This window comes from Cheilinus undulatus, linkage group 14 (assembly GCF_018320785.1).
Source record: "Cheilinus undulatus linkage group 14, ASM1832078v1, whole genome shotgun sequence".
NCBI lineage: Eukaryota > Metazoa > Chordata > Actinopteri > Labriformes > Labridae > Cheilinus > Cheilinus undulatus.
This window is the reverse complement of record NC_054878.1, coordinates 48,354,998-48,456,977: the sequence shown is the minus strand read 5'-3', so window position 1 is coordinate 48,456,977 and position 101,980 is coordinate 48,354,998. Positions and strand designations below refer to the sequence as shown.

Genomic DNA, 101,980 nt, shown 5'->3' with positions numbered 1-101,980 from the left:
TTAACAGTCAGGGCGGTAACTATTGAGCTCTGTGGTGATGACAGATGGTGCCACGTACGTTACAGAGCTCGAGATCAGCCAGTAGAAAAACAGTCTGATGAAGTGGATGGTTATAATCTGTAAAAGGCAGTTATTTAAATACTTTGTGCTGAAATATCAAAATATAGACCCTAACTGGTCAACAGTACTGTGTACAAAAGTTTTCATCAGAATACAGCAGTCTGATGGTTTAGTTACTCTTTAAAGCCTCTGTTCTGAACTGGTGGGCCACAAAGCCACTTTCACTTGGATGCAGGTGTGTGCTTGGGAAAAAATAGGTAGCTTTCTCTTTGGATGGATGATGGATGGTTGCATGGATAGATGGGTGATTGATAGTTGGATGGTGGATACATTGTGCATGAATGGATGGATGGATGATGGATTGATGGATGATGGATAGTTGGGTGGATACATCGTGCATGGATGGTTGGATTGATGGTTGGATGGCTAGATGGATGATGGATGGATGGATGATGGATTGATGGATGATGGATAGTTGGGTGGATACATCGTGCATGGATGGACGGACGCATCCATCTGGAGGGAGTTACTGTAAGCCAGCTGTCCCTGTCATATTGACTGAAGCTATGCTGAACCATACTAGTAGCTAGCTCCAATAGCTACAGTAATGTTAGGATGTTTTTCTTCCTGTAAACGATGATAAATATGAATAATTTTAAGCTTAATACAAACCTGATTATTGCGTCCCTGGTCTTGAGACATCGCGGAAAAGACGCCAGCTCCACTCAGGTCTTCTTCTACTTGTATTTTCGGCGGTCCTGCTCAGTGGAGGATTATCTGTGCTCGATTGCTCTTCCTCACAGAAGTGGATGACGTAAACGGTGTTGCAAGCTGAACTGAAATTGAATTGAATGAACTGATTTTTTTAATTTTTGAATTTAAGGAATATATAGATTTGAATGCTCAAGTGAATAAAATTCAATTTCAAAGCAAACAAATTCAATTTCAAAGCAAAAAAAAATCATTTTCAAAGCAAATAAATTCAGTTTCAAAACATTATATTTAAATTCAAATCATGCTATTCAAATTCAATATCATTATTCAAATTCAGTTTCTGGTGGCACAAATCTCAGCCCATATCCATCCACTAGTCAAAATATCCATTTTAGACCTCTGAACAGTATCCTGATTGACTCAAGGAACCATTTTCTGATCCTCTGTGTGACCATTTTTCCTCACAGTGTTCCTCTCCTTCAGTATCAGGCAGCTTCAGTCTAACCTGACCTTTATTTAGAGGGGAAGCGGAGGAAAGTCAGAGGTCAAGTGAGCTATGAAAAGACTCTCAGCGTGCTACAATGACAGTGATAACCTTCGTTTGAGGCTCTCCTAACACTCGCTGTTACGCTTCATTCAGTGACTGAAAATTTAACAGATCTGGGAAAGAGTTTCTTCTTTGCAGGAAAGGTTTTTTTTAAATCTAAACTTCTTCACCCACTCTGCTCCCCTCCCCCGCCCCCAAGTCCTGATGGTAACACAGGTCAGTGGGAAGGAAGGAAGTGGAGTATTAAACACCTGCAGGTTGGTAGTACGGCGGTCCCTGAAGACAAATCTGCAGGTTTCCTTCATCTCAACAATAGAGCATTATATGGTCAAACAACAGACATTGATTCAGTGTGTGGGAGTGCATTAAAGGCTGCTGCTACGTGCTGTAAATTACGCCACACATCCTTCAAAGACAGGACCGGTTTACACTGACCGGCAGGACGCTTTCTGACTTTTCTCACTATTTATTATACTTTAATTTTCCATTCACACTCCAAACTGGTGAGGATGTTTCAGACCACCACATTTTAATCCCTGACAAGTTCTTCACATAGTCCTGACCATGCAACCCTAAATACAAGTCCTTTAATACCGACACTTAAAACTCCATGGGTTCAGTTCTGCAGGTTCTTGCTCACCTGGTCCCACATTTATGGGAGATAATCCAGAAAACCAACATCATGATGACATGCATGTGCCTTAGTGAGTTAGTGTTAGTGTTGTGGACGTCCTGTGTGAACAAAGGCCCGAGTGGTGTGAGGTCTGAGGCGTCGTAGTGACGGACAGGCGGCGAGCAGCTTCTAACTGAGAATAATACTCCACTTCCTCCCATTCTCTCTCTCCTCTCAGAGTTTTGGTTCTGGTCTTTTCTGAGGAGGATTTCCGACTCACGGCGCAGCGATCTGACCGACGTTCCCTGAGATATTACCCTCCTCACACACTCGTGTTCCTCGCTCAGCACTGATGTTTCCTGTTATAGGATGGCCCTGCTTGTCCTCCGTGACCCCCGACACCAATAAACCTCTGATAGCATCGACACACCAACTTTAGGACACACACACCGACGTTTCCTCCTTTTCTAAAGGCTTTAGGGGAATTATCTTCTTTGTTTTTCTGTATTTCTTCATTTTGTTGTACTGAACAAAAAAAGAGGAGTTATTTATGAGGTAGTATGCACAGAAACATGCTCACATTTTTAGAGCACAAGTTGTTGATTTCAGAATCAGATTTTTCTTCAGACTTTTTATTAACCCTTATGCCCTCCTCTGGGATTTTTGGCCATTTTTCTCAACTTTTTTTTCTCTTAATTTGTGATCATTTTGTCAGTTTTACAGCTTGTGTCATGAATTTTTACAGGAACTTTTCTTTCGAGTTAAATTTTTGAATCCAACAAGTTTTACTCTTAAATGTCATTCATACTCTCTCAATGAATTTTCTACCCTCTGGACACCTTTGAGGCAAAAATGTACACGTACAAAAAACTGCCATTAAATCAGCATACATCAATATTTTTTTCTACTTTTTTTTATAAATCTCTTTAACAACTTCAGACTTGCTCAAAACTACCAAACATCCAATAACTGTCAGAATTGTAACCCTTTCAAACTCACACTAAACTCTCCATAACATAAAGGGCAAAAATACAAGAATGTGGTGCATGGTCCTACAATGAGTAAATGGTTGAATCTGGTGGAATACGGTAAAAATGTCAAATTTCACTAGACTTCTTCACATTGAAATGCTGACATTAAAGAATGCATGATTTTATACTGCAATGACAGTGAGATTAAAAAACCTGGTTTTAATGGAAGTCAATGGGGGCATTTTAGCCTCCAAGGTGTCCAGAGGGTATTTCTGAGATTACGTAGAAATATTAATGCAATCACATCAATTTTGTTAATAATCTTTGACCCATCCAAGACTCTTATCACCCCCATAGCTCCGTCTTTCTACTTCTTATCATATGGAAAATAATTCACTTTTTACGTTTTTTTGCAGTAAAAAATGAAATATTTCAAATAATTAAACTGGCATTTAAAGGGTTAAAATTCTGAGAATTATTGATTTTTTTGTGGTTTTGAGCAGGTCTTAAGTCGTTAAAAAGATTTATGAAAAAGAGGTAGAAATAAATATTGATGTATGCTGATTTAATGGCAATTTTTCAGTACGTGTACATTTTTGCCTCGCAGGTGTCCAGAGGGTAGTAAATCTGAGGAGGGCAGAAGGGTTAAATCTGCATTAGTGTTCTGAGCTGCGTCTTCGTGCTTCGATTTGACCTGTTTGTGATCGGTTTCCTGAGCTCAACCCTGCTCCTCTCATTCCGGTTACTTCTGTTAAACTGACTGAAACTCTGATTTTTCCTCGTGGGTGCGAACCAAACGGTCTCTGCACACTCAAGACGTTTTTCTGCTCTTGGATTTGGACAACATTCCTCGACTGCAGTGGTTCTCAACCTTGGGGTCGGGACCTCTTGGGGAGAGGCGACGAGAAATTGGCTGGCCGGACGCCAGTGTCGCTGCCATGTTGCCAGAGGCAAGTCCGGTACGTCATTCAGTACAGTAGACATATTATGTCTGTGCTCAGTGATACTTGATCATAAATCGTTTCATTCAAATTAATGTAATGTTATCGCTGTGTTTGTTAGTCTGAAAACTCACTCGCCTACTTGTATTTCCTCATAGGATTGACCTGCCTCTATTAATATGGTGGCGACTCACCAAGAAAACAACGAAGAAGACGTTCAGTTCAGGTGACTTCTGGTATTAGAAGACGAGACATGGAGGTGCTCGTCCGACATCCAGTATGAAGTTGAGGTCCCTGGCAGCATCCAGGTCCCTCTCCCTAAAAGGTGGAGCTACACACACAACAACAGGGGGTTATACTGACGTCTCATCAGCGCCTGACACAACTGCTCAGGCTGCAAAACACGGAAGTCTCTGTGAGGAGCGGCGAAAACAGGAGAACAACTGACTAATATCTGCTTAAATTTAATCTGGCCACAAATCAAGTTTCCTGATGTTTATCTGGACCTGATTTTAAGAACACAAAGCAGAGCCTGAAAGCTCACATCAGCCTGGTCTATCCTCAATGGATGTGAAACTAAATAAATGCTGAAGTTTGGTGAATACCACCAGTTGGAAACAAAGCTTAAAGGGGCTCTATGCAAGATTTAGAAAAATATCAGCTTAGCGACACCGCCGGCCATGAGGTGAACTACAACAACATCGTGTTGCTCGTCCACGATAGCGCGCTCCTTGATCATTAACAAGCCTCCGGTTTATCAGCTGATACACACGCAGACCACGGTGATTTACCGTTATCATGTATACAGAGGAGGTAAGTGACGTAACACTTTGAAGTGCCACGAACTAAAAATGAAAATGTATATTTGAACCTCTAGCACGGACACGGCACAAATTAAATATTGGTGAATATGAGGCGATTAAAAAAGGACGATATTTTTGCGAGCATTTCTATGGATGAACAACTTTGCTACTTAGTGCAGCATTGACCAATTTTATTGTCTTTTTACGTGTGTAAAGTGTAAAGTTTGTTGAATGGGACGCTTTTTAGAGCAGAAGTAACAGGGCTAACATTGCTTAGCCTTGGCATGAGTTTTATCCACCAACAAGCTCCAGCGTTCATAAACTACGGCAGTGAGTTCAGGTTACAGGAGTTGCGTCCATCTTTTTCCTCTGATTGGCTCATAATGAATGTGACAGACAGAATGTTCGTCAGCATCGTCCAAACACTCTGTATGGGAGGTTTCTCAGATCAGAATCTGTCTAAATCTGTAGGAAGTTAAGTCAAAGAAAGTATCACAAAGAAGAGCTCTGGTAAAGTTCTTGGTTTACATGATAAAATCAAATTTTAGGGTTGTTTCCATGCACTTGTCCGTCACACAGAAACGGCGTCAGAGGCAGACGGCTGCAGAAAACTTCAACCTTCAGATTTCATATGAGCCCACGTGGGCGGTTCCTGCCTCTGTGTGTCCCAGGCTCTGTGGGAAAGCTCCCTCAGAGGAGGAGGAGGAGGAGGAGGAAGAGAGCTGAGCAGTCATTAGTCCAGTCTACAGGCGACACACGGACCTACTACCCTGGAGGCTTTAACCAGAGACACGCCGTTGAAACTACAACTGCTGGATCTCTCTAAAAACTGCTGAACAGGGAGACATTTACCACCGCTTTATTTTTACTAAACTCAGAAAACTTTTCATTAAGGCTGTTTAGATGCTTTTGTATGGGGAGATATCGAACTTTTCTCCAGAAAGGAAAAGTTTTGTTTCTTTTTCAGTTTTCTTGGAGGGAAATTCAGCTGAAGCTTCATTAACTCCTGGATTAAAGACAAGACTTTATGATTGTTGAAGCTGTTAAATTTCAATCCAAGACCTCTGAAATATTTCTGAAATCTCCTGGTATTGATCCGTCCATCAGCGCTGATTCATAGATCTGATTTAAGGGTCACTGTCAAAGCAGAATTTGCAAATATAAAGGGGTCAAACGAAGGGAGTTTCAGAGAGGAAATAGCTCTCCAGAAAAATTTTTAAACCTCCCCGGCCTCGGGGGACCATGAAGCGGCCGTGTGAGGAGAGCAGCTCTGCAGAGAGCGACGTGGAGGAGACCATCGATGTGGGCAGAGAGAGCGTCTATCCTGGGTGAGTCTGGAGAAAGACGGGCTTTTTATACGTCATATTTAGATATGAAAGCTCCAGAGCAGTCTTAGAGATCTTTTTAGAGCTGCACAGCTCCAAAAGAAAATGCAATTCCACAGGTGGTTTTGTTATTATCCCAAGTTTTTTGGCACAGTTGCTCCAGTAATAAATGAACTGATCATAAGAAATAATATCCAGTATTATACAGACAATTCTAGTGATTGTTAGCTCATATTTTTATGGGTTTTCATGTGCATTTCCTTGGTTAATATTATAATGTACCATGCAAGTAATTACCACCTTATTCCTGAGAAATTACTAGATAATTACACTCGTTACAATAACATTAGCAGGTAAATACAGTTCCCAAAATCTGATTGATCATTTAACCCATTAAAGCCTGAAAACACAAATTATAGTCAGAAAATTCTAATTTTTTGGAACTGAAATGTTTATTTCACTTTCTACTGAAATTCAAACAGAGGTGTCAAAAGATATCACATTAATTACTCAGGTAGAAGTATAGATATTAGGGTTTAAAAAGACTTTTGTAGAAGTTGAAGTATCAACTCAAGCTTTATATTCAAGTAAAACTATAAAAGTACTGGTTTCAAAACTACTTAAAGTATAAAAGTAAAAGTAATGTAAGGGGGGAAAGATGCCATTAAGGACAAAAGCTTAGGCCACACCACAGGGGCCTATAGTGCACTACCCCACCTCCCCAAAAAAACATTTTTCTAAAGGCCATAATGACTATAATGTTATATTAAAATGTTAATGTTGAAGGATTTGGGACGCACCTGTTTCAGCTGCTTCAGTGCCCACTGAAAATGAATGCATTTCAGTATAATGCAAATACATTCGAGAACCATGTATGTTCACCACCAGCCTCCTCGCTGGTGCTTGGTTGGGACATTTCGCTCGAGTTTCCACGGACATCTTCGTACTAGGCTACATACGTCTGCTATAGAGTGGTGCAGGAATGAGTCCAAAAACGCAGAAGTAAGTTAGCATTTTAGCACTTCCGGTTCCCTTGTCTGAAAGTCTATGGAAATTTTGAATGCATTTTCAGTTAAACGCCTGAAATAAGGTCCGTGGTGAACACAAGTTCAGGAGATTTTAACATTTTATCCTACAACATAAAATACATCTGAAACGTGCCCCACCTTTGGATTGTGCATCTTTTAAGGTCTTAATAAAGGCGGTTGCTAAAAGACAGCTAACAAGGACTACATACGTCATCACCTGAAGCGCGGCAACTGAGCCGTTCAGTTTTATCCGCGTGCGGTGACGTAAATTCAGTCGACCGTGTTGTAGTTCAATATAGCGTGACGTTAACTTTTTACTTTCAGCAGTTAGATTAATGAACCAGATACGATTCTTATATTATCAATTTATGAAGATTATCTTTATGAACAAAACGTGTCGGTAACTTTATTGGACACAGAGCTTATTTTCAGCAATAATCCAAAAACCCACTGAAAAATCCCATAGGCTCGACGACGACGAGGGAACCCATGCAACGCTAACTTCCGGGTTGGCCTACAAAATTACGTTGCGACTGCACCACTCTATTTCCTTGCTGGAGTGTGACGTGATTTGTGTCGTGCACAGGTGCGACGGATCGCGTACAAACCAAAAGGGTGTCGAAATGGTATTATGTTTATGCTTCTCATCCAACCGCAATCAAAATCACTCTATCCAGATGACACGATTTATCTGGATAGGTTTTTGGGTTCTTAATTTCTGTTTTTTTGAAGGATGACAAGCCGGAATGAAAACAAGCTGAGATGAAATATGAGTAACGAGGCAATTTTTAAATGTAAGGAGTAGAAAGTACAGATAACTGCTTGAAAATGTAAGGAGTAGAAGTAAAAAGTAAGCTGAAAAATAATTACTCCAGTAAAGTATAGATACACCAAATTTCTACTTAAGTAAGGTAATACAGTATTTGTACTTAGTTACTTGACACCTCTGAATTCAAAAAATCCAAATTTCCATAAAATTTAACATACAGAGCTTAACAAATGTATCAGACCAGCTGTCATCTCTGTCTCAGAGACCATCCAGCATTATGAAGTGCTTTAATGCGGACTCTTTCATTTTCAGTCAGCTCTCCACGTTTTACCATTTTGAACAGGAATGAGGAATTTCAAACTGAATTCACCCAAATTTGAGCCGGCTCACTGGGCTTCTCTGAGAAGTCAGAAATGAATCAAGCATAACATTCAAGCACTAAAACTCATTTTTCTCTTCAGGAATGACAGTAAATAAATAAAATCTGACATATTAATCAGAAATATTCATGTGCTTTACTATTTTTTCAGTTGTTTTGTAAATCAGTAAATTTGAAAATTCATGGATAACAATAATAATTCTATTTTAGCATTAAAAATATCATTTGGGTTAAAGAGCTTCTACATATTGGTGTATTAACCATTGCAGAAACATAAATGATGTTGGTAATTACCAATGCTGTTAATTTAGGGCAGCTGTGGCAGAAACCTGACTGTGGTTAGGGTTAGGGTGGGCTAATAAATTTGTTAAGCTCTGTATGTATTTTTGTGTCTCTTTTGATACGTTAGGTGTTTCTGGTAACTGATCATCCACTCGAGGGCATTTTTATCATTTATCAGATTGTTTTCAGAAGATTTTTTAGTAATTTATTGATCATATTGATTAGATAGAGGTATCAAAAAAGGATGTATCAAAAATGATACAACAGGCGTTAAGGCGTTAACCCTTTAAAGCCTGATACCTCAAATAATAACCAGAAAATTCTATTTTTTTGGAAATGTGAAAATGAGATGTTTATTTAACTGAAATCCAGAAAAAGAAATAAGGCCATACAATTTCACATTTACTTTTTTGTACCACATTTGATACATTAGGAACTGTTTGAAACTGATAATCCTCTGGAGGGCATTTTGATCATTTATATGATTGTATACAAAAGTTTTTTTAGGAAACTTCATCATTTTGATTAGATAGAAATATCAAAAAAGTGTGCATCAAATATGATACAATTGGCTTTAAAGGTTTAAATGATAAAATCTCAGCACTAAGAGGAAGTGACTAAATATCCGCAGGGTTCATTTTAGGTATGAAATAAAGCATGAATATGCTTTAAAAGTTGCTGATTATTACTAAACCGTATTCAGCTGATAGGTGGAACATGAAATGTACATTTGTAGAGTTTCTGTCAGGTTTAAAGAGCACGGTTGGATATTTACTCACGTTTTTCTCTGTTTCAGGGATCTGAGATTAGTAAAGATAAGAGAATATTTATGTAAGATGATTTAGGTAACATATGGGTTTAAACATACGGATAAAAATCACTTTTAAATGCTTCAGCACAGCTTAAAAAAGCTTCAGAGCACCTAAAATGACTGAATAAAAGTTCAGTCCTTTAAAAACAGTTTAAAGTTGGAGAATGAACAAATAAACAGCCTAAAACTCCACTAACTCATTCATTTATTCAGCAGTTATTTAAAAGTAGATTTTTAATCTCAGAATTCTGACCTTGACTTCTGTTTCTCACTTCAACCTCAGGATTCTCATTTTAAACAGAGAATTCTGTTTTTGCCCTTTTTTAGTTTTCTGACCCGAGACTTTTAGAAACAGGTGGGTCTTATGTTTTATTCCAGTGTTATTTTATCCTCTTCTGAACTACTTTAGAGGCAAATAAAGGACCAAAACTTACAGTTTGGCATCAAATCAGGAAAAATATAGATCAGTGGTTCCCAACCTGGGGTCCGGGACCCCCCAGGGGGCGTGACAAGAATCTTAAGGGGGGCGGGAGGCATTGTCTGATCTGTAAATATGAACTACAACCATGATAAAGCAGTTATTTAGTAGTTTATGCAAAGGTCCTTTAATAAGAAAAGCATGCATCACTTTACTTGGGTACATGTAGGGGGTCTCCACGGAAATAAAGGTTGGGAAACACTGATATAGATGTCAAAAATATAATTAAGTAAAATAAAACTGTTTGGGTCAGTTTGCTTCAGACGGATTTGATGTCTGGATGAACAGAAGCAGTGATTAACAACAAAAATGGACAAAAACATTCAAACCTGTTAGAAAACAGGATTTTACATCCACATTTAGTGACATTTTTATAAAAAAAAAAAAGTGGTCAAAACTCGTCAAACCTTCACATTTTAAGTGGAGATGCTCTTGCAGTCTTCTCTGCCGTTTTTTTCCAGATAATATCAGTCATGAATTTCAGCGGAAAATAAACTTTTTCAGGCTTTTCTAAAATGATACGTGCCCCTGGTCTGTCCACAATCCCCCCCAAGAATCAGAGAAATCTATCACCTCCCTCTCTTTCTCTCACCTTTCAGAAAATGTGTGCTGAAATAAGCCGTTCAAAGATTTTCCCCTCATGATGTCATAAAGGGAGTTAGCCCCGCCCCCAGGTTCGGTTGGCCCTCCCTGCTTGGAAGCAAGTTCTGCCCTCCTCTCCTGATCTTTCTCTCAGCTGAGAGGAGGATTAGTAGAGCCACATCCATTAAGTCACATCCTCTTCCTGAGAGGGGCGGAGTCAGGGGCGGAGTCAGACAACTCAGTAACACAGAAACAGCTTGTTCTGAGCAGAGCTGCAACAGAGGGTTTTTAGACATGTAGAAATCCAAAACTGGAGTTTTTTTACAGCAGCAAACTTTACAGGCATGTTTTGGTGACCTCTGACACTGATATAAACTTGTCTTAAAGGGGTAAAATATGTGACCTTTAAGTGTAAATTAAAGCTTCTTTATTGTAGGCACATGAAGGCATCCTTTATAAGATGTGGATCACCGACGACGACGACTCAAGTGATGGCGAGGAAAAAGCGCAGAGGGGTAGGGACGGCATCTGTGTTAATACAGGAAACACTCAGTGGGGGATTTTAGATGTTTGATGGCTTCTTGTTCTTTGTTTGCGGTCAGATCATTGAGAAGAGACGCAGAGACAGAATCAACAACAGCCTGTCAGAGTTACGGAGGCTCGTCCCCACCGCCTTCGAGAAGCAGGTGAGACGCTGTTGGTTTCCTTAGACCACCCTTGTTTGAAAGCATTAAATACTGCACATTTATTTAATTTGATATTTATGAGTCCACTGAAGGAAAGCCTGCTATAGCTAATGCAGGAGAGCACACCAGGAAGTGTCAGCTGTCCAGTGTTGTGTACCTTTATAGCTAATAAACATGAGAAGGAATATCAACTCAACTGTGCCCTGAGCAGAGAGGTAAGGCTGGGCAATAATCTCAACTTAGATCAACATTTCCATGACAGGATTACAGAATGTGCAATATTTCCTTGATCTGTATCAAAATACCAGTTTAATGCATTATTCTGCAGCAGAGATGTTATGCTCTACACACCATGCAAATATCCAAGTGTCACTTTTTCTACAATAGTTAGTATAAAGTCCTACTTTTATAAAAAGGATCATACCCTTCAGTACAAAAATTCATACTGAATTTGCAATATGAGTGAACATGCTTGCAGTTGGTTATTTTTTCAGCCCTACTATACTGAGATGTTTCACTTTCATTATGAACATCGGAGAGGCCTGAATTGTAAGTGATCCCCCTCTGTATCAGCTTCCTGGGTAATTACAGGACCAGCTGCTGAGAAGCATCCCCACAGCATGATGCTGCCACCTCCATGCACCATAGTGGGGATGGTAATGTCAGTGTTTGGCATCTTGTCTGATGGTCCATTTTGGTCTCATCAGGCCAAAGAACAACTGCCTGGGTCATGACCTGAGTGAAGATTGTTTTTGTTTTGACCCAGCAAAAAGTCCGTCCTGCAGCCATGGATGATTTAAAATCACTTTTTAAGATGCCAGCAATGTCACTCTTTGTATCTGCACATCTACTACAGCTCAGAGGATAAAATGGGCTTACGCTGTGCAGATACAGCGGTTCATGAGGTGACAGGAGACGTTTATTACCATTGCATCTCCTCTCACTGACTCCAACTTGAGTTCATCTGTAAGGTGAGTCACAACAGACCGTTTATTGACTGGATTCTGATGATTTCCACCTTTTCTTGAGGAAAAATGTGAACAAACTGCAACGCTGTGGAAAGAAGTTTCGCTTTTAAGATGAAGTCATAAAGCTGATACAACACGCTGTCCCGTATCCCGGCGCGGTTGCATTCACATCTCTGAACTGAGCCAGAGTCCACTTGAATCGTGCCTGAGACCACCTCCAAGTGGGTCCGGTGCCCCGGCACGGCTCGACTGCACTCACACTACCAAAACAAACCGGACTTTGAGCTCAAGTGCACTCGGATCCGGGACCGGGCCCCTGATGTAAAAGCACCGAGTTTTCTTCAACAGTGTCTTTCTCTTTGCCACTCTCCCATAAAGCTCTGACTGGTGAAGAACCCGGCCAACAGTTGTTGTCTGCAGAGTCTCTCCATCTCAGCTGCTGAAGCTTGGAGCTCCTTCAGAGTAGTCATAGGTGTCTTGGTGTCCTCTCTCACTAGTCTCTTTGCACGCCCACTCAGTTTGTGAAGACGGTCTGATCTAGGCAGATTTACACATGACTTTTCCTTCATTTCCTCATGATGGATTTAACTGAACTCTGGGGGATGTTCAGAGACTCGGAAATATTTTCGGATCCATCCGCTGACTCAGACTTTTCAATCACTCTTTCTCTGAGTGTTTTTTTGTCTTCATGGTGCAATAGTAGCCAGGAATACTGATGAACCAGTGACTGGACCGATGGTTTCTGTGAGAACTCTGTGGAATATTCTGCAGCAAACAGCAGGCTTTTAAAAAACTTTTAAAAACAGGTGAGGATTTGGGGATGGTCTTGTGTGTAGCCAGCCTAAGAGGATCCACTGTAGCTCCGTTTAACTGAGAGAGAGAGAGAGAGTGGCGTATTGAGGAGAAGGTCAGGCTTGAACTTATGTGCACACTGGAAGAGATGTGGTTGAGTTGTGGTCCTGCTTCTACGAAACATCACTTGAGTGTTTGTTATCTTAATGATGATTTCATCTACATTATTCCTGAACTTTGACTTTCTCTTTCAGGGTTCTGCCAAACTGGAGAAGGCTGAGATTCTGCAGATGACTGTGGATCATCTGAAGGTGCTGCAGGCGACTGGAGGGAAAGGTAAAACATCCTCCCTAAAAACATCTCAGCTGTAGAGGAACACAGAGTCTGTTCACACGGGAGATGAGTGTTAAAGATTTCTAGCTCTTTGAACCAAAAGGAGGCATCAGTGCTCATCCCTAAATCCCACATACTCAGTCTGCAAATGGATGCATTTCAGTCCTAGATAGATATAGATGATAGATGGATAGTCATGGCTCTTTGCATTCATCTTTTCTGTTGATGCAAAACATTACAGACGTGCATTTGTGTAAGATCTCCTGGCCACATACCTCTGAGAGGTCCGTAATTTAAAAACCCCTAGAAGTCCATTTAAGACTCATGCTAGAAAGCATGAACTAACATGATAACAAGTGACCAAACAGGCCTAAATTACACGAATAAATAAGCACATCTGGAAGGAAGGGTTGGACTAATTTCAAAATAAAAGCATGCTGTGGTTGTTGCTGTTGATGTGAGTGACAGAGGGAGGTGGTGAGTCCATGGGAAAGCTCTGCAGAGATAAAAGCACCACTTGACCCCGAGCAGCGCTGTTTGCTTTCATAGAGCCGACGGGGGAGACGGCGGGAGAGGAAGGAGGGGAGAGATGTGTCAGTGCTGGCTGCGTTCACAGGCTGCAGCGTTTGTTTGGGTTTCTTTACAGTGTGTAAAGTCAGACAGATCAGACTCAGCTGGGACGGTTCAACACTCACTCTGGGGATGTTTCTGAGCTTTGTGTGCAGAAACGTGACGATCCTGGAGGTTTCTCTGGTCTGATTTGTATGTTAGTAATGTTTCACTCTGATGATCTTTTCTTTGCATTAATCCTGCCTCATGTGTGGATTGTCAGGAATGAGGGAGGGAGGGAGCTTGTTTCAACCATGGGTGAGGGTTGGGCCACAGAGAGACTCAACAGACTCCCTCTTCTCCACCACAGTCCAGGACTACACCTCTGATACCTCTTATAGGGTTCAATCCATCCGTCCTCTGGTCCTTTTTACCCTCACTCATGAACAAGACCCTGAGATACTTGAAGCCCTTCACTTAGGGCAGAGACTCTGTCTCCACCTGAAGGCAGTAACCCACCGTTCTCTGGCAGGAAACCATGGCCTCAGGCTTAGAGTTGCTGACCTTTATGCACATGTGCTTTTAACATGATGTAAAGGTCTGCAATAGTCCGGGGCTTCATGCTCCGAGGGCTCAGTTTGAAACCTGAAAACCTCCTGGAGCTGACCAAACCCAGCATCCAAGTATTTATGAGACTCAGATTGTTTTCCTCCATATGTTTATTTCATAGACGCATCACTCCGATGCCAATGCTTTGTTTTTTAACAAAGTTCATCATTTTTATCACAAAATTAAGATTTCACAATTTTGCTTCGGTTTTTCGTGGTTATTGATCCTAATAAATTCTGAAGATTTGATTTTTATTGATCCTGGCAAATTCCAATTTTTTATTTTTAGTGATCCTGAAAAAATCTGAATATTTTTGTTTGTTATTGATCCTAATAAATTCTGTTTTTCTTTCTTTTTTTTTTTTTTTCTTTTTGATCTCGATAAATAATGAGTTTGGGATTTTTATTGATCCTGATAAATCCTGACGTTTTTGGGTTTAATTGATCCTGATCAATTCTGAAGTTTTGTTTTTTATAGATCTGGATAAATTCTGGCATTTTTGTTTGTTATTAATCCTGATAAATCCTGACGTTTTTGGGTTTTATTGATCCATGACAAATTCTGCATATTTGTTTTTTATCGATCCTGATAAATTCTGTTTGTTTGAAAAATAAAGGCACTTGTCTCAGATGCCTCTCTCTCTCTGCAGGTTATTTGGACGCCCATGCCTTTGCTCTGGACTTCCTGTCTCTGGGTTTTAGAGAGTGTCTGACGGAGGTTTCTCGCTACCTTAGCGCCGTGGAGGGCCTGGACTCTGCGGACCCTCTCCGTTCCCGCCTCCTCTCCCACCTCTCATCCTGCGCCTCACAGCGCGAAGCCGCCGCCCTCTCTATGACATCATCACATCCTCACCTGCAGCAGCCTCACCTTTTACCTCACCCCTTCCACCCCCACCACTGGACGGCTGCAGTCGCAGCGTTCAGACCTGCCACTGCGGCACCGTACGGACTGAGTACGCTCCCTGTCTCTCCTGATTCAGGTGGGGGCGGTGCCCCCCAGAGGCTGGTGGAGTTATCACAACGCTGTGTGGCCTCCTACGCGGACTCCACCTCCGCCTCCCCTCCCTCCTCCTCCTCGTCTCTGATGCTCCCCTGTGGCCCCGCCCCTCTCTCTGCCACGCTCCTCTCCTTCCCCATCACCCTCCACTCAGGTTTCCCCCTCCTCCCTCCCTGCTCCTTCACCTCCACCACCTCCACCAGTCCTCCCATCTCTTCCTCCTCCTCCTCCTCCTCCTCATCCTCACAGACTCCTGTTAGCAGCAGTAAACCGTACCGGCCCTGGGGGACGGAGGTCGGAGCGTTCTGATGGATTTTACTGCAGACTAACTGCTGACTGTTTGACAGACTGACACTTTAAAAACCTTAAAAAACATTAAACCCACTGGTTTGAACCTTTATGACCCATTAACAAGTCCCATTAACCTTTAAGGTGTTTCTGACTCTATTAAAACTGCTTTACTCTCCAAATGAGCTTTTTTTAATTCAGAAAAATAAAGTCTAACTGAGGTCTACTTCAGTACCCTGTCTACTCCTGTCTATCCTAAGGCTGAAACCAAACATGGACTACTCAAGGCTTTTTATTGATCTCATTTAGGACACGTTTATGTTTTATTATTGATTATTTTGTAATATGAAATCCTTCTTCGTCCAAATCCTTGTAATTGTGAACCAGAGTGCATATCAGCAACCACACACACTTAACCCCGGTGCACTCCTCCAGAAAATGTTAATATTTCACCCCTAGTGTCCAGCTCTGAAAAGTGCTATAAAATATTACTTATGCATGTCTTTTTTATTTCACTGCATTAAATCTTTTAACCAGCTCCAGTCCTGATTATAACTATCAAATTTATATGAATTTCCTAAATAATTTTAACCCTTTAATGCTATTTTGACCCACATGTTTAAAAATGATAAAACACAAAATATGAAATATTTTCTATATACTGAGTGCAAACTGTTTATTTTTATATTCGGGGGTTATTACACCCTTGGATATGTCAATAATTGACAACAACAACATATATTTTTTAATGCATTATTATTTTTGAGCAGTGGGAGTTTATTAAAAAATATGCCATCTTTAACCCTTTGTGCAAAAAGTGTTCAGTTCCCAAAAATTGCTATAAAATTGTTACTTATAATTCTTTTTTCACTTTCACTGGATAAAATTGTTTGACCAACTTCAGTTCTGCTCATTACTATTAAATTTACATGCATTTCCTCAATAATTTCAACCCTTTATTGCCATTTTAGGAAAATTGACCCACATGTTTTAAATGATAAAAACACAAAATATGAAATGTTTTCTATATCTTAAATGCAAACATTTTATTATTCAGGGGGAGTTATTACACCCTCTGATATGTCACTAATTTCCATGCATTATTACTTTTTAAGCAGGAGTTTATTAAAAAATATGCCACCTTTCATCCTTTGTGCAAAAAGTGTTCAGTTCAACAGACACAGTCATACCACACTTTTACATCGATACCAACACACCCAGACCGTTTTTGTGGTAATCATGTATTCTGTTCTTAAGCAATACACCACGTTCCACATTATTATGCAAATGGCATTTTTCTCATATTTTCCTAAATATTAATGCAAATAACAGTCAGAGTATTTTTCAAGTCATCAGCCATTAGAGCATAATTCAAATGTTTTTGAACAAACTTCATAATGACAACAATTTAAAAAAATAAAAACCCCAAAATGCACTGTTCCACATTATTATGCAAAACAGAACTTTAAAACATTTTATAGGTTGTAAAGAACTGAAAATGGTCATTTGTTGAATCTGCAGCATTAGGAGGTCATATTTACTGAAATCAAAGCTATTTCAATCAAAAACATCTGAACAGGCCAAAGGGGCCTATCAGCTCTCTCCTCATGAATCCAGCCCAGAACGTGACTCCGCCCCCTCCTTGCTGATGTCACAGCCTCATTGGGACATGGCGGCCATCCACCAGCCATCCACTACTCCTCCATCTGGACCATCCAGGGTTGCACGGCACTCATCAGTCAACCAGACTGTTTGAAAATGAGTCTTCATGTATTTCTGGGCCCACTGCAACCGTTTCTGCTTGTGAGCATTGGTTAGGGGGGGCTGAATAGTAGGTTTATACACGACTGCAAGCCTCTGGAGGATCCTACACCTTGAGGTTGGTGGGACTCCAGAGGCACCAGCAGCTTCAAATACCTGTTTGCTGCTTTGTAATGACATTTTAGCATCTGCTCTGTTAATCTGATGAATTTGTCTGTCAGAAACCTTCCTCATTATAACTTTATCTGCATGAACCCGTCTGTGCTCTGAATCAGACACTAATTCATTCACAGTATGATGATCATGATTAATTTTTCATTAATTATATCTCATGTTTTCATTCCTTGTCCAAAGCATTACACTATTTGACACTTTTCAACAGCAGAGATCCTTTTTCTTTCCCATACTGCTGAAACCTGTGGCCTGCTTAATAATGTGGAACAGTGCATTTTGAGGTTTTTAATTTTTTTAAAATAATGGTTATCATTATGGAGTTTGTTAAAAAAACATTTGAATTATGCTCTGACTGTTGATGACTTGAAAAATATTCTGAGTGTCATTTGCATAATAATGTGGAAAGCGGTGTAGTCAGAAGAAAAACTGACTAACAGAAAAGGCCTCAATGAAACAGCATAGAAATGAGCCCTCAGCCAGATAGTGGGAAATGACGTCATATGATTGACAATTTAAAAACAAAAAACAGTTTTTCAAGACAATAGCTTAGATTGAAAAGGTAGTCATATGTAAAACATTGTTTTATGTTAAAAATACAGTAGGATCAAAAATGTTTTAATGGGACTCAATGGTGCAAAAAAACTGTCCATAGGGTGAAAGGTGGAACATTTTCACATTTCCCTCTTCACAGTGTTATAACCCTGTTCTTAATGAAACCCCTTGTACCAAGGAGAGCACGAGGGTTAAACACATGTGAATCCACTCCCCTCTCCTTCATCTCGCCGTACATTTACGCTCTGAAATCGCTGCTGCAGCCGTTAAATCGAGCAGAGAAGAAGACGGCGTCACTTCCAGCCCAATGGAGGATTAACGGCTGACAGGCCTGGGAACGGCTCCGCAGGCCGTAAATCCGCCCCGGTCAGCCGACACGGTTCTCACGCCGGGATGCTGCTTTGAAGTGACCAGCGGTAAATTAGGTGACATGAAGCGGTCAGAACCTCACTCATACACAGAGAGAGAGAGAGAGACAGGACAGATTAGGACGAGAAGACACCAGGAACCAGAGCTCCACTGTGCAGAGGACAACCTGTGACATTCTCTGAGGACTGGATGAAACTATTAACCAGCTCTTAATCCTGTTTTATCTTCTTGTTCCTGTAAAACTGTAGAGTCCAGATGGACAGTGTAAAAACAGATCAAAGTTGGTGTAGAAGGACAAGAAATACCGGCTTTTTATACGGAGTCATTGTTGTTTCCAAACTCCAGAGCACATTTCAATGTTTTGAGAGCATGACTTGTTGATTGTGGGGTCAGATTTTTCTTTACTGCCTCCTTGTGCTTAAATTGTCTCTATTTGTGGTCGAACTGTCCTCATCTCATTCAGGTTCATTCTGGGTGAGAGACTGTCACTTGGATTTTTCTCCACTGGCGTACAAAACTTTCTCTGCGTACCTACAAGTATTTCTGCTTTTGGATTTTGGATTTTGTCGCTTGTTCTGATGTTTTCATCGCTTCCTAGCTCTTTTACTCTTACCCAGAACTAAGACTTCCTGTCTCTGTGTGTGCAGAGCACCACCTCCTGGACAAACTGAGTGTAGCACATAAGCTCAACAGATCTGGTTAATTCAGTGACTGTTCCTTTTATAAAATACACTTGAATTTACACAAACAATAACATGTCTTTAACATTTTTAAAGACTTTTTTAGAGCTTGTTAGTTCAAATGAAATGCAATTTCAAGACCTGTACATTTACTCCAGATGAAATGGGACACACATCTTCCAGAAAGTTCCTCTTCTGTCTGGTCAGTCCCCTGAATATTTTCCCAGGAGTCTTGGCTATCATGAGGATGTTTTTAGTCAAATATGAGATGAGCCTTTGTGCTCCTTCTGCTCAGCAGTGGTTTTGACCTTGGATCTCTCCCATGATGCCATTGTTGCCCAGTCTCTTTCTGATCGTTGAATCATGACCTCTGACCTTAACTGAGTCAGTGAGGCCCACAGGTCTTTAGATGTGGTTCAGGGTTCTTCTGGGACCTCCTGGATAAGTCGTCCATGCGCTCTTGGAGCCAACTTGGTTGGCCAGTCACTCATGGGAAGGTTCCCCACTGTTCCCAGTTTTCTCCATTTGTGGGTAACGGCTCTCACTGAGTCCCACAGCCTCAGAAATGTCTCTGTAACCCTTTCAGACTGATAGATGTCAGGGACTTTGTTTCTCATGTGTTCTTGAATTTCTTTAGATGGTTCCATGGTGTGTTGGAGATCCTTAAGTCTACTTCACTTTGTCAGACCGGTTCTAGTGAAGGGTTTCTGGTTCCAGCAGGTCTGGTCTGGATGGATTTTTTTCTCCTTAATAAATAAAATCATCATTTAAAAATTAAATATTTAATTTAAGCATTTAAGTTCTTAATTCAATCCTTTCCTCGTGTCATTAATTTTTAGTCTTATTGTTTTATCTAATTAATCAGATCACATTGATTATTTGTGTAATTATTTAACATGCAAATTCATATTATGTGTAAATATTTAATGCATTTTTATCTTTTACACTGCTTTGGCAGTAACTGATCTATTTATGCCAATAAAGCAAATTAAAATAGAAATAAATTAGGTTAACTTTGTCTAATATTAACATAAGTTTGATGATCTGAAACATTTAAGTTTGACAAATATGCAAAAATTAAGAAATAATATGACCAATGCAGGTGTGAAAGCCTGTTCCCTGCAGCTCTGCTTTATTTTGTGATGATGATGATGATGATGATGATGATGATGATGAGTCACCCTTTATTGCACATCTACTACTGTAGTACCAGGCTGGTTTTTATATACCAGTCTAAATGATAAACCTTCATTTTGCAGTTCACCAGAAATCAGCATGCTACAGGGAAATAAAGACTTCTGATGGGATTTATTTGTCGACTTTCTTTATTTGAAGTTTCTCTTTAACACAGCAGAATAACATAAAAATAACATGTTAGAAAAAGAGTTTAAAACATTTCTATGGGTATGAAAGGTCTGTAAAAAAACTTAAACAGTCTTTCCATCAGTTAAGGCTCCATCAACGACACCATGTTGTTTGGACTTAAAATCTCGATCCAGTATCCGTCAGGATCCTGGATGAAGGCCAGGTCCTTCATTTTACCTGAGAGAAGGGGAAAAAATAATAATGTTAGTTTTATTTTCAGTGAATTTAATTTACATTATTTTTTTATGTATTTAAAGACGGTAGGCGGGATGTCTGGTAACTTCAGGAGCTAACACGTCTAAAAGCTGCTGTGGGTTTGACGCCACAAAAAGCACCATGAGTTTGTTTGGTCAGAGCTCCCCCTTCTGGTGAAAAAGTATACCAAGCAGCAGAAGTCACTGATGAAGATATGTTCATAATAAAGTGATCAGGAACAGTGAAGGAGAACTTTACAACATCTGCACTTTAAAATCCTTCTTTGTGACGAGTCTGCAGATGAATTAGCGCTCACTAATAAAAGTGATGAAGACTGTAAATCTCTGTGAGGTGTAAATAAAAGCTACATCAGAGTGGTTTTGGAGCAAAGGAGGCACACTCAGCCAACAAGTTAGTCTAGTCCAGGGGTCATCAAGAACAGTCACACAAGGGCCAGATCTAGTCCCCACAGAAACTCTGGGGGCCAGACTTTCAAATACACAAAAATGAAATCAGTATTTTGGGTTTGATTGAAATATTATTGTGGTAATATTTGCTTTTCTTTCAAAATGTTGGACATTTTTAGGAATTACCAGAGAGAACTATGCCTGTTATCTATGCAGCAGGCCTCAAGAGCCTGACAACAGGACTGGCCCTGAAAATCCCAGAGAATGGGCCCTCCACTATTGTGATTTAGTACTAGTGTTAACTCATTTTTGACACTTTTAACCCCTTTTTGCCTCTTGAACCAAATTTTTGTTAGATTTAAACCCCTTTAAAAAACAACTTTCTTTCATGTTTTATCCCTTTTGTGCCAATTTTATCCTCTTTTGCCACTTTTCTTCTATTTTTCCAACTTTCAAATCCCTTTTTTTAATTCTTGCAACTTTAACACCAATTTTTACCACTTTTAAGACATTTTTGCTAATTTTTGCCCCTCTAACCCAATTGGTACCATTCTTTTACCCATTTGAACCACTCTTCCTGCATGTTTTACCCCCTATGTCCCACTCTTATCTGTTTTGCCATTCATTACTTTTTTTGCAATATTTTTTGTCATTTGTAAAAAGTTTTTTATATTCTTTGGCCCTTTTTTCTCTTTTACCAATTCTTGCCACATTTTAACCTCTTTTCACCAATTTTTCTGCCAGTTTTTGTCCCTTTTTGCCACTTTAAAACCCATTTCATCACTTACCACCTATTTCTGCTACTCTCTAACCTTTTTCTACCACTCTATCTGGTCAAACTTGCAGCACTTCTGCCAACCTTAACTCTTTTTTAAATATCTACTAATTATGACAGTAAATTTCTGCAAAAACAGACCAAATGTGAAGTCATTCTCAAAATATTCAATATTCATTGTTTTTTGAATCTGATGATCTTCTGGGGGCCGGACAGGAAGCTTTGGGGGGCCTGATATGGCCCCCGGGCCGCCAGTTGATGATCAGTGGTCTAGTCCATCTGTTATTGATCGTCTTTCTATCAGTCTTTCCTCTCTCCTACTTTTCCAGTCTTGGGTCACGTGGGGCCTGGAGGGTCAGGGGACTAAAGTATGATCTGTTTTTCTGTCAAAACCAATAAATGAAGAAACAAAAAATGGCACCATTTTTCCCTTTTTTTGTTTTCAACCAAAAACGAAAAAATGTTTGTTTTGTTTTTTTCTTTCTGAGCAAAAACAAAAAAAACAAACAAAATAAATAAATAAATAAAATCAAATAACGGTCCAGTATTGGTTTTTGGAATTTCCCTTTTTCATTTTGCCATTTTAGGTCTGGAAATAGAAATTAAAAATATATATATATTAAAAATAATAATATTTCATGGCCACAAGATTTTTTTTAATAGATTTTTTTAATTTCTATTTTACGACGGAGAATTAGGGCCACACAAAGAGAAAAAAAAGAATAATTTTTTAATATATATATTACGAGAAAAAAACTCATAATATTACGAGAAAAAAGTTGTAATATCATGAGAATAAAGTTGTAATATTACAAGAATAAAGTCGTAATATTACGAGATAAAATATTACAAGAAAGACAGTCTGCCGCTGATGCTGATGTGCCAAATGATGAAGTATTTCCTTATCTGTGAAACCGATACTAAAGTATGGCTTCACAAGATGCTCAACACTGCTCATTTTAACGGAGGCGGCGCCCTGGCAGACTTTCTTTCTTGTTATATTTTATTCTCGTAGTATTAGGAGTTTTCTTTCTCATAATATTACAACTTTATTCTCGTAATGTCAAAAAAAAAAATTAATTCTTTTTTTTTTTTCTCTTCGTGTGGCCCTAATACTCCGTTGTACTATTTCCAGAAATGATCATAATGAGCCTAATGGTGTATTTAATAAACACTGTAACATCGTTCAATAATAAAAGCGATATTTATCATAACTGTTTTTTGTTTTTTCATTTATTGGTTTTGACAGAAAAACAGACTATACTTTAGTCCCCTGACTCTGGAGCCGATCCAAGCTTTCATTGGCCGTTAGGTGGACTGGTCACCAGTCAATTACAAGCTCAAGCTCAGACTCACTCCTACGGGCAATTTAGAGTCTCTAGTTAAACAAACGAGCATGTCTTCAGACCCCTGCTGCTGGACCGATGACCACAGGGCCTGGATCCAGACAGTAGTCTCACTAGAGCAGCAATGTGGATCCATCCGCTGGTGAAAATAGTCCCTGAGAACTGACCCGGTTCATGATAAATGACTTCTGTTTTTATTTGACAGAGCCAGCCTTCACTGGAGTACTTCAGCCAAACACAGGAAAGGATGTAAAGAAAGTTTGACACTGATTTTATACCCAAATCCTCTCACCAGAGTCGGGTTTCTTCACAAACGTGACTTTTTGTTCCTCGAAAAGTTTACAGGCAGCGTAGACATCAGGGACAGCAATCCCAATGTGACCTAAAACAGCAAATGTAGTCATAAAAACACAATTTGGAGAGAAATAGTGCAGGAGTGAATGTAGAGAAAGTTTTTGGTCAAACGTCTCACCAAATCCTCGCGGCTCGTTGTTCCCGTTGTGATACGACAGTCTTTCATCCGCCTCCGAGCCCCAGTTACTGACACACAGAGATCATCTTCAGTAAAAACAACCGTTTACTGATGTCTGCAGGGATTTCTGAGTCTGCATACTCACTGTGTGAGCTCTAAAGTGGCTCTGCGAGAAAACGTCCACGCAGTCCTCTCCTTGATGTCAGCTGGGATGTCTGATTTCTCCTCGTAGCCCAGGAAGTAAAGAGTGAACCGCATCGAGGGGAAGTCAATTTTCTGCAGCAGACTGGACAGCACAGAGGAAAGCCAAAGTTTGCCTTTGAGTGAGTAAATCAAAGTGAACTTGGAGAAAATCCTCTTCATGACACTTTCCAGGAAATAAAGCTGTTAAAGGTCAAAATTATTAGGCTGGAAATCAGGCACGGCATGATCAGCATCAGTGGAAGTACTCACGTCATCCCGAGGATTCGAGTGTAGAAGTCGAGGGATTTTGCTGGATCTTTGACCCTCAGCATCGTCTGCTGCATCATGTAGTCCTGCAGAGAGAAAAGATGAGAGCCGCATCCATGAAGCCACGCCCATTTCATGAGAGGGGCGGAGTCAGACATTTAAAGCCACAGACACAGAAACAGCTCATTCTGAGCGGGGCTGAAACAGAGGGACTTTTTTTTACAAAAAACCAATACTGGAGTGTTTTCTCAGCAACAAACTTCACGGGCATGTTTTGGGGACCTCTGAGACCGATCTAAACTTGTCTTAAAGGGGTCATATATGTGACCTTTAAAAACACTCAGTGGTTCTTACAGTAAACTCTCTTTCTTCTAACAGTAATGTACTCATTCTGCTCAAATGTTAGGCAGATTGATGAGTCAGCATTTATTTAAAGAAAGGATTAAATCCTGTTTGAACGCAAACAAAGCAGACGCCAGAATGAGAACTACAGGGACTAACGAAAGCTCAGACATCTCCAACAGCTGGTCTGGGTGTAGGAATGTCTGTAAAAGCTCTCCATGTTCACTAAAGTGATGACAGCACTCTCATCTAGGCCCTCACAGAGAATTAACCTGCTGATAAACTCCTAGCTGTGCCGTTTTAAAGACTTTCTTTACTCCAGCCTTTGGCCTACAGGCTGCTGCAGGTCTGAAACACCTTCTGTCAACAGGTTTGACAGCATTACAGGCTCACCGCCCAGTCTGCAGCCTGAGCTCACAAACCAGAGAAAAACCAGGAAAGTCTTCACAGAACTAAAGCTGAGCTTTAAATCCAAAGAGTCACCTTGGTGGAGGCATCTCCATCCTTACAGGCGGCAGACACGGCCTCCTCTGATAGTCCTCCTCTGTTCTCCATGTCTGTGATCGCTCTGAATGAACTCAAGACTCCTCTGATACACCCACGCAGACTCTGTGCTGCATTCAGGTGCTGCTCCGATCATCCTGTGTCTGGAAATGTTCAGCTTTGGAGTGGTGAAGATGGTGTTTATGACAGGAGCTGTCTTGATTTTTAAACTCTAATAATCAAATCAGCACCTGGTTTGTTAAGAGGAAACCCTGCTTGGCCTTGATGTTGAGATTTTCTAAACCCCACCAGGCTTTCATGTGATTTTCACCGAGTCTTCATCTCTCAGATCAGTGGAGGGCTGCAGTGATGGTTGTCCTTCTCGAACTTTCTCCCATCTCCACACAGGATCAGAGTGGCCATCAGGTTCTTGGTCTCCTCTGGTCCTTCTGCTCTGATCTGGGAGCTCCTTCTTCTTTACAGTAATCCAAAATTAAAAATACAAACTGGAGCCAAATGAAGAACCTTTTGGGAACCATAAAGAGAGATGGGTTTCCTGTCACATTAAGCGGACGGCCATCGGCCGTGGGAACGGAAAGATCCGGGTTTACCGTGACAAACTGGACTGGAAAACTTGGTGGAAACTGTCCGGACAGTCAGTGTATTTTCTGGCAGATCCATTTCCTGGTTGAAACTAGATTCAAAATGTGGGAGAAACTCTTGTTATTCCATTTTTGACCAAAAATGGAAAAAACGAGTCATTTTTCCATTTTCATTTTGGTCACAAAAACTGAAAAATGAATAACAACATTTAGAAAAACGGGGTCCAATTTTTGTTTGTTTCAATTCCGTTATTTTGTTTTCTTCATTTAACAGAATTCTGGAGGAAAAGGAAGTCATGTGACCACTGGGAAAGGTGAGCATTTCAAAGTAAAAGCCTCCATGTCAAAACAAGAGCCAAATAATGGAATAATGGCTCCTCTTGCCTTTTTTGGTCAAAAACTTGCCGTTTTTTTTAGTCTGGTTTCAACCAGGAAATGGATCTGCTAGAAAATACACTGACCTTTTCAGGCCTTTTGCAGGAATGTGTCACGACTTTCTGGACTCAAAAGAAGCTCAGTGCTGTGAATTTTTGCACAATTGTAAAGTGAACCAAAACTGTGATATCACGTTTCTATGCAGAAATCACTCCTTGCCCCCCATCTGGACTTCCCCGCCGTAACAACTGCCTACATCTGGCTGATGGTAAATCTACCTACACTGTAAAGCTAAGATCTCTAATCTCAGACGGTTTCTGGTTAAAAAGGTTTGAAGTTGAAGAAAACAAAGTCTAAGGCAGCCAGGACAGTCAGGTGTCCTTAACATCATGTTTGAAGTTTGGGCATGGCATTGAAGTCTGACACTTTCTTTTTCCTGACTGAACCTGAAGGCAGCAGCAGGAGAGCCGTCCCTGTGCTGCCGCTGCCTTCAGGTTCTATGGGAGAAAGGAGCACCCAAAGCCCTTGCGATGAGGTTATCTCTTATTTCTGTTCTTTTTTTTGCAGAACATTTAAATGAAGCTGGTTATAATGAAGTTTACGAGGCTAAATCAGCCGATCCAGCATTCCTTCTCAGAATGAGAAACCTGCGGCTCCTGTGTAGGCTTTTATCGATCTGAGTGTTAGATGCTCAGATTCACAGGGTGTCCGTGAAGCCTGCAGGGCGACTGGGGATCTTTTTAGGTAGAAGAATGCCTCAGAGCTGAGCTGCAGGTCTGAACACGAAGCTCAGAGATGATCTGACAGTAACACACCCTCAGACTTTAAACCTGATCCTTGTCCTCAGTAGATCCAAGTCTCACCTGAAAACACGGAGACCGAGCACACAGGAAGTGTGGTGGGTGCAAACACTTGACCCTTTAAGGTGTAATGTGGGGTTTTTATTTGAGGACAGGACAAACCAGGAAACCAGAGGAGAGAGAGAGAGAGGGGAATGACACGTGGGAAAGGAGCCACAGGTTGGAGGTGAACAGGCCCTACGCCTGCTCACACGCCCAGCCTCTGTACGGGCCGTCTACGCCCCCTTCAGTTACTGAAAAGTGAATCTATGCTCTCTGCTGCTGCAGCCGAGGCTGGAGGCATGTGTTTTTGGATCTTCTATCTGGGCCGCTCTTGTGAAAGCAATATCTCAGGAAGGCTTTGACACAGGAAGTCCACCTCTGCTCCTGAATGCCTGATTTACCTTTAAAAACTCAGACAGCTCAGAAGACATCTGAATCTTGTCATTGAACATTTACTGTTCTTCCTTAACAACCCATAACAAGCTCACTTTTCCATCGTTCATTTTATGTCATGATCTTCAGTCTGCTTTCATTTAAGACATCTTCACTGTTGCCTCAAAGCAAGAAGGTCCCTGGTTCACTTCCTGGTCAGGGGAAGTTTGCATGTTCTCCCTGTACACGCGTGGGTTCTCTCCGGGTACTCCAGCTTCCTCCCACCACCAGAAACCTGCTCGTTAGATTAACTGGTGACTCTAAACTGGCCGCAGGTGTGAGTTTGCCTGGTTGTCCTGTGATTGACTGGCGACCAGTCCAGGGTGTACCCTGTCTCTTGCCCAGTGACAGCTGGGATAGGCTCCAGCCCCCCACGACCCCCATGACTAAAATTAAGAATGTAAATCTTTTAGAGCAGGGATGTCAGACTCAGTCACAGCAGGGGCCGAATTCTGAATTTGGGTCTAAACTGAGGGCCTAACTGGGTAAAAGTTTCCATAAACTGTCAAACTCAACTTCACCGGTAACGAATAATAGGGGAAAAAACGTAACATTGATGAAACGTGATTTTAAGATTTAAAAAAAGTCACAAGTTAAAATCATGAGCTCTAACAGTTAAAGTACTAAACAAAAAAATTTAGAGTTTAAATAAGTCAAAGCATCAGATACAATTCAAAATTATGAGTTTAAAATGTCAAAATATGATAAAAATTTAAAATCATGAGTTTAAAAGGTCAAAAGATAGGATAAAAATGTAAAATTTTGAATTGAAAAGATCAATATTTGGGATTAAAAGTTATATTTAAGAGTTGAAAATATCAAGAAATGAAAAAAAATTCTAAATCAAGAGTTTAGAAGGTGAAAATTTGAGATAAATTCAAAATCAAGAGTTTTCAATGTCAAAATATGAGATAGCATTAAAAATACTGAGTTATAAAGGTCCAAAGATGAGCTAAAAATATAAGATTTTAAATAGAAAAAGTTAATGTTTGCTATTAAAATTCATAGTTAAAAGTTGAAAATGTCAAAATGTAAGATAAAATCTAATTTCATGAGTTTAAAATGTCAAAATATGACTAAAAAATAAAAATTGAATTTAAATGGTCAAAATGAGATAAAAAGTCAAAACCATGATTTTAAGTCATAATTGAGATGCAAATTAGAACATACGAAATGAAAACACAAATTTCTTTTCCCACATTCCTGACTTTTTATGAAATTATTTTAACTCTTTACTAGTTCTAATTCTTATGACTTTTCAGGGAAATGTTTATTCATCAAGGTTAAGTTTACATTGTTATACTGGAGTAAATCTGCAGACCTCATACTGGTGGGTCAGACATAAAAATATCATCTGATCTGGTGGGCCGGGTATAACTGTGCCACGGGCCGGATTTGGCCCCCAGGCCTTGAGTTTGACACCTCTGCTCTAAAGCTGTCTAAATGAATGCATACACTCCCACTCACAGATACACCTAGAGCAGTGATACTCAATGTGTGGCTCTTTGTCTTCATTTGAAATATTATTCTTCCAGAAAACCTTAGAAAGTTAAACTTTGACCTCAGAAATGATTTATTGCAAGTCACACTAATCAGTTTGTTTCCCACAGTTGGCTTTGTCAAATTGTAAATTTGTTAGTATATTTCCATTGCCCTTATTTGCATTTTCAAACCATTTTTACTGCTCTAAGTCCACTTCTTTTGCCACCTTTTATCCTGCTTTTTACTATTTGCAAGTTTCCCTATTTTTGCCTCGTTTCATCCATTTAAGCTGCCTTTTGCCATTAAATTTAACTTTTTCCCCCAAATTGTTGCTACTCTTTGCCGTTTTTTGCCCATTTAAGTTCACATCAACTCATTTTTATCACATTTTTGCCACTTTTTGCCACCTCCAACACTTTTTTTGTCACTTTTCACCCAGTGTTAGGCATTTATGCCCCTTTTTTGCTTCTTGACCATTTTGCCCCCTTTAACTTGTTTTTATTGCCACTTTAACCCATTTTTGCCACTTTTCACCACTTAGATTGTAGCTCTAGCAGGTATTTTTTCAGTAATTTGGCTCCTTGGTTGAGCAGGGTTGAGTGACACTGACCTGGAGACACACACTCATGGTAGATGGGATTGAGCTCAGCGCTTAAAGAGACAGTTGAAGCTTGTCCAGACATCTGATCAGGATGCCTCCTGGTCACGTCTATCTTAGAGAAGACTTGGATTAGACAGAACTCACAGGAAAATGCAACACAACAGTCTGGAGGTAACACTGGTAGATTAATGAGAATCAAAATTAATTTAATCAACTGTGGCATTAGGATGAATCATAAGACTGAAAAAAGTGAGAAGGATCTCTAAATCAGCTGCAACATAAACGTGTATGTAGATTTTTGCTGTATTTCTACTTGGATTTGTGTCAAAAAGAATAAAAGGCAGCAGAGCTGGAGGCAAGGATGCTTGCTTCAAATGCATCCTGGGACATTTCGGCACCTCTTCACATGTAGAGGAATGTTATCGTCTCAATGATGATCCATTTCATACTACACAGCATAAGGTCAGTCATACCAGCTGCATTAGTCTGCTTTTATCAGAATTTTAATTTCCTTTTGATGAAATAATAGCTTAAAAAAACAATCTTAAATCAGTGGTAAATGATGATGCTGTTATGTCAACAGTAATTTTATTCTTCACTGATTAAAAGTCTTCTATGCTTCCAGTAGTCCAATAATTCACAAGCTAGCAACATCAAATTAAAAAGGAAACCAGGTGATAATTACATTTTTTACATCAGACATTATGAACATGCTCAGATCCTCGACCATATCTTTAAAACACTGAACTCAGAGCGGATCAGGCTCATTCTCTGGTGATCGCGGCCGTGTTATCTGCGTGCAGCCTTGCAGCTCTCCAGTAGCAGCACGACTAAGCGGCTCTTAAGTGTGGGCAGTTTGCTGCTGTAGTTCTGCTGCAGGACAGACGCCAGCTTACAGCGGAGACTCCGCAGACTCGGCAGGGAGCCGCAGTCGGGGATATTCAGGAGGGTGTGGAAGAATTCCTGCCAGAGGTCGCTGTGAGGATTTCTGAGGAGGAAGAAGCCAAAGAGAGTCAGAAGATGTTTTGTCCCCTTTATCTGTTTATTAAGACTCAGGAGCTCATTATTAAACACCAACAATGAGTTTATTCTTTTATTTCAAAGGAAATCTAAATATAAAAACAAGTTAAAGCCCAGTCAAAAACAATTATTTCTAACTGAATGAGAAGAAATGGACATTTTTAGGATTTACCTTCTAAAGACGCCATTTGTTTTCCACACACCGCCATCATTCATCACCTGCATGTACGTCCCAAACAGCATGCAGTAAACCGTCCCTGCTATCCCAAAGTAATCAGTCTAAAAATGTGAAAAAAGGGAAAGTGTCAAAAACCATCAGTCTCATTTTGTGCAGTAAGTTCTGATTTAATCATGAAAATTCACAGCAGGAGCAACAGCAAATCTGTGCAATAAATGCTATTAACTTTACAGCTGCATTAATTTTAAATGTTTTAAATCTATAAATCCATAAAGTCAAATTAGGATCTTGAAGTGCAGCCTGGGGAGGAGGGTCCCGGTTCAGGGACCTCAGAAATTTACAGATGATGTGGTTGTGTTAGCTTCTTTAGTCGGGTTAAGCGTTTGCAGCTCCTCCAAGTCTGAGGTCATGGTTCCCTGCCGGCAAACGTGTGGGGAGTCTGCCTCAGGTGAAGGAGTTCAAGTATCTCGGGGTCTTGTTAATGAGTGAGGGTAGAATGGAGCATGAGATCGACAGACGGATCGGTGCAGCATCAGCAGGACTATGGGCGTTATGCTGGATCGTTGTGGTGAAGAAGAAGCCGAGCCAAAAGGTAAAGCTTCTGATTCACCGGATGATCCGCCTCCTGACCCTCACCTATGCTCATGAACTCTGGGCAATGATGCTTCCTGGGCATCTCTCTTTGGAGGTCTTTCAGGCACATCAGGCTGGGGGAGACCTCAGGGAAGGCCTGGGAGGGATTATTTGTCCTGTCCGGTCTGGGAACTCCTCAGGATCCTCCAGAGGGTGTTGGAAAGTGTCTCTAAGGAAAGGGGTGTCTGGGTCGACTTGCTCAGCCTGCTACCACCACAACCTGGCCCTAGATTGGCTCACCAACACTAAGACGGTTCATCCTCACCTGATAGTTCCAGGGTTTCCCGCTCAGCATCTCCGTACACTGGAAACCTGACGTCAAACACTTCCCGGTGAAAGCAGTGCCTTGTGGGAAAAGCTCCATATCGATGCTCTGCCCGAGGTCGATTAAAGCGAGGCCATGGTTGACGTTCTCCGAGTCAAAACATTTATTGTCCAAGAACCTGGAACACAACAGAACAACCTTAACTAACTTTCTCTCCTCTCTTTCTGCTCTAATTTAAAGATCACTCATGGAATGTTTGTGTCACAGCTAAACGACACGGTTGTGGAGTTTCACCTCTCTCCCAGCAGGAAGTTGTCAGGTTTGATGTCGGCGTGGATGACGTGTATGGCGTGCAGCGTCTCCACTATGTGCAGGATGCAGACAGTGAAATAGATGACGAGCGGCTGAGGCATCACCTTATCGCTCAGAGTTTTATACAGGTTCACTGCATTCTGGAAGAAGTAAAAAAACCGTAGAAATATATTCACACCTGTCAAACATCACCGCCTTACTGAGTCACTGCATTCTGCCTGTAAAAAAGCATCATCAGAAGGAGAAAACACGAGCTTACCAGCAGGGTGCCATAGTTGTGGAGCTCCCCGAGCATCACGCTCCCATTGTTGAAGAGGTGAGCTGAGCGGAGGCTGCTGTAAAAATGACGGACGTCGGGCTGCAGCCGAGCATCCAGCTGAGTATTGATGTAAAACTCCCAGGGATAGGCTGGCTTCTGGACCTAAAATGAGTTTGGAAATATCAGATATTGTTTTGAATCGAGGACTCTAAGATTCTAAACAGCAAACAATGACTTTGTTTCATGGTGAATGAGGGAGAAAAGTGCCCATCCTGGTTTATGTATCATGAGTAGCTTTAACCAGGAAACACATGGACAGCTTAGGTCACTGATCATCAACTGGCGGCCTGAGGGCCACATCACGCCTCCCAAAGCTTTGTATCCGGCCCCCAGAAGATCATGAAAGTCAGAATTGGAGGAAAAGAGGATGATGTGGTTTTAAGAGTATCTTTTGGCATTTCATGTCCGTAGCACTTAAATCCACCCCAAATAAACCAATATTGAAAAAGATTTAGAATGAATTAACATTTGGTCTGTTTTTACAAAAATTCACTTGTCAGACATTATTGGTAAATATTTTGCTTAAAAGACTGGAAGAAATGTTTCAAAAAATGGCCAAATAAAGTGGTGCAAAGGGGTTAGAAGGTGGCAATAATGGGTAAAAGAGGAAAAAAGGGGCTGAAAGTATCAAAAAAGTGTTAAATATGGCAAAAATTGTGCAAAAAAATGAAAATGGGTTTAAAAGTGGCAAAATATTTGAAGTGGCAAAAATGGATAAAAGAGTGCCAGAAAGAAGAAAAAATAAGGAAATGTGGTAAAAGGGGTTTATAGAACGGCAAAAATTGGGTTAGAGAGGCAAAAAGTATCAAAAATTAGTTAAAAGTGGCAAAAAATATAGCAAAAAGGGTTAAAAAGTGGCACACAGGGGGAATAAATGTCAGGAAAGTGGCCAAAAGGAATTAAAGAGTGGCAAAATGGGTGAAAAGTTCCAAAAATTGATTTAAAAGTGACAAGAATTATCAAAATGGGCTAAGAGTGGCAAAAAATGGCTAGGAATGGAATGGCTGAATGATGTAGTGAAAAGGGGTTAAAGTGTCAAAAATGAGTTCATATAGTTACTAAATCACAATTTGGGAAGGCCCATTCTCTGATTTGAAAGAAAATACAAATATTACTACAATAATATGTTAATTATGCCAAAATATGTATTTAATTTTTTGTTTTTTTAAAAAGCCTGGTCCCCAGAGTCTCTGTTAAGACTAAATCTGGCCCTTGTGCAGATTTACTTGATGACCACTGGCTTAAGTCAAAGAGAGAGCTCCATCACCTCCATCTTACCTTCAACACCACCTTCTCTGACGTCATGGGGTTGGTCGCCTGGTAGACTGTCGCAAAAGCTCCTTGTCCAAGGATGCAGTCGACCTGCAAGGACGCTTTTCCTGTCAGAGGGAGAAGATTTTACACAGGTGGATAACTTGAGGTGCCTAAGACTTCTATTACTGCTGCCATGGTTTTCAAACAAAAAAAATCATTCCTAACTTTTACAAGACTCAAATCACTGAAGACTAAAATCCTATTCTAGTGGCACCTCCCCTTAGCTCATATCATCGTCGCCTACACTTCATAAAAGCATCAGTCCTCTCATCTTATTCTCAGCCAGGTTTAAAATGAATAAACTTTTCTAAATATATAACTGGTAAAATGCGCCTTCCTCCTCACCCATGCTGATGGTCATCTTTGGGGAGATTTTGGGGATGTTGCACTGCCAGGTGATGCAGCAGGGGTGAGACGTGAGAGGAGGGGTGAGGTTGGAGAGCAGGTGGGAGATCAGCTCTTCATCCCAGGGGTCTGACACCAGCTGGACTAACTCCGTCCTCTCAGTCGCTGCACTCATGGACACATCAGCTCTAGTCTCTCTGCACGGACTCATCATGACTTCATCCTCAGCGCTGAACCGCTGCACTGCTGGGCTCATGGGCACATCAGCACACGGTGGCAGCTGCTCTGGACTCATGGGGACATCCACGCTCTTGTGGAGGCGGCGGGGACTCAGGAAGGCGTCCAGATCTGCCTCTGCTGTAACCTCAGGGCTCCTGATGGACGGCCAGTCCGGTTTGAAGGCATTCTCCGGGCTCATGGGGACATCGTAGACCTGTTCTAGGACTTTTGCTGGACTGGAGGGTTTGTCCAAGTCCTCCATGATCGTGAAATTCTCCATTCTGGGTCTGACTGAAGTCTGAGGTGGATGTGGGATCACAGAAGACTGATTAAGAGGCCGATCAGGACTCCTGTAAACCTCCCAGGTGGGCCCCGTGGCCCTGGAGGCAGAGGACTCGGTAGGACAGATAGTCTGGTCTCTGAAGGAGAGCACAGCAGGAGGCGGGGGCTGCTCCATGGTGATGGAGGACGTGGTCAGGACGTGGTCAGTGACAATGGTTCCTTGTCTCTCAGAGGCAGGAGCGAGTTTACTGATGGCGGTCTCAGAGAGTGTCTCGTTGGATGGACTCTGCTCTATGATGGGGCTGAAGGAGGACAGAGGACACAAAGTAATCAACTCTGTAACAAAGAGCCTCTTCTTCTGTAGGGATAAAGCTGTAGGATGTTTACCTGAGTTTTTTAGGCTGATGTCTGATAAAAGCTCCATCTTCAGCGTCTCCTACGTCGTTGTTTTCTGGAGAAGGAAGGATGAAAGTTTCAAACGGTCTGTTAGAATAACTACGAAAGCTTTTGTCCTTTCATCATTGACTAATAATGCAGGCGGTGACTGGAGAGTTGGTGTGCCTTCCACTAGCATACCTTGGTCTGGGAAGAAGTTTCCACTGAGAGGCGTTTTGTGAGTGAACGGCGTGGAGACAAACTGAGCCAACATGGCGAAGTCTGTGGTGCTGTTAGGACAAGCAGCCAGAGAGTTCAGGGAGTTGTAGCGAGCTCCCCACATGGTGCTCTCATCAGGCATCAGATCAGGAGGAGTGTCCTGGACGGGAACATGGACTATTAGCAACAACGTCCAGCAGACCAAGTTTACGAATGATTCATTTAGAGCAGTGATACTCAACGTGTGGCCCTCTGTCTTCATTTGAAATATTATTCCCCCAGAAAACCTTAGAAAGGGAAACTTTGACCTCAGAAATTATCCATTGCAAGTCACAATTATCAGTTTGTTTCCCGCACTTATACAGTTGACTTTAATTATCAGCTTTTAAATTTGTCTGTATATTCCCATTGCCCTTAATTGCAATTTTTTTGCCACTTTCAAACCATTTTTACTGCTTTAAGACCACCTTTGTCACTTCTTTTTGACACTATTTTATCCTGCTTTTTACTATTTGCAATTTTTTCCCCATTTTGCCACTTTTCACCCATTTAAGCTGCCTTTTGCCATTTAATTTCACTTTTATTCCCAATTTGTTGCCCATTCTCCCACCTTTTTTTGCCTTTTGCCCATTAAAGTCACTTTCAACTCATTTTTTTTCATATTTTTACCATTTATTGACCATTTTTGCCACCTGCAACACATTTTTTGTCAGTTCACACCCGAATTTTACCACCTTCTGCCCCTTTTTGGCCACATTTTCTTCCTCATTTTTGTCAGTTTTCAACCAGTATTAGGCATTTTATGGCCATTTTGCCACTTTTCTGCTGCTTTTGGACCATTTTGCCCCCTTTAACTTATTTTTATTGCCAGTTCAACCCATTTTTGCCACTTTTCACCACTTAGATTGTGGCTCTTGCAAAGGTATTTTTTCAGTAATTCGGCTCTTTGATTGAGCAGGGTTGAGTAACGCTGACTTGGATGGATCTTAGTTTTTAGAGACAGATACTGGAGAGCTACCATTGCCACCCTACAACGTGATCTTTAACCCCTAAATTTGACCCATATGCCTGTGCTGAGTACCCAAAGGCAGTGGTTTACACCAACCAGTAGCTGTTGGTGAGATGTTTACAGGAGCGCTGGGAGTGTAAAAAAGGTTAAATCAAGACAAGGGATCAGACAAAGTTTCTCTATCGCTGATACAGATGTGTGCTCCTTTCCTTCGCTCCTCTCAGAGGTAATATGAGGAGTAACAATCCAAAACTGATATCATAGAATCTGGGGATGTGAAGCAATGCTCTGTATGCTTTTAAACAGATAACGATTGGACACACGCCCATATACATCACCTTTGTTTTGGTGAAGAGCCCCCTCGTGGCAGAATTTATATACCTAGAGTTGGGGTGTCAAACTCAAGGCCCCGGGGCCAAATCCGGCCCACAAGATCTTATCATATTCTTATTATAATTGATCTTAAAATATGAGGTCTGCAGATTTCCTCCAGTAAAAAAATGTAAACTTAACCATGACGATATCAAATATCCTTATGCCATTAAAAATGTGAAAAAAATAAAGAGTAAAAATAACAAGATAAAAAGAAATGTGGGAGAACAAATTCATTTGTGTTTTCATTTCATATTTTCAATTTTGCATTACACAATTTTGACTTCAATCTATTATTTGGACTTTTATTTCATATTTTAACTATTTTCAGTTGAATGTTCTGACTTTTTGTATCATATTTTGACTTTTTCAAATTATAATTTTGACTTTAAATCTCATATGTTGACTTTTCAGGTCCACTATTTTCAATTTAAATTCAATTCAATTTAAAGCCATATTTTTGCCTTACAACATGATTCTGACTTTCTTTTTTATATATTGGCCGATCAAAAGCATTATTTTAACATTTAATTTTTGAACAAATAAGTTTGACTTTTTATCTTAGATTTTGAGCCTTTTAACTTATCATTTGGACTTTTTAAATCTGAAAACCATTTATCATCATTGCTAATTTCTGTCCCCACAATTTTGTACTGGCGAAAAATGATGTTGACAGTTTGGTTAAATGTGGACCCTGTTAGACCCTCAGGTTAGACCTTAATTCAGAATCTGGCCCCTTCTATGGTTGAGTTTGACACCCCTGACATAGAATTTAACACCAGGGACTTACACCTTATCCAACGTTGTTTTTACATGAAGAGAAAACTGCTGATCTGTGGTTTACAGGTGAAGTCAGGATTTTAAAGGCAAGCATGCATAAAGTTTGGCATTGGGTTTGCAGTGACAGTGGTGTCTGTGCTCCTTTTACTCACGTTAGGTTTGGTGGACACTGGGATCTCAGCCAGAGCAATGACTGGTTTAGACTTCAGAACTACTGGAGGAGCAGCAACACTGGACACAGGGATGCAAGAACACAAATGCATTTATGTAAATCTGCATTATCAAAAGCACAGAATGCAATAGGTCATACTGTCAATATGACTAGGATTTTTGTTCTGGCGTCGATATTGTTACATTTCTACTAGGAGTCTACAGCGGTGGTGTCATCACAACCCTAATGTCTGTTACACAAAATGACACTGACAGCCTTAGCTTCATTTAAGGTAGTCAAAGTTAGTGTTGTCAGCTCTCTGACGAGCTTAAGTTTTTATTTACCTGCCGTTTTCTTTGTCTTCAGAATCCTGGAAGATGGTGAATGGGGCTGGAGTCACAGGTTTGGGGACAGAGGAGAAGCCTCCTTTCAGAACACAAACAAAATAAAACAATGCATGAATGAATTAATGAATAGCAAGCTGCAGGAAAAGGTTGAGAACAATTTGTACAATTTAGAAATCCTACATGCATAACAATTTTAAGATCTAGCTTTGCTTTCTTTTTACAGTAAAAGATGTGACATAGCCGTTTAATTTTATACAGACATTTTTAAAGTTAGGCATGATTAAATCCAATACACCTTTACTATTTGCAGTATTATTTCTGTACCATTTCTACTGTAGCTCTGATCAGCCTCTCTCTCTGTGGTGTGCAGCACTGATGCGTTACTGAAAGGGTCCTCGAGGAGCGTTGGAGCCTGGAACATATCCATGATCACATCTGGAAAACCGGATTAAACATCAATTTGATATAAAACCACCTAATATGCCACTAACTGCAGGATGCATTGATTTAACATGACAATCATAAACAAGGTGTTGTCTCGACCCTTCAAACATCAAAACAGAGCACGGGGACAGTGCTGGAATTTAGCAGCTCTACAGGTACGGGTGATGTATGTGGCACCAGCTCTTTTTATCAGAGCTCAACAGTAACTGCCCACTTTCTCTGTGACTGTTATCTTCAGTAGTAGCAGCAGCAGCTGAAATTTGCCGGTTAATGCAGGCTCCTCTAATCATGTTGCTGTGATACTAGGACATTGGTTCCCAGTCTGGGGCCTGGGCACCCCTAGGGGGGGCACCAAAGATCTGTCTGCTGTGAGGTTGTCAGAATTAGAGGTACATATATATTTTCACTGAGTCATGATAAGCAACATAATGTATTTAGGCCAACCTTAAAGTTTTTTTTTTTATATCAAGAAGATATTTTAATTTTCAAGCACAAAGGTTAAAATTCTTAGGGGGGGGGTTATAAAGTGGTTTACTTACAAGAAAAAAAAAAAATTAGAATTTCAGAGTTTAAGCGTTGGATATTAAAAAAAAAAAAAAAAAAAAAAAACATGCCGTTTTGGAGCTTATAAAGTCTTGAATTTTGACAATAAAAAAATCAAAATGTCAAATTTAAAAAATCTGAAATGTACAATAGTGTGATGCCAAAAATTTACAAGAAGTTAGAGCCCGACCGATGTGGGATTTTTGGGGCTGATGCCGATACTGATATTGTGGGCTAAAAAAAGCCGATAACCGATATATCGACCAATATATGAAATAAGAACTTTAATATACACAGGATATATACTGTACATGAACACTTTTTCTTATATTTATATTATCTTTGTTTATTTCACAAAGATGAAACTTAGACACCTTTAAAATGCTGTATAATAGTCTTTTATTAGATAATGCTGGACATGTGAATTAACAGTTGCATTTATCATTGTTTATTCTCTACTCTTGCGTCTCTACTCCTCTAAGCAGTAGAGACGCAACTGGTCAACTGCAACTCCCACAATACTTTGCATGTCAACAAATATGGCTGTCCACTGAAGAAAGTCAAAGTACATGATCGAAAATAGATAAAAAATGGATAAAAAGACGCTTATCGGATGTAACACTGTGGATTTAATCTCCAAAGACCCCGAAAAGTCACCCAAGTTCCGGGCTCGCTACAACGGCATCCTTTAGAGCTACGGAGACATCGATGGTAGCAAACGAACGGCAAGATGGTCAGCTTTCAGAGGAAAAAAAGAGTATGTTTCTATGACTTACGGTTCAAAAATTATCAACATTTTTATAAACTGTGTCACATACTGTTGTATAGGACAATGCTGTCCTCAGAGACTCCAGAAGGTCAACCAAGTTCCGGGTTCACTAGAAAATGTTCTGTAAGGGCTACGAATGCTTGGAAGACATGATTAGAAAGGCACAACGGAGAGCTTTCACGGATCAGTGCCGCATGAGCTCTTCGGGTTAATATTGGCCGATGTTGATTAATCTGTGACACGCTATAATCGGCCTGATTAATCGGCTCGCCGATCAATCGGGCTCTACAAGAAACCAAACTGAAAATAGTGGTTGGATTTTTGACTTTATAATATCAAAAACACAAAGTTTTGCTTCACTTACATTTACAACTTTTAAAGTAAAATATGTCCACTTTTTTCTTGTAAATTACCGACTTTTCAAACTTGAGAATTTAGAGATTTTTCTTAAAATAATGCACTCATAATAATGGAGAACATTGGTCGGCCTATTATGTTCTGATTTTGTCAATGAAAACAGTTTGAATTGATTTGAAGTTCTCCATGTGGGTCCAAGGGGGCTTAGCTTTTCTCAGACCAGAGTAGGGGATGGCCCTAAGGAAAAAGGGTTTGGAACCACTGCTCTGGGACACTGGTTGCCAACCTGTTGAACCTGGGACCCTCGGGGGGGGCACCAAAGATTTCAGGAGGGGTGTGAGGCTCTGTCTACTCTGAGGCTGTCTAAGTTAGACTGGCATATATACTAAAATCATGCTAAAACACTCAAACCACATCTTAAATGTTCATAAACAAATCCCAGAGGTAACAAAACAGCCAGGGATTGTAACTCACATCACATTTTCTCTGAACCAGTGTCATAGTTTAAATGGTATTGGATTAATTGGTGACACTGTTAAAATTCTACTATGCCACTCACTTCCTGATTTTAAGAACCCATCGCTGCCTTCAGAGGCAAAAATGCTACTAACATAGAGTTTTCTGGGCCACAGAGAATGTTTGCAGAGACGAATATTAGAAAAGAAAATTGAAGTGACTTTGCAGATGCCTGAAAACAAAATAAATGGCAGTGGCTCATTAAATGTTCTTTCTAACCCCTCAAACACTTTCTCAGTAATGTAAATCTCTCCAAAAACCGAGCATCTACATTTTAATTCAGTTTTAAAAAATAAAAAGGAATATGCTTCTGAGTCTCATGTTAGGGTTTTTGGTGGGCCAGAGAGGATTTTCAGGTTTAAAAATTGGTCTGCAGCGTTCTAAGTATGGGAAAGGATGATTTATAATGTATTTTTGGTCAGAAATATACAGCACACATACAGTAACCCTTAATTCCAGGGTACATGCAGCTCAGCTGAAGTAAAGAAATCCCATTACAGTTAATGAGAGTGTTTGAGGTGCTTACCCAGTGCTTCCCGTGTGTTGACGGTGGGCGACGGCAGCACCCGTGACGGTGTGGCCTGAACATAGCCCAGTGAGGTGTTAGGAGTGATGTGAGAGAGGTTGGCTGTGCCTCCCTGTGACACTGAGACAGACAGACGTGGTGTGAAAAATTCAGTAGAGGCTCTGATCAGAGGAAATATTCTCAGAAAACAGCGTCACTTACCGTTCAGGTTCTCCTCTGGCTCTGCTGGATGCCTGAAGAGGAAACATGATTGACTTCAATGAAGAAAAGGAAAACCTCTTGATATCTTTGTTTGAGAGCTATGTGGTTACTCACCGCTGTGTGATGTTGTACTCCTGGGGTCGTCGGCTCTCTGAGCTCCTCTGCTCTCCTTCATCCCTGCAGGAATCATCAGCGTTTACAAAGGAGATGCTGGCTGGTCCGTGGACAGCCTGGCTCAACATCTCTTCACTGGTAGGCTGAAAGACAGACACCTGGTCTGTGGGCAGGGATGCTGCTGCAGATTCAGGCACATGTTGGCTCCTGTCAGACAGAACTGAGGGATGAAGAGATGACGCTGGGCTCGAGGCGTTTCCACCAGCAGTCTCCGTCTCATTCTGCTGAGGAGGTTCGGGGAATTGATTTATGAACGTCGGTTCCACAGGTAATCGTAAGCCAAGGGAACGCCTGCTGCTTAGACTGAGTGAGGGTCGAGGGTGCCCAAAGGGATTCTGGGTAGGATTTGGGTTCAGATTTGAGGCTGCCTCTGCTGCAGGTGGCTGTGACAAGGGAAGCAAATGAATAGGACACTCTCTTTTAACGTTTTAAGGGGAAACTGACCCAAAAAGTTTACTTCCTACATGTTAAATTTTTCACAGTAAAGTCTAATGGAATGTTTAAGATGTGCAAAAATTTAAGTTATCAAAAACCAGAGGGGTCTGGAGTGTGGAGGATTGAGGACTTAAAAGATGTAAAAGAAAATACGAACAAAAACAAAACTATGCTGAGTTTAAGTTGCATTTGGCCAAATAAAAAAGGAGGTGCATGGTCTGACTGAATTGCTGCATCCCCAGAGTAAACCTACTTAGTTCTAAACCCTGATTCTGCCCAAAGAAAAGCTGGAGATGACACAAGAAGGGCAGAATATACTTCGTCATTACCAGCAACTCTGACACAGATGCTGTGTTTGGGTGTAACCTTAAAACATTAATTCTTCAGTCCCTTTAAAGGGAAAACCTGAATGAGCAGTCTCACCCTTTGTGATGGAGGCTGGCTGGATAAACTTTCAACTGATTCCAGAACCTGGAAGAATTGCTCAAACACGCATTTAAATGTTTGGAATTTCTCCTTGTCCTTCTTCAGCAGCAGCCCCGCGGCTTCAGAAGAAACAAAAACAGACGTCAACCCTTCGTTTAACATTTTTAAAACACATCACAGAAGTCTTTGTAACCATGACAGTCAACTTACTCAATTCAGGATCCTTCTCTGACTGCTCCTGCTTCTCTCGTAGCTTACGGAAGTATTTTTCCGCTCTCACCTCCTCGAAGCACAACTCAGATCCTTCACACACTAGTTCCTCTGTCCTGTACTCTGAAACGGTCTGAACACCGGAGTTCTGAGATGAAGGAATGGTACCGGAAGTCTCAGAGCGAGATACTCTGTAAAGAAGAGCAAAGACAGGGAGATTTATGCTCTTTACTGATCTCCTTAGTAGTCTGTAGTAGGATGCTTCCAGCAGTAGAAAACCTAACATATTCAAAATAGACAGAAAATAAAGATCGGATAAAGACATGTCCTGGACAAAGTGTCATCTAAAATTTAAAACTTCTCACTGGTACAATCAGACTTCGACTTTTTAGTGCCTTAGACTTCAAGAAATCAATCTAAGACCTTTTTAAGGATCAGCAGAAACCCTTTTTTGGTACCTCGTTGCCTTTTTTAAATCATTGTGGGAAAAAAACCTCCTAAACCTAAGCCAAACAGAGTTCTGAGCGCTCTCCAGACACAGAAAATCTCCTTCTGTAAGGAGCAAGTCCTTTAAAAACGTCAGAACCTGAATCTCCAGACATGACCAAAAACCTCTGGAGTTCAAGTATTGTGATGTAATGCTAACTCAGCAGAGGGGGCTTCACAAGACCCCAAACTGCAGGAAAAACCACTAAAACAAAGAAAAATAACTTACATGATGGTGGTTTTATGAGTTTGTGGTTTAAGTGGACAATCCACTGGAGTCTGGAACAGATGACAACAATAAAGGGAATTTAATACCAAGAAATATGGTCAGTTAAACTTCTAAATTCAAATTTACACACCTTGTTTGGAACCACAGGCCCTCTGTGGGATGACATCTGATTAGTCAAATGTGAGTCTTGCAAAGGGTTTCGACCTCCTGCTTCAAAATAAAAATGTCAGCATCTTAAATTGCTTACCTTACAGACACACCTTTAAGCTTTTTAAAACAACAAATAAATCATCTCTTACCTGATGCTGGAGTCTGGCTTTTTGTTCTTGTTTGAAACTGCCTGTAAAGCACACAACATTTTAACACAGTGTTCTATGGAGTATGATACACAACTGAAAAACAAGGAAAACTTCTGAGAAAGAAGCTAGAAGGACAGTCTGATAGATAATATTTACAACTTCATTCATCAGGGCTCACAGTGGACCTCCTCGAATTTGTACCATCCTAGGAAATCACCTATACCTGATGGTACAGTTGTACATTTCACCCATATTCAATGCTGATATAACAGCAGATATCTTATGATCTGTCGATACTGAGATCCTGCTGATAATATCAGGATTCCCTATTAAATACAGACGTGTCTGTTTGGGTGTGGTCAGCCTGATAGACCTGAGCTTTGGAGCTTGAAAGAACGGCATATAAGGACACTTCACAGAGGTCAGGTGACGCTTCTGAGGAGGACTGCAGATGACAGTCAAAACATGTCATGGTATCTAAACATCTCCTACAATTAATCGTCTGAAAAAAGAAACACACGATAAACATTCAGAATAAGACGACAAAATTAATTTGCAATAAAATGTAGGACTATTTAAGACCTGAGCTGATGAGACAAAGCTAATGAATCTGGTTTAATGCACTGTTTATGGAATGTCAATTGTTATAGGATAAAGAGATTTGTCAGCCATAAACACTCAAATATGGAGATTTATGACATATTTAGAAGGGACATACTTTAAAGACAAGTTTATATTGCTCTCAGAGGTCACCAAAACATGCCTGTGAAGTTTGTTGTTGAAGAAACTCTCCAGTATTGGATTTCTGCATGTCTAAAAACCCCTCTATTTCAGCCCTGCTCAGAACGAGCTCTTTCTGTGGCTTTAAATGTTACAGAGTTGTCTGACTCCACCCCTGACCACGCCCCTCTCAGGAAAAGGCTGTGGCTCTCCTTATCCTTCCTCTCAACTGGCAGCTGAGAGGAGAGCGGAACTTTTATCCAAGCAGGGAGGGCAAACCAAACCTGGGGGCGGGGCTAACTCCCTACATGACATCATGAGGAGAAAATCTGACAACGGCTTGTTTCAGCACACATTTTCTAAAAGGCGTAGAAAGAGAGGGAGGGAATTGATTTTTCTGGTACTTTAGGGGAGTGTGGACAGGCCAGGGGCACATATTTTTGTATGAAAAGACTGAAAAAGTGATTTTTGCATAATATGTCCCCTTTAATGCCTTTTTTCTCTCAATATACAGCATAGTGGCATTTAAAGCAGATGCAACAAGCTCAAAAAAGAAGATTAAAATCGAGTAAATGTAGTTATGCAACAAAGATTGGATGTAGAAATGTCAAAATGCATTCCAAAATTTAAGACTTACTGGAAAAAAAGACTTTAAAGACTATGGCCTTAACTTTTAAAAATCCAGACTTTTTAACCTTTTCTAACTTGACGCACTGGTCAAGGCATCAACTGGATTGATTGATTGACTGTCAGCTAGCAAATTTCAGGATGTTCGGCCCATACCCGCAGCCCTGGACTACATTGGATACTTCTCTGTTGTCACCTGTATTCACTGAGAACCATGTCAGCTGGCTGGGCTTGGTTCTCCATTGCTCTCTGGTAAACAGCATCAGCTTGCTCATTCATGCCCCTCTGTTCAAACTGCTGAGCCCAGGCCACGTAGAGGGCGGCCGTCCTGGTGCCGATGCCTTTACCGTAGATGTGACTGTACACAGCAAAGGGGTCCGAATAATAACTCGCCTGGAAGACAGAGAAGAAATGCCTGAGTAAGATGAGAAGAATAACTGTAACTCTCTCTCTCCATCTCTGTCAAACTCAGACTTACACATTTGATGCAGTAGTTCACGTATCTAACATCATTTTTGTAGCACTCAGTGTTGATAAATCTCTGTACAAGCCTGTCAAACACCAGTGACATTCCATCTCTGCTGTCTGCAGGTAAACTCTGCCCCAGGTAGTCCACAAACCTTAGAAAAACACAAGAATTTAGTTTATTTTGATGTTGTTTTAAATGCACATCATGATGTTGTGTAGCAGGTTGTTAAACATGTGACATTAGCTCCACGAGGATTTGACTTAGAATGCTTAACAAATTTATTAGACCACCACCCAAACTAAGGTTTCTGCCACAGCTGCCCTAAATCAACAGCATTGGTAATTACCAAAATCATTTTTTATGTTTCTGCAATGGTTAATACACCAATATGTAGAAGCTCTTTAACCCAAATGATACTTTTAATGCTAAAATATCATTATTATTGTTATCCATGAATTTTCAAAGTTACTGATTTACAAAAAAACTGAAAAAAAAAAGAGTAAAGCACATTATTATTTTTTTATTAATTTGTCAAATTATAGTTATTTACTGTCATTCCTGAAGAGAAAAATGAGTTTTAGTGGTTGAATGTTATGCTTGATTAATTTCTGACTTCTCAGAGAAGCCCAGTGAGCCGGCTCAAATTTGGGTATAAAAAGGTGAAATAAGTTTGAAATTCCTCATTCCTGTTCAAAATGGTAAAATGTGGAGAGCTGACTGAAAATGAAAGAGTCTGCATTAAAGCACTTCATGATGCTGGATGGTCTTAGAGACAAATAGGGAAAGACAAAGTGTTCTCAGTGTGGTCAAGTATGCTTTGAGTCAATTGCCAAGACTGGTACTTACAAAATGCACCAAGGAAGAGGCGGGAAACCAAAGTTAACTGAAGCAGATGTCAGACACCTCAAGATTTGAAGTAATAGAGACAAAAGGAAGACCACTAGTGATCTTCAGGCAGAGATGAATGCTTCTTGATCAGAGTCTGAGAAAGTCTCCAGAATGACCATAACCAGACAACTGACAGAACAAGGCTTAAAGGGAAGAATAGCTGCTAAGAAGCCATTATTGAGGCCTGCAAACATCCAGAAATGCCTCAGATTTGCCAGGGAGCACAAACACTGGACTGTTGATGACTGGAAGAAGGTACTTTGGACGGACCAGTCCAAGTTCGAACTCTTGGGTCAGCATTGTCGTGTTTATGTCCACAGAAAAGCTGGATAATGTTTTGATGCCGGATGCATTGCATCCACAGTGAAACACGGTGGAGATTCCATTATGGTATGGGGTTGCATTTGTGGATACAGCGTGGGCAAATGAGTGAAAATGGTATCATGAACAAGAACGTCTACCACAACATCTTAGTGCATCATGGAATCTCTTCTGGACTGAATCTGATTGGTCGTGGGTTCATGTACCAACAAGACAATGACCCCAAGCAGACTTCAAAGCTGTGCAGAGACTATTGGACCAAGAAAAAAGAATCTGGAGTACTGGAACTGATGGACTGGCCAAGTCAAAGTCCAGATTTGAAACCTATTGAAGAAATTTGGGATTTAGTAGATTCAAAGATTGATGGCACAAAAGTTTCATCTAAAGCAAGTCTGTGGGAACAGCTAGGAACTATTTGTAGAAAAGTACCTAAAAATAAATGGCAGCAAGAATGCAGCTGTTATCAAGGCCAAAGGAGGCCATACAAAATATGAAGTTTTTTGGTTATTATGTGTGTAAAAGGACTAGGCTTAGTTTTTCAGTTTGTTATTTGCCAAATAAATAACAATAACATTTTAAGTTTTTAACAAGTTTTTGAAAGATTTCTAAAATATTGATGTTTTCTCGTTTTTATGACAGGTGGTCTAATACATTTGTTAAGCACTGTATATATAAAATAAAGAGACATACATTTGCGTTAGTCAGGTCAAAAATAATCAAATAATAAACAGGTGTGATTTTATATGGTCTATATCACCCAGTCCTAAATTACTGTTTAAATGGAAAAACAGTGATGCATGGCTTCACATTAAACATAACTGTAAACATAACTAAAACCTGAGACACAATAACAAAAGCCATAACGCTGCTGTCAGGAGACACACTGGATGAGTATTTCTACATTTATGTGCAACCATTTCCCATTAAAACCATGTTTATTAGTTATTAATCTCATCTTTATATGTTTTGGTCGTGTTGTGGTTCGTTATAGTTAGCTTTTTTCTTTTACATTCTTTAAAAATAAAACGAGCTAAAGCTAAAATCTGCCCGGTTTAAATACTCACTTGTCCCAATAATCCAGAGGGTCGTCTCCTGTGAATGAGCTCAAACTGTTTTCAAAATCCCTGGAAGGTAAATAAAGGAGTAAAATTAAAGCAACAAATACGTAAACAGCTGCATCGTTGATACGTTTGAAATAATTCAGCCACTGAGCCGCTAACAGCTAGCCTGAAGCTAACGCCGTTCCGTTAAACTCGGTACAGCTCACTCACTGTAAGTAAGTAGCCACGTCCATCTCGCGATAAGTTTTCCAATATCTCCTTTAATTTCGCCGGTTAGTCCAACCAAAGGTTTCTTGTGATTATCTGTTTGACATAAACCCCTTTTCTTTAAATAAGCTGCATCGTTTGGGCCGTTGTTTTCCTGCTAGTTAAACTTCTGTTCTACTGAATTTGAAAATTCGCGCTCAGCCTCGGCCTCTTCTTCCTTTGGGTTTATTGGCGGTTGGCAAACAACGAAGCGGCGCATTTCCGCCACCTACCGGACTGGAGTGTGGTTCTGGCTATTGTAACAACATTACATCCTTTGACAACACATTTAGCAAACACATTTTAAAAAATCAGAAAACTGTTAGAAAATAATTACCAGGGGATTTTGAATAAAAATTCCCTTGAAAATAGATCTTTGATCTCAATGGGTCTAACCTGTTTAAATAAAGTTTGTATAAAATAAAATAATAAAATAAAATAATTTAACCCTGTACAACGACCTTATTGTGTACATGAGGCATTAAAGAAAATGCATTGTCTCTATTGTTAATTGAAGTGTTTTGTTGGTTTATTGATGTTTTTAGAGAACATTTGTCAAAGCCACTGTGTTCAGCAAAGAAATATGTCAAGAACTAATATTACAAACTCTGGAGCAGCATTGTGAGGTAATGTTGTAGTGTAATGATATCTGTGTTTCTATGTGGATATTTAAAAATTTCATGGCACACCCATGTTAGAAACAATGTCACATAAGTCTTGGATTTTGCTTTAGTTTTTATTTGTGATTTGTTTTCAATTTAGGTGTTAGTTCTGATGAAATTTTACTGCTACTTTGTTTATTTGTTCAATGATTATTTTTGCAAAATGCTTGGCTATAGTTTAGAGGTTATGAATTTTATCATTCAGTAATATTGGATACTTGTTAGGAAGAGGCTAAAAGGGCCAGTAAAAAAGTAGATATCATATGATTATGTAAAAATAAATGTTAACAGGCTCTACCCTTCTCATTCATTTATTCTAATTTTAGGTTTGAATACAACGAAAGACCTAAAACCACCATTGTGTGTCAAAGTCTTCGGTGAAATCAGACCATCTAAAGCACAAGTGTCAAACTCAAGGCCCGGGGGCCAAATCCGGCCTGTGAAACGATTATATCTGGCCCACGAGATCATATCATATTTTTAATTGCAACTGGCCCACCACAATGAGGTCAAGATTACGACTCAAACTCATGATTTGGCTTTTCATTTCATGCTTTGACCCTTTCAACTCAGAATTTGGACTATATATGTCACATATTTATCTTTTAGATTCCCAATTTTAAACTTTAAGTCATATTTTGACCTTTTCAACTCCTTACTTTGGCTGTTTAATACCATATTTTGACCAAAACACATGATTTCAATTCTTTTCTCATATTTGTTATTTTAATTTAACCATTTTTACTTTTTATATCACATTTTGACATTTCACACTCCCAATTTTGAATTTAAATAATATTTTTAACTTTTTCAGTCATCTTTTTAAATTCTAGGTCATATTTTGACATTTTCAACTCCTAATTTTTGCTTTTAACATCCATATTTTGATCTGTCAGACTCACAATTCAAAATATTAAGTCATATTTTGACTTTTAAACTTATGATTTCAAATTTGATCTCATATTTTTACCTTTCAAACTTATGATTTCAGCTTTCTCCTCATATATTTGCTCTTTAAAAACATTGTTTTCTATTTTTAATATTGTGTTCTGATCTTTTGAACTAATAAAATGTTTTTTTTAATCTCAGATTTGAGCCTTTAAACTTATCATTTTTACTTTTGAATTTCCAAATGATTTATCATCAGTGCTGGGTTTTTTCATATTTTATTACTAGTGAAAATGAGGCTGACAGTTATGGTTAATGATGACCCTAGTAGGCCCTCAGGTTAGACCTAAATCCAGAATCCGGCCCCTGCTGTGACTGAGTTTGACACCCCCGATCTAAAGCTTAACTTTCTGGTGTACATGTAAACCAGAATGTTTTCCTCTAAGACTAAAAGTAAGGATATTTTGTTTTTATTTCATTTTAGTCAGTCCTGTATTTTATATACTTATTTTGTAGTGTTGGATTTTTATACTTAGACAAAATGTATAATTTAGTTTTAGCTCTTCACTCTCAGTTAACTAAAATATTATCTAACCTTGGGAAGAAAAGACAAACCTTTTAAAAGGAATAAATTTACAGTCAAAAGGGCGTTTTATGTTAACGTAATAGATTATTTTTTTAATTGAGTAATTCAACACTGTTTCGGTATGCATAGCCCGGCTTGAGTTGTAATTCATCAATATTTTTTCCGGTCTAAGTTTTCAAAATAAAAGTCCTTATTTATTGAAAAATGAAATATAAGGAAATCCTCGGTTAAATTCAGTAATAAAGTCTTTCTTTGCAGACTAGCGAGAGATGAACAAACTAAAAACGGTTTTCTGTTGTTATGTCGTTGCCACCGTGTGATAATTGAGGTATATATCGATGCCAGTCACTGCTATGAAAGACTGAATAATATGGAATTAATTTGATCAGACCGGATGTTAAAAATACAAAGAAGCCCTTGAGAAGCAGTTTAAGAAACCCCTTGCATCCAGTCGAGAAGGAGAGCTCGCGACGTTACGTCGTCGCCATTTTGTTTCACCGGGAGGAAAGAAACCATCCTGAAAGCACCGGCGTGAATATTTTCATTTATTTTAAGCCCCTTTGACACGACGGATCAGCATCGTGCACCTAATTTGTGAATCGCATGGTATGTATTCACCGATTTTTTCTATTGCATTTCGTCCTTAACGTGGTGTTTCTATTGTGGCTCAGTGAACCGACGGTGGATGCTGAACCGGCTACCGCTTAGCAGCTCTTTTTACACGGCTAGCCGGCATTTTGAAAACGGTTGTTCTTCAATTCAGTGTTTCCAAACGACAAACATATACATTGTCGAATGCACATGGGACTTCGATGAGAGATAAATGGAACATATGCATATTTATTGGTAGTTTGTTGTGTTTTCTTCATTTAGCTTGCACCTCCACGCGGACTGAGGCCTGTGCTCTGCTCGAGCCTGCACCACTAATGACTGTGAGCTAACAGAGGCGTGGTAGACGTTTGGAAACTAGCGGGATTTAACTGAGATTAACGTTTAATTGATTTGGGAAGCTTTTGTGGGGCAGCACAGTGAGTTGAATTCGCTTTGTTAGAAGGGAATTACACAGTTAAGCTCGACTCACTGATGCAGAGACTTCGGACCTAACTGCGCTAACTGCAGCCACTTGGATTATGTTTGAGTTTGTCAACAATGATCCTCCTGAACGATGGCGCCAAATTGCACAATCCTGTCCCCAGCTTCACTGGGCTCTCTGAGAGATGATAATAGTGCATTTGTTGGTAATTCTGTTGTAATCTCATGTGCACAGATGTCTGGAGACATGGCCACAGATCATGTAAACGGGAACGGCACGGAGGAACCAATGGACACTACTGCAGCGGTGACCCGCTCGGAACATTTCCCAGCTTTACTGGAGGCTGGATTACACCAGAAAGTTGCTGAGAAACTAGACGAACTTTATGTAGCAGGTAAGTGAATCTCGGAATGTTTTTTCCAATTGCCTTTGATACCATTACCTACCATGGGAAGAGCAACACCATACAGGTAAGGTACATTCTAGCAGGACTGGGCAGTTATTGGATCAAGAATAGTGGCTGGCTGCTGTGTTGTGCTTAGTTTGAGAAGCAAGAGGACTGAAGCAGATGATTAAAAGGCAGCCATTGGTTCACAAACAGCTCAAACACCCCTAGGAAAACCCTTTGCTTTGAGGAATCAGACCTAGAACAATGCAAACTAGCTTGTACAGTGTTTTAACTAGTGGAGTTATGCACCAGTGATTGAATCAGACAGCTACCATGCTTAATTTCTGCTATAATCTAGATAAGCTCTCAGCTGGATTAGACATTACCACCTGCAATCAAATCTCTGATGATTGTTGAACTTTTGTCTTAGATCAGGTGTGTCCAAACTACTGCAAATGCAGCCTGCAGACTATTTTTCAATGGTCCGCAGCACATTCTAAGAATAAAATTAAATATTGCCCACATTACAACATGACACTAGACTGTATTGTACTTCTTAGTTTCAGCACAAGGTGGTGCTACCATGCTGATTATGCAAACAAACATTTTGACAAGAACAATCTATTGAGTTTTTGTGACTAAATTGAGACAAGACTGCAAATGGTTAACATGTTGGCAACCAGAATAATAACAAAATTCTGATTTACAATGCCCTTATTGGTTGCCAGTGGTGGCCAGGGCCCACAAGGCCTCCCCAAAATCCTTAAATTTTTTTTTCAGCTGTTGACTAGCCATTTCAGCATACTCAGTCACTATGCATATCTAAACTTACATTTGATTGGTTTTACTAACTGCAGTACCCCAAACAACAGGTGTATGGAAGTGGCCCCACCATCCTTTTACACTTCTGTGTGGGGCCATTGGTGGAAATAGTTTGGACAAGACAAAGAAGGGCACTGATCATCAACTGGTGGCCCGAGGGCCACATTAGGCCCCCAAAGCTCCCTGTCCGGCCCCCAGAAGATTAGAGGAAAAGAAGACGTTCTGGTTTTAGGAGTGTCTTTTGGCTTGAAATGTCTGCAGCTGTTAAATCCATCCCAAAATCAGTTACTATTGAAATAGTTCTAGAATGATTTGATTTTGATCTGTTTTAACAGAAATTCATTCGTCAGCCATTATTAAAATCTTTCAAAAAAGGGTTAAGGCTGGCAGAAATGTTGCAAAATTAGCCAGAGTAGATGATAAAAAGGAGTTGGAGGGTGGCAAAATGGGTTGTGGAATGGCACAAAGGGGCAAAAATGTGCAGGAAAAGTGGTTTGAAAGGGGTTTGAGGATACAAAAAATGTTTTAAAGAGGCAAAAGGTATCAAAAATTGGTTTAAAGTGGCAAAAATAATCTAAAGTTGTGAAAAGGGGTAAAAGCGTGGCACACAGGAACAGTAATTGGCAGGAAAGTGTGGAAAAAATGGGCAAAAAGTGGCAATAATTGTTTTAGAAGTGGCAAAAATGATCAAAAATATGTTACGAGGGGCAGCAGATGTTGCAGAAATGGCCAAATGGGGTTAAAAGTGTCAAAAATGTGTTGATATTGGTGCTTAATCACCTTTGGGGAGGGCCCATTATTTGGGATTTTCAGAGGCTCAGGCAGTTCTGTGGGCTGGCCTGTCTTGTTGTGACCTTCTGCATTATATATAATATGGATAGATCTCACTGGTAATGACAAAAAATGTCCTGTGTTTTGAAAAGAAATACAAATACCAATACGATAGAATGTTCATCAGACCAAAATATTTATATCATTTTTGTTTATTTGAAAGTCCGGCCCCCAGAGTCTCTGTCAAGACTGAGTCTGGCCCTTGTGCAAATGTAGTTGATGACCCCTGCTTTAGGGGACATTCATCAATACATTTTTATTCGCTCAGACTTTGGGAAATTAACACAGAACCATAGTATTATTGACTGTGTTAAGTTTACATTTTTATACTGGAGTGAATCTGCAGACCTTATAGTTAAGTGTCTGTTATAATAAGAAGAGGATATGGTCTTGCGAGCCGGGTGTAACTGTACCATGGGCTGGATTTGTTTCCCGGGCCATGAGTTTGGCACCCCTGATCTAGAGAAAAGAACCACAGTGTACTAATTATCACAGCACAGAAGAGTTTTTTTCATACGCTTGTGACTGACTTTTGTGTGGGTCGCAGGTTGGGGTATGTTAGAATTTTACAGGTGGGTCACAGGACCTCAAGACAATTCTTGGGTACATTTTTGTTCATTATACAGACATACCAATTCCAACATAATTATGCCTACAGTTTTATCTTCATTCTGAGGTTGATGGTCTTTCCCTATTTGCAAGCTGTAAACAAAATATTTTAGCAGTACCTTGCAAATCAAAATTGTTCTTCCCACATCTTTCCAATTGTAGTCACTTCTGTTTGTATTACAGTAATATCTTTCAAATTGTCCTCTTAATTAAAACTGCACATTGGTTAGAAATAAAGAGAGCTTTCTGAATGGCAATGGAGGAGAAAACAATGACACTATGGGGCGTCACTACCCAGAATGCATTGGGCAGAAACGACAGCCAGCGTCTGATTTTGAAGTTTGAACAATACAGAAATCCAGTGCTTGTCTTTATACACAATTCCATAAAAGGCACCCATGTAAATCTGATTATGCCAACATATGCATAACCTTAAAAGGTCTGTGTTTATGGCCTTTCCTACACAGTCACAAGTTTAGTAATTTACTTTGTAGGATTTAAAATGGGTCCTGGTTGATTGAGACAAGACAGGGAGAAAGTGGGCACAATAGTGGGCAAATGACACGTTAATATTGCACCGCCAGGAATGCATTAATACTGTATACAGATTAAAACGCACACATATAATCCCCTCCTCTTATCCATCAGAGAAGTATATATTTGTTTTTAGTTGTTGAAGAGCTCTATAGTATTCAGATTCTACAGTGAATGATCTAGTGTGAATGAGGAGAATAGGCGTAGGCTTGCTGTGAAGAGATCAAGGAAGGTAGATTGAAGCCAGCTGGTGCTGTAGCACACACAGGAACAATGGAGCAGCTGTCGGCCTGCAGCAGGTGAATTGTTCTCTTTGAGCAGGAGGAACATCAAGAATGATAACTGAGCTGTTGATATTATGAGTAGAAGCTGTGCCATTTGATTCCTGCTGCTCGCTTTGGAGAGTTGTTTCATCAAAACTTTATAGGCTGTGAGAAACACAAGTAGATGATCAGGAAGGTGTACTTAATCAAGCCTTTATGTATTCATCTGACAGTTTCTTTGATTCCCTCTGGTATGTATAAATTATACTGTGATTATTAAGCCTCCTTTATGTCTGCATGAGTCATACCTCTGCTTGCTCTCACTGCTCACCTGCTCAAATGATTTAGTCTGTCTCGTCTTTGTTGTGTTCATTAGGCCTTGTAGCACACAGTGACCTAGACGAAAGGGCTATTGATGCTTTAAAGGAATTCAGCGAGGATGGAGCTCTGCAGGTGCTGCTCCAGTTCAAAGAGAGTGACCTGTCTCACGTGCAAGTAAGTTAAGTCGTGTAAAACAAACACTTTTGTATAGTGTTGCTTAAAAATGTATTCTCATTTCTGTGGGTTCTCCTTGGTAGTAATTAATGTTTCCATCTCAATCCTCTGCTTCAGAACAAAAGTGCCTTTCTGTGTGGGGTAATGAAGACCTACAGGCAGAGAGAGAAACAAGGGACTAAAGTTTCAGATCCCACTAAAGGACCAGATGAGGCCAAAATAAAAGAACTCCTGGACAGAACCAATTACACACTGGATGTTACAACAGGCCAGCGGAAGTATGGCGGGCCGCCACCAGAGTCCGTGTACACAGGTGCCCAGCCTACAGTTGGAACTGAGGTACAATTTAGCCACTTAACTGTTCAACTGTTATTCTTCTAAAATTTTGTGTTCTGTGTTCAATTAATTTTCCTAGTTGCTTAGAAAAGATGCCCTGCCTTTAAATGTGTGTATTTAAAGCTGTTGGAATTTCTTGTAGATTTTTGTTGGGAAGATTCCCCGTGACCTGTTTGAAGATGAGCTGGTTCCTCTCTTTGAGAAGGCTGGACCTATCTGGGACCTCCGGTTAATGATGGACCCGCTGAGCGGGCTGAACAGAGGTTATGCCTTCGTCACATTCTGCACTAAGGAGGCAGCTCAGGAGGCGGTGAAACTGGTGAGTTTGTCCTGAATGGACTGTGCATTAGAACAGATGTCGCTTGAGGGAAACTGAAGGTGTGAAAGTCAAGTTAGGATGGCTATTTTTGACCCAATTGAGACCTCGCATTGACATCTGTACTAGATATTCAGATTCCAAGTGGTAACCCTTAATGTCAGGTGTTAACTCCCCTCAAGGTGTACGGACAGTTTGATATTCAAAAGCTCAGACTGCTTTCAGTGGTGGAGAGTATTCCATTTACTCCTGTTACTGCAGTTGGGTATCTTTTAATGTACTTGTACTTTTTTGATTAGTTTTTGAAATTGTTGATTTTACTGAAGTATATTTGGGAGAAGTATTGTGCTTTATACCCTCATTTTTTTTCTCATTAACATCTAAAGCAGGAGTGTCAAACTCAATCACAGCAGGGGCCGAAATCTGAATTTAGGTTTAACCTGAGGGCCTAACAGGGTCAAGGTTTATCCAAAAATTGTCAACCCTGTTTTCACAGGTAATGAATTATAGGAGAAATTAAACAGTGATGATAAACGATTTCAGGATTTCTAAAAAATAAAAATGATTATATATCACAGCAACACTCTTAATTTGTGTCCATGTCAAATAAATGCTTATGAAATAAATGGGTTTAAAGGTTAAAAATCTGAGACAAAAAGTTAACTTTAAAAACAAAAAATTAAAAGTCAAAATAAGGTTTTAAAGGCCAAACATATGAGATATATGAGAAAACATATGAGAAAACCATGAGTTTAAAGGTCAAGATATGAGATAAAATACCAAATCAGGAGTTTAAAAGGTCAAAATGGAAGCTAAGATTCAAAATTGTGACTCTGGAAGATCGAAATATGAGATACAATTCTCAGTCAGTAGTGTAAAAAGTGAAAATACTGGATTAGATGTCAAAGTTAAGAGTTTGAAAGGTCAAGGTATGATTTAAAATGTAAAATTGTGAATCTAAAAGGTCACAATATGAGAGAAAAGGTCAAAATTTTGAATTTAAAATGTCATATGAAATAAAAAAATCAAAGTCCTAGGTTTCATTCACATTTGAAAATAAAATATTAAATAAAAACACATTGATATCTTTCCCTCATTCCTGACTTTTTAGGAGTCAGTTCTAATTAAGATACGATCTTAAGGCCGGATAAAACTGCATTGTGGGCTGCATTTGGCCCTCGGACTTTGAGTTTAACACCTGTGATCTAAAGAAATGAAAATGATGAAATACTAGCTCATAAACGGTCCTTTTGGATTGCTGGCTCCATTAAAAGTTCAACCCCGTAAAAATAATCCAGCATGAAGATGCGTCTTTCAAATAAACTTCAATTTTGCAGTAAAAATGTCCTTCCTGTTGGACAGAATTAACGCCATCCCTGTCATCATCCAGTGTTTACCTGTTTTTATCCTTTTTTCTCACAGTGTAATAATCATGAGATTCGCCCTGGAAAGCACATCGGGGTGTGTATATCTGTGGCCAACAACAGGCTATTTGTTGGCTCCATTCCCAAGAGTAAAACCAAGGAGCAGATTGTAGAAGAGTTTGCTAAAGTAACAGGTGAGAGCAATACCTCTAGTGTTTGAATTCATGCCGGTTTTGGCTGTAGTGTTTGAATGATTTTGATCTCTCATATTTACAGAGGGCCTCAGCGACGTCATTCTCTACCATCAACCTGATGACAAAAAGAAAAACAGAGGCTTCTGTTTCCTTGAGTATGAAGACCACAAAACAGCTGCTCAGGCTCGCCGCCGGCTCATGAGCGGTAAAGTGAAGGTGTGGGGTAACGTGGTGACTGTGGAGTGGGCTGATCCCATTGAAGATCCTGACCCAGAGGTCATGGCAAAGGTGAGGATCAACAAACATTTATAGAAAAATAGCATTAAGGTACCTTGAAGCCGACCTGAGTTTGAACCTCTTCATTGTTTTTTGCAGGTCAAGGTTTTATTTGTCAGGAACCTGGCCAACGGTGTTACAGAGGAGCTCCTGGAGACGTCGTTCAGTCAGTTTGGAAAACTGGAGCGAGTTAAGAAGCTCAAAGACTACGCTTTCATTCACTTTGAGGAGAGGGACGGTGCAGTGAAGGTATTTGCATTGCTTTAGGACTTTTGTGGTACACATGTTGGAGTTATGTTTGTAACTCCTTTATCCTTAAATAAACACGCCAATCTCTCCTTCTCAAAGGCGTTGGAAGAAATGAACGGGAAGGAGCTGGAGGGAGAGCCAATTGAGATCGTTTTTGCCAAGCCGCCGGATCAGAAGAGGAAGGAACGCAAAGCACAACGGCATGCAGCCAAGACACACATGTGAGTAACTTCTCAGCAAGTCTGAGTAACAATAGAGTCGAGGTCAGTGTTTAAAAAAATGTCAGATTGTCCTCCAGAGCTAATCAGTAAAATCAGAAGGATTGACAGTTTCATGGCTATGCTCTTGCATCCTGTGTATTTTTCTTTACATCAAAGTAAAAAAAAAAAAAAAAACACTTTTAAAGTGGCTTTAAACTCCGGATGACTCGTCTGGAGGCGAGGCTAACCTAAAACTTGGCCTGTCAAAGTATTGTGTAAATATAGCTTAATATCACTGTAAAACATTTTAACACATTATTCAACTCCTGGGTTTTTCTAAACACAAATGCAAGTTTTTTAAATTACATCTGACTCAGTGAGTACAAAAAAGCCAAAGTGCCTCAAAATGCATAAATAATCAATTAAGAATCGAATAGTAGCCCTATGAATCCTAATTGGAGGTGCCTTAAAATTCCCACCTCTACTAGGAACAGAGTAGGAGCAGTGACAGAAATACAGGAAGTGAGATAAATAGAGATGATGTTACAGAAATTCAAGTCTGTAAGGTTTGATTCAAAGACATCACTTGTTTGGAGACCTGCCATCTTTTGCAGGAGTGAGCATTTACATGATATAGTCAGGAAATATTTGAGAAAGTTATTTTTTATTTAAGTTTATTTGATAGGGACAATGCAAATTACACAGTAAGACTTCAGCCTGTGATAAACAAGCTAAAAGTAACCGATGTTTCACATATAGAGATTATAAACCCCTACTATTGTATAAAATGTTCTCTCCTACTTCTGCGCCCACAGATTGTGCTCATCCTTCAGTGATCTTTATTCTCATAGTTTTTTTGCCTCCCTTCTCTTGCTTCATCAGGTATGATGACTATTACTACTACCCTCCTCCCCCCCACATGCCTCCTCCTGTCAGAGGCCGGGGCAGAGGCGGTAACAGGGGCGCTTACTCTTACCCCCCTGACTACTACGGTTATGAGGATTACTACGACTACTACGGCTATGACTATCACAACTACCGCGGCGGCTACGACGACCCCTACTATGGGTACGACGACTTCCAGGCCCCGGCCCGAGGGCGGGGCGGCAGCAGGGGTCCCAGGGGCGGAGCTTCTCCAGCCAGGGGACGCGGCGGCGCAGGGGCACCCAGAGGCAGAGCCAACTTCTCCCAGCGTGGCGGGCCGGGACCAGGCCGCGGCGGGCGAGGCGTGAGAGGAATCGTGCAGCCGAGAGGGCGAGGAGGGGTACGTGGTGCTCGGGGTGGCCGCGGTGGAAATGTAGGAGGAAAGCGCAAAGCTGATGGGTACAACCAGCCAGATTGCAAGCGTCGCCAGACCAATAATCAGAACTGGGGCTCTCAACCCATTGCTCAGCAACCGCTCCAAGGTGGTGATCATTCTGGTAACTATTCCGGTTACAAATCCGACAACCAGGAATTTTATCAGGATTCTTTTGGGCAACAGTGGAAGTAAACCAGTAGGGCTTTGATAACAAAATCCGTGTTTTATTGTTTTGTTTTTGTCTTTTTATTTAGAGACTTGATCTGATTGGCCCTCTATCCCATACGGTTGCCTGCGTTTTTTCCTCAAAATTGGGTGACATCTGGCAAGATATCTTTTTGTACATATTTTAATAATCCGCTTGGACTCGAACAGTAGTCACACTCCCACCTGTTTCTGGCGAACTGCTTTTCTTTTTATCCCTTTTGTTTTTTGTTTTTTAAAAGATGGTCGTTTAAAAGATTTTCCATAACAAAGTTTGAAAGAAATTTTTAGATGCAATTATGTGCTCGAGCTGTCTATTTGGCTATAGCTTTATGTATGTTTTTAGAAATTCTGGTTTCCATGTTTTAAGTAGCTAACGGCAACAAAGCATATGTCTCCTAAACATGTATTTAAAAACAAATGAAAATACAATTTGTATTGTCACAAAGTAATGCGTGTCTTGTTATTGAAAAAAGAAAAAAAAGGACCGTCGTAGTCCTATTTTTTGGCTTTACATTTTGGCTTGTATTCTTTGCTGTTTGTCTGCTTTAATAAACATACACGCACACGTGTACAAAAACTTCAAATTGTGTTGCAAATTCATGTTTCGGCAAATTCTCTTTTCAAATTGCCTTCAAATTTAAGGCTCCTTGTGGAAGAAAATGGACTAAAGGTTTGCCAATGTTGGCCACATGCTACAGTGTCACCGTGCATGCCATCAAATTCCAAATCACCTACTTCTTCTACAGTCGGCATCTCAAGTGCTCTGTATGTGTAGTGACATACTCCATCCTTATGAGTTCCTCTCATGTCAAAAAAAAACATAAATGTCTCACAAATTGGTGTCCGAAATTCACTGTCAGTGCAGCATAAGCCCCATCCCCCTACAAGTCTGCCATACAAGTCACTTCAGTAACAAGTTTGGGGGAATTAAAGCACAATTTGAGAATTCATTCCAAAGTGGAGCTTTTCCTTGTCCCAGAAGGATCTTCCTAGCTGTTGAAGGCCTGGATACTAATCTCGCATGCTTATCTGGAGGTTTGATGTGCTAATGTGACAGATAAATGCCATGCACGACTTGCTTGTAATGTTTCTGTTCAGTTTGCTCTAATCAATACACCGGCTGCTCTTAACCTCCTTTTTCTTTCTCTCTGCTTGTCCATGCTTCACCAGCTGCACCTCAGACAATTTTAACAACTCAGACTTAAGGCATTGACATGTGCATGCTAATCAGAGGGCTTCAGGCCTGTGAGAATGCTTCGTCTAATGAATGCAGATTCATGTTTGACACAGCCGCTCCTCCTCGGTTTTATACTCAGTGTTTGCCACAGAAAAGTAGATGTGTGTAGATGTAACATGATCCTGTTTTCCATTCTCTAATTGCTTCCTTTTGTTACCTGACTAGCAGGAAAAAGGGGTCGAGGCTGGTCCTGAAGAGTCGCTATGAAGACTGACCAGTGTTTGGCATCACACACTGCAGGCTGCCGTGGATGGGATGGTAAGGTCACCAGACTCAGTGGTCCAATGGTATTCCAGCCTTTAAAGACTGAAAGCGCCATGTTTGAAGATGATCAGAAGAGCAAACCTCATACTTGCTTTTTCCAAAGTTTTAAGTTTATAGAGCCCAAACCCAATGCTACGGTGGCCTTGAAGGTCAAACAAAACTTTGGTGTAACACAAAACAAATGAAACAAAAATTTTATCATGAGAACACTATGAAGCTTGAAACAAACATTTCCTTAAACCAGAAACATTTTGTAAAAGGCAATAACATTTCAAGGAACCCTTAATGTCTCCAGGGCAGCGGGAAGCCTTTTGATGGGACACATTTTTAAAAATAACATAAACTGCAAAAGCAGACCTTGTCCTTTGGAAGAAAAAAAGGCATTTGTGAAAAACGATTTGTCAAATGAAGAATCATTTGAGGAAAAAAAAAATCATCAAGCACATTTTGGGAAAGCCAAAATGTGCTTGATGAAATCTTTGACTTGTGAGTTTAGTGTCAAGAGACAGATTTCTCACATGAAAACTATGACTTTAAACTCAGAACTCTGAGGAAAATGTCAAAATTCCAATTTCAGTCTCCGAATTTTATACCTGGAATACTGACTGTTCTCAGATTTCTTTTTTCTTCATTTGAAAAAAGTTGGATCTCAAAAATGAAGCTAAAATAATTTGGTGGTGCCAGTCACTACCAAATCATGAAACCCAATCGCAATTCACAAAACTCAAAGCTTTCATCACAGGAAAACAGTAAATGAATCCCAAAAAGTTCACTCGGATATAAAAACATTTGAATAAACATAAAAAATTATAAAATGCAAAAACATTTGTTGAAAAAAATACCACTTGGTAAAACAAAAATGGTATGAAATGCAGAATAAAATGAACATGAAATACGAACCCTTTTTGTAAATGTTTAATACGTTTTTTTAATCTGATTTTTTTGGTTGTTTAACTGTTGTAAAATCAAACGTTGTAGACATTGAGAATTTCAAACATTTCCTGAAACTATAGAACAGTTTAAATAAAACGAAATGAATAAACTTTAAAAGTATCATCATTTTGTGAAACTGCAGTGTAAAACAAATGTTTCATAAAATTCAAAAATTTTTCATGAAATACATTTGTGAATCAAGAAAGCATATAATTTTGTGATATGAAATGAAAGTTTTTATATCAAAACATAAACATTAAGTGAAATTGAAAAAGTCAAAAATAAACTGAAAAGTATTTAGTTTTATGAAAAGGAAATATATTTTAAAACTTTTAAACACTGAATACATGAAAACAGAAATGTTTGGAATTTAAAACATTTCATGAAAAACAAATAAAAACAATAATTTTTTTTTTTTTGTGAAATGCACCAAATGTAAAATAAACATTTCATAAAATAAAAAAAAAAATGACATGATTTGTGGAATGGAAAGCATTTAAATGTTATAGAAAATAGATTTTAAAATATTTCAGACATTTTGTGAAAAATAGAAAATAATGACTCACTACATCTTTTAAATTTTAAAACCTTTTTTGTTGTAGCCAAATGTTTCGACTGATTTTTTTTGTGCATGTGTGGAAAAAAAATATGAAAATTTAAAGAACAGTTCAAGAAATTAAGGCGGCAATTTTAATTTGTGACGCGTCATTTCTTGAAATGCAAAAAAAAAAACTTTTTTTTTTAAAAAGTAAATCCCGAAGATCAACCTCTGGATGCGGCGTGCAGTTGCACCGAACAAGAATGCATCCATGCCATTCCACCCATCGTTTTGCCCGCTCCTCTGTAGAACTACTGCAGAGACTTGAGCAGCTGCTTTGGCACTTTCAAGGGGCACCAGAATCTCATCAATAATGTCATGGTTTATTGTAGCAGCTGCCCTTCTGCCATTTTAATAGATATGCCGAACGACGCTTTGTCCGCCTGTCAGGATTGCCCCGGGTCTGGGGTTGAACTCTGAGGTGAAGCTGCGCATGAACTCAACCAGGTTCCCTGCCTGGAACAGAGATGCCTCTTGGAGTTCAAGGAACCGGGCGCAAGGTCCAAAGTCCCAAAGAGCAGAAGGAGCAAAACAGGCCTCTTTGTACCTGTTCAGTTTGCTAATGAACAGAGCGAAGGTGAGCTCTGGCAAACGGTTCACGAGGAGTAGGTCCTGAATTTGGACAAACATTGCCATGCCAGCGTCTTGAAGGTAGGTCGAGAGGTGCTCGACTACCTTCATCCATGGTTACGCATGCTCTAGCTTGACATTAAGTGACAATCCTACTATTGCCCACCGGATCATCATAGAGGCTAGGATGATAGAGTCTGGGTGATTGTGGTATAGAGGGTCTACAAAGAACAGGTCCTTTTCCTTGACATGAAAAGTCGTTCTTGCAAAGTCTCCCTCTTTGGTGGAGCACTTGTTGGCGGCAGACAAGAGGGCCAATCTGCCAAGGGGCATGCCACGATCCAGATTCTTCTTGGAATTTGGTTTGCGACGCGCAGGCTAGTAAATTCCTTGGGAATTTATCATTGAGTGCTCGAAAAAAAAAACTAATCAGAAAACTCATTAATTAAAAAATTAAATAATAATAATCCAGAAACACAAATCTTGACACAAACTTTAGTGAACAAAGTAAAGCGTTTTATAAATATAAATGAATAAACAGTGAGACAAACATTTTTGAAACACAAAATTAAAAAGCATGAAACAAAATGTTTCTCCAAATTTGATATTTGTTGGAGTAGTTCTCCTGAAATTTAATACGTTCGATTTCATGTTTTTGCTTCAGGGCCACCGTACCACCCCCTCCCTTGTACACCCCAGATATGCTATTTTAGACTTAACTGAACAGGAGTTCTTACTGGACATCCTTCAGGAAATATCTTTGCACTTTTTTAAAATTTGGAGTGTTTAGTTGTGCTACTTTTTTAAGTTCTTAAACTACATCTTTTATGATGGATTAGACTTGATAATCTCTGATTATCAGAGGAAGCACCCAGGTGTGATCACCTGCTGTTGAAGGTTGGGTAATCCAGGAAAACTGTTCGGTTGAGTCTGGCTGCAAACAAGATGATTTTTACTTTTATTTTTTTGCAGATTATAGAGATGTTGGACGCCACAGACATGAGGATAGTTTGGAGGGATTTTTAACTTTATAATACCCTGAATTCACTCACTTGATGGCGTGTCTGGATCGCCATGGACACAGGATTTTTCCTGTGAGATCAAACATGATTTTAGAAGATGCATAAATATTGAGGATGATTGTGAGGACAGCTGCATGAGTTGGCCTGTCCTGGCTTTGAAGACTGTGTAGTTATGATTGCTGCCATGTCTTTGAGCCGTAACATCCTCTGGTCATGCTTTCTGGCGTGCTCGCTGTTATTGGCTATTATGGGTGTTCCATTGTAGGCAGCCAGATCAGGAAGGCTCCACACGACCAACAGTCTGTTAAGACTGAGGTCCTAAAATCATCTGGTTTGTAGCCAGCCAAAGAAGCTGAGCAGACAAGGGTCCGTTAACTACCTCAGTTTGAAGGACTCACCTGATCCGCCCCTTTTTTTTGTACTTGAGGACACTTCCTGTCTCTACGGACTCCACCGTCAGAGATTCAGTCAATAACAGCACTTAATGAGCTCAAAGCCTGATTTATATTAGTGTGTGAATCAATGCTGCCTCCTCATAGCCTTAAAATGCTATTGTGAAGTTTTAATGCAGCTTGCATGAGCTTGTACAGCTCTTTTATTAAGCTGATTATAACACCTTAAAGTTAGAGCTTTTTAATACCAAACAGCTGCAAAACTGCACATTAACCACAGACTTTAATGGAGTAAAAACAAGGCAGTAAAATCTAAATTATATTTAAATACAAGGTTAAAAACAACTGAACAAACTGGCTAGCAGCTGGGTGAAAGCAGCAGGCTACAAACCTGCATAAAGCCCTATGTCTAGTTCTCTTGAACAAACATCCAATCACAGCTGTTTTTGCCCATGCGGCTGCAGGAAGTAGTTTAATCTGTGGTGTAGATTCCCAGCGTGAGTATAAATCAGGCTTTGACTGGACATGGGCTTCACTCACTGTCAGCGTGTTCTTCCTGAAATGAGCCTTACTGTCTTTATGAATGAACCGAGTGACGACGTAGTTTACAGACACTTTGTTTTATAAATGTTTCTTTTTATGATCGTAGATGCCAGGAAGCTGAAGTCTTCCTCTGTCTTCCATCATGAAAAGACTGTTGTTCTGTTTGTGTTTGTTGAGTCAATGCAAGGATGTCTGCTCTGCACAAACATCCATGTTATTTCTTACATGTATGAGCTCTGACATTCAGTGAAGCTGCCTTTTTATTGTGAGCAGGTGTAGAGGAAAATGAATTTATTTCCAGGCCCTTTAAAACAGGAAAAAAACATTTAGGAATCAAAGATGGCATAGAAAAGCATGAGTATAAATCTAAAAAAGTTTATGTGAGTTTATCCATATATATTTAAAGTTTGTGGCAAATTTAGTGAGGAATAATTGGTGTTACTTGTTGACTTTTTACTGTCATTGTACATGTTTGACTGGAAGTCAAAATGTAAAGAATTTAAAGGAGGAAATCCAACTTTTGTATATTAAAATGTCTACAAATGTCAGCAGGTATGCTGCATTTAAGCGCTGTGAAACTCAGAAACTTAGGCTTTGTGAAATGACTGAGGACTTTCCATTGTGTGAGGATGCTGTTAATGATAAAGATGGGTAGAAATATTCAGCTAAAAATCTAATATTTAACATAATTTTATAATCCTGACACTGCAGACAGACTGTTTCTATGGAACAGGGTTAGGGGCCATTTACAACAATTATGATGTATTTCTTTTTCATTCTTAGAACTCAGAATTTAATCACTTTTATCCTCAGAATTTTGATTTTAATCTCCAAATTTGGATTTTTCTTAAATTCTGACTTTAATTTTAGAAATATGGCTTTTTTCAGGATTGTTTTTTCCCCCCAGAAATTGACTGTCAGAATCTTGACTTTCTAATTTATCTGACTTTAATCCCAAAATTTTAACTTTTCTGCAAAATCCTAACTTAAATAGGAGAAGCTGACCTTTTTTCCCCAGAATCGTGCTTTTTTTCTTCAGTATTTCAGTATTTAGGCTTTAATTGAATTCTGTTTTCTTCTCAGAATTCAAACAAATCTGAGAATTCTGACTCTTTTTCAGAATCTTGCTTTTTTTCAGCATTTGAACTTCAGTCAAAGAATCCTGCCTTTTTATCCTCAGAATTCAGATATTTCTTTACTTCACAATAAAAACTTGATTATAAATTCTGACTTTAATCTAGGATTTCTGAATTTTCTCAAAATTCCCGCTTAAACACGAGAATTCTGACCTTAATTGGAGTGCTTGCTTTCCTTCTCAGAATCAGATTTTTTTCTCAGGATTCTGGCGTCATTTCATAAAATCCTGACTCTTAGAATCTTAGAATTTGGATTTTTTTTTCTTAGGAGTCTGAGATTTAAGTCAAAATTCAGATTATATTTTGTCTTGGTTCTCAAATTAAAATTAAAATTCTGATTTTTTTTTTTTGTTTTGGTTCACAGTCAAACTTCAGATTTTTTTTTAGTTCTGAGAACAAAGTCAAAATTCTGACGTTAAAATCGGAATTGGAAAAAAAAAATAAAGGTCGTGGATTTCTGTTTTTTTAAATGCAGTGTCCTTAATCCTCTCCTGTATGTTCCACATATTCATGGATGGCATAAGTTTCAGGTCACCCCATTGACAACGTTTTGAGAGCCTTTCAAAATAAATCTTGTAGAGTGATTGGACTGTCTCTGTGTCTGGTGCAATCAGAGCCACAAAGCAAGGCATCAGTGGAGCCAGTTAAAGTCAACTCAAGCTGAAGCCAGTCAGGAGAAGAGTAAAGCTTTCAGTGTGGTCCTTTTCTCTTTCTGTTGTCCAGTTCTGATCTGTAGCTGTATTCACACCCGTCTCTGGCTGCCATAGTTTACAGGTCAAGTGTCACTTCAACTAAACCCTTGCCAGTAGCTACTGCCTCTCTCCAACTGAAAATAATGCCTAAAATATAGTATCTAGATAAATTTCACATCTGATTGTCTAAGGTTACTCCTGTAGCAGAGTTTGTCTGTGCTGCTGTCACAGTCGGCACCAAAGATATAATTTTTCAAAACCTTTTCAGGTATTCACTTTATAAACTAGGAAAGATTCGTAGGAAATACAGTTCAAAGATACGGAGACCAATCAGAAATTATGCACATATAGAGATGTTTGCACAGAGTCTGCAGACATGACTAAAGCTTTTTATACACTGAGCTCTACTTAAGTGAAAGGCAAACTACAAACTGTAGGAAACTGCATCAAAACAAAAGGAGAAGCCTCTGGAAAGCTTTTAAATCTACATTTGTTTGGTTGGATTGCTCCTTTAAACTCTTTTTCAATGTCATTAGTATTTTATTTCGATCATGTCTGCGATGAAACACCATGTCTGGAATCTTCAGCAAGATTTGTGCAGCTTGTTCTTCCTTTTTTGTGTTTTGGCTGTAGAGACAGAGCCAGAGACTTTGTGTTAAACTAGCACTGACTCTTGGATTGCCAATTTTAAGGGTCAAAATTGTTGGTTTTTGTTTTTTGCTAACAAAGTGTGTTTGCATTCTTGCAAATGAATTGTTTTATACTGTACAGCAAGGTGAGTTCAACCTATTTTTCTAATAAAGTTGTTGACTTTGACTCTGGGTTGTGTGTTCTTCATTTGACTGCAGTTCTAACTAGGTCAAATCAAACTAGGAACTAAAGTTGATAAATGTTTTTAATGTATGGTTGGAAACAATTTCTTATATTTAATGATCAATAGTATTGAAAAGTACTCAAAAAATTAAAAGTACACAAGCTACCTGACAAATAAGGCCATAATAAAGTGACTTGAGTTGAAGTTTGACTCACACTTAAGTGTGACTAATATGCAAAAATATAAAAAATCAGGAAGGGGAAAATACTTCTCATCATTGTTTGTGTTAATTTAAGGATCATTCTTATAGCCTCAATTAAAGCTTAATTATCACTGACTCTTAAATAGAAGCAGGAGTTATAAATATACGCTTGAAGAATAACCTTTAATTTAAATATAAAAGGGTTAAGGGTCACTGGGTTTACATGTAATTATCCTCTGTCAAGCTGTAGCTCCACCAGATCTAGGTTCGCTCAGAGGGAAGTGACGTCATGTGATTTAGGGTTGCCATGTCTGTGAAAAAGTCAGAACTACAGCAAACAGCACCAGAACAACTGGCCTATGCTTGTATTTAACTATCACTTGTGCCATATTTGGAGAATAAATGCAAAACCTTAACTTTATACAGCCTGCTTAATCAAATATATTTTAAAAGCATGTGCATCTTGAAGTGGGGTAATTGTGGTAAATCCCCCTGTGGCAGTAAAAATGTGCATCTCCAGAAGCAAATAATCGCAAAACAATTACAAATTGATGAGTGTTTGCTCGTAACCCTCTGGTACCCCTTGAGCCAAAAGTGCACACTTAGTTGATATTAAAAAAAAAAAAAATTGTCCTCTTTCACACGTAATATTATCATGTATTGTAATTTTTTATCATTTTTGCACAGTTTTCAAAATCAGCCCACAACAATCAGCCCAACATAAATAAAGTAAACCTTTTTTATAGCGTTAATATCCTTGCTGTGCAAAAACCCCCATTTAAACCACTTCTGTTGATCTTTACGCCATTAAGGCATGAATCATGCATTTTCTGGTTTCTGGGCTTCATTTGAGAGTCGGGGCTTTACGTTTTCACCTGGACCATTTTTTTACCCTGTGACGTCACTTTTACCATATATGGGCGAGGGCAGGAAATCCATGTTTTTTCCACCAGATTTCAGTGTTATACTGCCCTCTGCTCCCCTGCTCACTAACTCTCTGAGGTTTTGTTTAAGTGCAGATCAGTGTGTGAGTCTGTGAGTGTGTCTGTGCAATAATCAAAAAATAAGTTATCTAATTTTCATGTAGTAACTTGTAAAAAAAATCATTTTTTGTGTATTTTGCATCTAAAAATGCAGTGACCATCAATGAAATGTGGCATTTAAAGGGTTAAAAAAAATTTAAATGAATGAGTATTTGACATTTATGGTTAGGGCTGACCTTAAATGAGAAAAATATAATTCAATAACAGTAAAACAATTTTGAAATGTACGATATTTGTAACATGATTTAAAGGTGTGCATTTTTTGCACAGAAGGGTGAAAAACGTGAGTATTTTAGAATAACTGACCTCACAAAAAAACTAATAATGCATTTTAACCAATGATGCTACTAATCAATGACATATGCCAGGCTGCAATCATCCATAAATAAGTTATTCACTTTCAGTGTAGTATCTTGAAAAAAAAAATCAATTTGTGTTTTTTTTTCATCAAAAATTTGTGTTTGTTTGCATTACAAACATGGCAATTAAAGGGTTAAAAGATGTGACAAATATTGAGTATTTGATATTTTTGTTAATGGCATAAGTTAACGAAACAAGGAAAAAATTAAACAATTAAAAATAAATTAATATAACTTTTCTATTTACAGTAATAACCCCCCTGCGCATTTTTTGCACACTAGGAGGAAAATGAGGCAGCAGTTTGTAGGGATACCAGAGGGTCATCAATGTATATATCAACAAGATAAAGGTTTGTGGGTTTTTCCTGACTGTGGAAGCCCCAAGTGGACTCAACAAAAAACAAGTAACATAATAATGAGCATATCAGTATGGAGCCTGGACATAACACTCTCACTCTTCAAAATCTGTTGTACTTACAGCAACCACCGCTTCTGTTGGTCACATATATGCTGAATGATTAAGTCCATGGGCTCATCATCAAACGTCAAAATATGAAACTGTCAGGAACAATTTGGTTAACGTATTACTTGCTTCCCTGGCGGATCTGGCAACCCCGGCGGTTGGATTAGAAAACATTCCATCTGTCAAGGAAGTGGGACGGGACTTTAAAAAATGGAGCAAAAACTTTAAAACTGAAGATTTATTTTCATATTAAGGAACTAAGCTGACTTACAGACGAAGTCGGAGCCTCTGGATAAAATGTTTGTTTTTATATGAAGAAGTTTTAGGCTGATATCGTCGCTGTAAGTACTAGAAAAACATAACGAACGTTAACGGTTACGCTAGCTTCCGTCCAGCTAGCTGAACTTTCTCAGGACGGCTACCGTCGACACAGAGTGACATTTTCACCTTAAACTCACTTTGAGCTGATGTTACTGGTCTAAAGATGCGGATTTATCTGTCTCTAGTGGCCTGTTATCGAAGGGTAGCTCTCTAATATTCTACCCGCCTGTCAGCAGGTCCGTGTGGAGGATGGCTGGAGTTTTAACGTTTTTAAAGCTGGGGCTGAAGTTGGACGTCCTGAGAGAAGCTGGCCGTCAGTATCCAGTCTTCTGCTTCCTGCTGCTGTCTATGCTCTCCCTCACGGTGCTGCTCAACAGGTAAGAGCTATCTCAGAAATATAGACGAGTATTCACGGGGGGGGATTATCTCTGAACACCGAGGAGGTCATGTGATACGTGACCTGTGTTGCGGTGTAATTGGTGACCGTGTTAACTGGTGACATGTAACAGATGTTTAAAACAGACAGAGAAAAGCTGTGTTTGATTGGAGACGGTGTTGTTTACTTCATAATAAATCGATAATGAAGAAAATAAGACATGTATTGTTATATTTTATTGACATGCGTTTTCCCATGACAACGACAAAAGCTTAGTTGTTTATAGATAAGCTTTAGCCTTCATCTTAAAATATTTTTTTCAGTGATTAGAAAGTAATTGTTATGTTTTCAAGAAATTAAAGGTAGAATATGCTGGATTTTTCAAATGTCCAAAAATGAATAAAATATTCAAATGAATGAATTAAGAAACTACTAAAACCATGTGATATAAATGTACACCACTCTCCACATTATTTAGCAAATGACATTTTTCTCTTATTTTTCCCAAAGGCACTTTTCCACATTATTAAGCACGACACAGTTTTAAAACATTTTATAGGTTGTAAAGAACTGAGAATGGTCATGTGTTGAATCTGCAGCATCAGGAGGTCATATTTACTGAAATCAAAGCTATTTCAGTCAAAAACATCTGAACAGGCCAAGTTCATGTTAACATAGGAGCCCTTCTCTGATATCACCTTCACTATTCTTCATCCATTGAACTTGTGAGTTTTTGGAGAGTTTCTGCTTGAATTTCTTTGCAGGATGTCAGAATATCCTCCCAGAGCTGCTGTTCTGATGTGAACTGCCTCCCACCCTCATAGATCTTTAGCTTGAGGATGCTCCAAAGGTTCTCAGTAGGGTTAAAGGTCAGGGGAGGATGGGGGCCACACCATGAGTTTCTCTCCTTTTATGCCCATAGCAGCCAATGACACAGAGGGATTCTCTGCAGCATGAGATGGTGCATTGTCATGCATGAAGATCATTTTGCTACAGAAGGCACAGTTCTTCTTTTTGTACCATGGAAGAAAGTGGTCAGTCAGAAACTCTAGATACTTTGCCGAGGTCATTTTCACACCTTCAGGGACCCTAAAGGGGCCTATCAGCTCTCTCCTCATGATTCTGGCCCAGAACATGACTCCGCCCCCTCCTTGCTGATGTCACAGCCTTGTTGGGACATGGTGGCCATCCACCAACCATCCACTACTCCTCCATCTGGACCATCCAGGGTTGCACGGCACTCATCAGTCAACAAGACTGTTTGAAAATGAGTCTTCATGTATTTCTGGGCCCACTGCAACCGTTTCTGCTTGTGAGCATTGGTTAGGGGGGGCTGAATAGTAGGTTTATACACGACTGCAAGGCTCTGGAGGATCCTACACCTTGAGGTTGGTGGGACTCCAGAGGCACCAGCAGCTTCAAATACCTGTTTGCTGCTTTGTAATGGTATTTTAGCATCTGCTCTGTTAATTTGATGAATTTGTCCATCAGAAACCTTCCTCATTATGCCTTTATCTGCAGGAACCCGTCTGTGCTCTACATTGATCACGATTAATTTTTCATGAAATATCTAATGTTTTCATTTCTTGTCCAAGGCATTGCACTATTTGAGACTTTTTGGCTGCAGAGAGATCCTTTTTCTTTCCCATATTGCTGAAACCTGTGGCCTGCTTAATGTGGAAAAGTGCATTTTGAGGTTTTTATTTAAAAAAAAGATACCGATTATCATGACGAAGTTTGTTCAAAAACATTTGAATTATGCTCTAATGGCTGATGACTTGAAAAATACTCTGATTGTCATTTGCATAAACATTTTGGAAAAAAAGAGAAAAAATGTAATTTGCTTAATAATGTGGAAAGCAGTGTATAACATACTATAAATCGCTGATTGAGCTGCAAAAATAATCTAATTGAGTCCCCCCCCAGTATTGCGATTGTGATTTAGATTATTATTAGATTCCTTGTCTTGTGTATTTTTCAACAAATACAAGCAATAAATCATTCTATATTATAACCTACATTCAGTCAGGACCACTGTCATCATACATTTAAATGTCGATCTCCCTGCAGGTATATCCACATCCTGATGGTGTTCTGGTCGTTCCTGGCTGGCGTCGTCACTTTCTACTGCTCCCTCGGACCCTCCTCCCTCCTCCCAAATATCTATTTTAATGTCAAACCGAGGAGTAGAGTAAGTTTGTTAGATGTTTGTTTACGTGTGAAACATGTTGGTGTTTACAAACAAAGATAATTCCGGTTTATTCTAAAAACATAGCTTGATGTTTTATATAGTTTATGATCCAGCAGATGAATGATTATTTTGTTTGGATCCCACAGCGGCAGGAGCAGGAGTTGTTTCCTCTGGGTCACAGCTGTGCCGTGTGTGGGAAGGTCAAGTGCAAACGTCACAAGTGAGTTTAATTCAGAAATTCTGGATGTAAAAGACGAGGAGGGTGACGGATTAACAGGATTCTTTAAATCTCTACAGGCCGACTCTGCTCCTTGAGAACTATCAACCATGGTTGGACCTGAAGGTTCATTCAAAAGTGGACGCTTCGATAGCAGAGGTAGGTAGAGAATGGATGCATGTTCATAGCTTTATCCTCCATTTTATTCTGTTTATAACATACTTGAACAAAACAGATAAAAACTTCCTGAAGGTTTTCCTTAAGCTGCATGCCTGAATGCAAACAGATGAATTAACACCAGATTTTCCCCCACGGGTTCAATTAGCTACCCAGGAAGTGAAGTGCCAGTATTTATGGAGAAGATTCTGTTTGTCAGAATTTGTCATTGTTAGAAAGCTGACTGCTCCTGATGTGTCTTTCTTTTTACCTCATCTCTAACCCTCCTGAGACCTTCATCTGCTTTAAATTTTCTAGAGTTTTTCAGACGTGCACGTGTGAAAGTGTCTATTCTCTGAATCTGTAATGTGCCATCTATGTCAGCAACTGTTCTCTGTGTTCCTCTTCTCTGATTTGCAGGTGTTTGAGTTAGTCCTGGAGAACTTTGTGTACCCCTGGTACAGGTAAGAACATTTCTCTGATTGCCTGAGAGTCTTATTTATTTCTGGAGGTGTTGTTTTAAAGTCCTCTGTCTGGTTTTCAGGGACATCACAGATGACGAGGCGTGTGTGGATGAACTGAGGATGACTTTTCGCTTCTTTGCTTCGGTGCTCCTCCGCCGGGCTCAGAAGGTGAAACTCAGACAGCTCTAAGAAAGGATGCTTCTTTTTAAACCCATATACCAGCAGTTATACACTCAGTTCCCTACAGGACATTATCTGCCTTCTTACGCCCCAATAGAAAGACATTAAGATGACAATAATTGATCCAATACAAGCAAATCTAATAATCCAGTTGAAAGGGGACACATTTTACCCCTTTAAGACAAGTTTATATTGGTCTCAGAGGTCCCCAAAACATGCCTGTGAAGTTTGTTGCTATAAAAATACTCCAGTATTGTATTTCTGCATGTCTAAAAACTCCTCTGTTTCAGCCCTGCTCAGAATGAGCTGTTTCTGTGTCTGTGGCTTAAATGCTGCTGAGCTGTCTGACTCCTCCCCTGGCCACGCTTCTCTCAGGAAATGAATCTGGCTGGCAGCTGAGAGGAGGATCGGGAGAGGAGGGCAGAACTTTCATCCAAGTGGGGAGGGCAAACTGAACCTGGGGACAGGGCTAACTCCATATGACATCATGAGGGGAAAATCTGAGAACGGCTTGTTTCAGCACACATTTTCTGAAAGGTGGAGAAAGAGAGGGTGGGGGTGGATTTTTCTGGTATTTGAGGAGATTGTGGACAGGCCAGGGGCACATATGTTTTTTTAGAAAAGCCTGAAAAGAGATTTTTGTATAATACATCTCCTTCAAAGTAGCCAGAAACAGACGATACTGGATAGTTCTGCTCACTCTCAAGGCTTCCGTTTTTTCGTCCACAACGTTCGCATGTTAAAAAAATAAAATCAAGCTCATGTTGTTCTAATCATGTTTGCACGCTGACGCCGAGATTTGCGTCAGGTTTGATTTTATACGAAATTTCGTATAAGTCCAAGTCATTTAAATGGATGTTTGATAGTTCAAAAATGCCTGCTGCTTCCCCCTCATGCACTCACCACCGTGAGACCCCTTCTCTCTCTCTCTCTCTCCCACACCAAAACTTCACTTTAATGCCAAAGTTTGTTCCTTTATTATGTGGATGTCAGCCATGGATATATAACTGATAGACTGGTGAATGATAATCCAGATCAGCGCCTGTTGCTTTGTTCTCGCTTGCTCGCTCACCCATGCCCAACCCCTCCTCCCTCTCTCCCTCTCTTGCTCCAAAACTTCACTTTAAACTCCGTAGTTTGCAGGGGTAAAATGTTGATTGCAGCCATGGAAATAAAGGCATACGTTTGTGGCCTACTTACAGGTCATAATGGAGAATTACAAAGTTCCTCTCCTACTCTCCAACTTGGCTCAGCGCTATGACGAATGAACGTGTGCTGTATAAGGCTCTCTGTCAGGATGGATCCAGCGGGATTTTAAAGAAGTGACAGAGACACAGGCTAGCAGTACCAAACAATTGCCACATTCTACAAATTTTTGCACTGAAGGCAAAAAAAAAACGCATTGGACTCAGTGTGCAAGGTCCAAGTGTTTGACGTTTTTCCAAATTACAGAACAAATGCATCCGAAAATAACAGGCCCGGTGTGTAAAGACGTTTATTGTGTGAAAATGAAGCTCCATATTTGCGTCTGGAGTTGTTTTGTTCCTACAAATATTCCAGTTTTTCCAGTTTTCTGAGTCATTTATGTAAACCGTCTCACAAACCAAACTGTGGTTGTTGCCTCATTACTAGACATTTGTTTGCTGTTGTTGTTTTTCCTTCATATTATTGCTGAATTCTACTGATTATTCTTGCGAATGTCTCTGTAGGTCTTATAACTTACCTGTCTTTGGTGTTTGTTTGTTTTGGCAGGTGGACGTCCCTGCTGTATTTGCAGACAAAGTGATGAAAGCTGCAATGAAGCATGTTGAAGTCATCACAAAAGCTCGACTCAAAGGTATCAGTCAGTACAAACGAACAGTTGTTAAAACTTCAGTTTTAAGCAGTACTTAGAGACTGGTGGGATGTTTGCAGATAACGTCACATCACAACAAAAAAACTTCAAGGGCAGGAAGTGATTTCTGGCATCATAATGCCAGGGTTTGAAACTGAGCTGCTTTTCAGTCAGAAAAAGAAGCAGCAAATTCAGGCAGAGGGTAAAAATTAAAAGCTCCTATAGAAAGAGCAGCAGACATGGATTAAATACCTCCATCTTTGTTCTGCGGAGGCGGAGTGAGGCAGCGCTAGCATGTGGTCCAATTCCACCAAGCGGTCCGGTTTGTTCACTCCAGTTTGTCCAGTAAAACCTAATCTATGTTGATTGCCTGATGTGATGAGAAGTCCATCTCTTTTTAGAGATCTGGCTCAGCTCAGTTATAAGAGCTGCTCTTCATTTGGTACCAGTTTGGGTTTTTAAATGTGGATTAAAAAAAGAAGCTGCCTCAAAAATGGGTGTCAGCTCCTGTTGTATATCTCGTTGAACAGGCTCATTCATGAATGACACGTCATTATTCTGTCTCTTTCCCTTCAAGGTTTATTAGCTAACTTTAACATCACGTTAATCCAGCACCAGTTAAACTTCTGCTTCTGTGACTGACGGAGAACATCAGCTGCTAACTGAAGCCCTGTTATATCATATCACTACTCATTGAGGTTTATCCACTCAAAGCTTTAAGGATTACTGCTTGTTCTCTCAAAGCCCAAAACAGCTCTAGATCCTGCTATTGCATTATAGAAACAGAGTTCATGAAACTTTGTTAACTGTGTGCATGGACATACAGGTGTGAATATACTATGGTGTCTCCGCAGTGAACAGTCTGGAAGGTCTACAGCAGGCAGGATTGGATGAATACGGTCCGGACCTCCACATCGCTCTGCGCAGCCGCAAAGACGAGCTGCTGTACCTGAGGAAGCTGACTGAGATGTTGTTCCCCTTCGTCATGCCTCCAAAAGCCACAGACTGCAGGTAAAGAGACAAGGACCAGCATAAGGACCATCTGGAATGCATTAATCACTGGGTTTATTCTAATAATCGTTCTGTAGTAGATTCTATTTCTGAGCGTGCTCTGCCTCGTCTGCTCAGGTCTCTGGCTCTGTTGATGCGGGAGGTGATGGCGGGATCCGTCGTTTTACCAACAATGGATTTCATGGCTGACCCGGTCAGTAGAAGATGTTTGTTCACTGATGTGAAAAAAGTTTAGATAACAGTACAGAATCTGTAATTCTCAGTGTTTATTTAGAATGGAAGAGGATTAGGTCCACAGCATACTAACTTTTTTGACGTGCATTTTTTTCCATTTCTGAGATTAAAGACAGAAATCAGAGATTACAGTCAAAATTCTGAGATTAAAGACGTAATTCTGACTATTATCTCAGAATTCTAGGGTTTTCCAGTGGCCCTAATCCGGTCCTGTTATTTAACACCATCACATTATCAGACTACGGCTGAAGATTTTCAGCTTCATTTACTTTCTATTTTATATAGCTACATATTTATAGCTGCAGTGTTGTAATTGAAAAGCCTTTAAATATGCTGGATTATCGTCCATATTTAGACAGGGGTCCTATAGAAGTTTGTGATAATGTGGAACATAACTTATTAAATAATAAAAAATCAGTTTTCCTCTCTGAATTTTGAACACAGCTCTGAAGGGTTTAGAAGACTCAAAGTCAGTTTAATCTGGATTGAATAACCCTTATCTGTCTCTGTTTTACAGGATACGGTGAACTTTATGGTGCTAATATTTGTAGATGACACACCAGTAAGTAAACACAATTTTAGAAATAATAATGCTTTTTAAGACATTTGGATCAGCAGAACTGAATCTATCTGGTGTTTAGTTTTAGATGGAAGCTCTCTGTTGTTTTATTGATTGACTTTATTGTATTATGCCCTCATTGGATCTGACTGATCTCTGACGTCTGTCCCTTTGTAATCCCCCGTGTCTCCAGCCTGAACCAGCGACTGAACCTCCGTCTGCCCTGGTCCCATTTTTACAGAAATATGCCAATGCCAGCAACAAGAAGCCGTCTGTGAGTATATGACTTAAATAAAGGGTCCAGACTCTTCACACTCTTTATTTATATTTTTGAAATAGAACATAGATTTGATTTAATCTAACGTTATTATTGTGTCACACATGAGCAAACCTAACGCTGCAAACAAACTGAGTTAATGCTGCAAATGAAGTTGAGTTTGTTTCAGTCAAACCAGACTGGTTAGCTGTGAACGCACCCTTAGTTTTACTGTCTGGAATATGATCTTATAACACTTAACTGCTAGGTGTTAGTTCTAGCTGTCCTCTTGTACATATCTGTCCTCTCCCCTGTTTTTACATGATTATATACATATATATATGTATTTTCCAACACTGCTTGGTGCAATGATGAAAAAATCTCCCTTGTTTAAGCAGGTGCTGAAGTTGGAGCTGAAGGAGATCCGGGACGATCAAGATCTCCTCTTCCGATTCATGAACTTCTTAAAGCAGGAAGGAGCCGTACACGTGCTGCAGTTCTGCCTCACTGTGGGTAAGAAAAGCCATTAGTCTTCATCTGATCATCGAGTTTTAATTGTTTTTTAACCTCTGAGAGGCACCATGTACTGCAGGACAGGTTTGATGTTTTCTCCTTAATGATCTTTGGAAGGATGTTTCAGAAATGTTCCTACTGTTTAATGGAAGCTTTACAATACTGGTGTTTGAATATTTTACAAAATTGTAGATGATGTTTACTCATTACAGTATTTATGCTGCACTCACATGGATTGGGGCAAAAGGAAGACCGCTAGAAAGACTGATGGAAGCAGGACAGTAGAATACAGCCAGACTGTATGGTAGATGGTCGTCTGATCTTTTTTCTCCTAAGTCCTGCAGTCCTGTTGTTCAGTTGTATTTTACAACTGTCTGTGCTCTTGACATGTGACCACTGAGCCTGAATCCTGCTACGAGGTCTTGTCCCAGGTCTCTTAAACTGAGTCCACAAGTCTTTCGCTTGAGTTTTCTCCTTGCATTGTAGTTCTTCCAATTAGAGAAGCATGAAGACACTCAGACGAGAGGAGAGATATTTTAGGAGAATATACAGACCTCTAGATTTACTGTTATTTTAGTTTATTATGTAAAAAGTGTTTATGTTGAAACAGATTTCTATTGCATGCCCTGAATTATCAAATCAAACTTAATGTATAAAGCCCTTTGTATCAGGAGAGTTGTCTATATTTCATTGCTTACATCTAAAAAAATTCTTTTAGATAGCAACAGTTGGTCGTGCATCAGATATTTTTACAGCATCAGACAGTCACCCATTGCAGTTAGCATGTTAGCTAGCAGATACATGGACGTTGTTTCCTGGTTAGATGAAGATGGATGATCCACTGAACAAGTTAACCGCTTGGTTTATGTGTTCAGCCAATGCAGGAGTTGATAGCAGGACTTATTGATATTATTAAATAAAAAAGAGAGTTTATATTTATCTGACTGTTTGTTTGGAAGTAGCTACATGCTGTAATATAGAGCACTTGCATGCAACCATCCTGATGCATTGTGATTTTATGGTTAACTAGAAAGATGAAATGATTGTAATGAAGACAATGAATGAATGTCTGACCACAGCAGGCCTCCTGTCGTGGATGAACATGCACATTTTTAAGCTTCAGTTTAAATGTAAATTAGGAAATATGGCAGTTATTCTTAAAGCTAAATATCTGATTCCAGCTCGCTGTAATAAAAACCTGCCTGTGTTTCCTCCAGAGGAGTTTAACGATAAGATCCTGAGTCCAGAGCTGAGCGACTCTGAGCTGCAGCGTCTGCACGGCGAGGTGGTTCACATCTACGAGACCTACTGTCTGGATGAGAGCATTGACAAGATCAGCTTTGACCAGTTCATCGTGGAGGAGATCAGGAACAGTGAGTCTTTTACAGAATCGCAGCATAGACATGCTACTGTTAAGATGCTCTCTGTCTATTTAACCTAAAAGGCTGGAGACTAACCTGCTGTTTAAATTTGCATTTGTGTACATGTCAAGTAACTTTATAGCGTTAAATATATGTGACCCTGGCAATCATGTGTGCTACTGGAGGCCGATATGTAGCCGATATGTTAACTTCTTGCTGCGCTCTGCTCCTGTCTGTCTCTGCTGAACTCAGCCCAAGTGCCTGGCCCCTCCCCCTCACACACAGAGTTCAGCAGCAGCTCTCCCCCACTCAGTGCCAACTTAGCGACTTTGTCGCTATATTTAGTGAGTTTTCAGACCCCTCTAGCGACTCTTTTCAAAAAAGCAACTAGCGACAAATCTAGCGACTTTTTCTGGTGTTACTGGAGGGTTATGGAGACTCTGACGTGAAAGCACGTATCGTTGTTGCTCCTCTCAGTGAGCAGCGGGTGCTGCCGTGGGTCCCTCCCTGTCCCTACGCACTCAGGCAGCCCAGTCCTCGCACAGCAGTCCCTGCTGCAGTCAGAATCACTCGGCTGCAGCAGAGAAGAGGCCTAAGACCAGAGAAACGCGAGAAAGACTGCAATTATTTTACTCCATGGTAAGCTGTGGCTTTATAAAATAAGATAACAGTGCCCCATGACAATAACGTCCTCACGGAAACATGCTGTTAGGAACATCAAGGAGAGTATGCTAGTTTTTTCACGCAAGTTTTAGAGAGCTTGTTACAGCGTTTTAACGTTGTCTAAGTTGCATCTTTGTGAGATAAACAATGATAAATGCCACTGTTGATTCACATGTCCACATTTGTGTTTATATATATCTTGTGTATATAAATGTTCTTTTTTCATATATCGGCCGATATATCGGATATCAGCTTTTTTTAGCCCCCTATATTGGTATTGACATTGGCCCCAAAAATCCCATATCGGTCGGGCTCTAGTTATTACAGTATTCATTCATGGATCAGACTCATCAGATCAGCTCAGACTGATGACCAGCAGACAGAACAGATAGATGTAGTGGTCCTGGTATCATTCACCAGTTGACTGCTGATTTTTAGCTGGTGATTTTTACAGCAGCTGTTGGAAACTGAAAAGATCCCCACGATGCCTCTGTATTTAAATTTCATTATAATGTCAAAATAATCATCAGATATTAACTAAACTAGAGCACATGCAGACATGGATGCATGGCTGAAAGTTGTTTATATGTGTAGTTAAAATATGCCTCCAACCTTAAAACCTTGTTACCTAAATCTGTAAATTAATGACTTTTCTTTAGGATATTAACCACAGACTCTGTCTTTCTCCCTGTCAGTTGCTAAAGGTCCGTACAGCAGTGTGGTGAAGCTACAGACGATGCGTTGCCTGTTTGAGGCGTATGAGCACGTCCTGTCTCTGTTGGAGAAAGTCTTCACTCCGATGTTCTGTCACAGCGATGAAGTAAGACCATGAAAATTCTAATTTAAACCATGCTTCTGTATGGAGCTATTATTGTTGCAAAAATATTTGCAAATGCGTACAAAGGTCTGCACATAAATCAACAAATATTTGCACAAATCCACAAATGCGTGTACAGATCTGCAAATGTGTGCACAAATCCACAAATGTGTGCACTTATCTGCAAATATGTAGACCAATTTGTAATTGTGGACTTAGTTCATTTTGGTTCAGAATCTGCCTCTCAGTTGGCTGTCGTACACACGTGACTTTTGCAACATTTGTATGATTTGCATGATTTGTACTCAGATCCGTAAGCGTGTACTGAGACCTGTAAGCGTGAAGGGCTGGGTCTGTTGCCCTCAGCGCAGGCTCACAGGCGAGGCTGCCTTTCTCATCACATCGGAATCACACAGGAGGCAGCAGTTAAGACTTAGTAACGGCTCTATATATCTCTAAAATCGTGTCAGAGCAGTGGTTGAATTGCCATCTCTACAAGACAGGGTTTCATGTGTTGTATTTAACAGAAATCACCATTATGATGCTGTATGAGCAATAAGATCGATAGGGTGGTCAGTAACATTTATATTTATATGAATAACAGAGGAAGACAAAGATTGACGGCCATACATGGAGCTGAACAGCACCCACCAATGTTGACATCTTAATCACATTACTCCGTTATCTTTGAACGTGTTGATTAGGTGGCTGAGTGGTAACATCGCGGACTTTCATCTACCTAGCCGTGGGTTCGAATCTTGCATTATCCTAAATATTTATTTCTTATTACCTGGCCAGGAAACATATTGGACTTGAAAATTTGCTTTAATGTGTGATCAAAATGATCGGCTTGACAAAATATTCATTTCAGTCCATTACAGTTCGCACTAAACAGTCATTTTAATACCGCGGTCATTTACATTCTTGATCATTTGCTCTGACATCACGCCGATAGTCCCTTCGGCTGCCCTCAAAATAGAAAAAAAAGTCCCGTGAGCAAAGGAATCCCAACATAAAAATGTAAAAGCTAAAGTTCTGCTGTGTCTACCAGGAAAACTCTGAAATTAGAGACCTCAAAGTCACCTGGCTCTGCCCAGTGTGGTGCTGCTGATCCTGCACCTGCAGAACAAACAGAGCCAGCGTGATGACTCTTTTTGTCCATGGCTGAAGACTCCCTCTACCTGTCATCTCCTCCCGCCCGCACATGCGCGGATTCTGGCTTGATGCTGATTCAACGAAAGCATCAAGCATAACAGACACTGTGTCTATTTCCGTGCCTGAGTGATTAAATTCATGATCGGTGTATAAAAGTTACCAGCAAAAAAAACAAACAGGTAATAAGAAATAAATGTATAGAACTGGACAAAAAGAGTCATCATGCTGGCTCTGTTTGTTCTGCAGGTGCAGGATCAGCACCACATTGGGCAGAGCCAGGTGACTCTGAGGTCTCTAATTTCAGAGTTTTTCTGGTGGCCACAGCAGAACTTTAGCTTTTACATTTTTATGTTGGGATTCTTTTGCTCACGGGACTGCAGAGCAATTTTCTATTTTAAGGGCAGCTGACGGAGCTATCAGCGTGATGTCAGAGCAGATGATCAAAATATTAAAATAACTGTTTAGTGCGAACTGTAATGGACTGAAATGACTATTTCATCAGGCCAATTGTTTGATCACACATTAAAGCAAATTTTCAAGTCCAATATGTTTCCTGGCCAGGTAATAAGAAATAAATATTTAGGATAATGCAAGATTCGAACCCACGGCTAGGTAGATGAAAGTCCGCGATGTTACCACTCAGCCACCTAATCAACACGTTCAAAGATAACGGAGTAATGTGATTAAGATGTCAACATTGGTGGGTGCTGTTCAGCTCCATGTATGGCCGTCAATCTTTGTCTTCCTCTGTTATTCATATAAATATAAATGTTACTGACCACCCTATCGATCTTATTGCTCATACAGCATCATAATGGTGGTTTCTGTTAAATACAACACATGAAACCCTGTCTTGTAGAGATGGCAATTCAACCACTGCTCTGACATGATTTTAGAGATAAGGAAGCCATTATTTTATTCACTCTATCAATCAAAATATGAATAATAACAATGACAGTATAATCTGATAACATTTCTCCTTCCACTCTGACGTTATATAGAGCCGTTAGTAAGTCTTAACTGCTGCCTCCTGTGTGATTCCGATGTGATGAGAATGGCAGCCTCGCCTGTGAGCCTGCGCTGAGGGCAACAGACCCAGCCCTGCATGCTTACAGATCTCAGTACACGCTTACGGATCTGAGTAAAAATCATGCGCGGTACAAATGTTGCAAAAGTCACGTGTGTATGACAGCCAATTGAGAGGCAGATTCTGAACCAAAATGAACTAAGTCCACAATTACAAACTGGTCTACATATTTGCAGATAAGTGCACACATTTGTGGATCTTTGTACAAATTTGCAAAACTTGGCACACATTTGCAAATCTTTACACGAATTTACAGATCTGTGCACACATTTGTGGATTTGTGCACTCATTTGCAGATCTGTACATGCATTTGTGGATTTGTGCACGCATTTTTTGATTTGTGTGCAGATCTTTGTACGCATATGCAAATACTTTTGCAACAATAATAGCTCCATACTTCCGCAGGTCATTTACAGAGATTGCACATCTATTTTAAAAGTATCACATTCAGTTTATATCTGTTTTAATGACAGATGAAAGATGGTTCTTTGTGAACAAATTTGAGCCCAGAGTATTTACTGGATTCAGAGCTATGAAGAAACAAGTCTCCTGTTTGTTTTCAGTATTTCAGACACCTGCTGAGAGGAGCTGAGTCTCCAACCAGAAACTCAAGAATCAACAGGTTTGTGACATTCATGACAAGTTTTGGTTGAGCTTAAGGCTTCTGCTTTTAATTCATTCTTCATTCTTCTAACAAGTTTAACCTGTTTTCCAGATTTGTTTGTACTGAAATATCAGATCTGTTCATTTTTAGAGAGGAAAATTAATCATCTAACAATAATGATCAGATTTTCATTCATAACGGAATCTTGTCCTTGATGTATTCTTCCAAAAAACACCCAGTGCTAGAGTATGCTCCAAGTTTTTTAACATTTATGCCTTAAACTGAAGAATTTCTCAGTTATTTTAAAAGCTGCATTGCTGAATATGCAGTGAATGGTGTTTTTACAAGGTACAATGAATGGACAAAAGTATTTGGCTACACCTGTTAATTATTGATCCAGGTGTATAAAATCCTCACCTGTCCATGCAGTCTCAAACATCTGTGATCCTAAATGTGTCATTCTTTAGAGCTCAAAGACTCCCAGCGTGGTTCTGTGATAATGCCACTTTTGACATAATTCAACCCTGCTAGATACTTCATAGTCAACTGTCAGTGATTTTATTAGAAAGTGGAAGACTTTAGGAACAACAGCAACTCAGCTAGAAGAGGACGACCACATAAAATCACTAGGCTAAGGATCCTAAGGATCATGGGTAGGAGTCTCCAAGTGTGTTGATTCCATAGCTGAAGAGTTCTGAACTTCCACTGGCATTAATGCAAACACTAAAACTGCAGCAGGAGCTTCATGAATGGGTTTCCATGGTAACAGCTGCATGTAAGCTTCACATCACCAAGTCCAACACCAAGCATCAGATGGAGTGGAGTAAAACACACCAACACTGGACTGTGGAGCAGTGGAAACGTGTTCTGTCAAGTGACCTATCATGAGTCTGGGTGTGGAGGATGCTGGGAGAACGTTACCTGTCTGACTGTGAGTTTGGTGGAGGAGGGATAATGATAGGGGGCTGTTTTAGGCCTCTTTTCTCCAGTGAAGGCCAATCTTAATGCTTCAACAGACCAAGACATTCTGGACAATGCTATGCTTCCAACTGTGTGGCAACTGTTTGGGGAAGGTCCTTTTCTATTCCTGCATGACTGTGCCCCAGAGCACAAAGAAGGACTAGAAAGACATGGTTTGAGGAGTTCACACAGAATCCTGACCTCAACCCCATCCAGCACCTTTGGGATGAACTGGAACAGAGATTGTGAGCCAGGCCTTCTGGTCCAACATCAGAGCCTGACCTCATAAATGCTCTACAGAATGAATAGATATACAGAAACACTCCAGAATCTTGTGGAAAGCCTTCTAAGAAGAAAGTGGAGGCTGTTAGAGCTGTAAAAGCAGGACAACTCCATATGAAAGTTGGTGGAATGGTCAGGCGGCCACATACTTTTGTCCATAAAGTGTGTCTTTTATTAGAGGATTCCCCTCTTTTAAGCTCTTCTCACATGCATTGAAGGAAGTGTGTCATTGTTGGTTGTTTGTCTTATTCCAGAAATAGCTTCATTTTAGAGGAGAGCAGGTAAGTCAGTGTTCAGCATGTTTCCTGGCCTCTCTGGATCTGCTGTCTGTAACACACTGGATGCAAACAAGCAGTGCAGCGTTTAATGCATGCAGATTCCCTTTATGTCCCTGCAGGCTGCTCTGTGTTTAACGTGAAGTCCATTTAACTGCATTGCTTTAGTGTATGTTTTATTTTGTCACTGATGCTTGCTAATTAACTTTAGCTTCAAGATTGAGCCTTTAATGTTAAGAAAACAGATTACAGCAATGAAACAGTATCAAGTATTTTGTTAAATACATATAAAAAAGCCAAACTGGTACCAAATGAAGAGTTATCTAGCTCTGAGCTGCACAAATGATCCAGATCATTTAAAAGAGCTGTAATTCCCATCACTATGAGTAAGACTGGGCGGACACTGGTTGTGGAACTAAAAAGATCAGGGTTACTGAACTAAACTGAACCATTAATAAATGAATAGTCCTGTTTCTGCTTCTGCTTTTCAAGCATGATCACAGCAGACGAAAAATGGAATTGCATAAGTGTTCATGCTTTGCCCCAGTTATTCATGGGGCTTCTCAGTTTAAAGCATGCCAGATAATTACAACTCAAAAGCGTTTGCACATTTATTTTCCTGTTCTCCTCAGGAACTTGTCTAAAAGAGGTGAGTCATTCGGGATCAGCAGAATCGGCAGTAAAATCAAAGGTGTGTTCAGAAGCACGACTATGGAGGGGGCCATGCTGCCGCCCAGCGCCATGAACGACGTAGAAGACGACACGGTGAGAGTTTATTATTCTAATGTCTAGTCTGTTACCCTTATACTGAAGTTTGTTTTTTTATTCCTGATAACTCACTTAAAAGCTGTAGTTTTCTCAGGAGTGCTAGAATATCTCCTTTGTGTTTCTTTCACAGTAATGTGCCATTTTACAAACAGGAAACCAAATGTCATTTTGTAGCGGATGCTACAAAAACCACACAACACAAAAGCAGTTCCAGTAATCCCCACAGTTTACTCAACAGTTCAACACCAAACCCAAACAATCCCAAAACCTAGAGTCACTATCTCAGATCCCTTAATTACAAGCCAAGGCAATCAGTATCTACAAGTTTATCTGATGGAGTCAGACCTCCTGTCTCACTTCCTATCAAAGCCTGTGCCGGCTAACTGGCTAAACACCGTTGTGAGGAGGTGTAGAGACCTTCCAGGCGAACAGGACAGAAAAGGGAAAACAGGTTTTGGGAATCCCAAATAATCCAATGCATGGAAGGAGGAAACATGCAGTTTTTAAACAGGCTTTTAACACGAGCTGCCAAGGGCTGGCCTGGGAGACAGAAGCTGGACGCACTGAGGTGCGCTCCCTGGTCTGCTCGCTCCATATTTCTAGTGGGGGTGTGTTTTCCACGCAGGGGAACGCGCAGGTATGGGTGCCAGTTGCCACAATTTTCAATCTTAACAAAGAGTTTTCCATGTTGCATGGTTATTGCATGTAATTTTATACTTAAAGCCAATTAAAAGTTGTGAATTTTCATAATTCTGGTTTGTGAAATGAACTGTTGTGATCTCTGAGCATCAGAAAAAATATCTAGTGCACCTTTTCTTCTTTTGCATTGCCAGTCTATTTATCCCTGACAATAAACCCATAAACACTAAGCCTGCTCACCATGCTGGATGCTGACCAAAAACCCTTTGCTTCTACGCCTTAATGCAGTCACTTTGAGTCTTGGTATTTTACACAACATAAGCCACGCTCCACATGGTGTTCAGCATCAGCATCACACACAAGAAATGGTCTATAGAACAGATAAAAGCATTTTAGCTTTAGCAGGCTGTTTGTTCTCTGCAGGTGGAGGAGGCGACCGTGGTGATGGAGGACGACTCCATGGTGGAGCCAGCCAGCACGCCAGGCACCCTGAGGAACCTGTCGGCCTGGAGCATCACCATCCCTTACATCGACGTCTACGACGACGAGGCCAAGAGGGAGAAGATCCCGGTCTTCTGCATCGATGTGGAACGCAACGACAGGAAGGAAGGTGAGTGACTGAGAAGGAGACAAGGTCAAATGTGAGCTTCTCTCTTAACTGTGGTTATTCAGTAACACAAATGAAGATTGATTGATCAATCGATAGTTGGTCAGTCGGCCGTTTGGTTTGTCATTTGTTTGATTGGTTGTTTTTCCCCCTGACCCAGTGATGAACTGATCAGATTTTGTAGGTCAAAGGTCAAGGTCATTGTTCTTGTGTGTCTAAAGAATCATTTAGATTTTCTCCAAACTCTGAGTTTATTTTGACTCTGACTCAGGGATGAACTGACTGGATTTTGAAGGTTAAAGGTCAGCATGTCATTATCAGCCCCTTGGTTATATAGTAGTACCACAGGTATTAACCCCAGCTCTTCTTCTTGACACCTGGAAACTGTAGCGCCACATTAATCACCAGCTGGTAGTTTTCTGTAAAACTTGTTCATGGAATAAACTTTAGTCCAGTTTGCAAACATGCAGCTTTTTTGAGTTTCTCTGATTTTATCAAAGTGGGAAATCAGTGTCAGACCTGTTTAGTTTTTTCTCTTCTTCTCGTAGTGGGTCATGATACTGAGAAGTGGTCGGTTTTCAGAAGATATTTGGAGTTCTATGTGCTGGAATCCAAACTCACTGAATTTCACGGTAATGTTTTTTAAAATATATTAATATGCAAACATCAGCCAATTAAGGATTTTATAAATATGAGTGTGTTCTTCATTTATTTTTTTCTTATTTGTTGTACTTAATGGACTTCCTGTGAATTTTTTTATTTAATGTTTGATCTGCAGGAACGTTTGCAGATGCACAGCTTCCATCCAAGAGAATCATTGGACCAAAGAATTATGACTTCCTCGTGTCAAAAAGGGAGGAGTTTGAGGAATATTTGCAGGTATTTAGATTACTAGCGATAAACTAGAAGGCTGATCTGTTATGGGTCTTCAGCTCTGGAGTAATGTTGCTCGGCTGCTTGTTAATCACAGAGTGAGCTGATCTCTTACCTATAAATGTTTTAGATTCCTTATTTGTGTTTGTGATGGTCCGATTTTGTGTGCAGAGACTCCTGCAGCATCCAGAGCTCAGTAACAGTCAGCTGTTGGCAGACTTCCTGTCTCCACACAGCATGGAGTCTCAGTTCTTGGACAGGATGCTGCCGGATGTCAACCTCGGTAAGTACGCGGTGCATCTATGTCTGTGTTGACCTGATGGTTAATGAGCTAAATGAGATTTTAAATCGTTTACATGGGGCTGTTAACATTGACGCATTAACACTTGTGATTAATCTTGAAAACTTAACATGTTAAAAAAATAATAACGCAGTTTAATCATGTGACTAAGTTTGACCCCAACTCGCTCCAGTAGTCCTCCAGCGCGGATGTTCAATACCTGGGGGTGAAGCGGTGAGAGGGTCAGACACAGCCAACAGCGATGAGTGAGGAGACAGACCCAGAGCTGCTTAACGGCAATTTTCTTTTTAAAAAGCTGGAGAATGTTAGTTAAGACCAAAACTGTGGGTTCATGCTGCAGTGATGAACTGTCTTTACACCAAAGGACAACGAGTCTTAAGTTCCACCTTTAGGCAAAGCACATCTTTGCTAATGTTAGTGAAGACGCTAACAACAACACGGGATCAAGCCATGGTCATACCACTCTGTTCAGCTGCTTCAGGACAGTTTTCTTCTTCAGCTGCTCAGATAAATGCTGAAAAGTGCTCCAAAACTCTGAGACAGTCCTGTTTGTTAATATCAATCCAGTGTAGACAGCCGCGGTGGGATTGGAAAAATTGGAGTTAATTAGCAAACTTTACGAGCTGAAGACGTAAAATATGATGCATTCAGGTAACCTCAGTAAATTAGACATCTGTATTCTATAGGTTTAGATGTGTTCAAATGTCACATAAAAATGGGAAAGTTTAGTTTCTGATGAAAAACTTCAATAAATACAGTGTGAATATGAGTTTATATTTGAGGAATATACAATAGATGTGACAGACTGAATCATAGCTTTTTAACTCAAGCACTACTCAGCTAAGATCACTTGTAGTTTAGATATTTGACCTTATTTTGTCTTTCCACCAAACTATAGAAAGTATTGATAGTGGTATCGATAAGGACTCAGATCAGCACTTATATGTGCTGTACATAAAATTAAAAGAATAAATAAAAAACACTTGACAGTAATAACCTTTAAAATCTAAAAACATAAAAATATACTAATCATATTTTAAAAAGTGCTGTGATTAATCATGATTAGTCACAGCGTAGTGATGTGTTTAACTTGATTAATTTTTTTAATCGAGTAACAGCACTAGTTTTATAGTAAATTACAACATCGCTGTAGTTGTAATCTCACCTGTAGATGCCTCAAAGAACCAGTTAGTCACAAAGAACTACATCAAAATACTCAAACTAAGTCACTAAAAACCCAATTACCCTTTCTGTTTAGACCTTATACAAAGGGGTGTAACGACCCATAGATGTGCATTGAAACATTGATTGTTAGTTAATAATCCAGTCAGATCGACAGAAAGTCAAAATATTGATCTACAGCAGTGGTAAGCTGTGAAAACCATATATATATGAAATTTATATTTATATGAAATAACTTTTGTTTAAAACTTAATTAAAATGGGTTAAAAATGGCTAAAATTGGTTAATAGTGGCAAAGAAATGGTGGAAAAGGTGGTGAAATGGGATTTTTAAAGAGCATAAATGGGTTAAAAGAGGCAAAAAAAAAAGATTTAAGTGGCAAAAATGGGCACAAAAAGTGCTAATGGGGATTAAAAAGTGGCTGACAGGCTTTAAAGTGCAAAAAAAGGTGGAAATTATGTGGAATGGGTTGAAAAATTGATATAATTGGGCAAACATTGTTTAACTGTGGTTAAAAAGGGCAAAAGGAGGTGTATAAAGTGGTTGATAGAGGCAATAATGGGTCAAAGGGGGAACAATAGGCAGAAAGTAGCAAGAATTGGTTTGGAAGTGTCAAAAACAGGCAGAAAAATTGTTTAAAAAGGACAGAAAAGGGTTTTAAGTGGCAAAAATGTGCTAAAACCGGCAAAATTTGTGTTAAAAAGTGATGATAAAGGGTTAACATTTGGCAAAATTTGGTGTAAAGTGGCAGTGTAATAGAAAAAATATTCCTATCATTTTTTAAGGCATCTGGTGACCCCCTTTTAGTGTCTCATGACCCCCCAAGGGGTTACGACCCCAAGGTTGAGAACCACTGATGAACAGTACATTGATGCTTCAGGCAACACTTCCAGCAGTCTTCATCAGCAGTTCTGTACATTTTAATTTATAGCTGAAGATTCATACGGCAGTCTTGGAGATTTCCCAGAACTCTTAGTTTGTAGTGTGCTGTGGGAAAGTGATGAAAATTAGTTAACTGAAACCGAAATTTACCAGAAACTAAAGGTTTCAGTAATTGTTTTCAAATTCACATTGAAAATGAAAGTCAGCACAGATAAGAGTTCTGTGGAGATAATCTGAAGAGGCGATGAGACGTGATGTTAAAAAGATGCAGCAGAAATACAGGAGGAGGAACAAAGCATGAATGTTCAACACTTAAATTGCAGCTTTCTGCCTTTTTATCAGTATTACATGTAAACTGATGAGTAGAAATGAGTATAGAGCAGCTTAAATGCCCTGTGGTGTCACCTCCTGTCTGTCAGTATTTCCTGCTGCATCCACCTCATCCTATAGCTGTTTAACTTAGCCTAGCAGGAAACAGTCTGGGTGAAGTCATGGTGAAATGTTGCTCATCCATTCATCATGCCTGAGTCTAAACTGAGCTCATGTTCTCCTCTTACTGCCTCTCTTATCTTGAGGTCGTTCCTTCTCTATTTTTAACTGAGTCTTTATCTTCCAGGAAAAATTTTCAAGTCAGTTCCAGGGAAACTGATAAAAGAGGTGGGCCACTCCTATGTTGTATGGTTTTGATTATTTCCACATACATCTCTCTGGAGTTCATCATGAAACTGATGACCCTTTAATTCCAGAAAGGACAGAATCTGGAGCCGTTCATCCAGTCCTTCTTTAACTCCTGCGAGTCGCCCAAACCTAAACCGAGCCGACCCGAGCTGACCATCCTCAGCCCGACTGCAGAGAACAACAAGAAGGTAAAAATGCTCAGTGCATGTTCCTGCCAGTCGTGTCAGAGCAGCTCTTCTGTCAGTTTGATAGTTCACTTTTATCAGCTACCTCTAGGAGGCAGTGTTGAGGGTGTTTCTGCTATAAATGTGGGGTTTTTCTCCGGAGTGACAGTTCTGATAAAGCCGAGGTTCTTGGACTCAAGCCTTAAAGCTCCTGTGGGGAGTTTTAGCTGGTTATGAAACTACATAAAGGAATACTGGGACCTTTATATGTCCTAAAAATGCAAACCCACAGATTTCCTGTTATTTACATGCATGTCAGCTCTGCTCAATGATGGCATTCTTTCTGACCTGCAGCTTTTCAACGACCTTTTCAAGAACAACGCCAACCTGATGGAGGGTTCAGATAGGAAACACAACCACAACTACTTCATGGAGAAGGTCACCGTCAGCGGCATGTACGACTACATGATGTATGTGGGTAAGTCATGCAATGAAGGAGAGACACTTTATCTTACTGAGCAGTTCTGTTAAAATCTGCAACCCCAATTCCAAAAAAGTTGGGATGTGTGAAATGTAGATAAAACCCCATAGACTCATACTTGATTCATGGTAAAACATAAACAACATACCGTAAAACACCAAATAATAGCCCAGGCATTTATTTGTCTCAATCACTGAGCAGACGAGATGTTTATTTGGGACCAGGCGGCTATTTGGAACTTATAAAAATCAGCTGGAGGGGCATTTAACAACTAATTTGGGTAATTATCAACAGGTCAGTAACATGACTGGGTATAAATGGAGCATTTTAGAGAGGATGGATGGATGTATGGACGAATTAATAGATGGGTTTGAGGGACGGATGGATGCATGGATTGTTCGATGGATGATGGATGGATGGTTTGATGGATGGATGGTTGGTTGGATGTGAGGGATGGTTGGATAGATGGTTGGATGGATGGATGGATGGATGGATAGTTGGATGTGAGGGATGGATGGATGGATGGATGGATAGTTGGATGTGAGGGATGGATGGATGGATGGATGAATAAATTGGTAGATGTGAGGGATGGTCGGATGGTCCACGTGCCAACAGTTTGGTATTGTAGTTGCACGGAGACAAACCCGTCTGTTGGACCAGCTGAAACCAGAATATTCTATTACATAGGCTGACATTTAAACCTGTAAAATAATGAAAATAACACCGGTGTTACAGTTAAACCCGTGACTGTGTAAACCGGTGACTTTCAGCTGAATGCGTCCATGACTGTGTTTGTAATCGTAAAGTTTCTGTACACATCTGATTCTGTCTTCATCACCTGCTGCCTCATCATGGTCACTTAACTACAATGCACCTAAAAGGACAAAATACCACAAGATTTGTGTGATGTTAGAAAACTGAATGTGTTAGTCATGGACATTGATCACATTAAATGAAAGGGTTAAATAGCGCTCATTTAAGAGAATACAGAGCATTTAAATAAATGAGTAATATTTGGATTGACAGGCCGGCTGGTGTTTCACATCTCCGACTGGCTGCACCACGTCCTAGCTGCAGGGAGGATCCTCTTCAAGAATTCGTTTGAGGCCTACATGGATCACTACATGCAGTCCAAACTGGAGCAGGTCCTGCAGGAGCACCACATGGTGTCCCTCATCACCCAGCTGAGAGGTGGGCTCAGCCTGTCTGTGTTATTAGTAAAGTAGTGAACCACAGCACTTTATCCTGGTGGTTTGACACCAGTATTCCATTAACATCTCCTCTTTTTATACTGTTGTTCTTATTTGATTTAAAATATGCATTATACAGTAGAGATAACTCATGCCTTTCCAGCGCTTGTGTAATTTGATACATGGTTTTTGTGCTTTGTGTTGTGTTATCTTTCTGCAGATGCTGTGTTTTGTGAAAACAGTGATGAGCGAACGGCAGAAGACAAAAAGGTCAGAGCCAAGCAGACGTTTGAGGAGATGATGAAGTATTTACCAGGTCAGTTTTAAAGTCCCAGCCTTGATATCACTGAAAATTGATACCTGTATGAGGTGTGAAAAGTCATTTTAGAGCTTCATAACCATCCTGTAGAACAGTGGTTCTCAACCTTTTCAGCCTGCAACCCCTAAAATAAAGGTACTAGAGACTGGGGACCCCCACTGTACCTGAAGGTGGTTCAACATAGACATGCACATTCAAGATACTCATCTGCAGACAAGGTCACCCATAAGTGGGGTAAATGGGAGAGCTTTGTGGCGCCCAGCCAAACTGGGGTCCCATGGAGGTCAGCAAAGTCATGGTCCATTATAAAGTAAAGCAGTGATATCCATATTTTATAATTAACCTAATAGAATAACAACTCTTATCAAACAGAAAAATACATTTTCAATCATTTGTGTTGTAAATAACCTTCTTGAAAATGTAAATCCATTTTGTTGAAAAGAAAAAGAATTAAAATGGGATAAAAATGTCTAAAGTGGCTTAATAATGGCAAAGAAAAGGTGGAAAAAGTGGTGAAATTGGATTTTAAAAAGTAGCAGAAATGTGTTAGAAGTTGCAACAATAACATAAAAATGGCAACAAAAAAAAATTGATGGCAAAAATTGGTTAATGTGGAAAAAGTGGGCATAAATAGTGATAAGGGGAGTTCAAAAGTGGCTGAAATGGCTTTAAATTGGTAAGAATGGGTGGAAATTTGGTGAAATGGGATGAAACATTGGTATAAACTGGCCAAACAGGGTTAACTGACCAAAAAAATAGGCAGATACTGGCAGACATTGGTTAAACTAGCAAAAATGGTCATATCAAATGATGACATGTGATTAAAATGGGAAAAAATAGATGTAAAAAGGAGTTAATAGGAGCAATAATAGGTCAACAGAGGTGACATTAAGCTAAAGTGGCAAGAATTGGTTCAGAAGTGGCAACAACAGGCAGAAATAAAGCAGTGGAAAGAGTTTAAAACTGACAGAAATAGGTGTTTAAAGATAAAAATGTGTTTAAATTGGTGGGGAAAATGATGAAAAGGGGTACAGAATTTGACAGAATTGGTTTAAAGTGGCAACAGTGTAATTAAAAAAAAAAAGTTATTTTTTTTAGGGCAAATACAGACTCCCTCTCAGTGTCTCGCAATCCCCACGGGAGTCCTGACCCCAAGGTTGAGAAGCACTGCTGTAAAAAGTTATGTGGGATTGAATCAGTGCCTTCACTGAGCTGGACAAGTAAAGGTAGCTTTATCATTCCCACATGCCTCACAGCCACATTTTTACTGATTTATGCGACTGTGGAGGCGTCTTATGCCCTAACAGCAGAGCTCTGTCATCCTCCAGATATTTCCTCCTCTGGCCCTTCACACTGACGGTGAAGGCTGAACAGTTGTCCACCAGCGTTAGCTGATCCCATGTTGATTAGCCAATCAGATTTACACATGCCGGCAGTGGAAATGGTGATCAAATCCACAACAGGATTTATGCCCGTAGACATGGAATATTTAATATTCACACCCAGAATGTCCTCCAGGGACTGAATGTGGTCCTGGGGAAGTCAGCTGATGAGTGCAGATTCACTGAATACAAACTGTTTGTGTGATTGCAGACTTTGTGGTAAAGTGCATCGGCGAGGAGGCAAAATACGAAGGCATCCGGCTCCTCTTCGACGGTCTCCAGCAGCCGCTCCTCAACAAACAGGTGCACAAAAGCAATAGTCTTAAAACTACAACAGCTTTAAATCTGAATTCATTTAAACTTTGTGTAGCTGTTTGTTATGCTGGTGAAATTGTTGTATGCAGACATGCTAAGACATTATATAATTAGGATTTCCCTAATTTGAACTTCTTCTTATGCACATAAAGACAGCGTGCATCCTGGAGCTGTAATTGAACCTCTCCATCAAAATAAGACATTTATCAACTTTAAAGCCATGATGTTGAAAAGAATTAAACTTTGATCCTGGTCATGACGTTTACTTTCCCTTCTCAGATGACGTACGTGCTGCTGGACATCGCTGTGCAGGAGCTTTTCCCTGAACTCACCAAGGTAAACCTGTAGAGCAGGGGTCATCAAGTACATTTGCAAAAGGGCTATTTTATCAATCTTCAACCCACGTTCCTGCGGTTTCAGTGTTTTACCATTGGCTATTTTTTTTTTACCTTTTTGCCATTTTTAGCCCATTTTTTAATCATTTTGACCATTTTTGCCTCCTTAACCCTAACCATTCTTTTAACTCATTTAAACCACTTTTCTTGCCTGTCTTATCCCTCCTTTTTCCATTTTTGCCCCTTTTTGTCTATTTTTGCAACTTTTCATTACTTTTCTCACAATTTTTGACACTTTTCACCCATTTTTGATTTACTTTCTGCCCTTTTTTTCCTTTAACAGTAATGGTTTGCCACATTTTAACCTTTTCTCATCACATTTCCTGCAAGTTTCAGTCCCTTTGTGCCACTCCACAACCCATTTGGATGCTTATCGCCCATTTTTGCCACTCTCTAACCCCTTTTCACCACTTTATCTGGCCATTTTTGCCAGTTTAAACACATTTTTTAATCTTAACTGTTAATGGCTGACAAGTGAATTTCTGTAAAAACAGATCAAATGTGAAGTCATTCTAAAACTATTTGAATATTAATTGTTTTTGGGGTGGATTTAACAGCTGCAGACTAGGGCTGTCACGGTGTACCGGTATTGACGATAACCGTGGTATTAAAAAACAAAATTTCAATATGGTGTTAAAAATGTGCGTATGATAATATCGTGTAAATGATCCAGTGCCACTCCAGCGCCGTCACGAGCCCTGAACATTTTTAATAAGCCCATCAATGTAACAGATCATCAACTCCTGCTCTCCTCTAACCTCTGCGTCCCTTGTTCTGAAACCGTCCAGCCTCACTTCGGCGCTCTCTCTCTCTCTCTCCCTCCATGCGCACCCCCGGCATACGCACACTGTGAGCCCAGCAAGACGTTTAGAGAAAACAAGTTTTCTTTTTCCTCGTTCACACAGCTCTTAACGGACAGGATGTAGAGATAGAGCCCTGCTTCGGACAGCTAACACCCTTCCTGCCCATTCCCCCTGATTTCCTGACCATTAACACCTGCTGGTGCGGTGTGTGCCATCCCTCTCTCTCACCTTAACGCACAACATGCATGTCCAGTTCCTCCTAAAGTCTGACCCTCCATGTAATGCACAGAATGACAGAAGCTGCATTCAGGTTACTCTGTTTGCCTCTCTGTTCCTGTCCTTGTCTGTAAATTAAACGCTTTATGAAAAGAGGCCAATTTTTATGGATAGAAGGATTTTCCCCTCAAATAACAGCATGTTGGCTCAGTATCTCTGTGCCAGTCTCTTCCTGTGCGTCATGACGCGCATCGGAGCAGTGGAGACGCTGATACTGTCTGCAGCTATGAGGAGCGTTAAAGCTTCTGTGTGCATTTAAAGAAATTAGACTGTGCCTTGTTTACTAACTTAAACAGTTTTAGTGCAAAACTTAAATTCAGACCTGATCCCAACACAGCCGTCTAACTCAGTTCTCTTAGTAGAGCCAACAGGATCATTCTGGTTAAAAACTGCTGCAGGTGCTCTTGAAATATGTCTGTAATTAATTATTTCCTAAAGTGTTTCTAACCCTACGTTTCTGACACTGTTTTGGCATTATGATAATGTAAATCTTGTGTGGTGGAGAGTTCATCAGTCAGAGGTGGAGCCATGGGGGGGCTCGTGGGGTCTATGCCCCTAATGTTAACTCAAAAGTCCTGAGTTTTTACCTCTGGTGAAAGTGAGTTATCTCTGATAACTGATGAATGTAAAATGAAATATCTCGGATTTTGATAAACAGATTGACCCTGATGATCACAACATGGAAATTTCATTCCTGTTGCCAAACTGAAAAAAAACCCAAACAAATCAGATGTTTTTTTTACTTTGAAAAGCTTAAAAGCACATGCTACAGAGTAAATAAAAACCTTTCTATTAATATTTCTGCATTTTTTTAAGAAATATGACCCTCTGCAGTGACACAGCAGCTGCAGTACCTCCTTAGACAGGTATTTTGAGTGTAAATCATCTGCCAAAAGAGGGAACACAACATAAATAAAGTTAAAGACAAATTTGATTAATTGTCCCATTATTATTTACATTTTTATCGATATTGTGATAATATCGTTATTGTGACATTTTTTGCCCATGATAGTCGTGAAGTGAAAATCTGATATCGTGACAGCCCTACTGCAGACTTTTAAAGCCAAAAGATACTCTTAAAACCGCAGCATCTTCTTCTCCTGCTTTTCTGAATCTAATGATCCTCTGGGGGCCAGACAGGAAGATTTGGGGGGCTGGATTTGGCCCCTGGGCCACCAGTTGGTGATCAGTGATGTAGAGGATGTTTATTACACAATGGAAGGAAAGGTCTACATTATCTAACATGAGATTAGACGCTCTGTGAGCGATATGTTTGTCCTCACAGAGGCTTTACTGTGAAACAGGACATGGACTCAAGAACACAGGAAGCAGTTTGGGTTTTTGAAGCAGATGTGCACTCTGTCCACCAGGGAGGATTCTTTAAACTCTGACTTTAATGAAGATAAAAGCCTGGAGTGGAAGTACCATGGTGTAGAAGATTATTTTAGAGATTTGTGTGAACTCGGCTGACTCTAAGGATGTTTGGCTTGTGACTTTTTAGTGTCTCAGTTTCCAGCAGGTGTTTTAAAGGTCAGCAGCAGAAATAGATCAGAGAAAAGCAGAAGTTATGTTTACATGTAAATTTGTCAGCATGCATTTATTCAGTGATGCAGAAGACAGTCAGTTTACCCCTGGTCTGCATCTCTGTCTAAGCTCACCTAGCTTTTTCTGCAGGTGTGAACGCCACATCAGCAGCCAGCAGTGTGACTGAACAAGAGTGAACAAGATGTAGTGGAAGACATTATCTTTCTGTAGGCATACGGTTAAAAGACTTACTGCTGAACGGTTCAAAAAGTGAGATGATCCTCTCTGAAAAACAAAGCTGAACAGTTTTATTCACACAAACAGAAATGCTGAGAGTTTTCCTGACTTTACTGGGGTGAGCTGCATGTCCTACAATTTCCATATACAGTGTGCGTGCCGCAGATTGCCGGCGAATCGTACTGCGGAGCACATCGCTCCCTCTCTAGTCTATCAAGGCATTTCCGTAGCCGGCACTCCAGACCGGCAGCGGTGCGTGCCTGGAGCGCCATTCTGCTCCACTTTGTTTCAGATACGCTGCAGGTCTATTTTCAGCGCCGGCCGTTGTCAAACCTCGTAAATTCACTGTCGTTCAGAAAGCACCAACCATGGAAGTCACAAGCGTAGAACAGCCGGTACTTTCAAAATAAAACACAGTGCAAGGACTCCCGATCGTAAATCATCACTTTATCAGCATTACGTCTCATCCTGCAGCAACAGCAAAGGGTCACCGAGAGGTCACAGAGCTACAACGGCGCCATTGACAAGGAAAAGTTAACTTTTGGGGATATTTAGACAAAGAATTTTGCATAAAACCACAGATCCTTTAAGCTAACATGAACCTTTTAACTTCCTAATGTACTCGCTCAGTGGAGGAAGCAATAATATCATGGACTTAAACCAGAAAGGATGATAAATTAACCCCAAAAGGTAAAATGGTCCGCCGTTGACATACTATTCCTGCGTGAACTCTTCCTGCTGATCAGGTATGCGCGGCGCTGTGCCGTGCTCTAGACTTGACTCTAGTGGGCGAGGTCGCTCGCCTGTTGGTCGGACCAAACCCGTGACGCTTCGCGTGCGGCACACTCGTCCTATGGGGAAATTGTGAGTGTCGGAGTCCAATCAGATAATGTGTTCCAGACCACCTCAGGTTTGCACGTGTTTGACATTTTTGTTTTCTCCACAGGGAGTGAAGGACGCCATCGTGGTGTGAATCAGGACGCCATCGTGGACACAGTGAACACTACTCTCTCTCTTTCCTCCTGGATCAGACGTGCAATAAACCGGAGCTCTCTCCAAACCCTGTAGATCATTTTACACTCCAGTGTACATTCATGCACTAATAAACATATTTATTGATACCAATACTTTAACGCTCTGTCATCTTTCTTTCTCTGCAGAGAAACAGAGCCTGTAGAGAATGTGCAGAATCCTTTGAGTATTTTAGTGTCTACTACAGCGGTTCTCAACCTTGGGGTCGGGACTCCATTGGGGGTTGCGAGACACTGAGAGGGGGTCACCAGATGCTTTAAAGGTGCAGTGTGTAGAAGTTGGCAGCATTTCGCCGAACAGAAATGGTGTAAATGGGATATAATGTTTATATATTAATGTGAAGTATGTTAAAATAAGTGCACAATCATCCCCTTAAAACTTTCGTTTTCTTTTTACAAAATTAGAAAAAAGCTTTTAAAATTTACATTACCGCAGGTCGCGCTCACAGAGGCTGAATGAACCGCCATGTTGTCTACACTATACTATAAAAATGATTGTCACAAAAATGAATAAACCCTCACCTCGTCACTGCTGTAAATGATGTACGGCTCACGATCCTTTTTGGTCCTCACAGGCTCTCGTCTCTTAGTGATGTGAGGTTTTGGTAACAGATGGGCTCATTCTAAAAACTTAACGCTAGATGTCGCTAAAATTCCAATTTCTACGCACTGCACCTTTAAGAAAAACTGAGATTTTTTTAAGTTACAGAGTTGCCATTTTAAACCAATTTTACCAAATTTTAACCCTTTTTCATCACTTTTTAACACCAAATGTGCCAATTTTAGCACACTTTTGCCACAGAAAATCCATTTGTGTAAATTTTATTCCCTTTCCATCATTTTTTCTGCCTGATTTTGTCAAATCTGAACCAATTCTTGACACTTTCTGCCTATTGTTGCCTCATTATTGCCACTATTAACCACTTTTTACATCTCTTTTTGCCCATTTAACCACAGTTATCCCATTTTTGCCGGTTTATATCAATTTTTCATCCCAGTCCACCTAATTTCCCTTATTTTTTTGTACTTTAAAACCATTTCAGCCACTTTTTAATCCACTTTGTCATTTTTTGGACCTATTCTTGCCAATTTAATCCATTTGTGGTTATTTTTTGGCCACTTTTATCTATTTTTAACCCCTTTAACCCATTTATGTTCTTTAAAAGTCAAATTTCAACACCTTCTAAACTATTTTTGCCATTATTCACTAATTTAAGCATTTTTTAACCCATTTTAAATGTGTTTTAACAAAAGTTATTTCATTGTAAGCTTAACTTTGATCCTAACAACCTTCCCCTTTATCCCGCCTTATATGCAGCCTTGTCTTCTCATGACTTTACTTGAATGTGCATGGCTGTGTTCAACCACCTTTAGGTACAGAGGGGGCCCCCGGTCTGGCCCCAGTCTGGCACCTATATTTTGGGGGTCCGGGCTGAAAAGGTTGAGAACCACTGGTCTACTATAACGTCTTATTTTCGTTGCGATTGTTTTGTCTCTGGGATAAATTAACCATTCATTTTTAGATGTACCGCAGTACTTCCATAGTGTTGGCCCTGCAGGCAAACCAGTGAAGGAAATTTAAGAACCTTAAACACCATTTTTAGTGTTTGAATTCTGTTTGAACAGCCATTATTAGTATAGTTATTATTATTATTATAAAATCTTAATTGCATGTTTATATTCATAAAGATCCCAGAATTGAAAGAACACAGATTTAACATGCAGGTTGCTCTTTTATCATTTAGCTTGGTATACAGAACTGGTGTCATAGTTGAAGTGGTGTTGGATTAACTTGTGGCGCTCCATTAAACATTCTAAACACCACATCCTGATTTTAAGACTTTATCTGGGCCTTCTGAGACTTTCTTCTTATTAGTTAACACATTCTGGGGTCACAAAGTTCGTTTAGAGAGATTGATATGAAAAAATAAAATATAGGTGACTTTTCAGACGCCTGATCAACGATAATAGCCGGTGGTGGCTCGTTAATTTACCGTGGAGCTCTGCAGAAACTCTGCTAGTGACGTCATTTTTCTGAAACTTCTGCATTCATGTTGGCCTTCTGTTTTTGTAATTAAAGTATGGAGGTTAATGCTTGAGTCTTATGTTAAGCTGACAACATACACTACATGGACAAAAGTATTCAGCTGCCTGGAAGGCTTTCCACAAGATTCTGTGGATAAATACCTCTGTTCATATGGGGTATTCTGAGATTGGTGGGTCAAATTTTTTCAAAGCTGCTTACAGATTTTTGTGTGGATTGCATGGACTTCAGTCCTGCTGTATTTGTGTGGTTTCCTCCATCAGGAGCATCGTCACTACCCTGAGCCTGCATGTTCAGAGCCTGGGTCTGCTGTGATGGGACAGGTGGTAGAACGTCTCCATGGTAGTTGATGTGAACTATGATGTAGGGGTCACTCTGGGATGCTAGAGCTCATTATCTGGCCTCCATGACGTTTTTTTTTTTTTTTTTGGCCTTATCAGGCAAAACACTCAAAGGGAGGCTCCTCAACTGCCCTAGTGAAGCCCTGGCTCTCGCTGCCCAGTCGTCTACACAGCTGAGGTGTGAGGACCAAATAGGGCACTGTCAGTTCTTGGAGCCTGGGTCTGTTAAAGGTGGCACTGCTGCTCAGGTTGTGGCGGCTCCTAAAGGTTGTGTGTTACTGTATCTTAGTAGTTAATAGGCGGACATGGGGTCTCTTCACTGAGCACTTCTGAATTTTAAAAAACACAAGATGCAGCACCCTTAAAAGAGAGTTTCTCCCATCTCAGCTCAGCTCAGCTCAGTTCAGTCCTGGTGTCCTCTCTCACTAGTCTCCTTCTTGCACGCTCACTCAGTTTGTGAGGACGGTCTGATCTAGGCAGATTTACATGTGTGACATATTCCTTCATTTCTTCATGATGGATTTAACTGAACTCTGGGGGATGTTCAGAGACTTGGAAATGTTTTTCTATCCATCCCCTGACTTCAACCTTTCAATAACCTTTTCTTTGAGTTGCTTGAAGTGTTCTTTTGTCTTCGTGGTGTAATGGTAGCCAACTGTCTGGAACATCCAGTGATGTTAATACTTTTATAGCAGGGGTAATCAAGTACATTTGCACAAGGGCCAGATTTATTCTTGACAGGGTCTCTGGGGGCCGGATTCCAAATACAGAAAAATTAAATCTATATTTTGTTCTGATTGACATATTATTTTATTAGTATTTGAATTTTCTTTCAAAACAAAGGACATTTTTAGGCATTACCAGTGAGATGTATCACAATATATAGATTAATGCC

The 101,980-nt window shown here is 40.0% G+C and overlaps 5 protein-coding genes across 14 annotated transcripts; 3 read left to right on the top strand and 2 right to left on the bottom strand.

Moving 5' to 3' along the window:
• Positions 1-5,420: 5,420 nt before the first annotated feature.
• Positions 5,421-16,061, top strand: hey2 (hes-related family bHLH transcription factor with YRPW motif 2). The gene is made up of 5 exons (XM_041805733.1): positions 5,421-5,977; positions 10,740-10,818; positions 10,906-10,989; positions 13,004-13,085; positions 14,890-16,061. Exons 1-5 carry the CDS (start codon positions 5,892-5,894, stop codon positions 15,543-15,545), a joined length of 987 nt encoding a protein of 328 aa, XP_041661667.1. The 5' UTR covers positions 5,421-5,891; the 3' UTR covers positions 15,546-16,061.
• Positions 16,062-20,382: 4,321 nt separating this feature from the next.
• Positions 20,383-29,274, bottom strand: LOC121521809 (lactoylglutathione lyase-like). Of its 2 annotated transcripts, none has more exons than XM_041805978.1 (6): positions 29,239-29,274; positions 24,074-24,156; positions 23,766-23,906; positions 23,621-23,688; positions 23,441-23,530; positions 20,383-20,602 (listed from the first exon to the last, which is right to left on the bottom strand). In XM_041805978.1, the coding sequence occupies exons 1-6, from the start codon at positions 29,254-29,256 to the stop codon at positions 20,508-20,510; spliced, it is 495 nt and encodes a 164-aa protein (XP_041661912.1). In that variant the 5' UTR covers positions 29,257-29,274; the 3' UTR covers positions 20,383-20,507. The 2 variants fall into 2 exon arrangements, with proteins under 2 accessions (XP_041661912.1, XP_041661911.1); XM_041805977.1 differs by lacking the exon at positions 29,239-29,274 and adding an exon at positions 24,896-24,997.
• Positions 29,275-29,795: 521 nt separating this feature from the next.
• Positions 29,796-47,493, bottom strand: bub1 (BUB1 mitotic checkpoint serine/threonine kinase). 3 transcript variants are annotated; one of them, XM_041806082.1, is made up of 24 exons: positions 47,281-47,492; positions 47,074-47,133; positions 44,810-44,951; positions 44,528-44,724; positions 42,985-43,025; positions 42,816-42,895; positions 42,686-42,735; positions 41,971-42,161; positions 41,758-41,879; positions 40,840-41,282; positions 40,726-40,757; positions 40,525-40,644; positions 37,694-37,804; positions 37,367-37,448; positions 37,024-37,102; positions 34,693-34,870; positions 34,504-34,567; positions 33,616-34,418; positions 33,235-33,335; positions 31,897-32,058; positions 31,620-31,777; positions 31,326-31,503; positions 30,422-30,528; positions 29,796-30,217 (listed from the first exon to the last, which is right to left on the bottom strand). In XM_041806082.1, the coding sequence occupies exons 1-24, from the start codon at positions 47,301-47,303 to the stop codon at positions 30,019-30,021; spliced, it is 3,723 nt and encodes a 1,240-aa protein (XP_041662016.1). In that variant the 5' UTR covers positions 47,304-47,492; the 3' UTR covers positions 29,796-30,018. The 3 variants fall into 3 exon arrangements, with proteins under 3 accessions (XP_041662016.1, XP_041662017.1, XP_041662018.1); XM_041806083.1 differs by having other exon boundaries at positions 42,816-42,892; XM_041806084.1 differs by lacking the exon at positions 40,525-40,644 and having other exon boundaries at positions 47,281-47,493.
• A 2,417-nt stretch (positions 47,494-49,910) lies between these two features.
• LOC121520999 (heterogeneous nuclear ribonucleoprotein Q-like) lies at positions 49,911-61,524 on the top strand. Of its 3 annotated transcripts, none has more exons than XM_041804679.1 (11): positions 49,911-50,058; positions 50,720-50,879; positions 54,309-54,427; positions 54,545-54,766; positions 54,906-55,082; positions 56,502-56,637; positions 56,720-56,925; positions 57,013-57,162; positions 57,262-57,383; positions 58,245-58,783; positions 60,275-61,524. In XM_041804679.1, the coding sequence occupies exons 1-11, from the start codon at positions 50,056-50,058 to the stop codon at positions 60,298-60,300; spliced, it is 1,860 nt and encodes a 619-aa protein (XP_041660613.1). In that variant the 5' UTR covers positions 49,911-50,055; the 3' UTR covers positions 60,301-61,524. The 3 variants fall into 3 exon arrangements, with proteins under 3 accessions (XP_041660613.1, XP_041660612.1, XP_041660611.1); XM_041804678.1 differs by having other exon boundaries at positions 60,272-61,524; XM_041804677.1 differs by lacking the exon at positions 60,275-61,524 and having other exon boundaries at positions 58,245-59,453.
• A 7,771-nt stretch (positions 61,525-69,295) lies between these two features.
• Positions 69,296-98,794, top strand: snx14 (sorting nexin 14). 5 transcript variants are annotated; one of them, XM_041805211.1, is made up of 30 exons: positions 69,296-69,478; positions 69,695-69,835; positions 71,905-72,025; positions 72,172-72,245; positions 72,323-72,401; positions 72,819-72,862; positions 72,943-73,030; positions 74,795-74,879; positions 75,731-75,887; positions 76,005-76,080; positions 76,639-76,683; positions 76,874-76,954; positions 77,335-77,449; positions 78,667-78,822; positions 80,169-80,293; positions 83,096-83,154; positions 84,633-84,659; positions 85,286-85,418; positions 86,484-86,670; positions 87,216-87,299; positions 87,446-87,546; positions 87,712-87,823; positions 90,522-90,562; positions 90,652-90,771; positions 91,102-91,225; positions 92,255-92,419; positions 92,639-92,734; positions 94,331-94,422; positions 94,714-94,770; positions 98,616-98,794. In XM_041805211.1, exons 2-30 carry the CDS (start codon positions 69,708-69,710, stop codon positions 98,640-98,642), a joined length of 2,799 nt encoding a protein of 932 aa, XP_041661145.1. In that variant the 5' UTR covers positions 69,296-69,478; positions 69,695-69,707; the 3' UTR covers positions 98,643-98,794. The 5 variants fall into 5 exon arrangements, with proteins under 5 accessions (XP_041661145.1, XP_041661143.1, XP_041661144.1 ...); XM_041805209.1 differs by having other exon boundaries at positions 77,332-77,449; XM_041805210.1 differs by having other exon boundaries at positions 69,692-69,835; positions 77,332-77,449.
• Positions 98,795-101,980: the final 3,186 nt, after the last annotated feature.

Coding starts and splice junctions, on each gene's coding strand:
- hey2 (XM_041805733.1), top strand. CDS start 5,892: ATGAAGCGGCCGTGTGAGGAGAGCAGCTCTGCAGAGAGCGACGTGGAG. Junction 10,819..10,905: donor CGAGGAAAAAGCGCAGAGGG/GTAGGGACGGCA, acceptor GTTTGCGGTCAG/ATCATTGAGAAGAGACGCAG. Junction 10,990..13,003: donor CCACCGCCTTCGAGAAGCAG/GTGAGACGCTGT, acceptor TTTCTCTTTCAG/GGTTCTGCCAAACTGGAGAA.
- LOC121521809 (XM_041805977.1), bottom strand. CDS start 24,967: ATGGAGAACAGAGGAGGACTATCAGAGGAGGCCGTGTCTGCCGCCTGT. Junction 24,157..24,895: donor ATGGAGATGCCTCCACCAAG/GTGACTCTTTGG, acceptor TTCTCTCTGCAG/GACTACATGATGCAGCAGAC. Junction 23,531..23,620: donor CAACGAGCCGCGAGGATTTG/GTGAGACGTTTG, acceptor TTGCTGTTTTAG/GTCACATTGGGATTGCTGTC.
- bub1 (XM_041806082.1), bottom strand. CDS start 47,303: ATGGACGTGGCTACTTACTTACA. Junction 42,162..42,685: donor ACTCATAAAACCACCATCAT/GTAAGTTATTTT, acceptor TCTTCTTTACAG/AGTATCTCGCTCTGAGACTT. Junction 41,880..41,970: donor AGAGAAGGATCCTGAATTGA/GTAAGTTGACTG, acceptor TTTCTTCTGAAG/CCGCGGGGCTGCTGCTGAAG.
- LOC121520999 (XM_041804677.1), top strand. Junction 50,880..54,308: donor AGACGAACTTTATGTAGCAG/GTAAGTGAATCT, acceptor TGTGTTCATTAG/GCCTTGTAGCACACAGTGAC. Junction 54,767..54,905: donor AGCCTACAGTTGGAACTGAG/GTACAATTTAGC, acceptor AATTTCTTGTAG/ATTTTTGTTGGGAAGATTCC.
- snx14 (XM_041805209.1), top strand. CDS start 69,708: ATGGCTGGAGTTTTAACGTTTTTAAAGCTGGGGCTGAAGTTGGACGTC. Junction 72,026..72,171: donor ATGTCAAACCGAGGAGTAGA/GTAAGTTTGTTA, acceptor TGGATCCCACAG/CGGCAGGAGCAGGAGTTGTT. Junction 87,300..87,445: donor CAAACTCACTGAATTTCACG/GTAATGTTTTTT, acceptor TTTGATCTGCAG/GAACGTTTGCAGATGCACAG.